This window comes from Sinohyriopsis cumingii, chromosome 8, assembly GCF_028554795.1.
Source record: "Sinohyriopsis cumingii isolate HCF-2022 chromosome 8, ASM2855479v2, whole genome shotgun sequence".
Lineage (NCBI taxonomy): Eukaryota > Metazoa > Mollusca > Bivalvia > Unionida > Unionidae > Sinohyriopsis > Sinohyriopsis cumingii.
In genome coordinates, this window is record NC_142968.1 from 15,840,527 (window position 1) to 15,956,422 (window position 115,896).

Consider the following 115,896-nt stretch of genomic DNA (forward strand, 5'->3'; position numbering starts at 1 on the left):
AACGATGGCTTAATCAAAGTGCAAAGTGATGTGCGTGTGCCACCCTAACGAAGTGAAAGTGATGCTGTTCGTTCTCCTCACCTGTTAACTGGCTTTCATGGTCAACGTGATACCGTGTGTGTACCACCCTACTGATCTCATCCATACCTGTGCAAATCACTCCAGATACCAGCCGTCAAAGAATAATACGCGTTACTTGTGGGTTTACCTGGCTACTGTGACTTTGAAAGTCGATCGCAAACAGTCAAAGGGAAATGACCTACATATCTCGAAGGTCCTACACCCAAAAAATGGCCAGAGATGAATTTGACTACTTGAGAGAAGGAGATAAAGTCAAGTATTGTAGTTGTGGAGTGTCACTTCAAGAATGGGAGGAGAATGACTAGGCCTACCTGGGGCATGATAGATGGCTGTCATTACCTTCCTTTGGTCGGATCCAAATAATATAAGCGTCTATTCTACTTTTGCATACTATGTTGTTCAAGAAAGCAGACTCGCTTGGAGTCCAAAATTGTACAACACAATTTATCATTGGAATTTAGCATTTAAGCCAAATCTGAATAGCAATATGCAAGGATTGCCGAAAGAAGAACTGCAAGAAGAGTCCTGCAAGGGTGTCTGGATAGGACTTGCAAAGAGTAAAATCTCAATTTGTGACTGTAGCACTTATGTGTCTAGAAATTCACAAAAAGAACATGAAAGAACTACACAAAGAAAATAAATATATCTTCATCAAGACCGTGTTCTTGAAAGTATGAAGCTTTATAACGTTTGTGTTCGAAGATTTCACTGACATCCGCGAAAAATACCATTATCGACACAGAGCAAAATTAATCTCAACTTTGATTCTTCAACTTTGATATAACTGTGTAAATAAATAAGGACTTTCAGAATCTTCCTGATGTGTTATAAAGGTCTACCACCATGCTACGACCTTGATGTGTAGTGAGCTAACATATTCTGTTCAAAGAAGTTAATGACAGTATTCACTCCCTCGAAGATAACCAAATTGTTTTACAATAGTTGTTTCCTCTTAATTTTAGAGGACATGTGGTGTGCGTGTTAGTGACAACATTTTGGGGATTACCATTAGCAGCAGATTTTTTGTCGACAAATTACGAACAATTCCTGCAAAGACATTATTGATTACTGCACATTTAAATGTGCATTAGAGATTCACTCTGTTAAAAACATTGCGCTTTCATATCGATTCGTCTCTATCTCTATGTGAAGAACGATTTGTGACGCTTTATTAACTTTGGATACTTATGAAGATGTGCGTGTAGTTTGTTGGTTTTATGAACATTGGAATCCATTATATTTGTGAAAGGTATTCCTCGCGTAGACGACGTTATCATATCTGGCACGAGTCAAACACATCTGGTCATCTTCGATGGTATGTTAGAAGATGAAGAAGAAATTAAACTTTGTATTACAGTAAAAAGGCATCACCGTAATACGAGTATCATTTACATTACCCAAAATTTGTTCAGCAAAGTAAAGCCCACCGTACCATCAGCCTCAATGCTCATTGTGTGGTCTTTTATAAAGTCCCAGATATGAATCTCAAGTGTAAATGTTAGCCAAACAGGAACACTTTGACTTACTTATGCGTACAACGACGCCAATTAAATACCTCGCACCTATTTACTCAGCGATTTATATCCCACCGCTCCCGATTATTTGAGAGATCGTACCCAACTGTTAAACGACTGGTGCCAAGTACAAGGGCTGGTCATTTACATGTCCCCATCAGCGTGTAAAAAATCTACAAAAACCTCCTACACTTCTTTTCTGTTCCACAGTTGCCAACGTGCTTCCGTTTAGTCTCGTTTTCCAGCCAAACTGATTAGCACCTTGTATGGCACCAGTCGCGAAAAAATCCAGCAGTGCTTGCCCATGTATTAGAAGCCAGTCTCATAGAAGTCTTACGATAGTTTACGCTGACAGCACTTCAATTACTTAAAAGCATGAGTCACGTCCATCATCAAATCATATTCAATTTTGACCAACATTAAGTGGTTTTGTCACAACTGGCAGATCCAAGAATCGATATTCAAAACAAAGAAAGAAACAAATTAGTTTGAAACCTGGATTTAGAAGTTATCCAGGATGTGCTATCATTCGTTCCCTCTTAAAATGGGATCTTAATGCCTGATCAACCACCAATAAAACAAAAGCCTCTCCCGAAAGACGTGCAAGGATAAAAAAAACAAAGGCACGATCAGGTCACATCCCCAGAAAACAAAATCACCAAGACAAAGAAAAACGCCAGAAAAACTGCTTCTACACGAAAGACAGGCATTATTGCCCTGTCGCAACCCTCCTCCCCCAACCCAATATCCTCGGTGACCAGGTCAACAAGCCCCCACCCCCCGAAAAAAAGAAAAGCACCAAGAAAAAGAAAAGTCCCAAGAAGAAGACAGATTTTGCCAGAAAGAGAGGTACTGCGTACGGAGACAACAGTACTCCCCCAAACCACGTCTCTCGGTAACCGTGTCTCCAGCCTCTTCGACTAACGTGTCTCCAGCCTCTTCGACTTCGTTGTTGTTCATGATGCCGGCCAAACCCGATGAAAAAATGGAAAGCTGTTTGCAAAGGAACTTCTCCAGTGGCAACGACCACTTCTACCTTAAAGACAGCGGCGGCCACTAAAAAGTGCCATGCGCCAAGACCAATGATCAAGAGAGAGAGAGAGAGAGAGAGAGAGAGAGAGAGAGAGAAGAAGTATATTACAAAGTTTACTAGATTTATCAATGAAGAACTGTCACGAATTAGTCAAGTTGCAAACACAACATCGAATGATGCCCCTCGTCAAGATGACACTAGGTACCGACCATACGTGGAGACGAATTTCAATATGTATAAGGTGTGTGCTAGGATATTCACTTCAGTTATTTTGCTCCTGCAAGACAAAAACATTACACTACACTCCTGCTAAAAAAAAAGAGAGAAAAAAAAAAAAAGAAAGGAACTGTCGCCTCGGTTAGCAAATTTCTTAGGTATTTCAATTTTTCATATTTGAGAAATTTGTAGTGCAGCGAACAAGCTTTTACAATGGCATCTAAAGTGGAGAAATTCATTTTAAATTCTACCCGAGAAAGGTTAATGTCCTTTGAAAAGGAATGAACTGCTCCAGATTGCCAGACAATACCATCGTTCTGAGCCGAAGGCTCATTCAAGGATACAAGATATAAAACTATTTTGGCACAATATTTTGTAGAAAAGAATGTGTTGATAAAGGTGCTTTAGGTTGGATAAGTCAGTCTACGTAAAAGTAATAGAACTCAAATTAAAACACAAGGCGGAAATACATTTTTTTTCAGCTTCACAGAGAGAGAGAGAGAGAGAGAGAGAGAGATGATAAACTGACGCTTGCTGAAACTGAAATAAATATCAGACATGCCGTTGAACATGAACCGAGTGATATCCCTAAAAAAAGTTTCTGATAGCTGTTCGGTTCCTTTTGAAATTACTATTAGACGAAAATGTCATCGGGTGATTTTTTATTCTGTTACAACAGCTAGAATTACAAGACAGGATTAGTGAACATCCTTCAACTATAGTCATAACAATTCTGTAACTAACGCTTTTAATTGACGCAACAGATACTTCACGATGAAGGAGCCATGATAGACAGTTGTAAGGGCACTCTACTTCTAGTTCTCAGTTCTGGATTTATGTGGGGGTCCTTGTCCTACATAAACAACATAACAACAGCGTCATTGTATTTCAGTGTTGTCAGAATTTGTTTTTGCATCGACTTCAGGTAAATGTTTTGTTTTTTTTCTTCAAATAATCGTTGCTGCAATTCTATATATAACTTCAACAGTGTCATTTAAAAACAAGGACAGATAAAGTTTTATTTTCTAAAAGCTTTCATGTTATTTTTGGTCATAAAATATACTTATATTTCCACGATTTAATTGAGCCTTTGGTAAATAAAAAGATAAAGAAGAGAAATCCGAAGTTAAAGTTATATCTTGTCGGACACAACGGCAAAAATAAACTAAACGCGAAGAAAGGAAAGAAAACTAATGGAAGCTTTTGCATTCACTGTAGCACATTCACAAGCACAAATAAGCAAATCTATGTTACGCGATGATGTTGTTGTTGTTGTTGGGTTTAACGCCATTTTTCAGCACACGATAGGCTAGTTACGCGATGAACGTATTGCAATACAATTTGGCATATGATAGTTCTAGCAGGTAGACAACGGAGGAATACTAAAACAGTACATTTCCTAAAAACGAAAACCATCGTTCAGAATCAAAACAAGGTCAAGATATGTCAAGAAGATTGGCAAATCTGACCAGACTGTCTTCGTAAAATAAATATCTCTTTGGAATGATAACCATCACATGAATTAATATAAATATTGACTGCCGTTCATTTCTCAAGTGGCGACAATATCGCGTTAGAAATGATCGTTTTCCTATATATTATATAAAAAGTAACAAGTTACTTACAAAAAGTAACGCGTTGAAAAAACTTGTGTTGTGTTCTTTTGGCCAACAGTAAACTTCATAAAAACAACACGTAATGTTTTGAAGAGTAGCGCGTTACGTGTTATTTGTATCTCTTTTGACATGAAATTTGTAGTGTATTTGTCCCAACACCGTTTGGAAACAACCGATATAAAGATAAATACCGCTCTGCAGAATGACCGCTGTAGTAGAGAGAAAGGAGAACTACCATAAGTATCATCAGTCAAGACAGAATTGCACAACTGATAAAGTAGTACTGTTTTCAGTCCAAATAGAAAGTCTAATGCATATGACAAAACATTCTAACAAATTCACTCAGTACCAATTTCAAGTATAATATAGCTAACTAGTGTTTTAATCAGACAGTTTGAGCTTTTCCATATAGTATATTTTCTGACAACGTATATGGACATGTCAAAATCGAATATCTTTTCAATTAGTAAATAGTTGCCTAAATGGAAAATAAATATGTCTACATTTTTAATTATCATATAAATCGTCCTAAACTTATGCTTAACTTCTCCAAAACAAAAATAATAACAACCCAATGATGTTAGTCCTATGTTGCCACCAGAATATAATTCAACCATTATCAGTCGTCACACAACCTTCAAATCATTGCCATCAAATGTTAAATTTATTTGTTCCATTTGTTCCACTGACTGTAACACTAGCAATAAGTTCTTACATTCGCTATGTTTGTGCCATACAGATTATTCTTCCATAATAATAATATACAGCTACTAAATTCAATATAACTGTATTTTATGTTCTGAATTGTTCCACACAAATTAAAAAGTACAGATGATTCATAGGATCCGTGCCTAGAATTGTAGAGTCTTGACGGGATCAATTGTATAGTCGATAGAGGCTGCGTGAGCCTTGTACAGATTCATTTTTTCTTCGTTTCCTAACATTTCAAATAATAATGCGAGCATTTCATACACTATTTTAGAGCACATTGCTTCCGCTGCATTCTCTAAGCAGCCCAGCACATCAAGCAAATGATGTGCGTATCCATATCGCATACAGATTGTAAATAATTTCATGTGTACATGCAGTAATGCCAGCTGTATCTTGTGTGATTTAAGTCTTGCTTTTGCTCGTTGATAGAGGGTATTATCCAAAGTGGAAGACGATGCTTGACGTTCCATATTTACGATGAAGTCACAAACACTTTTTTGATATTTCTGCAAGAAAAATTTCATCCCCTCGACTGCAACTTCATCAGAAGCCACAGAGCAGAGAATACTCGCAAATTTATGCAAAAACTCACAGACTATATTTAAGTCGGTAAATTTGGTAGGTATCATTGTTTCTCCGATGCATCGCTCTACAACAGGTCCAACCAGCTCTGAGAGTTTCGATTGCGCGAACGAGGAGAACATGATCTCGGCCGTATGAAATCCCTTGATTCGGTCCATGCAAAATGCCAGGCACCAGCGATCAATATCTGACAACTTTTGAAGCATATTGGTGACCTGAACTGCACCACTCACAACTCCAATTACATCATCAATTCTCGGAATGCTGGCCAAAATCGTGGATGCAGAATCATAAAGCGCTTTCTCTGCCATTCTGTGTGACACAGCTATCACTTTGGGACAAAAATTGTCCACAAAAGCTATTTTAAGGTCGTATTCATCTGCACTAGATAATAATGCTTCGAAAATATCATCCAGAAACCTTCCTGGTTGCAAGCAACATAAACCAACTTCGTCACAGAAAGAGTATAGGCTGAACAGCGGGTAAATATGAAGGATTTCTATTTGTTCAATAAGTATGGCAATTCTCTTATCTGTAAGATCTTGTAGGATATTTCTGCTTGAAATAAAATAGTGTGGTAATGATCTTGCCTCCAGATGATGTCTGATACGTGAAAACATGTATACAAGACACAATACCGGCTCCATGTCCCACTTACTTACTGGGATAGTTTCACATGCATAGAAAAATACGGTCTTTAAAATCTGTAAGAAGTCTTCATCCAGACTGTCTTGTCGTGGATCCACCAACATCCTCATCAGCAGGAAGCATAACCTTTGTGACCTTGTGGTTGCAGTCGCCATGATGAACTTTTCATGTGCCGCGAAACTTATTTCCCATTCGATATCGGAAGATGATGTAGATATATTCGGACCTCTGGGAATAATGAAGGTATCTAACGCTGCTACTTGTTCTAAAATGTCAGAATTCGGCCACATCACTGACCTCTGCCGAAAGCGCCACTCGGTGGTAATAGCGGAACATCTACTTCTAAAAGAAATTAATAACCCCTCACGTGTATCATTGTTTATGATTGACGTTTTCCAGAGCTTACAGTGAAGATGTTTGAGATATATATTGCCGTCTTTGTGTGAAACAATGGCTGGATACCATAAAAAGGGGGTTGTCGGAATTAATCTGGTAAAGCCTGGAGGGCTTTTCAGTTCATGCAGGATAAGGTCGCATGTTGCCATATTTCTACTGCCCTCAGAAACCACTCTTGTATCCCCAGGTATACAGTAGGCATGCACACCAGTGTACTTAAGTTCTTTATGATCGGTACGAGAATCCAATGATAAACGTTTTGACGAGTATATTGGATAACGAACCTGAGCAGGTAAAAATTCGATACCAAAAAACTGCGCTGAAAATTGTTCCTTACTGAAATCTGCGAATCTTCCTTCATCCTTAGGCAATATGTACTTTGAATTGAAGATATAGTTTACTAGAAAACCAAGATGCAGAGTTGGAAGAACTACATCGTCATGGCCAGTCCCATTGTCACTCATATCTGTCCAGAAGCCTAGAAACATAAAATACAGCAATAAACGATTGAATATATACAACAAACCATAGAAGGCTTTAAACACGGCACAAATAAAGTACGTATGTATAGTGAAATAAGACAGGATTAGAAATATAAGGCATCTATTAAGATACAGAAACTTTCCAAAATTACGACCCATGACTTTTTGCATAATTTTTGATGGACTTGTAATATTTCTTACTCAGCGATATCAATTGTTTCAACAATTTTTTTGTTTTTATTGATTCTGGATGAAAGGCTGAATGTCCTCGTATGAGGATACAATGGCCATGTGTATCCACACATCAATCAAGTGTACCTCGATAGGAGGATTGAAACGAAACTTTTAGATGAAGCTCGACCACACAACTGATTGATTTCAAACGTTTCTGTATAGCATCTTCGACGATAAAAGACACAATTTAGGCATGCAATATTTGTATCATAAATCTGATAGGTATATTTAATATTATTCTTATTATATCAAACTATCGCATAGATTCTAACCAAGTTTCGTGCAGTTTAGCCGCTGAAATTGATTTACTTAGAAACTTCGTTAATGGTTTTTCCTTCCGAAATGCATTTATGCTGTGTTAAGTATCACAAATTAAAGGCATATTTTGCGTGGTTCATAAACCCTTTGGTTAGGGGAATGTGTTGTGCGGTTGCTAAAGCCTCTTGGGGACAGTCTGAAACTAGAGACATATATCAAGCGGTTCTCAAAACGTTTTGGGATTAATCTCAAACAAAAGGCATTTGTCGCGCGGTTGGGCAATTTCCAGAAGCATCTTTAAGCACCCTCAATCAATAGCCTTTAAAATGTGTATATACATACATACATATATATATATATATATATATATATATATATATATATATATATATATATATATATATATATATATATATATATCTTTTAGGAAAACAACTAAATGTTGGAATGAATTCATGTAACTGTTTACGAGACCGTGAAATACTGTATTTTCCAAGGGATATAATTTTGATAATCCATGGACTGGAATACCAAAAATACGTTTTCATTGTTCCGTCAGTGAGCATCTATACCATTATGAGCAAGACTTTGAGCTACTTTTAGACGCTTGCATCATCTGGTGGTAAGTATTGTGGTCTTTCATGCAGACAAAACGAATTCAAATCTCAAAATCTGCATATACTATTTTCTTTAATTTCTTTATTATGTGCTGTTGTTTTTTTTAACTTGAATTGTGTAAGAGAAATACGTTACATGGGTTACGGCAAGTAATCTGCTACAGCTGTAACCGCTCTGGTGGCCTAGTGATCAGAGCGTCCGACTCGGATGCTGGAGGTTGCGGGTTCGAACCTCGGCCAAGTCATAACAAAGATTTACAAAAATGGTACTAACAGCTGCCTCGCTAGGTACTCAGCATTAACAGGATAGCGTTAGGACTGGTCGGATAATTATCCTGGAATCAGGATAATGTGACTGGATGGGATATCATGATACATGTCTGCGGCATGGTGCCCCAGTACTAGACATCACTATATACTGCCACACTGCTGACATTGTAGCGATATGACTGAAAACTTGTTAAATCCAAATCACACACACGCACACACACACACACACACACACACAATATTTGTTAAAGTGAGATATGCGTTAATGCTTTATACAGGTCTAAAAAAGATTGGAAAATTATGTTAAAAATCCAAATCACACGCACACACTACTTCAGTATAATATCCATATTTCTAACCTGTACATTTGAGCATAACATGTATGAAACATTGCTTTCTCTGAGTGAATAAGGAATATATGCTCATTCACTCGATGAAATATATCCGTTATTCTCTCTCGTTTCACTTCAAAACCCTCTCTTTATTACATTATAACAGAAGTGAATTTAGTAATATGTTGGGTATTTCTTCTTCCTCAGAGTATCTAGCAAATATAGGTGTTATGTGTTTAGTTAGTTTACGTCATTGCTGTTTAGACTGGAATGAAACGAAAATAATCCTTCAATGTGAGTTGAATAGGAAGTTTCCAAACTCGTGATCAAGATTTTTCTATCATATGAAGGATTCAATTAATATAACATTGCTTTTGCAAATGAGACACATACAAAATTCAAACATTCTTGGGTATAGTAGTCGGTATTTCATTGAATCATTATCCGCAACATATATCAAACATTCCCTATGATTCCATCCAAGTTTCGTGCAGTTTACTGTTGAAATTGATTTAATTGGGAATTATGTTAATGGTTTTACCTTCAGAAATGTATTGTATTATGTGTAAGGTATCTCAAATTATTCGCATGTTTTGCATAATTTTTAAACGCGGTCGCTAAAGACCCTTGGAAATAGTCTGAAACTAGAGACAAGTATCAAGCGGTTGTCAATACTCTTTGGGAATAATGTCAAACAAAAGGCATATATCGCCAGTCTGGAAATTTTCATAAGCATCTGTAAGCATCATCAATCAATAGCCTTAAAAAAGTAATTCGAGATATCCGCGGTGGCTCATTTGCGAACATGTCGAACTCGAAATCAGGTCCCTCCATTATTAAAATCTACTCAACATTTCTAATAATAAAATTTTACTCTAGACTGAAATATTACTCCTCATTGACACATGCAGTTTGTTTTGATTTCCCGAATATTTATGAGTAAAACCTGGAGTTGAGTAAAGTTATTCGTGATTGAAGGGAGCGGGTATGAATCATACTCAGATCAAGTACGGTCGGCCGCCGTGCGTCGAAATGCACAAAATACATTACTCAGTTCCCTTTGAGCGATATAACATTTCATGTATGTGCCGTTCAAAACAAATCCATCATTCTTAATTTGAGAGAAAACATGCATAATATATGAAGAATATTTCACTTGGATGACATTTACCCCTCATTATATTGATGAAAAATTCATTTACTGCAAGCATGCCATAATTCGTGTACCGACCATTTTGTTAAAATGTCACCAACAACGCCATCTCTTGTTTTCACATCAGAAATATATTAGACCTTTTCCAAAGGTTTTATATACTTATTTCATTAAAGATCAGTTTAGTGAGCTATCTCTTTCATAGTTTGTTCTGTGGTCAGCATAGTGACTCAAAAAAATCAGTGCGGGTTAGAATCCTGCCTACATCAGCTGGCCGCCTTGGTATTTCTGATCAAAAGACTTTATTCCTATTGACTCGGTACTAAATTAATCAATTTTTGGGCTAATGTATCAATCAATCTAAGTCAGCCACTACTTTAAGCTTTTATTACACGGAAATGTATCCTGCATTTTCAGTTGTGAAGCTACTGGGTGTGCTGCTACCCAACGCCTGGTAGGTTGAATGATTGTAAGCCACGTTAAAACTCTCGCCGATATCATAAGATTATAGAATGGCAGCAAATGGATTCGTGGCCCCTCAAGAAAAAATAATAACCAAATAAATAAATAAATAATGAAACACAGTCTGTATTAGTATTCGTGTTAGAGCTGATTTATTGGACATCTGAGTCAAGATAAAAGAGGGAAAGGTCAGAGTGGAACACGCACCATTATCAACGGCGGCAAAATGTAAGAACCATGATCTACTTGACTGTGTGTGTCCAGTGGCGTCGCTAGGGGGGTGCGGACCGCACCGGGTGACACCATCTCAGAGGGATGACACCAAAATGAAAAATTGCTCGGTCTAGTCGGATTTCATAAGTGGATAACCGATCATAGTTAAATACATGACTAGTAGGCACAGCAGTGGCGTCGCTAGGGGGATGCGGGGGGTGGGACTGCACCGGGTGACACCATCAGAGGGGATGACACCAAAATGACATTACTAAGGATTCTGTATGGTCTGTTACGGAAGGAGGACCATGGGGGTGACACCATGAGCTACCGCACTGGGTGACACCAACCCGAGTGACGCCACTGTGTGTGTCTATCGGAACGTAAGAATCATGATCTGCTTGAATGAGTGTGTCTATCGGAACGTAAGAATCATGATCTACTTGACTGTGTGTGGCTATCGGAACGTAAGAATCATGATCTGCTTGAATAAGTGTGTCTATCGGAACGTAAGAATCATGATCTACTTGACTGTGTGTGTCTATCGGAGCGTAAGAATCATGATCTACTTGACTGTGTGTGTCTATCGGAACGTAAGAATCATGATCTACTTGACTGTGTGTGTCTATCGGAACGTAAGAATCATGATCTACTTGACTGTGTGTGTCTATCGGAACGTAAGAATCAGATCTGCTTGACTGTGTGTGTCTATCGGAACGTAAGAATCAGATCTGCTTGACTGTGTGTGTCTATCGGAACGTAAGAATCAGATCTGCTTGACTGTGTGTGTCTATCGGAACGTAAGAATCAGATCTGCTTGACTGTGTGTGTCTGTCGGAACGTAAGAATCATGATCTGCTTGACTGTGTGTGCCTATTGGATGATTACCGTCCGAACTAAAACCTGTTCTACCTAAGCAAAACAAAGAAAATAATAATGAATACACCCATTAAAATAACAAATAAAAATAATGTTTACAATAGGGAAAAAGCGACTCAGGTGTTCATAAATTCCAAGTCACCGAATGCATTCTGTACCTTTTATTTTGCGACACCATGGGATTTCCAAAAAGCTAAACCGGCCAAAACTACAAACCAGATGACTGTGGGATAGTGGTTAAGACACTGTTATGTATATGTAAAATTTTTGTAATTTTTATTCGTGACTGTAAATTGCAATGATTAGATATACATAGATTTGGGTCTAGGTGGTTATTTAGATATCAGGAACGTAAAATTGCATAGGATCTATAAATAGATGCTTACATATGTCTTTACAGTTACTAATAATAAAGTTATTTGTCAATATGTTGACAAGGATGTTTTTTTATTCCAATGCACAGATCGGTCAGGTTATATCTTAGAAGAATTAATTGCCATTGGATGGATAATATCACGTGCGTTCTTCAACGATGTTGGAAATTTGCAATTTGTCATAAAGGTAGTTGTAGAAAAGTTCATTTTCACACTTTTTGCTAGTATATAAGTAAATGGAGCTGGACAATGTTCGTCAATCTTATTTCTTGTGTTTTTGTTGTAAAATCATGTCTGCAGACGTATTTTAGGTTGTATTTAGATTTTATTTGAGAAAAGAAAAAAAAAACAACATTTGTTTGGATTATTCTGTGAAAATAGAAAGTGCTCATTGGACTATAATATAATTTTGGAACTACTGTGAATTTTTCATTGGATGTCTGGACAGCGCCATTTTGACACATCAGGACAGTTTCTGGAAGAATGTATTATCTGATCTGAAATTAATGCGGAACATTTCGTTCTTTTGTACTTTAACATAACTTTTCTCCAGAATTATTTTGAATTCTACTGATAATACTGTAAGTTCTACTCACATTTCATTTTAGGGCAGTGATAATTAAAGTGTTTGTTAACGTTTGCAAAACTTAATGTTTTAGCTTTTAAGTTTATTAGTTTATATCCATATAGTCATAATGACAGCCTCTTTCATATTAGTGTACATCAGCTAGTTTTCAAAAGGAAATGCAGTCTTAAGTGCTTTGCTGACTGGAGCAAAATCGCTGGCTGGGGTAGAACTTAAATTCAGCCTCCAACATTCCTATTGTGGGCGTGCAGTACTTGTCAACTGGTCACACTTCCTCTGCTTTGTCAAGATCTAGTTAATTCCCGCTCAGTTTTTCTATGCCAATATAACCTCAGAGTAATTTATGAACTTATGTTAGAAAATAGCCTTCGTAATTATATCTCTAATTTTAATGTTCTCTAACAGGCTGTATACATAAGAAATATGAACCTGGAACGGATGGCAGATATGAAAACCACTTAAAGCCAATATATATATATATATATATATATATATATATATATATATATATATATATATATATATATATATATATATATATAGTAAGCCAGTAAGTAATATGGCATATAATTCGAAACAACAAAGATAAAAATCCTCATTAATATTCTAATATGAAACGTATACCAATCATCCACCACAGTGGGCCTACAGCTTACTTTAAATATATAAACAAATATATATTTATTATGCCAAAACTACAGAAACATACATACATACATATATACGTACATACATACATACATACATACATACATACATACATACATACGTGCGTGCGTGAGTGCGTGCGTACGTACGTACGTACATACATACATACATACATACATACATATCTTGTCTGAAATATGAACATTTCCTCTTATGAAAAGCAATTACAGTAAAATGATGTCTCCCTTGGGTATTTTGCGTAAATTGTGGCAACATAACCTCAGAAGAATGTATGAAACATAAATCGTTAATTTTAAGTAGTTTTGTTTTAGTAGCGCTGGCAGTTTAAAAATAAATCTGTTGCTCATCTTCAAAATTAAATACACTGTTGTTTAGGTCTTCATAATTTACCTTATAGCACCTTCCAGTTTCAGTTCTTATATGGAAATTTGGCAAAATTCTTGTCTATCTAAATTAATCTGTCTATATGTCTCAGACAGTATGTCTTTTCTCAAACAAGTCTCGCAAAAGCTGTATATTATTCAACGAATTTCATAAATTCAAAAATAAATCACTGCCCCATTAACAGTCTATTTAACACAATTCTGATTTGGGACACAAAGATTCAAATTCTAAAGGTTGTGTGCATATTCAATTTGAATTGTTTGTTTATTGTTTTGTTTTTTTTCTTTCATTATATGCTTTGGATAGTTATATTTCAGTCCCGAACTTGTCCAAAATTAAGTGCATTGTCTATATGGCCTGACATCGATCGATTGGGGTTTCGTAAAAAAAACTTGTTTATCTCAACATGTGTCTAGAACTTTGAATATTCCCTACGAAATGCGTGTTTACCTGTTGTTAATTAATTTTATATTATAATTTTAGTAACAGACTTATAACTTATAATTATAACTAAGATTTTGTTTCGTAAACATTAGGAGCCTTCTATACGGTAATTTCCATTAAGTAATGGGTTTTGGCTCTAGACAACGCTAATTGTTACGACTCTGTGGTCTTAAAATAAGTAATAGAATAGAGTTAGAAGTTACAGGCTTAGTAAAATTCAGCAAATAATTTATTTCCTGAGAAAACAAAGTGAAAATGTAACAATTGAACTTATGGTATTGCGAACTAAATCCCAAATAATACTAGAATTACAGACACAAGTCCTATTGATTAAAGTTCTGAGTAAAGTTTAATGGAAATACAATTAAATCCAACGCTGAAAGTGTTAATGTGCCTGTGGTGGCCCGTGTTGTGGTGATGTACAGTCATTTGTTGGATCAGCATTATACAATCCAAATCCTTATTTGAAATTTCACTATAAAATCCAACACTCCATTTCCAGAGTGTTTTTTTCCCCCCAGTGAACAAATAACTTCTGAACACAAGAATAATACAAATGATTCTGGCTCAAGGTCGTATAGCACAGATGAATGATTTCTAGAAAAGCAAGAATGTATAGTGTTCTATTTGATCTCAGGTCACAATCAGCATTTTCTATTAAAATAACATATTACTTAAAGGAAAACTACCTTGCAGAAGGTTCGTAATGTTTACAAAATTAAATCTTAGTTATAATTATATATAGAATTTGGTAAATGCAAAGACTTTAATCAGGCAAAGATAATAATCATAATACATTAGCCATACTCATAGGGAATTTATTTAGCTATGTATTAGTTATTTACGGAGAAAAGAAATAATGATTCAGGTCAAGTAGAAAATTAACATGATTTTGGTCAATGTCAAGTCCAACATACAATATTTCATTATGAATAGCATATAATGAAATTTAAAAAAAAAAACAACAGATATCAAATATTGCTAATTAAAAATACATAACACCTCCCATCATAAAGAAAAAGAACCATTTATGCAGTTAGTTAAATATTCAAGTGATAAAACATTACATAAGATGGACAGAGAGAGGATTAAATTTTATATATAACATTATCACATATATAGTTCTTTATGAATAACAAATAAATGACGTATGTCTATACATTCATGCTTTAGTTCAACCAAGTTACTTCTTGATTTGTGTACACCACTAACGTAGTGATACTAAGCATATCACAGCAGAGACATTCTGATCGGACACCTTAAAAACTATATATACCTTGTGCGGATGTTTACAAGAATAAGGTTTAATCAGCTAGAATTGTCATCACAATGTGTTAGTTTGCTTTTCAATCAACATTTCTCATACTATGACCATATGTGTCTAATATTTAAACACCATATGAAAATGTCAAAGAAGCAGCGTCTGAATCGGATTGCTTTGGTTGCTGTTAATAGTCTTAAATAAGGTAGTTTGATCTCTAATTAGGTTTGGTGTGTCTTTATACGAGAGTTGTACAGATATGGTGTAGTACTATACAATTATCGATATTAACGATACGTATTTTTGCAAAGCAGCAGTTCTAGAACTTATTTAATTGCAAAACTTACGTCACAACGTGCTTATAGTATATCGTTATGCTGACATGAGACAGACATCGTTTGCTCTACACGTTATGCTGACATGAGACAGACATCGTTTGCACGAACTAGTTTTACTAATCGTTTCCGAGATTTAGCATAATGTTATTATCTTTCTGAAAATAATGAGATTTATATCAGATGCAGATGTGGTGGCAAAAGTAGAACAGTCACTGCTTTTGTAATGACACATCAACGTTCAGGTTAATGTAGGTTCAACGAACTCATTCATGTTTTAATGAATTTATGCATATAATTGCTGTGTGAATACTCCGGTTTATAATGCATATCATCTCTAAAACTGAAGTTCAACATGTCTTTCCTTTAAGGAAATATGTTTGTTTTTTTTTAAAAAATCCATCCACTAGACTATGTTAGAATACAACTTCTATACAACTAATCCGAAATGTTGTCTACGGTTGTATTTGCATTCTATGTACAAACTGCTTTACTCCGAGCCTGACGTGCCTTATTTTCATCACCGATCAACTCGTAAAAGTCAGCAAGAACTTCATATTGATTCTGAGTACCTATAAGAGAGCAAAATCTTTCCAAAGGTCCGATCACGTCAACTAATAAACCAGTTTCCTGAAGGCGTACGGCCATATTGTAAAGCTGTCGGTATAAATTGGTGACATAAGCAACATAAAACGACACACACACCATGACGGACATAGATTGTTCTTGTACAGAGAAAGAATACAAATCATTTAAGTCTGGGAGAACGCTTTGTGCTTCGTGGGCTTTATGAAGCAGAAAATGTCTTAAGCCCACGGCCATTGCTCTTTCGAAAGGCCAAATTAAAGACATAAGATCGGTGAAGGATGAAACAAAACAGACCATGTTGACACCATAGGAATAGGTTTTTGGAATTTGAATATCACCAAATAGAGCAGTGAAATTTGAACCGAAAATTTCAACAATATTTACAGTTTCAAGCTGACAACTTATTAGTTGCGTAAGAGGTTTTCCCATCAGCCTTGAGAAGATTAATAACACACACCACATTTGCACAGGTTTAAAGGACGCATAAATTTTGTCAAATAAGGACAATATTTGGCATGAATTAATTCCATGTTGCAACTGCGTCATTCGTTCGTTTTGATACACAGCCTGATCCATGTCTCTCATTTCGGCTTTGCTTTGTGTTAAAAGTGAAACATTGGCTGAGAATTCCTCAAATCTTTGTGTAATGTCCGTTTCGGATCCGACAGATTGGAAGTCGCAGATAACAGCATCGAAGATAAGACCAAATTTTGTCCCACTGTACCCATAACCATCAAAAAGGAAATGCAAACATGACAAAGGAGTACTACGCAAAATCTCGAGTGGCTCCAAAAGTCGTTCTAAATCAATATGGGATTTCCCTGCAAGAATATTTTTACAACGCATGAAATAATTTGGAAGAAAGTTTGCCCTCAGACCATCAAGAATCATGTCAATAATCTTGCAAACACAAAATGAGGGATTTTCCAACCACGCTTCGTTAGGAACCTCTTCGCAAGCATAAAGATATACAGATGTCAACATATCGTCGCAGTCAATATCGTCAAGATCATGAAGATGGTCAACGATGGAGGTCAAAAGAAGCAACAAGTTTCTTTGCTCCTTTGTGACAATCCCTGTGAAGAATAACCTTTCATTAGTATGAAAAGAATATTCCCATTCAATATCATTGCCGATCGTAGCTGGAACAATTTTACATCCCAAAGCAACAATTCGCTCAATGTCAGCACTACTTGGGACGTTATTTAAACGCCTTCTGGTTACCCATTCTTCAGCTTTTGCAGGCCATCGGCAATTGAATCCAACTGTAGCTGTGCAGGTGATAAATGGTAACGATGAAAACGGTATTCCACTTGCAATCGTTTGTTTGAGATAAATTGTGTCTTCAACTAACGCGAGAGCACATTCTTCCCAAACATTTGGGTTAACAGGAAGGAGTCGTAAATAACCAGGCTCAGAGGTTTCCTCAGATATAACAAAGTCAACATCTTTGAGTGTATTACACCATGTGAATACTGCCTTTGAATCATTCGGGGTAAAGTATATCTTAGGTTTCCGTTTCTTGCTTCTTATGTTTGTTCCTCCCGTCAAATGATGAGTTGGAAACGTTCTCCGTCGAACGTAAGGTTTCAACTTCGAATGCAATAATGACGATACCTCAGCATCAAAAGGGTACATTGACACAGTTGGTGCAATTTTGGGATCTTGATATGTGACGTATCCCTCCGAGATAACCAAATTCAGTAGAAAGTTCAGATATGGTAGCGGCAGTAAACACAAAGAATCAATTACCGAATCACTGGGATCTGCATGATGCATATCTGCAAGACAAATAATGTAATGACTATCAAGTTTATAGTTTGTTAGGGTGGAGAACCTTCGAAACCATCGGCATCGTCAAATGATGTGGAATACTATTTAAGTTTAACTGTCAAATATATTTGGTTTAAATATACAATTAATAGTCCGTACCTTTAAATAAATCATGTGTGTGTGTGTGTGTGTGTGTGTGTGTGTGTGTGTGTGTGTGTTACACTCTTTTGTGTCAATAAAGCCAATTAAGAGTCAAATATTTATTTATAGAAATATAAACTTCATTTACAGGAATGGATGTTATGGAATGTGAAATATTTTAAGTATACGAATCATGTATGCATGCATACAGTAGCAATTGTTATATCCAGATAACAAAGTGCTCTTTTGGCAACGTTACACAATTAAGCCATTGAATAGAGTAAACATGATAAACAGTTATAAAGGATGTATTCATTTTGTATTGAAATAGTCCTGGTTACTCATGTGCTTATGTATTATACTCAACAACAGGACACATTCTTTCAAGTTACATATAATGGATAAGCAATCGAAAGACAGGACACAAGTTTTCAAAACTGACCTATACGCATACATGTTTTTTTTTTGTATATAATTGTGAACAGAATAATTACAAAGCTAACTTTTGCCCATGGTTGTTAGCCGAAAACAGGATGTTTACAAGCAATGGAGTTCGTTATATTCCAGGTCCAGTCTTGTTTACAATCAGACCGGAATTTCCTGTTGAAGTGATTCACATTATGTTACGTTTAGGTCAAGTGAAATTGTGAATAAATAGCAATTAGGAAAACAAATAACTGATTCATATTTTAGATCAGTGACTGAGAAGCCGTTGATTAGAGTTTGCAACCGTGCTGTAATTTGAGAATAATTATTTATATAAATCATTTATTATAATTTTTAAAGTGCTCATTGCTTATTTGGATGAATACGTTACTCTGGATTCATTTAAGGACATTATGTACGGCATTACTGTGCTGTTTCAGAACATTCAAAACCATTGGAATTCATTCGGAACATTTTATATTTTTGGTCTTGAATAGGACATTTTGGATTATCTAATATTAAATTCACAAAACTTTTAAGTGTGTCTTGAATATTCACTTTGTATTGAAGATAAATCAACTGCTTGTTGATTTTACTAATTACTCAATTCTTTGTTTCACGTCTTTCTGTTTCTTATGTTAAGACCTCAAGTAGTGATGTGAATGATGTGATTTTTATTTTTAACGTAGCTTTAACAATTTTTCAGTCATATCGCTACGATGTCTGCAATGTGTCAGTTTATTATGATGTCTAGCACTGGGACATTTTGCCGCTGACATTATCCTGACACCAGGCCGACCAGTCCTAACACTAACCTGTTAATGCTGAACGCCAAGCGAGGCAGCTGTTAGTACCATTTTTTTGTTGTTGTAAATCTCTGGTATGACTCGGCCGGGGATCGAACCCACGACCTCCCGCATCCGAGGCGGACGCTCTAACCACTAGGCCACAGGAGCGGTTAAGTCGTAAGATTATGTTAAAACGCATAATGTAGGAGTTACTTTTGTGCCGTTTATATCTTTTAAAGATTGATAAAACAACTCTTTCATTGTAAATAAAACATATTCTATTATATTTAAGTCAAGAAATCATGACATAATGTTAGCCTGTATATGAGTACACACTACTAGTGACGTACAAAATTATAAATGTTTTCAGACATTAAAATGTATATTTGAAACCTGAAGGAAGCCTTGAAAGTGAGCAACATGAAAAAAGATTCAAATGTATTTGCCTTCACTCACTGTTCACACTCAAATGACAAAAACAGTGCAGGCATACATTTCGAGTGCAAAAGGTCCTTAGGAGAGCGTTTTTTTTTTTAGAAAGAAAACCCTTTGAAGAAACAAACATAAGAAATTTCGGCCTGGAATTGTGAAATAAATGGTCAAGCGCTTTCGAGATCCAAAGATCACCTTTTCAAGGCAGAAAACCCAATCTAATTAGGCTTACAAACACACACAAAAATATATATTCACACAATGTTGTGTTACTGAACCCAAAACCAACGGATATAATCCGAATAACTCCTACAAAGCAAAACACAGTATACTGGGAACCATTTACACGATGGCAAATTATGTATTTCACGTAACATTTTGCAATAAATCCTATTTTAACGACTTTTTTTCAAAGTAAGAACTGTAATGACCAATGTCATTATTTTCCCAAGGTATGTTCTACATTGCATTATTCCAATTAATTGACATTATGCTCAAACATAAAATAGGAAGGTCATGTCACAGTACTTCACGAATTTCCTGCGATTTTCTTCAAAACTGAGCCAGCCAACCCTAACAGTCCATCAGCTGTCGCAAGATTGCCACTAAGTATCCACATCTTGCATATCCACAATATAGAATCCACATCTTGCATATCCACAATATAGAATCCACATCTTGCATATCCACAATATAGAATCCACAGCTTCCAATTCAACACTGATCTCGTCAAATCCATCACAGTAGTGCACTGACAGATCATCTTGGTGTGTTTGATCAAGATACTATCTCAGCGCCATACACATAATACATAGTTTAAGATAGTTTAGTCTCTTGCTAGTTTGGATCCGTTTCCCTCTAGGGGTGAGAACGTTGTCTCAAAAATTCCATGAAAACTAGATTGCGAGGGTTCAAACACAAGATCCATGAAAAGCGCTTGAGCTTTGGCTTTGATATCGAATCATTTCAATGCATCAAAGACTATATCTGTGTATTAGTTGTGGATGCTAGTAAGTTATTATTTTATTTAAGAACTGAATATTGGTTTGTCAAATCATCTGGAATTATTTTGAATTCTTTCATGTCCTGCTGAATAATTTAGTTTAATACAAGTTTTCCGAATCAACTCCAGTAATACAATTTTTAACCAAATATTAAATCTTTTCCTTATGATTTCTGACGAACTCAGTATTGGTGTTTTACTTGTGCTAATATCATTGTTCTGATGTTGCTTTTTAGACCTTCCCTCTACTAGTATTAAAAAGAAATATTTCCATTCAATCTTTCTAATAGCATCAAAAATAAGTTTATTTTACAAATATAAGTATATTTAATATTAATACATTTCAGAAACCTATATAAGGAATAATTAAATTAAATTCATCATCTGCAATTATATTACTCATATCCTGCCAGGATGATTCATCTGAAGTTTCCGTACTTATATAATTATTCTTTGACGCATTGTGCCTAAAATCATTATTTGGGTAAATACTACATAAACGAAAATATTTTCATATTTGATCATATCAATTTTGTTATTAATCGAGTGAAAAACGTTGTTTCCAGATAGCGAGGCTGATAATATCGTCCTGTTGTGGAAGGTAGATGTGGCATCTAGACAGTGAATTTATTACTTTTGATAATATCATCGTCCACGGAAGATGTATATGACATCTACATGCAGATTTTAATATTTATGATGACATCGTCCTCGACGAAAGGTATATATGAACACTAAACACTGGTTTTAATACTTTTGGTAAATTATTATGTAAAGAACTACCCGCATACTACATCTACTGTTCCTAGCTAATTGCTTAATTAACCCGCTTCAGCAAGAAATTAATATCTGATTTACTCTAAACATGCTATTATCGATGTTTAAATAGAGACTACACTGCTCAGGTACATAATACGAATTATAAACAAAGGGCTTCAGTATAATATATTTTCATGCTTTTTACCAATTTTGCCATATAATCCAAAGTAGCAGGTTTAATAAAGACCAAACTGTCAGCTGGAATAAGTAGTAAAACTATCGCCATATCTTTGTAGTTATACTTTTTCATTTAGGACAACTATGAAATACAGACAGATAAATAGAAGGTCTACCAGCATGGATGGAAAAAACAAGCATACGTGGATGTACCAGTATTATTGTCGATATCTTGCAGTCTTGACAAATAAAAAAAAAACTAGCATTCGTAAGCTATGGCAGAAACGAAAAGTTCATAAAATTGTGCAAAAGATCAATATAACCATATAATCACGCAGTTATTTTTTGTTTGGGGTGGGTATGCTTTCAAATTTTATTTTCATTTAATTTTTTTTGGCGAACTGTCAACTTTAAAGATAATGTGAGTGCACTCTAGTGAAATGTAAAAACAGTCTATAAAAGAGACATGATCTTTGTCAGTAATCCAATGGTGCTGCTGATAAATATATGATATTATCATTTTAATCAAGGAGCATTCAATTAATTATGTGAAGATTTATCGAAATGAATTTCTCAACAACAGAAAGATTTCACAAACAGCAAATATTCATTTTCAAACTAATAAAAGTTTGCTTGATTGTCCAATGCTGCATTTAAGAAAGTTCCTTTACGAAGAAATTTAACACGCTATGTTATTAATGTAACACCAAATATACGTAAAACTAACAGCACTACTCACTATATTACCAATCGCTAAATACGTTGATGTTTTTTTTTAATTAAATGTCTTCCCATTTGAATATTTGATTTCAAATTTCAGTCTGGGCGATCATACATGCATAAGTACAGGCAGATTAATACAGATGAAATATGATAAAAGAAAAAAAAAAGAAAGCCATTCAGAAAGATGGAAACCATTAAATTTTGGAGAATAATGATAATTCCAGCTTCCTCGTGACTGAGAAGGAGACCAAATGTTGCGTACATATTTTAAACACAATGATAATTCCAACTTCCTCAATACCGAGAAGGAGACCAAATGTTGCGTACGTATTTTAAACACAATGATAATTCCAGCTTCCTCGGTACTGAGAAGGAGACCAAATGTTGCATACGTATTTTAAACACAATGATAATTCCAGCTTCCTCGTGACTGAGAAGGAGACCAAATGTTGCATACGTATTTTAAACACAATGATAATTCCAGCTTCCTCGTGACTGAGAAGGAGACCAAATGTTGCATACGTATTTTAAACACAATGATAACTCCAGCTTCCTCGGTACTGAGAAGGAAACCAAATGTTGCATACGTATTTTAAACACAATGATAATTCCAGCTTCCTCATGACTGAGAAGGAGACCAAATGTTGCATATGTATTTTAAACACAATGATAATTCCAGCTTCCTCATGACTGAGAAGGAGACCAAATGTTGCATACGTATTTTAAACACAATGACAATTCCAGCTTCCTCGTGACTGAGAAGGAGACCAAATGTTGCATACGTATTTTAAACACAATGATAACTCCAGCTTCCTCGGTACTGAGAAGGAGACCAAATGTTGCATATGTATTTTAAACACAATGAAAATTCCAGCTTCCTCGTGACTGAGAAGGAGACCAAATGCTGCATACGTATTTTAAACACAATGATAATTCCAGCTTCCTCGTGACTGAGAAGGAGACCAAATGTTGCATACGTATTTTAAACACAATGAAAATTCCAGCTTCCTCGCGACTGAGAAGGAGACCAAATGTTGCATACGTATTTTAAACACAATGATAATTCCAGCTTCCTCGGTACTGAGAAGGAGACCAAATGTTGCATACGTATTTTAAACACAATGATAATTCCAGCTTCCTCGTGACTGAAAAGGAGACCAAATGTTGCATACGTATTTTAAACACAATGATAATTCCAGCTTCTGCGGTACTGAGAAGGAGACCAAATGTTGCATACGTATTTTAAACACAATGATAATTCCAGCTTCCTCGTGACTGAGAAAGAGACCAAATGTTGTGTACGTATTTTAAGCACAATGATAATTTGGTCCCAAATATGAAGATCTATAGTAGTGAACAACGCGTAAAACGATAACAACAATACAATATTAGGATAACGGTAACAACAATAAAATGTAAGGATAACGGTAACAACAATGAAATGTAAGGATAAAGGTAACAACAATAAAATGTAAGGATAACAGTAACAATCAATGCTAACAATGTCTCTTTTCAATTACTGAAGCTGGCAAATGGTGGTATGTGAGGGTATTTGTTGGTCATGAACGAGAGCAACGGTATAACGGCAGGTAAAAGTTGGTGGCAGAATTTATTCTAAAATGTAAGGTAAAGTGAGAACAATAACTAGTTAGGCAACAGTAGTATAGTTAGGCAACAGTAGTATAGTTAGGCGAAAGTAGTACAGAAACGGCTGATTCTAGACCTCGTGTTCATATTATTAATAAGAACGGTATTGAGCATGTTGATTTCTAAACCATATCGGGATCGGATTTTCAGAGCCACTTGTACATTGAATGAAAAACAAGTCGACAGTTAAGTGTGTATAAAGTGGATTTCATAAACACATGTGCTGAATGCTTACGTAATACTGCCTGAAAACCAAATTATCATCTCGTGTGTGTGTGTGTGTGTGTGTGTGTGTGTGTGTGTGTGTGTGTGTGTTTCGGATGAGGTACGAAATCAGTTGCCGAAAGCTTCTGTGCTAGTCCGTGGAAAAAAATACCATCTAATATAGGGAATTAAGACAGAAGCTGAACTACTGAAATGGTGTTAATTAGTACACCACATTTCACTATTAATAGGCATAATATTCTAGAATCACTCACATCACGCTAAACGCGATGAAACAGTCATACAAAGCCTAATTGCGCAAAATAATTTCAAATGTTTTACATTTAAACAAATATCAGTAAAACATGTACTGAAAAATTGTTAGTTAAAAATATAATATACTTGATTTACCGATTCCAAAGCAAGGCACGAATACTACGCAAATTGAAGAGGATACAGTACCATGATGACTTAGAAAGGTCACGGTCGCAAATTGAAAATAAAGTTCTTTGAAGGTCATCTACCTTAGAGAATCTCTATGGATGGGCGATGGAGCAATACATACCTGGTAAACACATTAGACAGGCGTGCTAGGAAAAAAAGACGGGTTTAAAAAATTTTGGTCGACGTGCGAGAGGTTGGTGACACAAAGTGGATTTAAAAGTAGATTTGAAGATATCAATATTATTTCAATCATCTCTCTTAAGACTATTCACTTTGCCACCGTGTCCCTATAAGGATTGGTGCCGTTATTTGTGTTGTGCAAAGAAACATTAAATTTCATTTTCCGCAATGGGCAAAGGTGACAGCCTTGGTAAATATTGTGTCACTTACCATTATCTGCATTTTTATTTCCTTTCTGACACCGTCTCTCTTTTGACTTCAGTGCTTTTCTTACCAAATCTATAAGAAACAAAGAAAGATAAAGTGACACATTGTGTTGACAAAACATTATAAAATAATGGATAAATGTTGTTTAAATGAATCAGTCAGTTGAGAAAACATGATCTAGAACAAAAGCATAAAAGCCACACACAAAAAAACAAAGCAAAAACAATATGCACACCGAGCATAATAAATCTTCGAGACTGGAAGCCTCTAGTATCATACAGCTGAAAATTACATCGACGGATGGTACAAAATACAGCTTACACCTCCGTCGGAACATATACCTTTCTTTTCCTTCTTTTCTATTATTTTGGTTCACTACGCATTGTTGATAATTTAAACGATTTGGTATGTATATGGTGTATGCGTATAGTGCTGTACATCGAGAGAGCGTGTCGCGTGCACACATGTTGTGGTGTATGCGTATACGGTATATCGAAAGAGCATGTAGCGCGTACACGTGTCATAATGTATGAGTATGCGGTTTATATCGATAGAAAATTTCGCAGGTATACGATATATTGAGTGAGCGTGTCGTGCGTACATATTTTGTGATGCATGCGTATATGGTAGATCGAGCAAGCGTGTAGGGTGCGCACATATTGCCGTGTATGCGTATACGATATATGGAGAGAGAGAGCGTGTAGTGTGTACACACGTGTCACATGTACACATGTTGTGGATTATGCGTATACGGTATATTGAGAGGTCCTGTCGCATGCACACATCCGGTCTAGCGGTGTATGCGTATACACTATATGGAGAGAGCGTGCAGCGTGTACACATGTTGTGGTGTATGCGCATACAGTATATCGAGAGAGCGGGTCGCGTGTACACATGTTGTAGTTTATGAGTATATGGTATTAGAGAGCGTGTCGCGCGTGCACAGATTGTGGTGCATGAGTGTGTAGCGTGTACGCAAGTTTTGGTGTATGTGTATACGGTATGTCGAGGGAGCGTGTCGCTTGAACACATGTTGTGGTGTATGCGTATACGGTATATCGTGATAGCGTGTGACCGTGTCGCGGTGTATGTATATACGGTACACATGTTATGCTGCATGTGTATACTGTATATTGAGCGTATGCACATATTTCAGTAGCTATTGAGGATCATGACTTTATCTAAGAATGTAATCATTATTATCATAACGTTGTTGTTGTTGTTGTGGGGTTTAACGCCATTTTTCAGCACACGAGAGGATATGCATGGCGGCCAGTATTAATGGCGGAAGAAGAACCATGGAAAACCCCGGGAAGAACCACCGACCCACGAGAAGCTACTGGCAAGCTTTCTCACATACTGGCCGAATATTAGACTCGAACCCATGCAGACAGAGGTGAGATGGCAGTGATCCGTAAAGGAAACCGCTTTAGACCACTCGGCCACTCGGAACCCCTTATCATAACGTATTTCTATGGAACATTAACGAGATCCAAAATAGTACATTCCACCACTAAGGGTACTCTAGGAAGCATCATTCGGATGTATGAATTATTTCCATAGTGTTGGGGCTATACATGCCTTTCTTATTCCAGTGCTATAATGTGAAGGAATGTGTGATACCTTCTGACTGTCCTTGACTCAATCTCCACTTAAACCTATCTGCAAGAAACAAGAGATTGCAATATTTTCATTTACCTCCCTTGACGGTCTAGGAGGGGATCTAAGGTTTACATAAAGTAACATTTATTTTGGTACACATTCATTGCAAACTCCCTCACCTCCATAATATGTCACGAGTTTCAGGTCGTGACACCAGAGTCACTGGAGGACACATGAAATATAATTTGTGGGCATTCGCCATGTCAAACCATCAAAGTTGCCCTAGTTAGATCTGCTAAATGGTAATATCTTGTTTTGATACAGAATATAAAGCTAACAGTGAAGACAATACAACTTCGACAAAATAACTGATGAAATATAACTTCTATTGTTCATTTTTCACCAAAATGTCGGTTATATTTTTTCTAAGAAAACGTATATAGTCTTTTTGTTTTGGAAAACAAATATGGAGTTTAAGATAACTGGTTGTAATTATCTTGATTAAATATATGCAACTGTTATGTATATTTGATTTAATTATATCTGATTTAATATATATTTATTTCAATTTAATTGTTTGTTTGTCAGTTTTTTTATTTTTTTATTTTTCATTACATGCTAGTGTAATGTAAATTTATTCACTGGAGATGATACTTTTTCCATAAAATAGTTTGACCTTGGTTGTTCGTTTTAGTAAACACCAGATGTTGACCTGGATCATAACCTTGATTCAAAATTTAGTAACAGCCACAACAAGTTCTTTTTTTATTTATTTTTACTGTAGGACTTATAAGAGTGAGATCGAGGCTGTATTGAATACGTGACCCTAGACTTGTAAATAGTTTTTGGTGAAGTAAACAACTTTTATTCTCGGAGTAAAATGATTGGGTCTTATCAAGAACATACAGGGGCTACGTGATTTTTTTAAAATATGTAAACAAGACAACGTGACCCTTATCCGGGGTGTAAAATTAAAGTTTTAAACCATCGTATTAGAGAAGTAAACACAGTTGGGCTTTTTTCTTTACACTGGAAGGGGTTGTGTTGTTTGGAGTTATTTCATATTACTTGGACTCAAAACGATTAATTCTTTTTTCTTGGAAAATACGTGTGCTCATATGAGATTCTTGAACAAAGACAGCTCTTATAAAAATTTATTCAGATATCCAAAACCGGAGCGATATTTCTTGTTTCTACAAGGAACTGTGGACTTCAACTCTACAGGTTACAGCATACGTCAAGTCTTCCATCTTGGATTCTTCGTCGGGACTTGAACTTAAAATCATTAGAATATTTTATTATTAGGACTTCTAAAATTTTATTAGTGGATTATTCTTGGATTATTTTTGGAGTTGATTCTTAAAACCATAAGTTTATACATTTTCATTTTTACAGAATTTTTCCAGGGAAATAAATTATTATATTTTTCAAAGCTTGTTATTTTCACTCTTTCTTGTGTTACTGTTTATTCGAGCCTAAACACGTAACACAATGCATACAAAAATAGAACAAATTTCTGCTGTCGTTTCTAAGCTGAACAAGTTGGAAAAAAGCTTAAACAAGAAACTTCAGGCATAATTAGCAACAACAATAACACGAACAAAACGCAACAATAGCATAACAAAAGGACACTAAATTTAAAAAATGTTTAACTTTGAATATGTTTCTTTCCACACAAATGTGGAACAAATTGTTTCTTCTATTTTTGCGATTCATATAACAATATACTCAGTGAACCATTCGTGTCATTTGGTTTGTCAAAAACGTACGAATTTATAAAACATTGCTCATTTTTCACCAAAAGGTCTGCTATTTTTGTTTCCGTTGCTGTTGTTGTTGTTGTTGTTATAGGGTTTAACGCCATGTTTCAGTACAAGATAGGCTATACATGGCGGCCAGTATGTTTCCGTTGCAATTAAACGCACAATTAACCAAAATGTTTCGCGGCTCGCGTCAGAATTGTAACCCAAGGGTAGTGGGTGGGGTAATCCCCATCCCGCCACTGCGTGTCCTTGTTTATGTTGTTTTAACGGCACTGTAAGGACTACGCTGGCTATATCATGCCAAGGATATAAAAGCGAAGTGTCTATGCAAAGAACACATCTTTTGCAGCCCACCCAGGCTGTCCTGGCCGGGTATTAAACAAGCAATCCTTGGATTACGAATCCAATGTTCTACAACTACAAAACTGAACTACAACGGCTGATGTTTCATTCAGAACCAACACAGACATCATACTAAGTCTGTTCCTGAAGACCCCATACTGATAATTCCATGAATTCAGGTGGAGAAGCGATAGTAAGATTTTCAAGACGACAGCTGATGTGACAATAATGAATGTCCTGGGGTACCATTTTTCTTTAGCGCTAAATATACATCATCAATAGAATTACCATGACGTCTCCATGCCGATTTGACTTTCCGTTAACGAGTAGTTATAGCAAGATTTTCAGGATGGATGCCATGGTTGTCCTAATGGACATCTGATGGGCACCATCGTCATTAGGACCTGGAAAACATCGTAATAAGACTTTACGTGAAAAACCCATTTTATTAATGACCATCCACTCAGACACTGTATCGATGACATGAGTTTCAAGATGGTCTTTTCATTTAGGAGCAACTAGATTTTATGACAAGTCTTAATAGAGAAAATGTCACGTCAATAGGAGTCCCCGTTCAAGTGAAATGAGAGGAATTTCAAGATGGCTGCCGTGACGGCCATATTGAATACTTGATCGGCACCAATGTCATTGTTAGGACCAAATAGAAATCATAATAAGTCTTTCAGTAAGCCTGCTAGTATTAATATCCATTTGGAAGGAGTAGCAACAACAATATTTTCAAGATTGCCGTTGTGAGGAAGTTAATGGAGGTCCATGTAAAGTCCTGTTCATTTAGGATCAACTAGATTTTATAAGATTATCCGTTCAAGAGGAATAGCCACAACACGAATTTTAAGATGACTAGAGATCATGGATATGGAACATGACCCATCCTAAGGCCATGTGCAAATAAAGACAGTATAATAACAGGTGTGCAAAACGTCCAAATAAAGAGAGTATAATAACAGGTGTGCAAAATGTCCAAATAAAGACAGTATAATAACAGGTGTGCAAAATATCCAAATAAAGACAGTATAATAACAGGTGTGCAAAATGTCCAAATAAATAGAGTATAATAACAGGTGTGAAGAATATCCAAATAAAGACAGTATAATAACAGGTGTGCAAAATGTCAAGCAGCCAAACTGTTTAAAATGTAATCTTGCTATCGGTAGGTGTTTTTATTTGAAAACAAGGGCTAAAATTATTAGATACTCGTGTTATTTGTGAAAAACAATTTCATTAATTTTTGTCCATATGTAAAACTGCTGGGTTAATTCCCCCCCCCCCAGTTTCCTAAAAGAAAGAAAATAAAAGAGAGAGTCAACTGTAATGATAATAATAATAATAACTAAAAACTGTAATCTTAACTTTATTGCTTTGCTTTTACTCAAAAAGTTATATTTGTGCTGATATCTTGGAATGTATGCAGGGCAACATCAACGAGAAAGAAAACGGAGATCTCGTGTTCGTTTGTATCTGGCATGGACCCTATTTGTTATACGTTAGATAGGGTAACTGAGGCACGAACAAACATTTGCTGGATTGTTGCAAACAGGCGGATTATTATGCATTATTACATCATTCATACTTTGCCATATCAATTAGATTTAAACATTATGATTAATATTTCACCGGAAGAATGGAATCATGCGACGAATCGATGAATACATTCGCGTACAAAACGTATACAGTGACAGTGTGATATCAGTGGTTGTAAACAACAAAGAGGATGACGTTTACTGTATTGCGAATCTGAATATGAATCATATAATTATCTAGGCTATATTTATTAGCGCTTGTAGTTAATATTCTTGATTTTGGCAGACAGTTATGTGTTTGCTTTGCCGCTGTTATAGAATATGCTTGTCCCAAAGTGCTTGATAATGAAAAGAAGTCCCACCATAGACTGAAAGCGCATCATATATCTTAGTTACATACAGCTATGAAATGTGATCTTCAAATTGTAGATAAAATATTTTATCAAATGAAATGTCAGCATCTGTGCAAAATGGAGCTGGAATACTGCAAATATACCGTGAGGTTATTAAGCTTCATTTGTTATGACGAACTATTTTTAGAATCTATGTTCATAAAATAGTTTATGTCAAGAAGACGATTTACTGATTACGATGTATTCATATGCAAATAAAACGACATAGATATGTCAATATACCGGCATGTCTACATCATAATGTCAACACGTTGTAATCCACGTGTCAATAAGACGACATAGCTATATCAATATGCCTTCATGTCTACGTCATATTCTCAACACATTGTAATCCACCTGTGAATAAGACGACATAGCTATATGAAAATATGCCGGCACGTCTACATCATAATGTCAACACGTTGTAATCCACTTGTCAATAAGACGACATAGTTATATCAAGATGCCGGCATGTCTACGTCATATTCTCAACACATTGTAATCCACTTGTGAATAAGACGACATAGCTATATGAAAATATGCCGGCACGTCTACCTCATAATGTCAACACGTTGTAATCCACTTGTCAATAAGACGACATAGTTATATCAAGATGCCAGCATGTCTTCTACATTAAAATGTCAACACGCTGTAATTCACTTGTCAATAAAACGACATAGCCATATCAAAATATTCCGGCATATCTACATCATAATGTCAACACGATGTAATCCACATCTCAGTACGATGATACAGATATATCAACTGCTGGCATGTCTACATAATCACGTCAACATTTTGTAATCGATAACTCGTTTTGCTGACTTGAGCTGTCGTTCTGATCAGGAATTAGACAGAAAAATATTTCACCTTGACAAGTGCAGCTTAATAATAATTCATTAAAATACAATTGTGCTTAGAACAGCCCTAAAGGAATAGGTCTCAAGTTCTTTCGCGTCTCCTGAGTAGTGATCAACTGGCAAGGCCATCTTCAGCTGTTAAGCCAAGCCCAAAACATTTAATCGAATTCCAAGCGTATTTTGAACAATGATATGAAACAATCGACATTTGTACCAGAAAGTGTGGCAAAATTACGGCGTCCTCACGCATGCGTGTATCTACATTGAAAATAAAGTATAGACGAAAACGCAAGGTTAAAAGTAAAATTACACGCTCACATCCTTACATAGTGCGTAACGATAACAAGAAAATAGTTTTGTAATATGTTTTGACTTGCCCGTGTTCTTATTTCCTTATATTTTAACATGAGTGAGAATTTTGTATTTGACAGTACTGGAAATATTTGTGTGACATGGGGGAATGAAAACCAAGGAAGTGATTTATATATATACATTTAATTTATTCCGTTTAGTTGGAATATCACAAATTAACAATGAGTGTAAAACTCAACATGGCATACAAAATCTAAAAGAAAGAAGATACGATTCCCTAGTGAGTGTACAACTCAACATGGCATACAAAATCAGAAATAAAGAAGATACGATTCCCATGAGTGTACAACTCAACATGGCATACAAAATCTAAAATAAAGAAGATACGATTCCCAGTGAGTGTACAGCTCAACATGGAATACAAAATCATCATTCCCCATGATAGTCCAGAAACATAAGCAGTTATTCTTCAAGTTATGAATTTACCATTTTCTTGCGAACAGTGTACAAACTGATGTACCAACCTACACATACTGTTTTCCTGACACAGATGATTCCCCATATGCCTCTATAACCGATGAGCAGAAGGAGCAAATAATCTTTGAGGGGTGTGTGTGTGTGTGTGTGTGTGTGTGTGTGTTACAGAACATTACATTGTATCGATGTCCGTAAGAACATGATATCGTATCGTTGTCCGTCAGAATATGACATCGTATCGTTGTCCGTCAGAATATGACATCGTATCGTTATCCGTCAGAACATGACATTGTATCGAAGTCCATTATACCAGACAGCTCGATTTTAATCAGATATATATAATGTGTGTGTGTGTGTCTTATTTGACTCGATTATCTGATAAATTAGACGATGTACATGTCAATAAAGTTCTTTTTACAATCCAGACTTAAAATTACTTTTTGTTTGTATTATCAAATAATGTGAGAGTCACAACGTCACTGGTTAAACTCGAAAGTATTTATGCAAATATTTGTTTATTTATTGTTTTATAAAAGTATAAATGTCAGAAATTGTAGAATAAAACCATATTCGTCGATGAGTTTTGTAAGAAAAATATATCCTCTCATCTCTTACTGTTTGAAGAGGTGTACCTGTTTACATATCTGGTGACTGAGAAGAGCATCTACATTTGTAAACAGTGTTCTGCTTTTGTTAATATATAATATTTACTTTACTGTCAAAAATGAACAGGATACGTTTTCTCTGCTTGTCCAATATCTGACAAATCAGGACTCAATCTAGCCAAATTTGTTACAAATGCATTATGTTAAAAACGTAGTTAATGTTATCCACAAATCAGGTAAATGTTGTGGAAAGAGCAATCCACTGATGTATCGTCATATACTTATGTCATGGGAGTTTCTGCAACTATCCACATATACGTATATCAAAAACATGTAAAAGATTTCTGCCTTTTATTGGATTGTATGCATTGGATGAAAGTTACATTTACAATTGGAAAACGTATATTTACTATTAGCAGTACAATTAGCTTACCTGACACATTCATGTGATGTTGGGCCATTTACCTTTGTATGAGACCATCAACACGTATATGCGGGAAAATACATTTAACCTTTTCATCTATGTTATCCTAACAACGAGAAGAATATAATATTGTGTATTATGGCACAAAAAAACTTGCTACAATTTATTAGCTTATTACCTGCTGCACATACATGGGCAATTAATAGCCTTCAAAGTAAATCTGAAAAGGTGTGTCTTTATTAAAATTGTACTCTTCTTTCATGTCGGGGTCATTTATTAAACTAATCAACATCACTAATGTCAGATACTTTACTTTTGATTGACAGATATTTGACCTTCGCACGTAGTGCTTTATCCAAGCAGTCAAACCGTTCCCATAATTCCTGCAGATATTTATAAGCGCCCTCGGTGTTAAGACGGTCACAAACATTTTCAAACTGCAGCATAAAGTCTTTAAATTCTATCTCTCTCTCCTCCTTGTAAAGTTTATCATAGAGTGTTACAAACATATCATACAAAATCCTGTTGATGGACCTAGTTTCCGATTTTCTTAGTGACTTTTTTTTAGACATTTTATTTTCTGGCAAGCAATCATCATCAAAAACATACACCCCTCTTTCTGCAAAATAGTTCTTTCTTAGAAAGAAACGCAAGGAAGCAACCACTGCGTCATCTAGACCTAGCTCAGAGAACATATCTGTCACGCGGTCAACAAAATATACACTCTCCTTCCCTTTTGCACATATTTCTGGGACATCCAAAAGACCAAGTATTCGTACAAGTTTAGGCCCAAATAGATCCGTAATTGGTATAGTTTTCTGATTCTTACCAATATCTTTTGTAAAGGACGTACCTTGCCTCTTATCAACATAAAAAGCTATACACCACTGCATTGCAGTATCCAGTTTCGGTAGAAACTGGTGAAAGTAGCATGTGAAGTTCAAACACGAATTTAACCGTAATGCCCCCTCATAGAATCTAAGAATCTTTTCCTCTGATTTTGCATACAATCTATCTTCAACCAAAGTTTTCACTTCCTTCCGAACTGCTGGCAGAATAAGATCGGAAAATGATCTTTGAAAATCTTTATCTTGACGAAACATAGTTACGTCTTTAGAAATCTTATCATATGTATGAAGAAGCTCGCCAGCCGAAAGCGCAAATTTGTCAACAACAAAGTAGACATGAGCGAAAAAATGATATCTTATCATCTGTAACTTCTCCGTCCAGCAACTAATATTCTGCTGAGTCAGCAGATAAACCAGGTTGACCTGCTGGATGAAGTAATCTGGTACAAATTTTCCCTGAAGGCCGATAATCAATCTATCCGTCATGTACAATACACAAACAGCAGGGTTGTTTTCCCAGATTTCGGCATTGATTATCTCACAAGCATGGAACAGTATGGATCTGAACAATTCAGAGTGCTCATGATGGACATCTTTGATATAGCCACGAATAATAAGTCTCCATAACTTATAACAATTTCTTTGATGACGAGATAACCCTTGTGAGATTAGCACTTTCTTGGCAGCATAGAACGAAAATGTCCATAATGTGTCATCGTTTTGTTCTTTTCTAGGGACGACTCTGCAGCCTTCAGAAATTATTCTCTTCAAAATGGCTTTATATGGCCATGCGTTTCTCCTATATCTACGTATATATTCCGCAGCTTCTCGTGGCCAAGGACAACGAAATGAAAGATCTGACGGTTCCTTTCCAAGCCATTCCGTATTTTCTAATCTTGCTGTATCAATCCTTACATGCCTAAGGAACGATATGCCGGACAAATTACGGCATACAAATTTTCCCCAAAGAGATGGATTTACGGGCCGAAGTCTCAGGACCGTCGAAATGCAATTCGACCTGTCAATTATTAGATCGATGTCCAAGTTGTCCTCTTCTGATTCTACAAGTAACGTATCCTTCGTCAAGATGTAGACAAAACCCTCGAAATCCAATTTCCATCCATCACTCTCCTTGTTGCTGCTGAAAAAATCTGTATAATGTGTACTCAACGTTGGAATCGGTAGACGTTCAAGTATAAATTCCTCTTTGCCAAATATCTGATAAGACCAATCAGGAAAATCCGCATCCTTGTATGGAATAGCCCTTCCAAGAGTAGGCATTAAATCTGGCCTCAGTAATAGCTTTATTATCTCCCGACAGAGAAAATTTAAGTGAAGAAATGGAACGCCACTCCTACGATCAACAGAGAAGTCGTCTGTTAGAATTACACCCAATTCATCTGAAACAGATGAAATATGGTCACTTTCACCAACTAGATGTATAAGCGTCACACAAGTTCACAATTACCATGCAAAGTCACTCATTCGGAACATTTCTGTCTACAGACTAAAAAGACGCTTCTATGTTTCCGGAAGTCTAAGTTAAAAATTTATACAATTAGTATTTTCGAATAGAATTGCCAACACGTGTATCTTTAGATTGGGTGTCCAGTCGACGACGCAAAACCATTTTGTTTCTTTGCTGATTCAAAAACATGGTTTCATGGTATGTTGCATACAAGCCAATAATGTTATTCTACAAATGCAAATTGAGATAAGTCGCCGATAAAAAGAAAAGAAATTTAAAACAAATGATGTCACTTATTCAAATGTAATAGTATTATATATTTGAAATGGGTATGCGTACATTAAGAATGCGTGGAAGAAGACTGAAAGGTCTAGACAGTGTGTTCACAGACTTGGAGCATGTTAATATATGTACCACTGAATGAAGTTACAAAGTACATGAATTCAGCAGATGGACGAAGACCTTTTAGCTGGACTCTTTACAAACAAAGTACATAATGAAGACAGCCTATTCTTTGAAAATCTTCATTAATGAATCCATTGGTGTTTCAACATTTTATAAGTCCTAAAACCTACATCACGTTAAACGTGAATAATATGTACAATATGATGACTCATCCCAAGAAAACCAGACAGTCGAAACCGATCCGATGGCCTATAATGGTTAGAGCGTTCAAGTCGGATGCGGGAGGTCGCGGATTCGAACCCCGGTCTTGTCATACCAAAGACTTTTAACAATGGTACTAGCAGCTACCACGCCTGGTGATCATCATTAAGTCTTTATGTTAGGACCGATCGGCCTCGTGTCACGATAATGTAACCGGGTGGGACATGATGCTACATGTCAGCGGCAAGATGTCCCAGTGCTAGACATTACTTTAAAATACCGAGCGGCAAACGTCACAGAGACATGATTAAAATTGTTAAAGCTAAGTTAAACATCCAAAACAAGCATACAAACAAACAAATCAGGCAGATGAACAGTATGTAACATAGTGTAATAAATTTGGAGTATGCGCATTTGGTTATAGCACCCCGTTTTAAAGAATTCTTAGATTTTTCTGATTACTTGTCTGATTATTGGAATCGGTACAATGGAAATATTCCTTAGCTCGAAATAATTAGCCAGTACTAGGAGCAAACGTCACGGAATGAAGTGGTAGTGAGTTTCCATGATAACATGGTTCACTAGTAGTGAATTCAGGTCAAAACTGAATGAATGTCCCTGGAATACCATAGTCCCTATTAAAATCTAGTGGTATACACTGGTGGTGTGACTGCAGGAGCAGTATTTACGGTAGAAAACCGGTAAATTACACAAAGGAATTCTTAATAAGAAGGGACTATGTAGATACCGTTTATGTCTCCATCGTGGTAAATGTGATGCAGTTTGACTGGCGAAATGTGCCTTGAAACCATGGATTGACTAGCCTAAGGTAGGGTATTTAAAATAGTTCCCCGATTTTAGGGGATAGCTGTATATTTTATACGGCTTGAACTGCTGGCGGTACGGAAAGTGGATGAAGAGAAACTATGCTCCTGATGTATATCTGGCAAGTTGTGAGACTTGTCGTCTTGCATCGATTTAGAGTAAATATTATGCACAGAATGGACACATCGGGCTTTCTAATTTACAACTGAAGTTCTATCGAACTCTTTGGAAATTTAGGGTAAACTTGTGACTTCTTGCGGGAATCGTACCAGGGTTTGACTCCGCTGGGTCAAGTAAAGACCCCTGGCTTGTAACAATAGAATAACCCGTACCCATAACAACATGATGAGAGATGAATAGTGCGTACCCTAGATTAACTCATCTCCAGAATACCCGACAGATGAACAGTATAATAATAATAATAATAATAATAATAATAATAATGAGGACTTTGTATAGCGCCTAATCTTTAGAAGCTCTAAGCGTTTTACAACATTAGACAACACCTATAAGATAAAAAAACATATAATACTATTATTACAAAAACAAACACCATGAAAATTAGAAAAACATCAAAAAATAAAAATCATGTTGACAAAAAATTTCAGGTAGGAAACATTATTAGGTCTTTAAGTTTGTTCTTGCAGTCGAAATAAATGAGTTTTGAGAGCCCTCCTGAATGTGATCAAAGTGTCTTTGCGTCTAAGTTCAGTGGGCAATTCATTCCACGTTGCTGGGCCCTGGTATGCAAAAGAACGCTGTCCATATCACTTTGTTTTCATAGTGGGAATAAATGAGTATACGATTGTCAGAAGAGGAGCGTAAGTATCTTGCTGGTGTGTACACATGGGTGAGATCGGATAGGTATGTTGGACTAGAGTCCGACAGTGAAACGTAGCACAGAGAACAAATTTTGTGTTTGATTCTGGATCAAATGGATGGCCAGTGTGGGGTACAGAGCAGCAGGGAGGTGTGCTTTGATCGTGATACTCTAAGTATGATCCGAGCAGCTGTGTTTTGAACTTTTTGAAGTTTCTGGAGTAGATATTGAGATGAACCAGACAGAATTGAGTTACAATAGTCCAGTCTTGAAAGTACTAATTAACACACAAGTGTTTTAGTGGCATCAACTGAAAGATATTTGCGAATTGAGCTGATGCGTCTCAGCTCAAGATATGCAGCCTTGCATATGTTCAAAGACATGTTGGTGCAATGTGAGAGTACTGTCCAGAGTAACACCTAAGTTTCGTACTGATTGTGTGAATTTAATGTTGGCGCTGCTGATATTTATTGTTTGAGGTAAAGGATGTGAATGAGAAAGTCTTTGTGTTGTGATCAGAATGGCCTCAGTTTTGTCATCATTCATCTGCAGCTTGTTACATGTCATCCATGATTTCACATCAGAAATGCACCTCTCTACACCTTGGATAGTAGCATCAACTTCAGTTGGGTGGCTACATTTATATATTTGGGTGTCATCAGCGTACAATTGGTGAGACACTGGATGATGATCTATGACACTTGAGAGCGACTGAGTATACAGAATGAAGAGAACAGGTCCAAGAACAAACCCCTGTAGAACACCACAACATAGATCAACTGGGCTGGAGTGTATTCCATTTACAGATACAATTTGTGTCCTGTTGACCAAGTAGGATTTGAACCACAGTAAGGCTGTATCATGAATGCCAAATACATGATGGAGACGGTGAAGTAATATATCGTGGTCTATTGTGTCAAATGCTGCAGACAAATCAAGGAGGGTGAGGACTGTAATCTTTCCACTATCCAACGCAGAGAGAATGTCATTAACTATTTTTAGAAGAGTAGTTTCAGTATTGTGGCAAGGGCGATATGCAGATTGTACATTGCTAAAAAGACTGTTTGATTTAGATGAGATACAAGCTGGGATAGAACAACCTTTTCTAAGATTTTTTATATGAATGGGAGATTAGAAACTGGGCGGTAGTTCTTTAAATTGTTATGGCCTAGTGTTGGTTTCTTCAGCAGAGGCTTTACAATGGCAGTTTTGAAAAATGGTGGGAATTCTCCTGATGAGAGAGAGGTATTAATAACATCAGTTAGTGAAGGCAATACTGGATCTAAGCACTCAAGCAACATTATGTATAATAGATTAACTCATCTCCAGAATACCCGACAGATGAACAGTATGTAACATAGATTAACTCATATCCAGAATAAAAAAAATAGATGAACAGTATGTAACATAGAATAATTCATACCCATAACACCATGAAAGATAAATGTATGTACCCTAGAATAACTCATCTCCAGAATACCAGACAGATAAAAATTAAAGTACCCTGGAATAACTTATCCCCAGACACCAGACAGTTAAAAAGCCAAGTACCCTGGAATAACTCATTCCCAAACACCAGACAGACAAAAAAAAATCATGTACCCTGGAATAACTCATCTCCAAACACCAAACAGATAAATAACATGCACCTACAATTTCATCCCCAGAACACCATACAGTATATACTCTATAATAACTCACCACCAAGACACCATACAGTGTGTACCTTTGAATCACTAATTCACAAGACACCATACAGTATGTACCCTTGAATCACTAATTCACAAGACACCATACAGTATGTATCCTAGAATAAATCATTCCCAAGATACCAAACAGAAATTCCTTCTGCCACATTTAATGTTCCACACATTCTGTTGAATCATTCCGATTCAACAGAATGTGTGGAACATTAAATGTGGCAGAAAAGCCTTCGATCGGTTATAAATTAAGTGTTGCTTAATACCATACAGCTAGAGACTAGTACTATATTCGGGATACCTTCAAAATATTCGGTACCTTTCGAAAGAAAGAGGACAATATTATTCATAATCAAATAAGTATGACACGTTACGGAGGGAATAAATTACAAGACCTTGGTAACAACTATTGATACATTTACCGATCACACAGGCCAGTAACGCAGTAAAATCTGTCTAAAGGTCAGTCCCAACACTCCCACATACCCCCAACCCACCCTAAAAAAGTTTTAGAAAAACTGAAAAAAAACCACCTGCTCAATAAATGGCGCTGAAATGTCGTATTTTCTAAATGATCGGAAAGGGCTATACGTGATCATTTATATACATAAAAAGACCAGAGTTCTTATGCTTATTCCAGTTTAATGTATATTCTATTGAAAACAGCTAGTACTTTTTTTTTTACACCTGGACTTCAAAATGAATTATTAAGATAAATACGTGAAATCTGTCAGGCAATAAATAAGTGATATATAGAATAGATATTCAGTAAATATCATATTTATTTACGTAGTTGCAATACAATATTCGCAGAGCACGTTAAGTTTCGTGCAGGCTGATCTTTCAATATCGACCTCAACTATACGACCACTTAAACGTTTTCAATAATACAACAGGCTAATATGACGAAACATTTTAGGGAAAGAAATGTATGACTGTGATGAATCCACTGTGCAAGATAAACTAGGAGGTAAGAGAAATTACATGAATTATGGTACAAATTATGTGTGTGTGTGGTTTGGATTTTTAACGTAGTTTTAACACTTTTTAAGTCATATCGCTACGATGCAGTGTGGCAGTTTATAGTGATATCTAGCACTGAGGCATCATGCCGCAGACATGTAGCATGATGTCCCACCCAGTCACATTATCCTGACACCTGGCTGACCAGTCCTAACACTAACCTCTTAATGCTGAGCGCCAAGTGAGGCAGCTGTTAGTACCATTTTTGTAAGTCTTTGGTATGACTCAGCCGGGGATCGAACCCACGACCTCCCGCATCCGAGGCGGACGCTCTAACCAGTAGGCCACTACAAATTATGTCTGAAGATCCTAACTTTCAAAGATTATGTGAGACAACAAGATTGCACACTTCCTCGTGTCAAGCTTACGCAACTCATACCGCAAACATAGAAAACCTATCACAATTTAGCATCAATTTCCGCTATGTTATGCCAGATAGTAATGTTGGTAGTTGAATTTTCAAATGAACAAAGGAATCACAATTTTACTGACACCGCTGTAATGAACTTTAGGGTCCCTACATAAATTATGAACGATCCGGACAAACTGCATTCTCAATGCTTTCTGTGTGTTTGGCTAAGAGGCATTACTTTGTCTCGGAAGGAGGGACATCCAATACAAATTTGATTTGACTGCAATATGTTTGCAGGGGATGTTTGGTAGACATAATCGTGAAATAGGGAAACTAATCATAGATAATAATGTTTCATCTGTGTATCTAAGACATAAAGAAAACATAACTTTGGCTTATGATTGTCCTAGGAATGTAAGACATTAACTTTTGTCAAAGTAATACAAGTAAACTTAGCAGTGCATTGCATTTGAAAAAATATATAAATTACTACCAAGTTAGAGAAAAGACATGTGAAACTGACACTAAAAGTTAAAATCTTTCTTTGAATAGCAGAAGCAGACAGGTTTCAATCTGGGCTAATCTACATATAGGTGTCCCTTCGTTCATTGAAAGCTCACAAAGAATACTGTCAATCAACTTGCACTGTGCTAATAATCATCACGTTGGAGAGATACGGCCTTAAGACCCGCATGCAAAGTTTTTTTCTTCATATCTCCACAAGTTACCCATATGAAATTATAATACCCGTAACATACTGTCGTGCATACATATTCGCATAACCGCTCGAACTGTTTACAAAATGTTAAATATTGTGATTTTCTCCATAGCATTCATATACGTTAAACAAGGACATATATAGACCAGTCAAATGTTGGCTGACCGTAGGACGATGAGCAGACTTCATGTAGTTGCATGTTCTACCCAGAGCATGTGCAGGTATATATTGACTAGCTGTTTACATGGTGAATCAAGTGCTCAAATCTGAACGAGTACCTTGTCATAGGAATGACTAAGATATAATTCCAGGCCCCGAATTGCTGCTTGATACATGACTGAGTGTTGCTGTTGTTGTAGTATGGTTCAACGCCATTTTTCAGCACACGATAGGCTATACATGGCGGCCAGTATTAATGGTGGAGGAAGAACCCAGGAAAATCCCGGAAAGAACCACCGACCCACGAGAAGCTACTGGCAAGTTTTCTCACATACCCACATTAGCCGAATCCGAGACTCGAACCCACGCAGACAGAGGTGAGATGGCAGTGATCCATAACGGAGAGCGCTTTAGACCACTGGGCCACTCGGGGCCCCCATGACAAAGTGTGTATTTTGCAGATCATTAACAAATGTCTCTACAAATGAACCACCTTTGCATCAGAAGTTACACTCCTTTAAAATTAAATTTAGGTCCCCTGACTCTCTGTGTGGCTTTTCAGATAAAAAGTAAAGTTTCTTATATCATTGGGTGGCATGCTGATCAATATTTGCTGAATGAAATTGCCTAATGAGATTTCGGAGTCTTTAGTAATTAATTGCTAGATAAACCACGTTATTAATGAACATTTGTATCACATATATGCTTCGGGAACATAACCTGAAATATATGGCGAAGAGAATATAAACGGTCAGTCAAGCATATCTTCTTCAGTTACATAACGCTTTCCACCCAACTCTTTTTAATATGAATGGTGGAAATACTATCTTATGACTAGCTTTAGTGAAACTGTTTGACCAAAACCTTCGATCACGGGTGATGCAAACAATTCTGAACACGAGTTCAATTCTAACGGTGGGTTTTCTGACAATGGTGATGAAAGTCTTTCTCCCATTATCTTGGATCGGAGATGGCGGTCGTGCGGATGACGAATAATCAGACATTACACAACCAGCCGAGATGACAGTATTGTGCTAATAATATACAATTAATATACAATTAAAATGCTGAAACAATATTCCATTTGGAAACTGAAAGACTTGCTTCCATAAATAATAGCATATATCAGTTAAACACTAAGCCTGTTCACCCGCCATAGAATATATATATATATATATATATATATATATATATATATATATATATATATATACACACACACACACACACACATTTGGAGTATGCGTATTTGTTTATTGCTCTCCATTTTAAGGATTTCTTAGATTTTGTTTATTAATTGTTTATGGGAAGTCGGTGCAAGGGAAATATTCCACAGACCGAAATAATTAGCCAATTGCTATAGGGCAAACAAGTCAGAGCCGCATGACTGTCCATGAAGTTCAGTTGTCCCTATTTTAATCTATTTGTGTAAATTGATTGTGTGACTCCAGGTGCAGTATGTATAATTGGAGACTGGTAAATTATGCAATGGAATAAACAAGACGGAACTCTTCTGTCGTCCACAGGCGCGGTTTATTGTTGATATGGTGGTAAATATGGTGTAGAGTTACAGGCGAAATGTGGCTTTCAATCATGATTTGACTAGCCTAAGGTGGCGTAGTAAAAATAGTTCCATGTCTTAGGTGGTTGAGTTGTATAGTTTCACGGCGTGTACTACTGGCGGTATGTTAAGGAAAGTTAATGAGGAGAAACCATGCAATTGTGCGGTTGACAGGGAAGTGAGATCTTTGGTCTTGCATTAATTAGATTATACTTATTTATAGATTGGACACGTTGGACTTTCCAGTTTACAACAGTAGCTGTATGGAAGTCTTTTGAATCAGAGGAAACATGACTTCTAGCGGGATTCTCCCCAGGGTTTGACATCGCTCGGTCATGGAACCCCTCTGGCTTGTTACAGTATATAGCACACACACACACACACACACGTGTGTGTGTGTGTGTGTTACAACACTTGCCTTCTACTCGCAGAATAGAAAATGCAAGTCCAGTATCTGTTATAAGAAATTGGTTTCTACTGTGCACGAGGTTGGTAAATGGAGATAAATACATTTCTCCTGCTTTGTTACACATTTATCTTATGGGACAAAGGTCAAGTCACATGTTCCTTGAAGCCAAAGAATCATCAGGCACAAATTTGTTGTATTTGAAGCGTCGACGTTGTTTGGTATAGGACAGAAAAGTTTCATATTTGTGGCACATACCAGAAAGTGTTATCCTCACATGAAGAACCGTATGAAAGAAACAAAAGCAAAAAAAAAAAAGGGAAAATTTATTTACAGGAGTATGCTTTGCCCTGTAAGTGTATACATATTACACAAGAAACATAAAGCAGAAACACAAGGATACACACTAGAAGGAGGCGAAGATGAAATATAGATGTCAATTCAGTATAAAATATATAACTGGAGAGTAGGGCATGTTGGTTCCGACACAAGATTTCGCCACTTCTGCACATATCAGTATTGATACTAAATTAATTAAAGGTTGCTAAGTGTTTCAAAATCATGGTTAATTGACTAAAGTTAAAGACCCAACTGTTAGCAGTTCTTTTAATTCTGAAAGTACTTTTTCATTTTAGTAGCAATAAGATATAGGATGCATAATGGTACTTACTGTGCAACATCTAATGCAATTTTGTAATAACTTGTACAAAGAAATATTTGGACAACCCATCAGCAAGTATCTAGACGCATAAACAAACATAGACTTGACAGAAATAACTTTATCAATCCATCTTTTCAACCTCATGACTCCAATCACTTTTAAATGAAGGCTTCCATAGCTTACAAAATGTTTAATTTAAAGCAAACGATATTGCTGATTTGGAAACGGAATGCCTGTTAAAAGAACAATTTGGACTCACCATCTGCATATTATCTATCCAACAGGCTTCCATTCTAAGATTACATACGAGTTTGAATGATAAATGAATTGTGTTTGTTCACTTCTTTTTTGGGGCTTGGGTCCGAAAGACATTCTCAAGAACTACTTTGGTGGGACTGAAAACGCTTTAAAGCATTTTGCCTACAATGTTTTAAGGTATTTCTGCTTTTCAGCGTTTTCATTGCTCCATAACATTTTATTGTAATTATTTACAAGGAAAAGATACGCAAATGTATTCACCATGATAATTGCAAGTTCAACACTTGGATTTTGTTGTGTCTAAAAATACATGCTCAGAAGCTGGTTTGGTTGGGCTGAGCCGCTTTACGTATACTGTCGTAACAGTTGGGATGCTCCGCCAGAGGTGACTCACCAAACACATGATGTATATTCCCACAACTACTCCAAGGTCATTTCACGACATGACGGAAATGGCAGAGCGCTGTTCCGATTGATTCGATATACCGTAAAACCTGTCTTGAGAGACCTCTGCTATGAGAGACCACCTGTTTTGAGAGACCAGGATCTCCATGCACAGATTTACTGATTATATAGTCTTATTACCTGTTATGACAGACCGCCTGTCTTGAAAGACCAACATTTTTTGGCAGGAGAGGTGGTCTTTCAAGACAGGTTCTACTGTATGATCAAACTCAAACGAGATATATGGCCTCCAGAGTAACTAGATCTACCAATCTGGTACAGCTAATTATGCTCTTTAGTTCGTGCTAATTATCAAACTCATCAATGACCAATATGATATATTCACAAATGTCAAGACTTATAAAAATCATATCATATATAGGACTTCTATAATGCAAACAAGTCGACTACCTAATCAGTATATGTGGATCATTGTTCAAATGGTCCTATATCTTAATGATATAAGCACGTGTTCCAAATTTGATCCAAATCAACGAGAAACGCGACTACTGGAAAAGTAACAAAATCTCAGAAATTCAGAAGCATGATAACCTCTGATGTTTCCGCTGATCTTGCTCATTATCGAACTCGTCAAGGATCATAATGATAAAAGCATTATTCCAAGCTGGATCAAATTCAGATCCAAAACATGGCCTCTAGAGGTAACAAGGTTAACCAGTCAGATGCAAGATCACTTCATTAATATGCATCTAACTCATTATAGAACATACCAGAGATTTTGATGATATAAACCCATTATGCCACGTTTGATTGAATTTAGATCAGAAATATGGATTATATAGTGGTAACAGTTTATTAATGATGATGGCAGACAATGGATGCAAAATCTCAGTTGCCTTTACATACATGTGATCTAAAAGAGCTTAACATCCTAACAAACATCTAGCTGTATGATATCACAAAAGATAAAGATGCAGAGAAATGTAAAACAAAATGTAACTGTATATTGGCCTTCCACAGGAATGTAAAAATCAGACAATGGACACAATATATTTGTAAAGATGAGACAACTGGCACTATATTCATAGGTATGCCCAATAACGTTGAAAACAGACTGTTTGCTGGGTTAAATCTGAGATATGACATGATATTTATATTTGTTTTCGAAATGAGTAAAGCATGCTGTTATTGCAAATGGGCACAAAAAGACAAATGAATGCATACATCAGACAAGATCTCTTAGGTACTTCTTTGATCCTCATGTACTTTCCCATAGGTCATAAAGTAGGTGCTTTTTAGCTTTCATGTACCTTACCCAATAGGTCATAAAGTAGGTACTTTTTAGTCCTCCCATACCTTACTCCATAGGTCATAAAATAGGTACCTTGTTAGTCATCATGTACCTTACCCAATAGGTCATAAAATAGGTACCTTTTTAGTCCTCATGTACTTTACCATAGGTCATAAACTAGATACCATTTTAGTCCTCGTGTACCTTACCCCATAGGTCATAAAGTAGATACTTTTTGTCCTCATGTACCTTACCCCATAGGTCATAAAGTAGATACTTTTTGTCCTCATGTACCTTACCCCATAGGTCATAAAGTAGATACTTTTTGTCCTCATGTACCTTACCCCATAGGTCATAAAGTAGATACTTTTTGTCCTCATGTACCTTACCCCATAGGTCATAAAGTAGATACTTTTTGTCCTCATGTACCTTACCCCATAGGTCATAAAGTAGGTACTTTTAGTCATTGTGTACTTTACCCCATAGGTCATAAAGTAGGTACTTTTAGTCGTTGTGTACTTTAACCCATAGGTCATAAAGTAGTACTTTTAGTCTTCGTGTACCTTACCCCATAGGTCATAAAGTAGGTACTTTAAGTCGTCGTGTACTTTACCCCATATGTCATAAAGTAGGTACTTTAAGTCATCGTGTACTTTCCCACAGGTCATAAAATAGGTATTTTTTAGTCCTCGTGTACCTTACCCCATAGGTCATAAAGTAGGTACTTGTTTAGTCATCACATACTTTCCCATAGGTCATAAAAAAGGTATTTTTTAGTCCTCATGTACCTTACATAATAGGTCATAAATTAGGTACTGTACCTTTATGTCATCAAGTACCTCATCCCATAGGACATCAAGTAGTTTTTTTTAGTCTTCATGAACCTTACTTAGCAGAATATACACTAAAATGCTATTTTGATCTTTATATTACTGCCATATAAATGTTTATATATATACATGTTTAAAGCCACATAAATTTTTAAAGCTATATAAATGTTTACAGCCATATGAATGTTTACAGCCATACAAATGTTTACGGCTATATAAATGTTTCCAGCCATACAAATGTTTACAGCCATGTAAATGTTTCCAGCCATATAAATGTTTACAGCTATATAAAGGTTTCTAGCCATATAAATGTTTAAAGCCATATAAATGTTTCCAGCCATATAAATGTGTACAGCCATATGAATGTTTCCAGCCATATAACTGTTTATAGCCATATAACTGTTTACAGCCATATAAATGTTTACAGCCATATAAATGTTTAAAGCCATATAAATGTTGAAAGCAAAACAACTGTTGATAGTTACTCAGCAGTAAAATTTCAATTCTAAAATACAAATAAACTGGTGCTTGTGTTTATCTTTACCATGCCTCCACCACCACCAACTGGCTCAAATCTGGCTGTATCATACAACCAATCTGCCTAACAACTTTATTCTGATAATGTATACCAGTTGTCACTATAAGAAGTTATGGGCAAGAAACTGCATTTTGATATCCTTTTTTTACTTTATGAAAACTTTTCTTCATTAAAAAAAAAATGATTAAAACTGTTTTCCAAATATTCTGTGAAGCGGTCTCCATTTCATCTCAGGACTGTAATAGTAGAGTGTGGTCCAAAACAAGTGCATCTGCACTTAAGCATGTTTCCAATAGGAAGAAAGAAAAATATGCAAAAAGTTTGATTTGAAACAAACATCTAGAGAAATAAGGGCATGATGTATATATGATTGATATCTAACTGAAAGTATTGAAAATTAAAGTATTCTAAATTAAAGTATTGTAAATTAAAGTATTCTAAAATATTGTAAATTAAAGAAAGCTGACATTCTTGAGTTATAATTGAATAGATTGATAAAGTAAGATTAACAGTAATACACACATGTCCATGACAGTGTTTACAACTGTCATATTTAAAATCAAACATCAAGTCAGCCTCTTCAAAAAAATGTTCCCACGTACCTATTCACAGTTCAATTGACTGTTATTGTGTAGGGCTGTTTTTGGCATCAGGCCTGATTTAGGAACAGCTAACAAAATGTAACTACTGTCCAATTATGACTCGCATTAAAATATTGGGGTCATCATTACACAGTGCTAATTAAATGATTTCTAACTTAACTAATTAACTGTTCTATCTTTTTCTCATTTTATGTCATGAATTCATCATGAAGTGCACATTCCAACATAATCTTTCAAATCAACGGTCTTCAGTCTTTTCATAACACTGACGAATTCGGTAAAGAACAGATGTATAATACTCAGAACTTAGGTTTTCACACACGAGCCTAAACTTCTGTATAAAAGGATGAAAAACATCCATTCTCTTTGTGTACCAACAGGCATCAAAGAACCTTTGATAAAGAAAGGCAATATGCATGAGATTTCCCTGATGTGGAGGAAGTCTGTGACATGAGCTGGTGCCATGTGATTGTTCTACAGTCTGAATCATTTCAAGAGGCTGATTTTTGAATGTATATATGCCAGTATTTTGATCATATATTGACATCAAAAAGAAATTTAAAGCAACCGCCACAGAAAGATGAAGTCCAAGTGAAGATAAAATGTATGTTGCTTTTTCCACAAAGTCTATGACATGTTTGGGACATATCAGCACTGAAGGGACATTCAGTTCTCCTAAATGGCGCACAATGCCGGGGCCAAAAATGTGGACCAGTGACTCTGTAGGGATGCCATCACACACAATTCTTAAGAGAGACATTCCTTGAGAGCGGTCAAGAAAGAATGCAAAACACCATCTGAACATTAGGGGCAGCTCTATGAGGATCTGTTGTAACAAATCAGTGAATGTAATTCCATTTTCAACTGATGTCATCATTTCAAAGACTGCAAGGCATTCTCTTGTTGCTTTCTCATACATCTGATTTGATACAAAAAAGCATATTTGGCCAATACTTTCTGGTATGAGAAACTCACACTTAGTTCTTCTGATGTCTCCATGGAGTGATAACTTCAAACTGTCTTCTACTGCAGCACTGAAAACTTTTCTCAGCTCTGTGTGTGTTAGATCTGCGTTGTCTAGCAAAAAGTATGTGCAAACTAAAGGGTTATACCTTAATAGTTTTATCTTATCCATAAAGGAGTTCATCGTTTCTTCTGAAAAATCATTCATCAGATTGACAGAAGTCATAAAGTAGTGGGGAACAAATCCAGATTTTAGTTTGTGCAAAAGGTCAGTTAGTAAGTACAAAACACAACTTGCTGGCTTTCTGCCCCACAGCTCTTCATCAATATTGTCACAGGCATGAAAGAATGTATGTCGGAGAACCTCTCTAAAGTTATCTGTACTTTCTTTCACAAGTGTGTTGACTAAAAACTTGAAAGCATGGAAACCCTTCTCATAATTTGGTGTTAAACAACACTGAATCATCTTATCCTCAGCTATGTCAAATGAATATTTCCATTCTATCACACTATTCTCACTCTTTTTATGAGAAGTAGGGATAATACGACAGGTATCTTTAGAAATTATTTTGGCTACATAACTAGGAATCCAATCTGACTGCTTCATTCTTTCAAACCACTGCTTTGCTTGAATTGGCCATGGACAGTAAAAGGAGATCAGACAAGGAATTTCTGAGCCTGCTTTCTTTCTTTTTGAGTCCACCTGCACATGTTTCAGGTAGAGTTGACCAGTTTCATCAGGTAACAGCTGACCTTTCCAGAGATTTGGATCAGCAGGGGATAACTTAACTTGACCCTGACCACAATCTTTGATTTTCAAAATAATGTCATCCTTATTAGCTCCAATGATTTCCTCTTCTTTAAAAACAACCTTTGTGTCAACTGGGGTGAAATAATTAGTTAGGATGGCTGAATTCTTTATTGAACATCCTGGACAAATTCTAGATTTCTCTTCACAATGTTTATTCTGAAACAAGGAATGGACACATGGTGACTGAATGCTTGGGAGTAACTCTAATTCTGCTACTTGGAAACCAACAATCTGCTCATTGTAATCATGATAACGTACATGCATGGTATCAAATGAATGCGGACATAACTTGGTCTTGTGCAGATAGGAGGACTCGCTGATATGCTTGACAATGAAGTCTAGATGAGGTAAGTGTTCTCCGCTTGCAGGGTCAACAACTATGTCAGTAGAGAGTAGAAGTAGGGGGTCTGCAAGGGGAAAAATGCTAGTCTAAGTACTGTATTTGGATGATTCTAATAATTGTACCTCTCAAAATCTTATTATTAAACACTGGCAGATGTTTAGTTTTTTTCTTTGCTCATCAGCTGATTTTCTTCGATAAATCACAATAATTTCCAGGCAATATCATATTTTTAAAATTCAGATAGGTCATGATAGCAATTAATGAGTAAAAACCATGCACCTTTATGTATATTAAATTACAAAACAAAGATATCTGGATTATCTATACAGAGTTTCATCAATACTGACTTCTGAAACTGAGATTGTTTCTGTTAAGATAACTGGGAACATTATAAACAAATTGTATCTGTTTAACTGCATCACTGAATTAGGTCCCAATAACAGTATGATTTAACAAGATAATTTTCTGTCAGCAAACATGTGAATTATTATAACTACATCTAAATGTATCATTGCATTAGGTCACAATAACAGTACAGTTTTTCAACAAAACTTATGAGCAAATGTCTTTAACCAGATCAACATTTGGGTGGGTGTTACAAATTAAATTTAACTGCAAAGTGACTATCAACTGCATGCTAGTATTCAAGAATTATCAAGTGCACTGAAGCAACTTAAAATTGTTTATTTTTTCATCTAGCACGACATGAAAATATGGAATAATTATTCTGCATATCATAAAATAACAAACAGTTAATTGGTTAAATATATATATCAATTTTTAACTACAATCCTACTACTTCAATACACATGTGAGTGTGTATGTCAATAAACATGAAAGTAGCAAATTTACAGCATTCCCTCACTACAAGACCCCTTATTATAGCATGGTTTCTTCTACAATGTGAATAGACAATAAGACCTTTCATTATAACATGCTTTCTTCTATAATGCAGATAAAACTCGAAGGCCCTTCATTATAGCATGGTTTCTTCTATAATGCAGATAAACTTAAAGGCCCTTCATTATAAAATACTTTCCTCTATAATGCAAATAAACTCGAAGGCTCTTCATTATAGCATGGTTTCTTCTATAATGCAGATAAACTTGAAGGCCCTTCATTATAAAATGCTTTCCTCTATAATGCAGATAAATTCCAAGGCCCTTCATTATAACATGCTTTAGTCTATAATGCAGATAAACTCCAAGGCCCTTGATTATAACATGCTTTCTTCTATAATGCAGATAAACTCCAAGGCCCTTCATTACAGCATGCTTTCTTCTATAATGCAGATAAACTCCAAGGCCCTTCATTCTGGCATCGTTTCTTCTATAATGCAGATAAACCCTAAGGCTCTTCACTACTGCACCTTTTTTTCTATAATGCAGACAAAACTCTAAGGCCCCTTTTTATAGCATGGTTTCTTCTATACTGCACACACTCATATTTTAGTATTTACATGTGATAGTTAAATTATATATATATATATATATATATATATATATATATATATATATATATATATCATATCATATTATGTATTTCATTATAAGGCAGGTTGCACTATTAAGGCCCAGAACTCCATGGCTCAAAGAGTTATAATGAAACAGCTTTACAAGCACTAAACACAGAATCAGAATGAAAAAGGATAAAGAAATAAAAATTGATGTAAGAAACATTTTTTGTCATGTTTTATGCTCTTTAATCATTACAGAAATTTAGGTCGACATATTCAGTCACTTTGTGTGAATGGAAAATAACACATCATTGTTGTAATGTATCAAGACCCTAAATAATGATGAAGAAAGCTTGGAACTAAACAATTCTTTCCTGTTGTGAAGACCAATACATACCATCTAACTTGCAGCACAACTGCATATTCAAGCGTTTAAGTGCAAAATAATCTGACTTGCTGGTGAGACAGAGTCAGTAAATGAAAACAAATCAATTGCTCTTTTCTGCCATATCGACCACATCATTCACCTTACACAAATTACACTGAAACAAAGGTCAACTGACGCTAAATGGTTTAGAATTCACTAATCTACAATCTGTACAAACCTTACACTTTCTTATTTTAGCTCATCTACAAACTTGTACAAACCATTACACCTTTTTAATTAGGTGAGCTACAAACTTGTACATACCTTTACACTTTCTTATTTTAACTGACCTACAAACTAGTATAAAATGCTTACACGTTCTTATTTTAGCTGATCTACAAACTTGTACATACCTTTACACTTTCTTATTTTAACTGACCTACAAACTAGTACAAATGTTTACACGTTCTTATTTTAGCTGATCTACAAACTTGTACATACCTTTACACTTTCTTATTTTAAAAAACTTTGGACTGAGATAAGAGTTCTACACATGAAATATAAAATATGCACCATGAGCATGATTATTAATTTCTTCCTAATATAATGTCTGCATGTAACATACCCTAACATGGAACAAACTGTCCACAGACATTGGCACATAACTAATTACTCTACACATCAAGAAAATGTCGACAAAATTAGCTGCCTAATGCTCCTTACCAAAGATAAATAAACTTTAAAGACTACCATATGTATACCGACCATTTCATCTAAACTGGAAACTCTGCATAGCCTCTCAAAATGCTGACCTTTAAGTCAAATCACTACTAAACTCTTAATGAATACAGCCATAATAAAGAGACTGACTGGATACTTTAGACATAAACACACAGCAAACATGGCTCAAAAAAGCACTAACAGTAACCTGAAATTACTCTATTTAATCCATTTTGCTCTAACAGTAACCTGAAAGTACTCTATTTAATCCATTTTGCCCTAACAGTAACCTGAAAGTACTCTATTTAATCCATTTTGCTCTAACAGTAACTTGAAAGTACTCTATTTATTCTGAAAGTACTCTATTTATTCTGAAAGTACTCTATTTAATCCATTATGCTCAGAATTACCACGATGCATATGAGTTATGTTCCCATCAGCCACTTCACTCCCCTCTTGTGACATATCAATGTTATTATCATTACCTCTTTTGACCACCTTCCCTTGCAATGTAAATATACTCATACAGTGTGATGTGCCCATATATATATGTATGTATGTATGTGTATGTATATATATATATATATATATATATATATCTGTGTGTGTGCGTATATATATATATATATATATATATATATATATAGAGAGAGAGAGAGAGAGAGAGAGAGATAGAAAGAGAGAGAGAGGGAGAGAGAGCATAAATCATCCCACTGCATGTAACCATCTCTTACAAAAATTAACAGAACCTTTGCCATATCATGAGAGAGAGAGAGAGAGAGAGAGAGAGCATGAACTAAATTATAATGTATGGATGTTCCACTGTGTTAAACCATACTCTTATAAGTGATAACAGAACTAACATTTGCTATGAGTAACTCACACATACACACACACACACACACACACACAGCATAAACTCAGTTGACATAGGATTGTCCACTGTGTGTAACCTATTATTATTACAAGTATCAATTGAACTAATCCATGCATTGTGAGTTATACAATATACACAGTATGAACCCAATTTGCATTTATTAGAAATTCTTTAAAAAAACAATCTAAAACTATTTGAGCAGAAAATAATTCAAAAAAATACAATTACTAATTTCTTTTATCCAATAAAGGATATGAATAAAGTTAATCCAGTTCCAATTAGACAAACCATTAATGCAACCAATTGATAAATAGTAAACTTGCTGATGTTCCAATATCCCAATTTTGTGATATTTCATAAATCTGTTCTGATATTTCATACATCTATTGTGATATTTCATACATCTGTTGTGATATTTCAGATATCTATTGTGATAATTCATACATCTACTGTGATATATGATATATCTCCTGTGATATTTCATACATCTGTTGTGATATTTCATACATCTATTGTGATATTTCATACATCTACTGTGATATTTTGTGAACAAAATGCTCTCATATTTTACAGGTTTTCTTCTTATATCTCAGAAGATGAAGTATTTTTGAAGATATCAGTGAATAGGTAATTTTCAACTCTGCCCCTATGTACCTCCTTCAAAAGTTAAATGTTGCAAATACGCTAAAAAAATATATTTATCTAAAAGTTTCTTTTTCGTTTTTCTGAGAATTTCTCACTGTACTTTATGTAACACTACCACTGAGTTCTGTATGTTTTCAAACCAACTGTATTAAATTGAATTCATTTTTTTCAGTAAAACATGCAACTGTAGCCCAAAAATCTGTTTTTTTGGTTCAAATTTTAAATTAAGTTCATGAATCGTAAAGCTCTCAGTGGTAAAACAGAGTGGGTTGTCAGCCTAATACTAATACTAAAACCCCTACTTCATGCACACTGCCTCTTTCGTTGCATATAATTTACCTATCAGTCACAGGTGCAAAAAATGTAGGACATGTATGACTGACAAGTAAATTGTAAGCAACAACACGAGCCCCTGTGCTTAGTGAATTTGGCTATGATATTGTAGGTGGGTGGGTGTTGTCAACATTTAGAGTCAATATTAGTTTAAGAATACCTACAGTTATCCAACACTAAATGATGGTTAGTAATGAGTCCATGGATATATTCAGATTTGCATAGAGACTGATCATATCATCTTTTGAACTTTTCAAATTCACGATGTTATGCCATGAATGGATGTATAACTATCCTAGGTATCTGCCTCGTTTCCAGGTTTGGCACATTAGGAACACCCCCATTGTTATCTCATTTAATGGTCGCTTATGGTATCACCCATTTTTAAAGCTAAATTGCAAATTTCAACAACTAAGACATATATTCATTTAATGCAGATTTAGCTAATACATTAAGTAAGCTTGATTATTAATCACAATAATTATTAATTAAGGTGTGGTTATGTTGAAATTGGTAGCAAAGTACAGCTGCCCTTGCAGAATATTTTCCTGTGGTTTCTACCCTGCAAATGGCAGAATTTTCCCTGTCATGCGCATTAGTCCATAGGGCAGTGTGCAAAGAAAAGGTAATTCTTGTTTTATTATTTATCCATGAATCAGCAATTTACAGTTTCACCATAAATTGATAAAACATTACCAGGAAAAACAATGCTTTTTCAACGTAAGTTCTGAAATCTGCATATGCATAACCTTTCCACAGTATCTTTTTATTCATTCTTTGTCTTAAATCAGCAATTTTAATCCGACATTATTTTTTCATGATACTGAGAGGCCAAGAGTCAAGTGTTTCCTGCAGGTGTTATCAAAATAATAATTACAGCTCAACAGAAATAGGACATCATGGATTAATAAAAATAATAACAATAAGTTGAAGTTTTGAGTATAAAGCCATGAAGTGTTTCTCAAGGCTCTACTGGGCTGCATGATGAACAAGCCCATGTTCAAGTTGAGTCCATAAAGAAACCAAGTCCTGTCAATGAGGTTATGTACCATGTGGTGAATTTCATGCAAACAGGAAACATGAAAATGGTTATGACTTCCACTCTGATAGAAACATTCAGGAAAATTCCTATACTCAGAGCATAAATATCTTAAGAGTTCGAAATTTCAGCAATATCACTCTGCCTTCTTGAGTGACTGATGTTGATTATGTGACTTATAATGGTCACACCAGTCTCCTCATATCACATGACTATTATAAGTCACATGATCAACATGTAGTTGCTGATGAAGGCAGTGTGATATTGACAAAAATTTTGAATTCTTAAGATATTTATGCTCTGAGCATGGGAAATTGCTAATGATCATGAATTTTTCTGAGCAAGGAACTTTTTCAGTTGCACTCAAGAAAATGGTTAGACATCCAGCGCGGGACAGATGAAAATGAGGAACATGAATCATCAGGGGAAAGTTCTGAAATGATGAACAATTCTACAGAGTGCCCATCAAAAACAGAAACATAAGGAATCAAAATCATGCTCAGTGAGTGGCAATCCACATAAAGAACCAAAATCATGCTCAATGAATGGCAATCCACAGAATGAACCAAAATCATGCTCAATGAATGGCAATCCACAGAATGAACCAAAATCATGCTCAATGAATGGCAATCCACAGAATGAACCAAAATCATGCTCAATGAATGGCAATCCACAGAATGAACCAAAATCATGCTCAATGAATGGCAATCCACAGAATGAACCGAAATCATGCTCAATGAATGGCAATCCACAGAATGAACCAAAATCATGCTCAATAAATGGCAATCCACAGAAAGAAGTAAAATCTGAGAAACCAAGTGTGGAATGGTCAATAGACAAAGAGAATTTTGATAAATGAATGGAAAAGATAGAAAAGTTACTGGTAGAGGTTGAATTGAGACAAGGTTACAAAACTTCATAACAACAAGAGGAAGTTCACTCATCAAGGAAAGAGTCTGGGGAATCAGCAACATTACAATGTTCATTCTACATGTGGACAGCAAGACGACTTTTCATGAAATTGCCCACTGAGACTAGAAAATGTATCTAAGCAGATAAATAGAGAATCCAATTATCAGGAGAGACAAATAGTCAGTGCAAGAAACAATGATGTCCATACTTTGAACTAGAAAAGGCCATGACTTGAGGCTCAAACTGCAGCTTCGTTTACAATGGACCCAATGAATAACTTCAATCAAATCTCTCAAAATGAAAAAATGTTACATGGCACAGACTCCCATAATATGTTGAAATGTAAGGGAATCTAGATGAAAGGAACTTCTGAAGGAGTAAGGCTGAATTTTCAGCAGACACAATAGCAACATAAACATTTATATCAGACAGAGTTTACAACATAACAGCAGAAGAATAATGTCCACAGTTGCAAATGTATACAATTGTGTCAAGCACAGGCTGCACACCACTAAAATAATTTTGGAAAGCTGTTTTCCATATAGAGTTATGATCACTGAAGCTTGACAGAGAAGTGATTGTTGCAGAAATCCTAGATGGTGGATTTCATGGGATAGATGTTCTACAAAATGAAAACAACTGTCTAACAGACATTCTAATTAATAAGGGAATCATGAAACTAAGTGCAGCTTCAATACCATGCATACATGTTGGCCTCCATAATGACCAGGTAATGAAAGGTCAGGCAGCATACGATTGCATTATGCCACAATACCATGAAACATTGACATTTTTATAGAAATCAAGGATGGCAATGATGAAGATATCAACATTGCATTTAAGTAGAACAGTGTGAGAACATCGCAGAGAAATATACAGTAATCATGGCTACCAGTCTGGTTGACATAAGTGTATGGCCAACTCAAAAAGTCCCATTGTTAAATCCATTTTCCACAGCAGCATCCATAGGGCAAGATGCAATAGTGGAAAGAATACATGATTCACATAATTTTCCAAAATCAGTAAAATTTAACATGTAAAAAAATTGTACACCTTTTATAGAATTTACCAAAATTGGTAAAACTTAGCACATAAAAAACAATTTACACATTTTACAGAATTTACCAGGTAAGTAAACTCAGCAGCATGTAAAAAAAAAAAAATATGGAATTTAAAGAGCGTGAAAAATATCCTCAAAAAAGGACAATATTCAAAAGCAGCCACCATAGACTTTCACTTTAAAGTTGAATCCGGTTGACAACAGTATATATACTAATAATGCGCCACTAGGTCTGGGTCTATGTTGTTTGTTCTGCCGATTACTTCTAACAACTTTCATACACCCAGATCGGCCAGTACATTTTCTGATGGCAGATCTGTGTTTGTGTAAGTCATTATGCAGAAATAAAGGTAACATGTACATACAGCTGGATGTATGCAAAGATGGATGGACAGACAGACAGACATCTTAATATGTATTGCACCTTTAGGCAGGCATATATAGGTCATTGTTCATGATTTCACTCAAAGACAATGTTCTCTACTTTGGACTTAGTACAAATCAAAGTACAGTATACTTGAAAACATTTTTTTACTCAGCACAGATCAAAGAGTTGTTGTTGTTGTAGGATTTAACGCCATTTTCAGCACAAGTTAGGCTATACATGGCGGCCAGTATAACTGGTGGAGGAAGAACCCTGGAAAACCCCAGAAAGAACCACCGACCCATGAGAAGCTACTGGCAAGCTTTCTCACGTACCAACGTTAGCCGAGCCTGATACTCGAACCCACGTAGACAGCAGTGAGATGGCAATGATCCAGAGCACTTTAGACCACTCGGCTACTCGCAGCCCCCAGATCAAAGAGATAAGGGAGTTAACTTTGATTCATGTTTGCACAGTGCAATGAGATGAAAAGTGGGCTGCTAAAAAAACCTACCTTCTGGCAAGCAGAGATCATCGTCAGATGAGGAATCATCTTTTTGGCCTGCTTCTTGTCTTTGTTTTGCTTTTCTTTTCTGTATTCTTGCTCTTAATTCTGAAAGAAAGAATATTACAGGCATCTATAGGGTTAGGGTTACAAACACAGGGACAATAAAATCTTCAGGAATGGTAATTGATCTGCTTATATAAATATACCCCCACAAACACACACAAACACCATTAATGCATATCCAATCCTCCATCATGATGGAGATCAGTCTAAATCTTCTGAAAACTGTTTACAATGACTGATCAACATGCATATCTTCTGATGAGGGCCAATATATGTACAGCAATCTACAAAAAACTGCAAGAGACAAAGTTGCATTCACAAATTGTCCCATGCACTGCAATACAATAAAGGGAAATAACTATTGAAAACATTACAAGAAATAAAGCATTGTCAATATGTGCATTTTTAGATGATGGCCATAATATGTACCAAGTTTCAAGACATAAAAATGGTACTAACAGTTGCCTTGCTAGGCAATCAGCACTAAGAGGTTAGTGCTAGGACTGGTCGACCTGGTGTCAGGATAATGTGACTGGGTGGGACATCATGCTACATGTCTGCGGCATGATGCCCCAGAGCTAGACATTACTATAAACTACCACACTGCAGACATCATAGCGATATGACTGATAAATTGTTATAGTTATGTTAAAATTGGTACAACGTTGCTGGGGTTCAAACTCGCAACCTCCTGCATCCGAGGCAGACACTCTAACCACCAGGCCACCAGAGCATTCACACAGAAATGTCATATCCAGGTGGACAGCCACCCTAGCAACTGTTTGCTATGTGAATTCTAGCAGTGTGTGTATTAGCTTGCCATGTGAATTCTAGCAGTGTGTGTTAGCTTGCCATGTGAATTCTAGCAGTGTGTGTATTAGCTTGCCATGTGAATTCTAGCAGTGTGTGTATTAGCTTGCAATGTGAATTCTAGCAGTGTGTATTAGCTTGCTATGTGAATTCTAGCAGTGTAATAGCTTGCCATGTGAATTTTAGCAGTGTAATAGCTTGCCATGTGCATTCTAGCAGTGTGTGTATTAGTTTGCCATGCGCATTCTAGCAGTGTGTGTATTAGCTTGCCATGTTTATTCTAGCAGTGTGTGTATTAGCTTGCCATGTTTATTCTAGCAGTGTGTGTATTAGCTTGTTATGTGAATTCTAGCAGTGTATTAGCTTGCCATGTGCATTCTAGCAGTGTGTATTAGCTTGCCATGTTTATTCTAGCAGTGTGTGTATTAGCTTGCCATGTGAATTCTAGCAGTGTGTGTATTAGCTTGCTATGTGAATTCTAGCAGTGTGTATTAGCTTGCCATGTGAATTCTAGCAGTGTGTGTATTAGCTTGCCATGTGCATTCTAGCAGTGTGTGTATTAGCTTGCCATGTGAATTCTAGCAGTATGTGAATTAGTTTGCAATGTAAATTCTAGCAGTGTGTGGATTAGCTTGCTATGTGAATTCTAGCAGTGTGTGTATTAGCTTGCCATGTGAATTCTAGCAGTGTGTGTATTAGCTTGCCATGTGAATTCTAGCAGTGTGTGTATTAGCTTGCCATGTGAATTCTAGCAGTGTGTGTATTAGTTTGCAATGTAAATTCTAGCAGTGTGTGGATTAGCTTGCTATGTGAATTCTAGCAGTGTGTATTAGCTTGCCATTTGAATTCTAGCAGTGTGTGTATTAGCTTGCCATGTGAATTCTAGCAGTGTGTGTATTAGTTTGCAATGTAAATTCTAGCAGTGTGTGGATTAGCTTGCTATGTGAATTCTAGCAGTGTGTGTATTAATTTCACTTGATTTATCTAACTGTAGCACATCAAGTAAAATACTTGTCCTAAATTTATGTATCATTTATTAACTTTGCAAAAAGCAAAGCAACCAAAACTTAACCCCAAATGGCTTAAGTAAGTATATAGTAATGGATTTTAAAGTCTGCCAACAGGTTTTGTACTTGACTGGCAGAAAAATACAGCTGACAATACTAGGTTGCAGCATCCATTAATAGCATACATGGTAACAATACTAGGTTGCAGTGTCCATTAATAGCATACATGGTAACAATACTAGGTTGCAGCGTCCATTAATAGCATACATGGTAACAATACTAGGTTGCAGCGTCCATTAATAGCATACATGGTAACAATACTAGGTTGCAGCATCCATTAATAGCATACATGGTAACAATACTAGGTTGCAGCGTCCATTAATAGCATACATGGTAACAATACTAGGTTGCAGCGTCCATTAATAGCATACATGGTAACAATACTAGGTTGCAGCGTCCATTAATAGCATACATGGTAACAATACTAGGTTGCAGCATCCATTAATAGCATACATGGTAAATACGACATGTATCTGAAAGCGAAGATGACTATTCAACTTTTTTACCAAGGCCAAGTTTTTCAAGATTTTCAATTAATGGCCGCATTTCGTGCTTCTTGCTAAACGTTTTTGCATGTCAGTATTTCTCCCCAGTCATGATTTGTCTTGTATATCACAAATCACAATCTATTCCCAAACTACTCCTTTCTGAGTGTCTATACCAAACACAGGGCCTATGGGCTCAGACATTCTACTACCTTGCTACAATGGCCATCTAAAATAAACATGAATGGTAATCATTTGACTACATTATTTTCCTAAATGCTGATTGCAAGTGACAGAGAAGATCTGACAATAAATGCAACCAAGAAGTTGGGGGTGCAGTTGCTGAAACATTCCAATAATGGTGATAACAGACATCACACAAGTAGTATAGACATTGTAGTCATAGGCCATAACCTAACACAAGTAGTACAGACATGGTAATTATAGGCCATAACCTAACACAAGTAGTACAGTCATGGTAATTATAGGCCATAACCTAACACATGTAGTATAGACATGGTAATTATAGGCCATAACCTAACACAAGTAGTATAGTCATGATAGTCATAGGCCATAACCTAACACAAGTAGTACAGACATGGTAATTATAGGCCAAAACCTAACACAAGTAGCATAGACATGATAGTTATAGACCATAACCTAACACAAGTAGCATAGACATGATAGTTATAGGCCATAACCTAACACAAGTAGTATAGACATGGTAATTATAGGCCATAACCTAACACAAATAGTACAGACATGGTAATTATAGGCCATAACCTAACACAAATAGTACAGACATGATAGTTATAGACCATAACCTAACACAAGTAGCATAGACATGATAGTTATAGACCATAACCTAACACAAGTAGTACAGACATGGTAATTATAGGCCATAATCTAACACAAGTAGCATAGACATGGTAATTATAGGCCATAACCTAACACAAGTAGTACAGACATGGTAATTATAGGCCATAACCTAACACAAATAGTACAGACATGATAGTTATAGACCATAACCTAACACAAGTAGCATAGACATGATAGTTATAGACCATAACCTAACACAAGTAGTACAGACATGGTAATTATAGGCCATAACCTAACACAAGTAGCATAGACATGATAGTTATAGACCATAACCTAACACAAGTAGTATAGACATGATAATTATAGGCCATAACCTAACACAAGTAGTATAGACATGATAATTATAGGCCATAACCTAACACAAGTAGTATAGACATGATAATTATAGGCCATAACCTAACACAAGTAGCATGGACATGATAGTTATAGGCCATAACCTAACACAAGTAGTACAGGCATGGTAGTTATAGGCCATAACCTAACACAAATAGTACAGACATGGTAGTTATAGGCCATAACCTAACACAAGTAGTATAGACATGGTAGTTCTGGGCCGTAGTGCATGAGATTATGTATGGAAGCATGAAAGGGCTAGAAAGTCTTCTGTGAATCTCCAACAAGCTTTTTATTACAGCAACAAAGGCCTCCTTGCAACCATGCTGAATGATACCTCTACATCAATTGTCATAGCATGGGCCCCTGGGGAAAATTTCATTTTCCATCTGATGGTATTTTTTAACCTTGTCTACAATTAGCAATATTTTTTATTGGAGATGTGTCCTTTTTATAGACTCCTAGAGGTGTGGTCTGAGATAGTATTTGGTCTGTCCTCTGCAAGCATGCAGATCTTGTCATGTAACCCTTGGAAAACCACTTTCTTCCAGACCAAGTCAACTGTCACGTACATAGGTTTGGTTGTTACAATGCTGCAAACTGGAAAACAAGTGCAGTGGTGGAAGTTACCAGTGGAAAGACCAAACACCACTTGGCTCCAAATGGAGGAGCAAAACCTCAGGGAGTTCAAGTTCAGACTGCACACCCGAAGGCAAAAGACACAATGTCACATCTACTGGAATGCTACCTCAAGTGGCATATCAATACGAAAATGACTCTTGACCCAGCATTTTTATAAGTTGATCACATTCCTCATCAATGCACAGCAGACCCATCATGCACCAGTGGCACCAGTTAACCCAAGCAAATCCCACCACTTCTAGGTAAAAAGTGGCCTCCTGGGCTCAAAACGTAATGTACAAAGTGTGTGTGAATGACTACAGCAGTGTCCCTTAGTGCAGAAACTAGATGGTGTATGAGTCCAGACTCATGCAAAATACTGGCCTCTATTCATTTTTGAGCTATTATCACACTTGAACCACAACAAGAGTGAGCTGCAGACCTAGATCTATAGCCAAACATTAGTGTGCCTTCTTAAGCTGCCATTAAACTTCCTTACTGCGGCAGCTGCCAACTCCTTAAGAGCAACAGCTCCATTTGTATGATTTTCATGGAAATAAAATACATCTCTCAATTATCAGCCAAATGCTCCTCAATGTTCTTGCCCTTGTCCTCCCCATGTTTTCTTTGACTTTGAAAAGTATCAGTCCAAGCTCTTCAATATGTTTATCCATGTCATCGTTTGACTTGCTAGGAGCTGGTACTGTTTCTGGAGGTCTACTATGATGCTCGTCTAAATTTCTCCAAGCAACATCATGTATGGTGTTGATGACGTGACCTGACTTGCTAAAATGTCTGAGATAATGTTATCCATTCCATTATCTCTATGTGTATACATTAATAAAAAAAAACAACTGTTCCATGTTAGGTTAATAAAACCCTATAATACATACCATTTTGTTAATGGATATACTGACCATCTTTCTTGCCCACATTCACATACGGCTGAGGTTATGCATCATAAATGACCATGTTACATCCTAGCATATCTTTGTCACGTAAAATGACCACATTACATCCTAGCACATCTATGTCATGTAAAATGACCACATTACATCCTAGCACATCTATGTCATGTAAAATGACCACATTACATCCTAGCACATTTCTGTCACATAAAATGGTCACATTACATCCTAGCAAATTTTTGTCAAAGAAAATGGACACATTACATCATAGCACATTTTTTGTCACATAAAATGGACACATTACATCCTAGCAAATTTTTGTCACATAAAATGGACACATTACATCCTAGCAAATTTTTGTCACAAAAATGGACATAACATCTTAGCACATTTTTTGACACTTTAATGGCCAAATTACATCGTAGCAACTTTTTTGACACATAAATGGCCACATTACATCCTAGCAGATTTCTTGACACATAAATGGTCATATTACATCCAAGCAGATTTTTTACACATAAATGGCCACATTACATCCTAGCAGATTATTTGACACATAAAATGCCCTCAACCATCGACAAGTAGTATCTGCAAAAATATAATTTAGTACACCTAGTTGTAAAAGTAAATCCAAATAGATAAAAACAGAAAATGTCATAATTTGCATTGACCCGTCCTTTTCTATTTGTGTTCATAAAGCCTTAGGTACCTCTGCATGACCACCATTTGAGTTTAGAAGACCTCGGGTACCTCTGTATGACCACCATTTGAGTTTAGAAGACCTCGGGTACCTCTGCATGACCACCATTTGAGTTTAGAAGACCTCGGGTACCTCTGCATGACCACCATTTGAGTTTAGAAGAACTCGGGTACCTCTGCATGACTACCATTTGAGTTTAGAAGACCTCAGGTACCTCTGCATGACTACCATTTGAGTTTAGAAGACCTCGGGTACCTCTGCATGACCACCATTTGAGTTTAGAAGACCTCGGGTACCTCTGCATGACTACCATTTGAGTTTAGAAGACCTCGGGTACCTCTCTTCAAAGCTTCCATTTGTGTTTACAAGCTGTTAGGAACCTTTGCATAGCTTCCAAAGCTGCATCTACTTTTTTGTGGTGCTGGAAACAATTTTGAAGCCTCTGGAAACACTGCTGAGGTCATAAGGAAATTCACTCGTGAATACTGGAACTCATCTATATGGATGATGAAACTCACACAGGAACCCAAGGATTTGTCAATATGAGTATTATCAAACAATCACTATACTTTACAAGTTTTGGGATAATCCACCAAAAACTGGGGGAATATGATTGTCCTTAAGCAAATGAAAACAAACAGGGCAGTAACTTTAACAAAAATCATAGTAAACATGTGATTTCGGTGATGACCATAACATTTACCAAGTCAATAAATCAAATATCAATGGACTAGACGTTTTAAGGAGGATGTACTGGAAACTGCAGTCCTACTAATTCCAGTTAATATTCTCAGCAAGAATTTCAAGTGATTAATTCATCTTCTGCCCAAGAGCATACATTACACGAATAAAGAGAATCATCTCAATAGTAACCCCCCCTCCATTAAGGAATGATAAACTAAGTAGGACTCAAATGGAACATAATTTTAAACCATTTCAGCTTATTCTTTTGCCTCTTAATATGAGCTTATATAATTCGCTTAGCATGTAAATCCATAAATAACACATCTGAATCGTAGAGTTATTTAGCTTGTTTATTTCCACTATATTGTGGGAGGCACAGTGACTCAGTGATGTGCAAGCTTTCACATGTGACCAGAAGGACCATCATATCAACCTGGGTCTACTACCATAGTGTGTCCTTGACAAGGGACATTACTCCAATTGCCCTGGGTCTACTACCATAGTGTGTCCCTGACAAGTGACATTATTCCTATTTCCTTGGGTCTACTACTATAGTGTGTCCTTGGATAAGGGACGATACTCCAATTGCCTTGGGTCTACTACCACAGTGGTGGCGCTCTACAGTTTCATATTTTGCATAGGGTTAGAATTTTAAAGAAAAAAAATTTCCCCCGGTTTCCTCACTGGTCATACTGGCTATTTAAAAAAGACCTTGTATTATCTTAGGTACTGTTCAAAGAACCTTTAATTCCCTTTATTTTGGTGTATGACTGATAGCGGTTATAGAGTATACAGCTTGGCCTTACTCCAGATGTGCACCTTTCAAAAAAGTGCTAGCTCCACTTAGCCATTTTCTCTTCCTGAACTTCAGAGGTAAATTGTAATAAAAAGAGCTGATCATTTTTTTTTACATTTGATATATTTAGTAATTCATTTATTACGCTTTCAGAAGCTGGTGTTGTCTAGTCTGGTAAAATTCATTTTCCTTACTTAAACAGCTGCTAAGGATAGTGTACTTTAGACAAATTCGGGCTGATTTTTGGAGCACAAGGAAGCAGTCACTTTAGTTAGCAGTGTGTTAAGATCATTTACAGTTTCCAAAAGCACAATATTCAAAGAAATGTCAGCCATATTACATCAAAGTAGCATAGAGGTATGCCAACATTCTCTCCACTGTATATGTTTTAACACTTAAAGTACTAGTCGTGACATTAGTCGTGCTGTCGGTTGATGTCTCGTAGTGCTTGTCGTGACTTAAGTCATCTTCCAGGTAAGAAACTAATGTCCGCATCCTATTACTTCAACTAACCAAGGCTGCTTGTAAAACTATATTTGATTGGTTTATAAAGGCCCGGAACATGCATTCCATTGTACTTTACTATGCATTTAGCAAAGAAGTTTTACAAATACTCGCTTTTGAGCATGTGGTACCTGGAAAAAATTAAAATGGCTGACAATGAATATGATGGTGATTTCTTGCAACAGATACTGGCTTCTGATAGTGATGATGACAATGATTTTGAAGGATTTGAGGAGGATGAAATTATTGGAGCTGGTAAAGTGTTGATGGAGATACCCATGATTGATTTTGAGCCAGGAATTGACATGGAACTGGAGTCTGATGTATATGCTGACTGGACAAGAAAAGATGGCATGCCTGTCAACCCCACATTCAATGGTAATTCAAAATTAAATGTTGAGATGGCGAATACTGAACCTATGGACTATTTAAAACTTTTTTTGATGACAAGTTATTGCATCTGATAGTACTAGATCAAACAAATCATTATGCAGATCAGAGAGTTCATGGGGCAGACTTGAAGGAGAACAGTCGCATGACGAAATGGCAGCCTGGCACACCTGAGCAGCTAAAACTATTGTTCGCTTTGATTCCAACTGGGCTACTGATGATGTGATATCAATGCCATACTTCAGCAAAAAAATGAGTATGGGATAGATTTCTAGCCATTCTAAGCAATTTACAGCTGGCAGACAATGAAAACAATCAAGGTGGCCCTTTACACAAAATCCGCCCAATGATTGAAAAATATAAAGCATTTGCTGAGGTTTATTCACCAAATATGAACCTCAGTTTTGATGATATTAGAATAAATAACAAGTGAAAATTTTTCATGAACATTTATTACTGACTATGGGGGCCTAAACTTACCTCTGACATTCATGGAGTGAATGTTTACAAAACTGTTACCTTTTCTTTACCAGTGATTTTCACAATTTAGATATAACATTGTGACAGACATTACATGTACATGCCATAACTACTAAAGAATGTAATATTTCTTAGATATATTTTAACTTTTCCATTAAAAACAAACAAAAATACAGATGAAATACAATCATAACTTGTCATTGTACCTGTATTTGCACCTGTACATGCAAATATGTTGAACTTACACCTGTGCCTTAATCTAATCTTAACGTTTAGACATCCACCATCATTTTTCATATAGGGTTTGTGTATCTATTGTGTTTTTTTTATCGAAATACATGCAATTTAAAAACTCTGCAGTTTTCTTCTTTTTTTCTTTCTCAAACAATTGAGATGTTGGCTGTTGACTGAGACTTTAATGATCAATTTAGTCCCTACATAGTCCATTTGAAACAATGACTGTGACGCTTTTGATCAAAGTAGTCCCTATATTGTCCATTTCAAACAATGACCAAGATGCTTTTGATTAATACAGTCCCTATATAGTCCATTTCAAGCAATGACTGAGATGCTTTTGATCAATATAGTCCCTATATAGTCCATTTCAAACAATGATTGACATGTGTTTGATCAATGTAGTCCCAATATAGTCCATTTCAAGCAATGACTGAGATGCTTTTGATCAATGTAGTCCCTATATAATCATTTTCAAATAATGACTGAGATGCTTTTGATCAATATAGTCCCTATATAGTCCATTTCAAGCAATGACTGAGATGCTTTTGATCAATGTAGTCTCTATATAATCATTTTCAAATAATGACTGAGATGCTTTTGATCAATATAGTCCCTATATAGTCCATTTCAAGCAATGACTGAGATGCTTTTGATCAATATAGTCACTATATAGTCTTTTTAAGCAATGACTGAGATGCTTTTGATCAATGTAGTTCCTATATAGTCCATTTCAAGCAATGACTGAGATGCTTTTGATCAATATAGTCCCTATATAGTCCATTTCAAGCAATGACTGAGATGCTTCTGGTCAATGTAGTCCCTATATAGCTCATTTCAAAGAAAGACAGATGTTTTTGCTCAATGTAGTCCCTATATAGTCCATTTCAAGCAATGACTGAGATGCTTTTGATCAATATAGTCCCTATATAGTCCATTTCAAGCAATGACAGATGTTTTTGATCAATCAAGTCCCTATATAGTCATTTTCAAATAATGGCATGTTTTTGATTAATGTAGTCTCTATGAAGTCCATTTCAAACAATGACCAAGATGCTTTTGCTCAATGTAGTCCCTATATAATCCATTTCAAACAATGACCAAGATGATTTACTCTTGTAGTCCCTATATAGTCCATTTTAAACAATGACAGAGCTGCTTTTGCTCAATGTAGTCCCTACTGAGTAAATTTCAAACAATGAGTATGATTTATGGTCTTCAAAAGGATGTTCAAAGATTCAATTAAGAAAATGGTTATGTTTATTGTGCTATCATTGCAGTTTTCTAAATCTGCCAGAATGCGAGTTAAAAGTGTCACTTTAAACATCCAAACTGACAATATGGTTTTTTAAGATGTGAGAATGACTATCACTCATTACCGTTCTCATTACCATTATCATTCTGCAAGCAGTGCTTGCTCTACGTACACTGCCATTCAATGTTCAGATGACTGTGTCTTAAGCAACCACCTCTTAAAATTGAATCACACAGCCTCCACAGACACATGATTGTTTGGGGAAATTCAGTTTATGGTATCTTGAAAAAATGTTTTAAATCAGGTGTTTAATATAATTGATATTAAAGACAGGCTCGACTGCTTTTACTCATTTAATATGAAGATTTGTCCACAATTAGCATAGTCATAACATTCTCACCAGTGGGGATGGCTTTATTAATAAGGTACTGTAGTAAACTTACTCTCATGGAGTCTTTCCTCCCAGTCTTTCTTCCGAAGACTGACATAATGCATTTCTCCCACCAGTCCAATGTACAGATCCTCACCCATTTGGAGCTCTTTGTCTTTCTTTGTCTTATTCTGTTTTGTAAGGGAACTAGCCTTATCCTTTCTATGACTGGTATCAGTGCCTTTGGTCTTGGCATCAGCTTTGCTGGTAGAAGATGCAGTACCAGTCTGTAATGACTGGGACTCTGCACCTGTCACTGAACAAAAATTAATAATAATAAAAATTATAATAGCAGTAACCATAGTAAAAATATATGTAAAAAAAAAAAGAAAATATTTATAAATTGGCATTATACTACTCAAATTATTGTCAAAATTCCAGTACAATTAATGGCTGCTACACATTTCCTTTAATATGATAATGAATAACAACATAATTTCTGAGTAAACTACAATTCAACATCAAAACTATATATTGTTTTACTCTAAACCCATTTCAATTCCTAACAAAAGGAAATGGGGTTAGTATAGAACATTTCTTACTATGTAAGAAAAATAGCAGGCCTTTAATCAATTTATGAAAGTTAACTTGACCTTGAGCAAATGAATTCATTATTTTTAATTGTCCTTTTAAATTTTATCTAATCCGATGTCTAAGCATATTGTAGGTACAGTATTATTTAATTTCCTTTAATCTGATGTCTAAGCATGTTGTAGGTACAGCATTATTTAATCTCCTCTAATGCAATGTCTAAGCATGTTCTAGGTACAGCATTATTTAATCTCCTCTAATGCAATGTCTAAGCATGTTCTAGGTACAGTATTATTTAATTTCCTCTAATCTGATGTCAAAGCATGTTCTAGGTACAGTATTATTTAATCTCCTCTAATATGATGTATAAGCATGTTGTAGGCACAGTATTATTTCATTTCCTTTAATCTGATGTCTAAGCATGTTGTAGGTGCAGTATTATTTCATTTCCTCTAATCCGTTGTCTAATCATGTTGTAGGTACAGTATTATTTCATTTCCTCTAATACGATGTCCAAGCATGTTCTAGGTACAGTATTATTTCATTTCCTCTAATCCGATGTCCAAGCAAGTTGTAGGTACAGTATTATTTAATTTCCTCTAATCCAATGTCTAAGCAAGTTGTATGTACAATATTATTCACTTTCCTTTAATCCGATGTCTAAGCATGTTGTAGGTACAGTATTATTTCATTTCCTCTAATCCATTGTCTAAGCATGTTGTAGTTACAGTATTATTTAATTTCCTCTCATCCGATGTCTAAGCATGTTGTAGGTACAGTATTATTCAATTTCCTCTAATCTGATGTCTAAGCATGTTGTAGTTACAGTATTATTTAATTTCCCCTAATCCGATGTCCAAGCATGTTGTAGGTACAGTATTATTTCATTTCCTCTAATCTGATGTCCAAGCAAGTTGTAGGTACAGTATTATTTAATTTCTTCTAATTCGATGTCTAAGCATGTTCTAGGTACAGTATTATTTAATTTCCTCTAATCCGATGTCTAAGGATGTTGTAGGTACAGTATTATTTAATTTCCTTTAATCCAATGTATTAGCATGCTGTAGGTACAGTATTATTTAATTTCCTCTTCACAAAGGGCTATCTGCAGTTGGATATTCCTTCGCTATGTCAAATTTTACTTGCCAATATGTAATGGGTATTTCAAATTTCACTTGCCAATGGACAATGGGTCATTCAAATTTTACTTGCCAATGGGTATTTCAAAGACCCAAATAGTTTCAATCCACTAACAAAACTCCCCCCTCTTCCCGAGAATGTTTACCAAAACAGCTTGTCTACCTTGCTATCTTGTGACCTCACTTATGCTGCAATCTTGTATCAACCCTGATGCTCAATTATTGAGGTAGAGATGATACAATTAAAATATTGAGGTAGAATAAAGTATTGAGGTCAAAGTGTATACAATTATAGTATTGAGGTCAAAGTGTATACAATTATAGTATTGAGGTCAAAGTGTATACAATTATAGTATTGAGGTCAAAGTGTATACAATTATAGTATTGAGGTAAAAGTGTATACAATTATAGTATTGAGGTCAAAGTGTATACAATTATAGTATTGAGGTCAAAGTGTATTCAATCAAAGCAAAACCCTAACACTGTCAGACAGGTAGCATTCACATTCAGCAGAAACTGTAATGTAATATTTTGATTTAGTAGACAATTTATATGACTTGATGATGGTTAACAACTCTGTTCACATTATAATCTATCTATTCTTTGGCTGCAGGTCTCTTTATAAATCAACCATCATAAAACTGAAACTCTGGTACATTATATGATAAATAATCCCAAAGGTATCTGGGTGTGAAATAATATATATTTTCATTTAGAAATGCAGGCTGTTTTGGATTGTTAAACAAAAGTAAGTGGATCGTCTGTGTAGTTTTTAACTATATAAAAGCAACTATGGATCATAAATAATCCTGGAGTGTAAGTGTGTGTGCGTAATTTGGATTTTTAACAAAGCTTTAACAATTTTCCAGTCATATCACTATGATGTAAGCAGTGTGGCAGTTTATAGTGATGTCCAGTACTGGGGCGTCATGTCGCAGACATGTATCAGTACCATGTCCCACCCAGTCACATTATCCTGACATCAGGAAAACCAGTCCTAACACTAACCTATTCATGTTAAGCACTAATCGAGGCAGCTGCTAGTACCATTTATATGTCTTTCATGTCACTCAAGTGGGCTTCAAAACTGTGACTTCCTGCATCCAAGGTGGATGCTCTAGAGACTTAGGCTGGATTGGTCTGGAGTGTAAGTGGATCATCTTTCTTACAGATATTGAATTTTCGCCATATGTTGTTTTGTTTACAACTGCATAAATAGGCACAAAAAGACTTCAAAAATTCTGAAGTAATATAAAAACTCATAAGCAATATAAAAACTCATAAGCATTATAAAAACTCATAAGTTGCCACAACAGCAACTAACTACCAGTGTCGGATGTCATCTGATCCCCCAATTCTGTTCTGATCAAATGTTTCCTATTCCATAAGGTAAATTCAAGAACTTTTCACAAAACTCAGTTTTCAACAAATTTTCAAATAATTCTTTATAACATTCTACATGCTTTCAAGAATTCAAGGAGTTTCCATGGTTGTACAAACCATGACAACCATAGATACTCAGTTAGAAGTCATGTCAATCTACAAATTGTACAGACCCAGATCTGCCATCACATAATGTGCTGACAGATCTGGGTCTATGCAATTTGTTTGGAGTAATCAGTAGAACAAACACAGACCCTTAATCTACGGATACAAGTGTTTTATGCAACAGTAAATCAAGGTCTATGTTGTTTGCAGTTGGACTTGATTTATAAGCAAGTATATACAAATATATCATTGAAATATCATTCATAACTTAAATTATTTTTTAGTTCAATTTTTATGAATGTTTCAACAATTATTTTAAATATTTTTTGGGATAAACCTAAAGTAATTTTTTCAAAATGAAAGGTGACAATTGTAAAGGAAAAGTAATGCTAGGAAGCAGAAATGAGTATTCTCCCTTTCTCAACTGACTCATTTGCCAATTCAATGTACATCTTCCCTCTAAGTCTGTAAAGACTTTTTAGGTATATATGGCTGAGTAGTTTGTTTTCTAGCATTCAACAGGACTATTTTACAGAAGGCTCAATGATTTGGGTGCAATGTTTTCTTCCTTTCAACAAAACGTTTAACACACTACTGGTTATATCCTACAGAAGAAATGATGCTTTAAAATGCCTTTCCCAAGGACACCAGTAGTACAAGTTGAATGTTTTACCATGCCTCCCAAGGACACCAGTACTACAAGTTTAATGTTTTACCATGCCTCCCAAGGAGACCAGTACTACAAGTTTGGCGTTCTACCATGCCTCCCAAGGACACCAGTACTATAAGTTTAATGTTTTACCATGCCTCCCAAGGACACAAGTACTACAAGTTTAGTGTTCTACCATGCCTCCCAAGGACACCTGTACTATAAGTTTAATGTTTTACCATGCTTCCCAAGGACACCAGTACTACAAGTTTAGTGTTCTACCATGCCTCCCAAGGACACCAGTACTATAAGTTTAGTGTTCTACCATGCCTCCCAAGGACACCAGTACAAGTTTAGTGTTCTACCATGTCTCCCAAGGACACCAGTACTACAAGTTTTGTGTTCTACCATGCCTCCCAAGGACACCAGTACTACAAGTTTAGTGTTCTACCATGCCTCCCAAGGACACCAGTACTATAAGTTTAGTGTTCTACCATGCCTCCCAAGGACACCAGTACAAGTTTAGTGTTCTACCATGCCTCCCAAGGACACCAGTACTACAAGTTTAGTGTTCTACCATGCCTCCCAAGGACACCAGTACTACAAGTTTTGTGTTCTACCATGCCTCCCAAGGACACCAGTACTACAAGTTTTGTGTTCTACCATGCCTCCCAAGGACACCAGTACAAGCTTAGTGTTCTACCATGCCTCCCAAGGACACCAGTACAAGCTTAGTGTTCTACCATGCCTCCCAGCTGGCCCCATATTCAGAAAGCTCATCAACTTGCCTGCACACTCAAACATAATTTTTTCTTCAAGTCAATAATGACTGAATTAATGTGCATACAAGAAATTAGTCAGTTAGAATTTGTCAAGTTTAATAATGTCCCTGAATACTAGCTGTGATTTTATGAAATCCTTTGTCATGGCAGAGCCAGAATAACAGAGGGTTGTGGGTTCAAATCTTGACAGGACCAAACCAGACTGGTTGCTGTGTCATAAGTTTCTGGACAGGGAATTTTGTTCTCATAGCATATGTACTTAAAGTCTTTAGTGTGATGATGTACTAAAATGGTACTTGGTGTGATGATGTGTCATTAGACATCGCTTTGGTAGAAAATGTCCTTACAAACTCTTGTTGAAACTTTGACCCAGTGTTGTCCAAGATGTCAACAATAGTTTCCACCTGGTTGTTAAAGAACCAAAATTATTGCCAAAGATAAAAAAAATATCGATTTCATAGAAGGTGTACTGATAAAAACTGGCCAACTGGCATTGGAGCAAAATATTCAAAATACATTTTCAACCTGGTTGCTATTAATGTCAATGTTACCTATTCAGAGCTTCAATTTATGCAGATCATATGGCACCTTTGATGGTCATTGACACTGATCTGAAGCAATGCTATTTTATTCACTCCTACAAATGAAATCAGCCTTTTTGTATCACATGATTGGGTCAACTCTGTTTTATTTTATCTTGCCAATGTGTATGCCATTTCTGTCACCAATCCTAGTTAAATTCAATTAATGAATAATCAGCTTGCAAGAAGACCTTATATATATATATATATATATATATATATATATATATATATATATATATATATATATATATATATATATTATATATATATATATATATATAACAGGTTGTGAAATGCACATTTTCAATAGCTGATGTGTAAGCACTGATTTTTTCTACCAAATATAGACACTACTTCCTTTATGTGAAAATCTGCTGTTAACATAATACACATGAAAGGCACCTGTGAAGAAAGGCATGCATCTCATGAAAAATGTTTTCAATTTTATACAGCCAAGGGCAGGGAAAGGGAGTAATGGAATGAACTGCTTGCATTTTACATTCATCCTTGTGGTACATTTTGTGGTATAGCAGGCAAAGCCCAGTTAAATGGTTCAATTTTATCTTACTGGAAGCTGTCACTTGCTAATTTTCAAATATAAAATTACTTGGTCTTAATTTCCGAATATAAAATTATTTGGCCTTAACTTTCAAATATAAATTAATATGACTCAAAATTCTGTTACAATTTCACCTATTAAGAAGTAAACAACCCAATGTCTTGATTTCACATTTATTTTCAAGGAATCCATAAAATGTCTTGATTTCACCTTTATTTTCAAGGAGTCCACAATCAGGGATCATCCGTGCAGGTTCAGCTTCTGGGACCATTCCTGCTATTGAGTAGGGGTTATGCTAGGATGCTATTTCAGACCTTGAGATCATCCCAGTACAGACCTTGGCATAAGCCCAGGTCACTAGAATATTAGAATATGGGGTATAGTAAGGCTGGGATCAACCCGCCTTAAGCCAGAGATAATCACTGGGCTTTAGTGATGTTCTTTCTCTTCAAGTGAGCAGTGCCCAGAGAGAAACCAAAAAGTATTTCTTTTTAATTTTCTGAAATTTAGATATATTTATATGGAAAGGTTATCCCCACTTTAAATGTGTTTATATGGAAAAGGTTATCCCCACTTACTTTAAATGTGTTCATATGGAAAGGTTATCCCCACTTTAAATGTGTTTATATGGAAAGGTTATCACCACTTTAAACGTGTTTATATGGAAAGGTTATCCCCACTCGATTTTAACTACTTAGAGAACTGTCGTGTATGATGTTTTAATTTACAAGGTGATGCTGTCAGAAGCAACTTCACAAGTTTTCACTTGGTTCCGATGGAAACAACTCAAGAAGGGTAGCAATAAAGACAAAAATCTCAAAAAAATTGTGTCTCAAGAACTTGTTTCCACTGCATTTTTAGCATTAGTAAAAAAGCCTACATTATACAACTATATATTTCCCCTTTCTGATAATACCACCTGCTTTGATATAACATAAATTATGATAATCTTAAAGACCTCAGAAGCATAATACAGTTTCTTAACATATAAACATGGCATGTGCCCTTGATAAGTTAGGAAGTGTGATACCTTCAGACTTGGCTGTCCCTGCCAATGACTCATCTTTAACTGTCTTGCTGCCATTGGCTTCTTCTTTTTCCTTCTGCATCTTTTTCTCTTCCTCATCAGACATGCGTTGCGGCTGGACTACAGTCCGTGAGTTGCCTGACATTCCACCCAGCACAATTATGCGGCATTTCAGCACCTCCGACATGGCTCTTCATAGAGGAGAGAATTATTTGAATTTAAAAATTATAATTTAATGATACACAAATTTGCACAGTAAATTCTCTAAGAAAAACAAAAATTAAATGACAAGCAAGCAGTAAGATTTGTATGATCCTCATGGGCATTAGGATTAGAATTAGGATTAGTATGATCTTCATGAAGATTAGGATTAGGATTTGGATGATCTTCATGGGGATTAGATTTAAGATCAGTATCATCTTCATGAGTATTAGAATTAGGATTAGTATGATCTTCATGAAGATTAGGATTAGGATTAGTATGATCTTCATGAGGATTAGGATTAGTATGATCTTCATGAGGATTATGATTAGTATGATCTTCTTGAAGATAAGGATTAGCAAGATCTTCATGGGGATTAGGAATAGGATTTTTTTATCCTCATGGGTTATTTTATCTTCAGCATTTGATGGAGTCACCAACATTTTTAACTCTATTGTTTTTACCAATCTTCAGCACCCCCACAAAAACAAGATTTCCTGCATTTCATAAGGTAGTGCAAAAAATGCTATGTGAAAAAATATTTCAATTACCATGGTAAATGATAATTTAATGACTCATGTCCTGTCATTAAGTGTTTAGTTCGTATGGGAATATGTTAACAATCTAAATTATTATATAACTTCCACGTTTTCTATATTCTGATTTATTAGACTTTCACATCATGTCTTTGTTAAAACTTTATTCAAGTGTGTATCAAGTATTACTAAATCACTAATTAATTACATAATATATTCTCCATCTATCTATCTGTTAATACATCCATCTGTTAATACATCCATCTGTTAATACATACATCTGTTAATACATCCATCTGTTAATACTTCCATCTGTTAATACATATATCTGTTAATAGATACATCTGTTAATACATACATCTACCTCTCCTCCACTTTTGTATGTCTGTACTTGCTCTTGACATGAACATCTAAAGACTACAATTTAATGGTGGTTTCAGAGGGAGGTGAAGGGGGAGGCAAACAGGAGGTGATTTTTCCAAAGGTTTACTTTCCATTCCGTATTAGTATGCTATCACACACACACACACAGTTATGAACCTAAAAGTCCATATATTGTTACACTTTATCTATTTTCAGATTACAAATTATTTATGAGCTATCTCTTTACCATTTAGGTAAAATAATATCTGAAAATTAAAATTCGTATAATAAAACAATAACTGACTTTTGATTGCAGTTACTACAAAGATTTATCAACTGCCAAAATTAATATTCATCAAGACCATGACCTACAAACTTAATGACTAGAAAGGTCTGGGTTCAAATCCAACCCAGACCATTCCAGTAGCCGCAGTAACTTTGTGTAGTGTGCAAAACTCATGGCTAAAAGAGACTGGCTTTGAATCCAACCTAGGCCAAGCCAGAAAATGTAGTGACATGGTTAGTGACCCAAACTCAAGACGAGGAAGGTATGGACATAAATTCAACTCAAACCAGGTCACACAGAGTATTGTATTGTATTCCTCAGCAAGACACATTATTCCATTTGCTTCAGAATGTAACCTTTTATGTGCTGATGTGCTATTAGACACAAATCAATTTTTATACATACTGTACAATGGAAGATGCAAGAACATATGCCTCATTTTGGAAACAACTTTTTTAAAACAAAGCTGAAATCTTTTACAGTTAGTACATTACTCTTTAAACTAATGTATGTATGGAAACATTCCCTGATATGCATGTGTGGGTGTGTGTGTGTGTGTATATATATATATATATATATATATATATATATATATATATATATATATATGTCAGTGTATGAGTAAGCTCACACTCATACTGTAGCCCATTGGGCTAGCAAGAAAGAACCTGGTAGCCCTGTCTAATTTTAATAGCCTAAGGCCAGTAAGTGCTTGCTCACGAAAATTTTCATTATCTTTGCTGTTTTATTTATATTTATTCTCCTGTTTGAAATATCTGACTTGTTCCATTTTGTAAAATTGTGAACAATATCAACATATAATTTTGGAAATAAATATCATTTAGAATATTATTATATCAGAAACACGAGAATATCAATAGATCTTTTAGAAGCCACATAGTGCCTGTACTGAATATTTAGCAGCCCAACCCCAGTATTCTGGTAGCCCCAAGCCTTCTGGCACAATTTTTTCAGTCCCTTTATATTGGCATGTTTGATCATGATATTAGTATTGACTTTATAAAGACTAAATACTATTCAATCAAGTTTTGTATCATTGTTATGTGTATCTATATTAGGTCTTTGATTATAGTGCATGACTATAAATTGCAAAGAGCTATAAATAGGTGTTGACAAGTTTAAAAACCAATCTTAATAATGAAATTATTTACATGTTTTGGGTAATTTACCAGCTTGATGATTAAGTCAGGTGGATTCTGCTGCGGTTTAGGGAAGAAAGAAAATATTGCAACATTGAGGGTGTTCATGGTGATGAAGTTGACAATTAATTCATTTCTAATTCTGATGTTGTTTTAAAATTAGCCTGCAAAATTATTTATTTAATATTGCGTTTAGATACAATTTGAGAGGACATATTTGTTTCAATTATTCATTGGAATTACAAAAGTGCTCATTGACTATGGACAAAAATATTATTATGGGGTTACTGTGAATGCATTCAAATGAGTTTTGGACAATGCCATTGTAAAACAGCAAGACTGTTTGCATGTCATCATATTCAAGGATACTTGTACATCAGCACATCTGAGACCTGGAATTCATTTGGAACATGATTCCTTTGGACTTGTCATTGAACTCTTTAGGATTATCTTGGATTTAATTCACAATACTGTTAAGTTTCTCTTAAATTTTCATTTTATAACTTACATAATTAAATTATTGGTTAAGTTTTACAAAACCTGTTTGGTTTTGCTTCTTTCTGTTACTCAGTTTAAGACCACAGAGTCATAACTATATTCAGCACACAAAACTGACAAAATTGTGTCTATTTACTCATTTTGAACATATTTTGTACAAATAATTTTTGCAATAATCTCACATTTTGTACAATTATTACTTAAAAGAATCCCCTTCTGTTTGCTTCATAAGTGCCAGCTCAGTTAAATCTCTTCCCACAGCAATGGATAAGCAATGACTCAGTAGTTTAAATTCCAGACTTAACAAGAGGAACCCCATTCAATTCAGTCTGGATCTGCTGGAGTGCTGTGCCCCTGGATCAAGCACTTAAATCTACAAAAATTGCCTTGTCATTACATGGTCTTTTGTGTGCTGATGTGTTTCTAACATCAATCAATAAATCAATCGTTCCTACAGGATTTATTCATACTTACCCAAGTATGATATGTTCACCCCATTCCCCGTCTTTGCACATTCGACCCAGATAATGATCCCAGCTTTCATTCATCAGGAACTGTTCAAGGTGTGTGCCATCATGCTGCAGAAGAAAATATTAAAGTGAAAGCAAATAAAGATAATGGCGTTTTCTGCAGAACGCATAGCATACAAGTGATTCAACCAGTGACTGACCAAAAATAACATTTTAAAGCCCATCTATCATACATACCATTTTATAGTTGAAATATATCACTTTTGAAAAGAAAAAGAATTTAAAAACAAGTTTTAATTAAAAAAAAAGATAAAACATGGTATTTTTATGCTTTCTATCAGCATACTAGAGAAACAGGTCAGAACCCTTCTGCTGGGAGACAGGAAATGTTTGATCAGTGCAATGCCTGGTATGATGATGCATGGCTAAGTAATAGAGATGAAAGTTGTTCAAGAACATTTAACGTATGCATAGCAAGCTGAGAATTTATTACCTTATTGTCATAATTGGAGAGTTTAAGGCCCAATACAAAAGGTTTATCAGGTGTTTTAAGTAATAAATGAATTAAATGTGGTCCATGATGGATTCTCAGTCTTTGATGAAGATCAGCTGACCTTTGGAGGATTGGAGATGAAATAGAGAGACTGACCCCCCCCAAAAAAATAATCTGAGTTAGCATTTTGAGTAGTTTGTCTTGTTTAATTGGTACTGTATTGTTCAAGATGTTTTACAAGGAATATTAAGGACAGTCATATGTTTGTTCAATTCATGCCATAAAACTGAAATTTGCGCTTTCTCCCATTGCTTTGAAGACAAAGACTACAAATTATTACAAGTTCAACAGCGATTTGATATCAGAGTTTAAGTTGTAGGCAAGTATCAAAGGTCTAGTTTTCCAACTAAATCACTTTCATCAACATTGGTTGTTCTGTTTTTTTGGTTTATTTTTTTCCTTTTTTTGTTTAAGAAACCTACTCCTACTTCAAATGACTTTGACATTCCAAGGACACCACTTCATTTCAATGAATTGAAATACGTGTCAACAGAACTTGAAAACACATTCACCTGTTTGTGCCAGGCTTTTGTTCGATCAGGAAAAAGACATCAGAGAGTAGGTATCGTCCAAATAAAGCAATCAGACTTTAATCTGTGCAACAGAACTAATACAGGCAGCTGTCAAGTGTACAAGGTATTTTTGAAAATTTAGCCTCTAGTTCCCCTGTCACTCAACCACGGAACATGCTACATAACACCATTTGTGCTGGAAGTAAGATATTGCACCCAAACAATATTAATATCAGGTTGGACATCTTCCATTGTAGGACTATAGTTTAATGAGCTGTCTCCAGGACACTAACAATGCTTGTGGATTTTATGAAGAAAAAATTAAAACAACAAAATATTTTGCCATTAACCATAAGATACAAAGCCGTTTCTTTTTCATTTATTTCACATTTTTTATTTGTATTTATTTTAATGACTCATTAATTAATTATGACTGTAACAATCTGAATCCGATTCATGTTCAAAGCATAGGTTTTTTTTATAAGATGAAGAAATAACAAAAAATTCACTTGTTTTGTTTTCAGTTCTTTAAAATGTGTAAAATTAATGGCAAATACATCCCACTCATTTAGAGGCCAATCTACTAATATAAACATGCAGATCAACTGGTATGAAATCCTGGGTCTGTTGCATGACCATGATGTGCCTGCAATTCTTGTTTTCTGTAAATAAATGTCAAACAAAATACCCAAATATTGTCACTAACACCTTTATTTTGCACGAAAACATTTTAAAAAAATTAGCAATGAGGTTAATCTAGGGTATGAATGGGCAAATTTATAAAACATATCAGGCACCAACTATACTAGCTTTCCTTCTAATGACTTTGTAATGGTCATTTCAAAAGAAAAACCTTTCAAAAAAATAATAAGGAAAAATTAATGAATTTTTATTTGTATAAAAAAGAATAAAAGTAATAATTGTGCAAAATATGGAATGTATGGCATCTCTGCATTTGTCTTTATTGTATGTTGTTAGAATGAAAGATCTGTGTTGGAAAAATGAGATTATATCTTTGATTAATAAGAGATTTATGCTCCTCTCACTGTGTTTTTGAAGGCCTATTATTGATGTGAAACATGTTCATGGGATGAAAATCAAAGAATCAATTATTACCTTCATTCAAATGACATTACCTGTTTGGGGTTTTCCCTCAGAAAATCAAAAAATCAATTATTACCTTCATTCAAATGACATTACCAAATCAATTATTACCTTCATTCAAATGACATTACCTGTTTGGGGTTTTCCCTCAGAAAACCAAAAAATCAATTATTACCTTCATTCAAATGACATTACCTGTTTGGGGTTTTCCCTCAGAAAATCAAAAAATCAATTATTACCTTCATTCAAATGACATTACCTGTTTGGGGTTTTCTCTCAGAAAAGCTACAGCTGCAGCTCTCAGTGTTGAAGGAGTGAAGTTAAAATTCCCACACACACGCAACTGATCGATGACAGCTGTAAAGAGGCAGTTTCCATCGGGGAAGACATCCTTGACAACAAGACCCTCTCTTTCCACTAAATCTTTCATGTTCTGCACCACCTTTTGGAACCAAGGGTTATTCATCCTCTGATCCAATTGTCCTGAAATATTCATACCCTGACAAGTAACCAACCAACGACAATTTCATATATCTTGTTCACAACAAAAGAAAATTTTGATAAAACCTATTATAGCACTCCCTCATTATAATGCTGTAAATGCAAGCCACAAAGTAAATCACATTTTACAGAGACCACATTGTAATGAAGTACATGTTACATACAGTATTGTAATGCTGTCATGTTACATACAGTATTGTAATGCTGTCCATGGAAGTGATAGAGAATGAAGTACGTGTCACACACAGTATTCCCTCAATGTAATGCTGTGCATGCAAGGCACAGAGTATACCACTTTTCAGATACCACATTATAATGAAGTACATGTTATATAAAGTACTCCCCCATTATAATGTTTTCTATAGAAGTGATAGGGAATTAAGTACATGCTTCATACAGTACTCTGTCATAGGGCTGTTCATGGCCGTCATGGAGTATACTGTCTTATATCGAGACCACAATGTAAACGATACATACAGTACTCCCTCATTATAATGCTATGCATGGGAGCCATGAAGTATGCTAATGTACCTCATAGTGAGACCTAATTATAATGAAGTATCTGATTCATAAAATCTTACAACTTTATGAAATGATATCCATGACCATTCACTTTATAATGTCATGACGAACAACTTTATAGTGGGGGAATGCTACTCTTTCTTATCCACTAGTTAAAAACAAAACCTCACACTCAACCTCATGCCAAAACCTTACTCAACCTCATGTTCGATATGATATTCTCTCTTACATTGAACTGGTTGATAATATTTGTACAAAATCAAATTGACATGCAGAAAACTAATTTATATCTTGCAAACTGTGAGAAAAATGACAATCAAATTTATAATAATCTGAATATGATTCACTGCTTTCTTGTGCCTTAATGAATCCTCTAATTTGCCTTACCATTTAATGATATCTTGTGCCTCAGAAAATACTCTAATTTGCCTTATCATTCACTGCTCTCTTGCATATTAGAGAATCCTCTAATTTGCTGTACCATTCACTGCTCTCTTGTGCCTTTGAGAATCCACTAACCTGCCTTACCATTCACTGCTCTCGAAAATCCCTTAACTTGCCTTACCATTCACTGATATCTTGTGCCTCAGAAAATACTCTAACATGCCTTACCATTCACTGCTCTCTCGTGCCTTAGAGAATCCTCTAACTTGCCTTACCATTTAATGCTCTATTGTGCCTTAGAGAATCCTCTAACTTGCCCTACCATCCACTGCTCTCTTGTGCCCAAGAGAATCCTCTAACTTGCTTTACCATTAACCACTCTCTTACCAGTCATCAAGTGACAATTTGGAAAATAAAATGCTTAAAAGAGAGAATGATAGCGATATCCAAAACATACTTAAAATATGAAAGGCTTGCCTTTGCTAGGCAAAGTAAAAAAAATTGCATGTCTTATTTAAAATGGTCAATGCAAAAAATTCACCTAAATTACCTGATGCCAATTCTCTATCTGTCATGTAGGTGGAAGGTCCTGGAAACTTAGAGGCAAACTGTGAACAACTAGGATTTCCTTGACCATCACCTTGCCATGTCTCCTTGGGAAAATCCCAAGGTTGTCCCATGTCATCTTGCTCATAGTGTACATCCTTGAACTCTCCAAGGTATCCTTGTCCAAAAGGATGCATCGCCTCATACTGAGCATGTGGATGCCTCTGTCCCACAGAACCTCCATGCATCTGTCCCACAGAATTTCCATGTAATGGTCCCAAAGAATCTCCATACATCTGTCCCACACAACTTCCATGCATCTGCTGCACTGATCCTTCATTCAGCTGATATGGCATCTGCCCTATGGTTCCTGCATGATTCCTGTTAGGTCCTGGTCCCATGGTTTCTGTAAAATGCTTGGTAGGAACAGGTCCAACATGCTCCATACTATGCATCAAGGGTCCTTTAGTATATTGTCCATCTTGCAATCGGCCACTATATCCTTCTTCTTGCCAACTTGGTGTATATCCAGAATCTCTTCCAAATGGATGCATATTTCCCATGTTTCCTGTTTTTAATACTCCCTGCATCTGCTGCATGGGTCCTCCAGGATACCCACCTGGAACTCGTCCAGTTTGTTCTCCATATTGCCCGCCTAACATGCAACCTGCTTTTGATGACTTCAGATTGCCTTGTTTGATATTATCCAAGACTCCCTCCCCTCCATAATGCATCTGAGAATGCTCCTTAAAGTTTGGGTACTGGATACCAGAAGCCATCATCTGGTGACCCATTAATTTTCTTTCTCCAGGACACTCCCATGATACATCCTCATTTTCTTCTCCATCATCATCGAGGTTATTAGAAAACTGAGGACTATAATCCTTTTGTGGTCTGGAAGAATGGTGTGTCTTAAGAGCAGGTGATCTCTGATTTACTCCTCTGTTTGCTGGAGAGGAATGTTGACCCCAAGTCTCGTCTTTGGCCATTCTCGGTGGCTTAGCTGGTAGTTCAGGTGGTGGTGTTTTGGGAAGGGGTGGTGCATGAATTAATTTTCCTTCTCCAGGATACTCCCATGATACATCCTCATTTTCTTCTCCATCATCATCGAGGTTATTAGAAAACTGAGGACTATATTCCTTTTGTGGTCTGGAAGAATGGTGTGTCTTAAGAGCAGGTGATCTCTGATTTACTCCTCTTTTTGCTGGAGAGGAATGTTGACCCCAAGTCTTGTCTTTGGCCATTCTCGGTGGTGTAGCTGGTAGTTCAGGTGGTGGTGTTTTGGGAAAGGGTGGTGCATGAATGTTATCCATATGATATGTTTGTTTTTCTGCAAAATTCTTTATGGCATTTTGTGAAATGCTGCCTGTGCTGGGTTTGGAACATGACTCCAAATGCAGTTTGGGCATATATTCAGAACTCTGATTGTACATTGTACATGCATGCATTGTGCCTCCTGGATCGAAGTTTTCTTCTGGAATCACTGACCTGCCACCAACCTCTGTACATGAATTTGTGGCAGGTTGCTCATATAATGCATATAGTTTTACTCCTTCTGCACATTTTTGTATGCTTCTCAAACTCCCATTTATCTCACCTGAGTTCACATTAGGAATGTCAATCTGGACTCTTTCTGCTCCTGACTGTACACCTGAGTTCAAAATAGGAGTGTCAATTGGGACTCTTTCCACTCCTGACTGTACACCTGAGTTCAAAATAGGAGTGTCAATTGGGACTCTTTCCACTCCTGACTGTACACCTGACTTCAAAATAGACGTGTCAATTGGGACTCTTTCCACTCCTGGCTGTACACCAGAGTTCACATCAGGAGTGTCAATCTGGACCCTTTCCACTCCTGACTGTATAGTGGAGACATCAACAATATTTACATCCTGAAGAGTGTTAATCACAGCTGAAGTTGCTGTACCCTTTCTTATGAACTGATTCTTATTTTTCTTCACTTGTGATGTCATAGCTTTATTTACTCATGAAAGATTTATTGAGTGAGTGTTAGTTCTTTAAATACAATGCAAAGCATCTAACACTTGAGAAGACCTACGAGTTACTTCCTCAGCTTAATAGTTTTAAGTTAAGAAGACCATCACTCTTACATGTCTATTTGCACTGTCTCAAAAACTCTGCTTTAAGACTCCGGACTATTTATATTTTAGTCTAAATTAAGTCCATGTGAAGAGTCCAGGCTATTTATATTTTAGTGTAATATTAAGTCCATGTGAAGAGTCCAGGCTATTTATATTTTAGTGTAATATTAAGTCCATGTGAAGAGTCCAGGCTATTTATATTTTAGTCTAAATTAAGTCCATGTGAAGAGTCCAGGCTATTTATATTTTTATGTAATATTAAGTCCATGTGAAGAGTCCAGGCTATTTATATTTTAGTCTAAAATTAAGTCAGTACGATAAGTAAGCTTTTAGATACTTAAAGACACTACAGATGAGTCTGCATGTACATACAGGTTCTACCTCACTGACCAAAATCTCCATAGACCAGCTGTTCACACTCTGGCATACTGCATTTTTTTACACTCACCGAGTCTCATCTGTAAAATGATGGAGAGTCTGGAAAACAGGAAAAGAATTCATTTTATTCACATTCTGAATAATAATAAAATTCCTACAGACTGTGAAAAGGTTCCAATTTGAAATCATGAAAAATGTAAATAAATATATTTAAGTATGCCAATATACCTTTTAATGCACATTCCCACCAAAAAACAACTATGCCAATGAACCTTGTTATAATACATGTACATAATCTATCAACCCCATGCCAATGAACCTTAATCTTGTTATAACATATAATCTGTCACCACCCATGCCACGGATCCTTATGTTATAACATATAATCTGTCAACACCCATGCCACTGATCCTTATGTTATAACATATAATCTGTCACCACCCATGCCACTGATCCTTACAACATAATCTGTCACCACCCATGCCAATGAACCTTATAACATATAATCTGTCACCACCCATGCCACTGAACCTTATAACATATAATCTATCAACCCTTTCCCCCCATGTCAGTCAACCTTATGCTGTAACATAATATATCAAACCCAATGTCAATCAACCTTACATTATAACATACATCTATAAGCTATCAACCCCAATCTTGAAATCCTTGTGTGACTACATAGAACCTATCAACCTATAGCTGGAAACTCTTGTATCATAACATAGAACCTATCAACCTCCAGCTGGAAACTTTTGTGTCATAACATAGAACCTATCAACCTCCAGCTGGAAACTCTTGTGTCATAACACAGAACCTATCAACCTCCAGCTAGAAACTCTTGTTTCATAACATAGAACCTATCAACCTCCAGCTGGAAACTCTTGTGTCATAACATAGAAATTATCAAACTCCAGCTGGAAACTCTTGTGTCATAACATATAACCTATCAAACTCCAGCTGGAAACTTTTGCGTCATAACATAGAACCTATCAAACTATAGATGGAAAATATTGTGTCATAACATAGAAGCTATCAAACTCAGCTGGAAACTCTTGTGTCATAACATAGAATCTATCAACCTCCAGCTGGAAACTCTTGTTTCATAACATAGAACCTATCAACCTCCAGCTGGAAACTCATTTCATAACAAAGAACCTATCAACCTTGAGCTGGAAACTCTTGTGTCATAACATAGAACCTATCAACCTCCAGCTGGAAACTCTTGTGTCATAACATAGAATCTATCAACCTCCAGCTTGAAACTCTTGTGTCATAACATAGAACCTATCAATCTCCAGCTGGAAACTTTTGTGTCATAACAAAGAACCTATCAACCTCCAGCTAGAAACTCTTATGTCATTACATAGAATCTATCAACCTCCAGCTAGAAAATCTTGTGTCATAACATAGAACCTATCAATCTCCAGCTGGAAACTTCTGTGTCATAACATAGAACCTATCAACCTCCAGCTAGAAAATCTTGTGTCATAACATAGAACCTATCAATCTCCAGGTGGAAACTTCTGTGTCATAACACAGAACCTATCAACCTCCAGCTGGAAACTCTTGTGTCATTACATAGAATCTATCACAGATACAGAGTATGTTGTGTCATCTGGATGATGACATACTGCATATAATGAGTTTGGTCAAAAATTGTCACTGTAATTGACAATTCTGTACAGCTAAACTCTAACTGGCCCTCACTGGAACAACAATGAAGAATAACAATCCTCTATCACTGATAGTCACTACTGCATGAACAACATAAATACAATGTTTCATAAATTTCCACTTCACCATTGAAGTAGAAATGTAGTATCACACACCTGACCCTTTAAGTTGAGACATGGTATCACACACTTGGCAATGCATTTAAGTAGAGACATGGTATCATACACTTGACCATGCATTTAAGTAGAGACATGGTATCATACACTTGACCATGCATTTAAGAAAAGACATGGTATCACACACTTGACCATGCATTTAAGTAGAGATGTGGTATCACACACCTGACCCTTTAAGTAAAGACATGGTATCACACACTTGACCTGACCCTTTAAGTAGAGACATGGTATCACACACTTGACCATGCATTTAAGTAGAAATGTGGTACCACACACTTGGCAATGCATTTAAGTAAAGACATGGTATCACACACTTGACCATGCATTTAAGTGGAGATGTGGTATCACACACCTGACCCTTTAAGTAGAGACATGGTATCACACACTTGACCATGCATTTAAGTAGAGATGTGGTATCACACACCTGACCATTTAAGTAGAGACATGGTATCACACACTTGGCAATGCATTTAAGCAGAGATGTGGTATCACACACTTGACCATGCATTTAAGTAGAGATGTGGTATCACACACTTGACCATGCATTTAAGTAGAGACATGGTATCACACACTTGACCATGCATTTAAGTAGAGATGTGGTATCACACACCTGACGCTTTAAGTAGAGACATGGTATCACACACTTGACCTGACCCTTTAAGTAGAGACATGGTATCACACACTTGACCATGCATTTAAGTAGAAATGTGGTACCACACACTTGGCAATGCATTTAAGTAAAGACATGGTATCACACACTTGACCATGCATTTAAGTGGAGATGTGGTATCACACACCTGACCCTTTAAGTAGAGACATGGTATCACACACTTGACCATGCATTTAAGTAGAGATGTGGTATCACACACCTGACCATTTAAGTAGAGACATGGTATCACACACTTGGCAATGCATTTAAGCAGAGATGTGGTATCACACACTTGACCATGCATTTAAGTAGAGATGTGGTATCACACACTTGACCATGCATTTAAGTAGAGACATGGTATCACATACTTGACCATGCATTTAAGTAGAGATGTGGTATCACACACCTGACCCTTTAAGTAGAGACATGGTATCACACACTTGACCATGCATTTAAGTAGAGACATGGTATCACACACTTGACCATGAATTTAAGTAGAGATGTGATATCACACACTTGGCAATGCATTTAAGCAGAGATGTGGTATCACACACTTGACCATGCATTTAAGTAGAGATGTGGTATCACACACTTGACCATGCATTTAAGTAGAGACATGGTATCACACACTTGACCATGCATTTAAGTAGAGATGTGGTATCACACACCTGACCCTTTAAGTAGAGACATGGTATCACACACTTGACCATGCATTTAAGTAGAGACATGGTATCACACACTTGACCATGCATTTAAGTAGAGATGTGGTATCACACACCTGACCCTTTAAGTAGAGACATGGTATCACTCACTTGACCATGCATTTAAGTAGAGATGTGGTATCACACACCTGACCCTTTAAGTAGAGACATGGTATCACACATCTGACCATGAATTTAAGTAGAGATGTGGTATCACACACTTGGCAATGCATTTAAGCAGAGACTGTTACGTGTTTAGGCCCTCATAAACAGTAACAAGAAAATACTGAAGACAACAAGCTTTGTTGTAAACAAATAATTTATTTCTCTAAAAAACAAGGTAAAAATGGAAAAAAGAACTTACGGTTTTAAGAATCAAATCTAAAAATAAAGAATAATCCGAGAATTCAAAATTAGAAGTCCTAGTAATAAAATTTTCTGATGAATTTCAGTTACAGTCCTGATGAAAATCCAAAATGAAAGGCGATGATGTATACTGTAGCCAGTTCAGTATTGACGTGTCAACAGTTCTTTGTTGATCCACAGAAAATAATATTCAGGTGTTTGAATTCCGAATAAAATTTCAATAAATGTCTTCATTCAAGAATTCTGTATGAGCACTTAAATATTCCCAGGGAAAAGAATTAATCTCTTATAATCAAAATAATTTGAAGAATAATTAAAATATTAAACTCCAACTAGTCACAACACAAAAAGTCACTACCTTCACATAGAAGTGTTTTAAAAGCCTAAATGAGATTATTTCTCAAAACATCAGTGTTAAACCTGACTACTGTGCAACTGGTAAAACAAAAATTTCAAAATAGAGGCTATTACATGTAAAAAGTCATGTACACCGATTACAACCTTGATTCTACCATAAAATCCCACACTCAGAATAAATAAAAAAATTAAAAAAAAGAAGTTGTTTACTTCAACTGTTACTAATTGTAATCAAGGTCAGGAACTAGGCCCCTGGGACAAGTACATGGAAACAATTTTCCTGTGCCCTGAAGAGGGGTCATTACCTACTAGCTCAAGACATATCTTTTCCATTACTTTGGAAATCACAGATGGTGTAAAAAAAATGTATGGAGTGTATGCAAAAAAACATGCAGATATCAGCTTATTCAACTGACAATAGACAGTAGTAGTCAAATGACAATAGACAATACAGTACTAAACTGACAATAGACAAAATAGTACTCAACTGACAATAGATAATTAGAACTTAATTGACAACAGACAATATAGTACTCAACAGACAATATACAATAGAACTCAACAACAACAGACAATAGTATTCAAATCACAATAGACAATATTTATCATACTCAACTTACAAAAGCAAAAGAGAGTACTCAATAATAGACAATTCACTTCTCAACTGACAACAGACAAATTTTATGAAGAGTTGCTTTGCATTTACATAATAAGAAATATTAATTCACTGAAGCTATGTTACTGATAATAAACAATACAACAGCTTTATGATTATCATACATGTACATAAACACACACATACAAGCATACACACAAGCAAGCAAGCACAGACACACACACATACATACATTGTAGTTTAATAATGTAAGTTACTTAAAGTTTTGTTTCTGTGGTAAAAATATAAAATAATACCGATTTCTACAAAATCAAAGGATAACTCAATTTACACAAATAGATACCAGCCAAACATTCCATGCAGAATTAAAGTATACAGCCACGTGTAAGGATTTGCAAATATACATGGATTCAGGTGTACATATATATATATACTTTTAAATATACATGGACAAAGAGTTTAACAACATTAAGTAGATATACAGAGAGCACACATGACACAGATGATCAAATTCTGAAGCCTGATGTCTGGGACTAAATATTTTTGAAGCTGGACAAGTAAAATTTTGCAAGGTGCTAGTCCTGGACAAATGCTTCGTTTCATATTTTAAAACAAGTTGGGCAAGCAGTAATTTTCCTACTTTAATCACTTTATCTACCATTATCTGGCCATTTGTGCCCTCTGGGCATTCTGAATGACTGAATCTACCTCTGTTTATTCACTCACATTCTATGATACTACAGTGCATGGTCCTTGATAACTGTCACAATTAAGTGCATTTAGTTCTATTACTGTTAAACTGCATACTGGGCAAAGCAACTGAATTATCAATCAAATCACTTCAAATAAACAAATCACGCATGTCACTCAACAGCTAGTTTGACACTTTCTACTCAAGTTTGGAATTTTTTAGTGGATTAAAGCAGTAAATCGTTTAAACTCTGAAAAACTACTTATCAACAAAGAAAATCACACAGGGGCATTGGTGTGAAGCTTGTTAGTTTGGGCACACATGCAAAACTTTTGGAACTGAGGCTTCCCATGGGGAAAATCAAGCCTATAGTATGTTGGGACATCTTTGAGTTTAATCCCTGTTAGAAGGTACAAAAATACAGACAATAAAGATGTTGCTAATGATAATAACCTTTTATTTCCCTAAGCCAGAGATAGGGCTTGCAAATGAAATCTTCCTCATGGAAATCTATACTTTGCTGTGATAAGGTTTAAATGAAAAATATCGCTTGTGAAATCTTATCTTTTGTTCAAGAGTTTAGGCTTGCCAGTGAAATCTTCCTGATGGAAATCTATACTTTGCTGTCAATTAAATGAAAGATATCACTTGTTAAATCTTACCTTTTTTTCAAGAGTTAAGGCTTGCTAGTGAAATCTTCCTCATGGAAATCTATACTTTGCTGTGATAAGATTTAAATGAAAGATATCGCTTGTTAAATCTTATCTTTTGTTCAAAAGATTACAATTTCATCTTTCCTGAACTGATATATTTACAAGTTTGTCATCTTGGTCATATATTTCCTTATACAAATAGCTTTTACACAGTTTGTACACAAGGACAAAGGATCCCAAGATAATCTAAGGAGAAGAAGCTGCATAGTGACAGCCATGCTGTATCACAATACATAACACATTACATGTTTTCGATGCCGTAAGGTCAAAGTTATTTCCTGACTTTACTCATTTTTGTTAAAATGCAAAGAAAAAAATCCAGCGAAACAAATACTAATTAAAAAATGCCTAATGCTACTATGAGCATGTAAACAAATAATAAAACATCATATTTTCAGTCCTATTGTTGGGCTGTTGTACCAATATATGTAAAGTCAGTTAAGTTACATTAACAAAACCCCATTTCCTAAACACAGATGCACTTACATGTTGCCTATGTTGATTCGGTTGGAAAGAAGGGCTTAGTTTAGTCATATACACCAACTTTAATTTTTCAGTGTGTTACCTATAGACAGTTACAGTGATGTTTTATCGGCAACAAAGAAATTGAGATAAGCAGTATGATATGAAAGATGTATGCATTTTGCTCACATGTACAATGTACAGGGTTTGTTTCAAACAAGTTTAAAAATCTTTTCAAGTGCAATTTTATAACAAAATTTCTGGAAGTAAATAAAAAACTCTTAATTAAGGACAGTTGATTAAGCATTTTTACTATCTTGTAATTACAATTCTGTATTCTAAGTACTCAGTTAGATTTATTACAAAAATATAGATTCCAAGTTCCATTAATATCTTTTTGAGTCATTTAACCAAAATACACTGCATATGAACATCAAATGTGTTTATAATATAAATAGAACTCAGAAACTTTTCTACTTCTAAATAGCCAAAATATATATACTGGGAAATAAGGGAATATTTCAAATAAAAGAACATAAATAACATATATATATATATATATATATATATATATATATATATATATATATATATATATATATATATGTATGTATGTATGTATGTATATAGTGTTGATCCGATTATAAATGATTGTGAAACTCCACAACCGATTGTGTGTAAAGGGAGACTACTACTTTTTTGTTGCATGCAAAACACAAAGGTTAGTAAAACTCCTATGTAAATGGTAAGCTAAATAGGGCTTCCAATCCACTAAAGTTGAATTATTTATTTCCTTCACAACTTACAAATATAAAACCATACCATATTCTGTAGGTGCAAACTTTCATAATTAGAAACATGTAGTCAGGATTACATGATTAAGCTATTAAATTGTTGAGTTAATAAATTTAAACACATTTGATGATTTGTTTCAGTTTAAATGTAGAATCCTTTGTAGTATTTGTAAATGACAAACAAGAAAGCCATGTCCTTCTGTACTTTAAATTACAGACACATCACATATGAATAAAAGGATTTTGGGGGATTGTAACAGTATTTCAGGGGGATTATAACAGTATTTCAGGGGGATTGTAACAGTATTTCAGTTACATAAGATTGATCAGCCATAAAAATCTGCTTTAACAAAGTCATAACACAATGAAATACAAAAAATGTAATATTTTTATCAAAGTTAAAGTATAGATGTTATTAAAAGATATTATTCCAGTACATTTATTAACATTTTGAACTCTTAAGCAAAGATATAACTGTATAACAAACACAAATTTAAATTTGCTCTTAGTAATTGATCAAAGTCAATTATCAGTTGGTTTTTAAATAAGTGGGACTGATTGATTATGAAATTCTGACCAATATATATATATATATATATATATATATATATATATATATATATATATACAGAGTATATTGCATTTCTTGCTTTGCTCCCACTTCTCCCTGTTCTGTCCAAAAGAAGTCACTTAGCCCTGAAATTCAAGTCTAGCTTTCCCCTGAATATTGTGACATTTATGTAGTCATGTGACTAGCAAGAACCTGTTTTATGTACTGGTAGTTTCTTCTCATCTAAACTCATAACAAATAGATTCCTCAGTTTTGACACACTTAAGCACTCACATTCACTTCTGCAGAATTATACTTCTTCACTCATTAGTTATTTTAGTATGGATAACAAATGATATATTCCATCATATTCTTCTTAGAAAGTTCTAATGCAAACATCCACTTGTTGAAAAGATGTATTACATCACCCATTTTGACACACCTCACAAAAGTCTATTTCTGTGACACACCTGAGAAAATGATATATTGCAGAGCAATATCAATAACACACTGATAACTCAAGTGGAAAAATTACATTAAAAGTTTTAATATATCATTTCAAAAGTTTCTCTTATAACTATCATCTTCATTTTGGAACATTTTTTTTGCAAAAGAAAAAGCAATCAAAATGGGGAAACTCAAATTCATATTATGTCTCTAAAAGTGCAAATAATCGGAGATAAAAATGTTACAGAAGGTTTTACTTTCATTTGTTGTAATTCTTACCATTATCAAACCGATTTATAAAAAATAATTAGGTCAAAATAAGTTTAATATCAAGATTCTCTAATAGGCTGATTGAAATTTTTTGGTTAAATTAAAACTGCTTTTTTATTAGATATAAAATCTTCTACAATATTAATTAATAAGCAGTAATATACAGAATGCTGATTTGGTTATGAAATATGTCATAAAATAATATTTCATGTAAATTTCCACAATCTATAATAATGATAGAAGCACCTCAGAGTACCAGTAACAACAAATCCACATAAAACAATATAACGTTGTACATCATTCTAGACCACGTTACTGATACAATTATCAGCAATTAGTCACGTGGCTAACACACGCTGAATATTAGAAGCTTATTATGGTCTTTTACCCTGTCAGAATAGCTGAGAAGGATTTTTATGAGGACTTACTGATGGAGATAAAAAGGAATTAGTAAAAAAGTTGTTTTTTTCATGGCATGTATCCTTGTTTCATTTCACATGTGATAATATTTGGTTTTCTGGTACTATAATTTACCGATAAGGTGATTTCGTGTTGTCAGAGATTTCATCATACTTTATTGAAAAAAAGGTCGACTCCTGTGGTCTGATCTTACCCTCAAGTGTTTTTTCGCGAAACCAAGTTTTTACTCTAGTCCTACAATGTAAGATATCCACCCTGATATTTATCTTTTTGGTTCGCCCAAAAACATAAATATCAGGGTTGATGTCTTACATTGTAGGATTATAGTTTGTACTCTAATAAAACTTTTATTTCAACAGACAAACTTAACCTAAGTTACCCTGGCCTTAAATATTAGAAATGTTAGAAAATCGGAGTATTTTCTTGTATTTTTTTTTTTAAGAAAGTACTTTGCACACAAAAAAGCTACATCAGTCTAATTGTCTTTGTGTGCCAGCAACGCATAAGCAATACATATTTCTATACTAGTATGAACCGAGTGGCCGAGTGGTCTAAAGCGCTCTCCGTTACGGATCACTGCCATCTCAACGCTGTCTGCGTGGGTTCGAGCCTAGGATTTGGCCAATGTGGGTGTGAGAAAGCTAGCCAGCAGCTTCTCGTGGGTCGGTGGTTCTTCCCGGGTTCTTCCTCCACCATTAATACTGGCCACCATGCATAGCCTATCGTGTGCTGAAAAAAATGGCGTTAAACCCAACAACAACAACTTGTATGAAACTGAAGTGAAAGTAGAACCCATTTACACCGGATGAGAGAAGCCCATAGAAGTTTTTATATTAGTCGATTTATGAAGAAGTTACATTGGCAAATTTTTTTACATTCTAGAAATAGTTGCTTACTTATTAAAAAGATGCCAGTAACAGCCAAGTTTTCTACAGCAGTCTTTAAACAAAACAAGCTCTTCAACATTAGACCGCCCATTCGTTTCGAAAATTTGGAATTTCCTCAATTATGTGGATGACTTCTGTTTGTCCGAAGAAGCAATACAAATCCACTACAATTAATGCAGAAGTAAGCCGAAAACGGTGTTTGTTTAGTCTGGTTCACTAGTTTCCTCAGCTCCGTTTATCAACGCGCGGAATATCTTTGACCTTTCCCGTCAAAATGAGTCAGACCAACGTACACGCCAACAATCGTCCAGTCACTTGTCACTTTAAATTTTATCATCGTTTTATTCTTGTGCATGTTATATTGGGTATTATGCACACTATGAGTAAATATACAAGTCGAATTTTACATTGGTGTCCTTTGGAGGAAAGTCGGGCCGCTTGTCAAATTTTGGAAGCCTCCCCAATCACTGACCTGATCCGGTCCTGGAGGTATAACGGTACCAATTGTACAACCCCAGGTGGGCAGAGCTTAATGTGTATGGATTGTATTCAGAAATAAACAACAAAAACTAGATGTGATTGGTGCATTATGTAAGAGTTGTACTTTCTGTTCGGCTTGAAAAAAATTGAGCCTCTTGGCAACATTGAGATTATGTTAATTCATATCTAGATCATATGTTCTATTTTTTGAGATTTTTTAAAATGTGGTACACATGACTGAAAATGTCTGTTGTGACTAGATAACTCTTACCCCTCTCTAGTTCCAGCAGAGTTATTTCTCTTAAATGCAATGGAGTACCTAGTTCTGGCCTCGTCAAATTGACAATTTAACATTGTTCACTATAACAGCGTGTGACACGCACGCTGAGGTAGGATGGAAAATATATTTATTTCACCAAGCATTAGCACTGAGGTCTATTAAAAAAAAAAAAAAAAAAAATTGGTACCGTGATACGAGGAATACATTTGATGTATTTGATGATTAGACTGGTCCTCTATCGTACTTGTACATATAATTACGACAGGTCATATCGGCATTTGTCAACCTTGACCTTTCCTAAATATTTCGTGTACATATAGAAGTCAAATAAGAGAAAATGACAAGTGAAATATTAGATCTTATGTTGCATGGTTTCTTGTTTTAACAGTTTTACTAAGGGAATGTTTTTAAATAGTATGCAGCCCTGGAACAATTCATAAAAGAATTCACTTTGGGATGAGGAAAGAAATCGTTTATGTTGCATTTATCTACTAACAGTAACTGTTCACACATTGAAACTTCTACCTTTCAGCTCTTCATTATTGCAGCACCAAAATGTGTTCCTTAACAGAAATTTGAATGTGTTTTATGCATCCACCATCACCTTTACCACATTCTGTAACCAATATACATGTAAAATGTTGAAAATCATGTGAACTAAAAAAGCTCTAGGGTAAAGTAATGGATTCTTTGCACATTTCTTTTATATGTATATAGTAGATTATGTTCCAAAGTTGCCTTGATACAGTTTATTTACAAAATGATATGAAACCGAAAAAGTCAATAATACCCTTGCCATGACCAACAAGTTGATCTCCGCTTTTTTGTGATCTGTAATTACTTGTAGCATCAATATAAAAAAACAAACAACGGAGATCTGCTTGTTGGTCTGAGTCTTTGCGACACGTAACTGTTCCCTGTATACCTCAGATATCGATGTATGCTATTACGTAAACAAAATTCTGAAGTGACCATCAAGTCAAATACTTACTCGGATCGCCTCGGTCTGTTTCAGTTTCATACATTAAGCGTCTGTATAGTTTTGTTGATTAACATTTGAAAATAAACATTGATAATAATACTAGCAACTGGGCAAAGTATGTCACGGTGACTTATTATGGACATTATGAGGGCCCCTCAAATCAAGGCTCCTCTATAAGCAAAGGTCAGTGATCTAAAATGAGTGTAGTTTGCATGAATTATGGTGATTTCAAGACTTCAACATGTTATTTCATACCCCAATAGAGAAAGCGTCTGCAAATTAAACTAATAAAAAAAATGAAATCTTTAAATAATCACAAATAAGGAAAAGTAGGTCCGAGGGATTAATTTGCTTAATTTATAGATGTCTCAGACTGTAAGCAGACATTGAGCTTGTTTATTGACGTGCAGCTATCACCAAATTATAAACAGTAGCGGTTTTAGGGCTGTGCGAGCCCGGTGCAAAACGAGGACAACGGGGGTACAAAATCTAATTTCTATATCACTGAAGAAATTCTGTGAATTATGAACAATACAGATTTGTTTTCGAAATAAAACTTATTTTTAAATAATCTGCTTTAGTTATAATCGTTTTTAAATAAACTCCCAAATTTTAGCCCCCCCCCCCCCTTCGAACATCGCTGAATCCGCTTCCTTTTTCATCATACTGTTTACTAAAAGAAATAATCAGAAATATTCTTCAGTTAATAATAACAATCAGACATAACGGGCTTTGGTTAATTTATATCTTCTGATTACAACACGTATAATGAATTGAAATGATAAAATGCAAGATTGGAGGTATTAATATCATTTAAATTATTACCGACTTTTCATAATAATTTATCGTTACGAGTATGAAATCATGAAGTACAAGGAATACAATTTCTTTACTCAAAAGATAAATAAGTTCTGAAAACCAAAAGGTAATAAAAGGAAATAATGGATAAGTGTGACTTGCAATACCTAATAAGTAGTCTTCCCAATTACGCAAGCTGTTTGAGGGATGCATGTATAGAAAGACGGTTAAAATTACTTTTGCTGACTGGATTGAATACAAAACATGCTGATCGCAAAGTATTGAGTGGTCATATATGGAATTCTTTTTAATATATTTTGATAACCAGTCACAAACATTAGATAAAGGCTAATGTCATAGGATTGAAAATCACCACAGATATGTGTGCTTTATTTAAATGTAATTGTTCGTGAATTTCTTGAACAAAGGTAAATGAAAAACAAGAACCGAATGTGGATTCAATTCAAGGGACAGTTCAGGTGGATGGGGGTAATCAGTGATTAAGACTTACAAATCTGCCGATAAAATTAAAAGTAATGAATATACTTTTAGTACTGAATGGTGGAAATGGGAAAGACTGGCTAAGTTTATCTTGAACAAAAACATAATGGGTACACATTACAGTTTTGGTAAGTGGTGGAAACTGGTACCATTTAGCCATATCTTGAGCTCTTTTAATTATCTGAACACAGGAGGTGATTGGAAGATATTGCAATAAAAGCTCTTAACCTAGTCACTGTAATACTAAAGACATTTAATTCATTTAAACACATCAAAGGTTATAAGAAGTTACTTCCCTCAACGCAGTAAGCTAATTCGAAATCGCTCACAATGATTCAACTTTGTCACACAGGATGTTGCCTCCTTTACACAGTTGGTTCATTATGCGTGCAATTAATATGCAGTTTTTATAGTTTATAATTTAAAACATGAATTGTATTGGAAAAAGGGGGTTCTGGCTCACTTTTATCACTGCGCGATGAATGGGTGAGCGAGCGAGCTCCATTAAATTATATTATTGGGTAATGGAGGTTCTGGCTCGCCTGTGCTCGAAGGGAGTTCTGGTTCATTTAATGCGGATTCTGGCTCACTTTTTTGTATAGTTAAGATGTCTCTTCTGTGTGATCCCTGGCATGTAGATAAGTTAGGTCTTAGTGAGAAGGGCTCTGATCCAGAGTGGGAATATAGTGAGGAGGAGTCTCAGGAATGGTTGAAGCGTGCAAAGGAGTTAATAGCCTATGCAAGAAAAGGATCTGCGTTATGTTCCTGAGATGATTCATTGTGAGGAGAATGAACAAGAGGGAGAGGAGGAGTGGGTGAAGCGTAGTCACAGTCATCAGCGTCCAGTGCAAAGATACAATCAGAAGTATTATATCAGGAATAAACTGAAGCTTTTTAATTTGTCTGAGTATGAGCTAAATGAGTTTAATTACTGGTTGAACAAAAAAGTGACTCGAGTGCAGTTGATGGATCTTGAAAAATTTATAAAATTTGATTATGTGTTTAAACGTATTTTTGAGAAGATGGATCTTCAAGAGCATGCGACAAAATGTAAGACCGTTTCTGGGAAGAGCTTGATGGAGAAGTACGATAAGATTGCTTCTGAGGCGTTATCTTAGTCAGGGAAGCGGTGGGAATCCACGAGTTGATTTGTTCAGGATAACCAAACCACTTGACAAGTGACTTTTTCCCCTTTGGTAGAAATGCCATTTTCAACTTTGAAGACGTCCTGGCTCGTTGTTTTTTTTTGGGGGGGTGGGGGTGGGGGTGGGGGTTGGGGTTGTAAATCCTGTTCGTAAAAAGACACTTGGATGGATTCTCCTGAAGAATCCTGTAGGGTGTAGGTGACTGGAATTGTTTTTTGAACGGTATAGACGACAAAGACTTCTTCTGTCCAATTGGGGATGTATGAAAATAAAGCCTCTGCAACCTGTTAGTTTTAAGTTTTTGAGGAGGCTTCTGCGTGGGTTATTTGAATGCCTCGATGTCAGGAATGACTGTAGTGGTCGATGAGGCCTGGAAGAAAATCTAAGTATCGATAGAAGCTACTTGTTAATTTTTGAGAGGAATGGCCTAAACATATTTACTAAAGACATCGATGAGGGTCATGCGATAATGGAAACGATCGGTGTAGGCGCTATAATCTGTCATATCGACGAGTTCTGCTGATCATATTTCGTGAACGTCTACAGCGATGACCCTGAATCATGGAAAATGTTTGCGTGCCGGTTTATGGAGTTCTTTTGCGAGATCTTCTTACATGCCAACGCCCAGCGTATGTTTAGTGCCAATGATGCCACGCATGAGAGCTCTATCTAGACGTTCTTGGAAATTTTTAAGCTTGAGTTCTTTTAAGTTCCTCAGCATTACTCGATCGCATCCCGTGATCGCGATGCATGGCAAGGTATCAACGCCGTTGTAGGGTTCTTGACCTGGAAGGGGCTGATCGTCTTCATCCAGTTATTGATCTAAGGTGTTTCATGGCCCTGTGCATTTATGCCCTGGTAACGTCCATCCGCCTCGGTGTCGTGGAAGTTTTCCGATCAGAACATGGACACCCATATATCTGCCCAGAATTTGTCGATGTCCACATCCTTTACAAGCTCCCACGCACATATTTCCTTCTACGCGAAGGTCTTCGCAGCTCGTGTTGAGCTCGCAGTGCCTGAAATGATTCATGTTGTAGACAAATCCGAGGCACTAAGCTTACTGGTGACGATGTGTGCTTTTTTAGAACCACACACGGTACACCTCGACTTGATCATGTGTCGCTATTTTTAAGTGACGACCTCGACGGGGTCTACGCTCTCCGTCTTGACTTTACACTTGAGACACAACGAGTCCATTGTACTATACAAAATCTAAAAATATTTTGACGGGTGATTTTCCTTGGCGTCTATCCTGTATGTAGTCGACACAGTACTATCCACAGGTGCTATCATTTTGAAGTTGTAAATAGTTATAGACAGCTCTCTTATGTGATGAGCGTAGATAGCGTATGATTTCATCAGGCGGAGGTGAGCCAAATGAATCGTAATACTAGACATCGTTCGAATGAGGATCATTGACGATAATGACCCACTGCGTTCCCTGACCATCGTAATAATTTTGGAGATTGACGACGCAGTTCTCGTGGGGTCTGATCTGTTCTAGAAGTTGATCTTTGGAGAAGACTCCTCGGAAAGGTGGAGATTTTAATAGATAGTCGAGATCAAAGTTGCTTAATATCTTTTTTTTATTATGCCCTTGTCACGCGTGGTGCATGGCATCTGGTTCTGAAAACGTTTCCAGTCACTGCATCTGCATTGCTGTAGTCTCCACGGGAATCATATCCGTAGCAGTAGGATATTCGTTGCTAACTACCGCACATGTATTGATATCCCTGAACCACCGCATGTTCGTAGCTCCCGATCGCATGTAGTCATCGCTGAACAGAATCGAGTTCAGGATAGTGCTAGCTTGAGGTAAGTAGCCTTTGATTTCTTTCACAGTCTCATTGTTCAGTTGATATTGCGCAGACTTGCCTAACGACCGCCCGTTATTTTGGGGGTGATCTGATCGCCGGCTGCATAGTCCCCTGGTGGGTAGGCATTAGTTTGTATTTTGCCGCGGACTTCCAGAAAGGCGGTATGGGGAAGCAGATACACATCTTCGTCTCGCGTCTCTATTTTTTGATGGGTACTCGCGTTTAGAACTGTGATATTGGTGTCCTGATACTCCACGTACTAGTACTCGGTAGTCGAGTCATCCATGGGAGTATCGTTATTTAGTTTAGACGCTGATAATCGAGAGTGAATCTCGAATACATGATGCTATGCTATATGAGTCTTATAAAAAATTACCATAATCTTTTTAATCCATATCTGGACATGATAGCCCCTATAGAGGGATTGGGAACACAGACCGTTTTGTCCAAGTCAAGTAAAATATGTTCATATCGCTTGCTGAGGATCCTAGCGGTTTTTGGAAGAGCCTATTTCGCCAGTGTCTGAAGACAGGCATCACTGCCACGGGAGTGGGGAACGGAGTTGCCAGTGACTGTGTAACGGGCATGATTTTGCTGGCTATTTTAGTCCTACCTCTGTTCCCACCACAGAGGATGCTCCGGTAGCTCCCGTTCGGCGGCTTTGATAGCAATAGGGGAAGCTTTTCAGCGAGGCCTGGAAGGACTGATCGTATGGAAGAAAAGAGGGTGGATAAAAATCAACCGATGATTTTACGTCGATTCACGCGTGAAGGTCTCATCGTTGCTTTATTTTAACTACGAACATTATTTTTAGGTCGCTCTACGACGTAAGTGCAGATAGGTGATTATTTCGTTGTTGCTATCTACGGCATTGTCAGACTCATCGGTCAGCCACATGGTGATTACCAAGATCGCGTATGTGTTCGTGATGGGGTAGTAAATGAAAGGATTGGGACGAAGTTGCATGAGCAATCCTAGGGGTAAGTTGATTGAGGTGGAATAAATCACGTTGAAGCCCGAGCCTACGGAAGACAATGATCCCTGAGCGATCGTGCAATTAATGAGGAGACAGTTGACATCGGTGATGTTGACGGGCAGATCTCCTTCGTCCCTTCCATTTTGTGACAGAGTTGTTTCAGAGAAAAATCCCAGAAAAGATCTAATGCACTTAGTGATGTCAAATCGCGAGATTTTTTCTTTTCTTCTGAAGCGCAACTACGTACGAAACCGTCTGCTGTTGACGATCACGTTAAAGAAGCTGTTCCAGATTTCGGCGGAGATCAAGGCAATTTCACACGAAGATAGCTGATCCATTTCCAAGGTAGGATGATACCTCACCATGGACGTGACCGACTTGGAGTCGAGCAAGAGCGTGGTATCACTGAGTGGCATTTGTTTTCTATATCAAGTCCTCGTACAAAATGCGATACTCATCGGACGTGACGAGCTTTCGATCCACAAGATGCTTGAGGATTTCGACCATCTCGTTATCAATGTTCACACCCACATAACCCGTTTGTTTAGAAGCGATCAGTAGCTTGACGCGCGAGACGATCTCGGCGAGATTGTGAAAGTAGTTGATGCTTCCTCCACGATGGAGTCCTTGTTCCTAGGTGGATTTTTGTCCTTCCTCTTGTCTCAGCTCATGTTCTTTGGCTTTCCTGATCAACTATGATAGAGCTCATTATCTGCTTTTTTCGTAAACGTCCTAAACTCTTCCGTTGTAGCAGGTGCCGAAGCAGTAAAATTCTTGATAAAATGTTTCTTCAACGTGGACCCATTTCTGAACTTCCGGCTCCCGTTTCTTGATGTACTCCAGGTTTCTCAACGTGGATTCGCTCATTTGGAGATCATGTTTTTGAATTAGTTTTTTCAATTACTCACGTTTTTTTTGTGCTCGATTTCCTCAGCTGACTTCTTTTTCAACGCTTTTGTTTTCAGAGGCTCTTGTGGTTTGAATGGAGAAGCTTCTAATCCTGCATGAATGGAGGGGGTATAGAAGACGGGAGCTTGAGTTTCTTCGTAATAGGCTTTGTCTGTGACTTTATCCTCCTCCGCCAGAGACTTATTGTTGTCTCGAATCCTTCTGGTCTGACTCAACATGCTGTCTTGTTCAGTCTTCGTTTTATGTCTCGCCGAAGTACCATAACTGTTAATGATGTGGGTCATCATCTGACGTACTTTTTTGAGCATGAAGTAATCGTTGGTTCTGGAGCCGGTGAGCTGGATGGTATCTTCGAGGATACGAAGATTGCAATGAATACATTGATCGAGCCGTTGGGGATCGAGTTTTTCAGGTCTTCTCCCAGCTTCTGTTTCTCAGCGAGAACATCGTATTCCGTCTTTACTGGCGCATTTTTTTACTCTTCCGATGATGACTTTCTCTTGCTCGTGATCTCATCCTGCCTTCAGTTCTCGTCTCATCTCCAGCACATCTTCCCTTGTGCTTTGTTCTTCCTGCATGAGTTTCCGCACTTTGGCCTTTTCTTTTTTAGGTTTTTCTTTGAGCCCCGCTTTAGCTCTGGCTATCAACTCTGGGATGCCAGCTACTGGAGAGGGATGGACTAATTCCTCCAGTAAGTTTTGTTGTTATTGAGTTGTTGTGAGCGTGTCCAGCATCTGATCTTGCTTGGCATCGTAATTGTCCTGGCTTCGTCGATTCTCGTTAGGAGTGGTTTTAAAAAATTCTTCAGCAACATTGCGCTGAAAGGATTGTTGACCCACTTTGACTCCGAGGACGCACTGACGTAAGGCTGCTCTCTGCGCGACAAATTTCTTGAGTACATCTTCGAGTTGACGATGCGTAGTGACTTTTTAGAACGACGTCATGAAAACAGAGTTTCTCGTATACAAAGCAGGCAGTTAAAATTCGTCTAAGCCTTTTCGATAACGTTCTGGAATGGTCTCTGCATCGCGATGAAAGGTCATAAAATCGTTTCTGGAGCTTGGCGGCATAGAAGTCTTTGAATTGTTGGGCAGAGATGCCTCGGCAGTGGTCTTTCGCGATGGCAACCTCGTCTCGGTTATCCAGCGTCGAAAACAGCACAAAGCAGCCCGTGTTGTGTCGGATGTATTTAGGAACATCGTAGTAGGATTGAGTCAGATAAATGCTCTTACGTTTGTGCCTCGAAAAGGAAAAGTACTCGCAGATTTTACTCGTTATCACGGACGATTTTAATGTGTTTAAACACGGCGATCTTGTGCAGCTCTGAATACAGTTCTTCCACGGGTTGATCAGAGATCGCCAAGACGTATCCCACATCATTAATCGAGTCTCCAAAACTCGTGTAGCGTGCAGTATTTGTCCTGGTGAGTACTGAGTGTGTATAGGATGATTCGATCGTACTGAAGCATGTTATTTAGGAGCATGTTTATGAGGAGTTTGTTTTTTCCACGACCCGTTGGACCCAAGATCATGTAATAATGGAAGCCGGACATCAAACGCTAATGCGCTAGGCTGTTTTCCTTCCTGTCGAAGTTAATGATTGATGTTCATGGTTTATATAAAGTGTCGTCACCGCCTTTTGGACCTTGATCGGTACGGGAAGTAGTAACTCTTCGAATGAGGACAAAGTCAGTCGCTCTGGGGATTCCATGACCGCTCATCTCAACATGATCGGTCATAGTCTGACCAATCTTGAAGACGTGAGTTTCCCCTTCCGGATGCTAATGCTGTACTCTGGTCTCACATCAATATACCCGAGCTGACAAAATTATAGTTAACTAGTGGAACGATAACGGGACAACTCAGCATGTGTGGCATGAGCTTGCACGGACTTCTTGCACAGCAGTGGGGTCTTTTCAGCCTGTAAAAGTTCTCGATTTGGATTTGGTGCTGGTTGGTAAATATGATATAACGGGAGGACGATCAACGGTGATGTGGCTGTGACGGGCACGTTATCCGAAGCAGGTCAAGTGACTAGGAATCTCACTATATCCTCACCCACGTCGGGAACCACGTCTCAGAACAGCAGAGTAGTGGGACTGATTACTGGACTTAACACCAAAGCAAGTATGGTGTATCATTTTGGAACTTCTGACCGCTTCATCTGGAGTGATATTGATGTAAGTAGCAATTATACCCCATTACCGTTCAAACCGTAGAAGGATTTCGCATCAACAATCCTAGTTACTACTAGCTGGTGGATATCAATAATACCCAATTTAACTTGTACAGGACTACGTCGATACAAGGAACAATGTACGGACTGCCTACCACACGGCCCGTCACAGATAAAACCCAAGCGATCTCGTATGGCCAGCTGAACTTGTTTGGAAGCACAAATTTGTCCACCACAGGTGGAACCCGCACTGGGACACTCACTATGGCAGCTGAAGCAAAACTGGTGGTGACGGATTACCCACCCGCGGACAACAACGAAGTTGCCACAAAAATGTACGTGGATAAGAGTCGTGTCAGAAACAACGTGGGATACGTTCCTCTTCTCTCTGGAAACACGCATAATCGCTGTAGCATTATCGTTTAGGCGTCATCCGAATACGCAGCATCCTTCAAGGCCTACATGGTATTTTCAAGCTATATGGCAGTAGCCAGCGGCACTGGCGAACGAGTGGTTGACTATCAGACTCATCTCTAATTTGTGGCTGCAGATACAGTGACTGAAGCTGTGATAATATGGAAATTTAGGGTTTGAGGAAAAAATAGTGGCGATAAACGAATTCTCACGTGAAGACTCGATGGCGTTAAACCCGATACCACTTCGGATGTCTTATACACTGGTACAGCTGCAGTAGGATAGATATATCATACTCGAATTTTTCATTGCAATATTAAGTACGTATACCAAATACTGCACGTTTAAGTTTACAGTCCTCACCGCTGAGCTTACCAATCCAGGCTTGAGACATTTTCAGATTTTTATTCTGATTGACCTGATAGAGAGCATGGCAGAAATTGTACGCGTCGCCACGGAGTTGTACCAGTTCTACTTTAACGATGAATATAGACAAGACGCGTCGTACGCGAACAACGATCAGCACGTGCTGAAGCAGACCACAGGAATACAAGAGATCCTCAGTGAAGTTAGAAAGACGGGTAAGGCAATGACAGTTCAAATAGAATGTTCCGTAAGGCAATGACAGTTCAAAAGTTGTGTTTTCACTCATTTCATTATGTTCCCCTGCTCTTCGTCTTCATCTTTGTTGCTTTCTCTGTTCCTCCTATTGTTTCTGTAAAACAAATATGCTTCTTTGACGTTGTAAAATGGCCCTATTGTTGGTCCTTCTATTTCTGTTTGAAGTCTAATGTTCTGGCAATGATGGTAGTAAGAACAGGAATAGAAAGAGGAGGTGATATAGCCATAAATTCCTGTGATGAAATAATATCGCAGACAATCAAATTTAAACCCAAGTTATTACCTGCAGTAGAGCACTAGATCGTTGGAATAATAATAATAGCCACACCAACAACAGTAGTACTGTCACTACGAGAATAAGAATCCAACCCAAGCTCACCATAACATAAACCTATGTCGACAATCCAGTCATGTGTATTGTACACTTTTTTCTCATCTGTGAATCGTAGAAATATATACCGAAAGTGAAGTCACACATGTTCCTGCATTTTGAGTGGTGGGTAAACAACACGTCCAGATAGTAGAAGAGTATACGTGGTAAGGCAAAATATTTGAACAGACTACTAGTTTATGGACCTGAGGTTACGGATGATCTTGCGAGGAAGAACAGTGAAGCGATATTACCATTGTTTAGAATCTTTTGTTAAGCTCAAACGGCTCTTGCTGAAGCTATCTAAAAATCTCAACATTACTAAAATATTGTATAAATTATGTGTTACGTCTGTGTGCTTGCTTGTCTATATATTTCTTTTGGGTACATTGTTTTATCCTCCTTACAAAACTCAAGCCCTCCCCACACATTATTATGTATTTCAGCGTGTGATTGTATATACAGTATATTTTTGTGTCAGTGCAAGCATCCATACCCTCCTACACCCGACTTTGGGTCTGTACGGTTACAGTGGCTGTAGGTTTCTTTTAGATTCGTTTATATAGGTTATATATATTGTATAGGATAGTCAGGTTTTAATTGTCATCGCAGCGGTTTGGTTTCATATTAACTCCCTATCATATAGTTGCAAGGGAGTAAGTACAGGTGTTACTAAGTAAGTACAGTTGCTCATCAGTACGTATGAGTGCTGACCAGTGTATTTGCGTGTAGTAGGTCAGTTTTATTGTTGTTCATATTGCCTTTTCACACTGACCAGCATTCGTACCACAATTTTAAACCTATTTATATAATGTTAATTTCCTCTAGAGGTCATACCAACCCAATCTGAGATGGCCGCCTTATGTTAAATTCCCATTATGACCATAATGACATTTTTAAGGCCACACTGACAATCTATACTAGCCACCACCAACACGACCACCACGACATAAATAAATAATTAAACTTTGTCAAAAATGCTAAGTGGACTAAAACTGTAAGCAGGTCATGTACATCTACGCCTGTATCTACTGAATTTCATTTGTCTTCCAATATATATATATATATATATATATATATATATATATATATATATATATATATATATATATATATATATATATATATATTTATGCAATAAACTGACTACGTACAGCGCAAAACTAGTAACTAGCTTGAGCGCTTTCGACTCTAAATGAGTCTTTTTCAAAGGCATATAGGCCTACAAGACATGGAAAAGACAAAAAAAAAAAAAAAAAAAAAAAAAAAAAAAAAAAACAGAAAAACCGGTGTGTTTGCAATACTTTGCATGACTATTTCTACAGGAAATTTATAATATTTCGACAAGTTTATTTCAACTTGTTGCAGATGCTTCGAATTTTTTTTATATAGACCTAAAAATTGATGAACCATAACGACGTCTGTTATTTGATGTAATCTATTATTTGATGTACATTTATGTATGCGAAAATTATATCCCGGATATTTCATTATTATAGTAGTGTAATAAATTTGGAGTATGCGCATTTGGTTATAGCGCCCCGTTTAAAGGAATTCTTAGATTTTTCTGATTACTTGTGTGATTATTGGAATTCGGTGCAATGGAAATATTCCTTACCCCAAATAATTAGTCACTTACTAGGAGCAAACGTCACGGAGTGAAGTGGTAGTGAGTTTCCATGATAACATGGTTCACTAGTAGTGAATTCAGGTCCAAACCGAATGAATGTTCCTGGAATACCATAGTCCCTTTTAAAATCTAGTGGTGTACATTGGTGGTGTGACTGCAGTGGCAGTATTTACGGTAGGAAACAGGTAAATAACACAATGGAATCAATAAGAAGGTACTCGGCAGATACCGTTTGTGTTGTTATGGTGGCAAATGTGATGCAGTGGTACAGGCTAAACGTGCCTGGAAACCATAGTTTTACTGGCCTAAGGTGGCGTGGTTAAAATAGTTCCCTATGTTAAGGGTTTGTTGTATAGTTTCTATGGCGTGAATTGCTGACGGTACGGAAACCTAACGAAGAGAAACCATGCAGATGTGCGGTTGATAGATATTTGGCAGGTTGTGAGATCTGTGGTCTTGCATTGATTAGAGTAAATTTATGTATAGAAAGGACACGTCGGGCTTTCTAATTTACAACTGAAGTTGTATGGAAGTCTTTGGAAATTAGGGGTAAACGTATGACTTCTAGCGAAAATCATACCAGAGTTTGACACCGCTCGGTCAAGCAAAGACCCCTGGCTTGTAACAATAGTAATTATAGGTTATTGCGTGACTAATAAGCAAATTTAGAGATTTCTTTGCAAGAAAATTTGTGGGCTGAAAAAAGATAATTTTATTTGTGCATGGCTGTCTTTTTCTAGTCTTCTTGGTTTAAACCGCTTGGTTTCAATGTTCTAAGGTAGCGTATCCAGTAAGATTCCTTTTCATGCCTGGTTTCGGAACTCCAGTATGAGTTGTGAGCAATTTCAATAAGTTCTGCGACGGTGCATCTGTTCAGCTTTTTTGTCATCCAATCGGATCAATGGAGGTTGATCCTTTTGTGTTGCTTGTCAGTTTCTCCGGCATACTGAATGTTACAGATCTTATATGTGATGAACTAAATTACGTTCTCTGTTTTGCACGTTTTGTTTTGACCATGCATGTCCAGTTCTCTAGTCACTGTGCTAGTAAATTTCCTGGTCTCTATAATATGGTGACAGGTTTTGCACCTTTTATCGCCACTGGGGCCAGATTGACTAGAGTGGTCTTGGTTAGTGATTGGCGTTAGCTTCGCCCTGATCAGGATGTCCTTGAGGCTTTTTGGTCTCCGGTAGGCTGTTTTGTTCGGGAGGATTAACTTTAATGCGTCACACGATTCCACGATGTGCTAGTGTTTCCCGATGATTTTACCTACATTTGGCCTGTCTGGGTGATAGGTCAGGATAAATGGTACCCTATCAGCCTTTTCCTTCTCTCCATATTTTAGTAAGTCATTGCAGTTTGCTTGTTTCGCACTTTGACATAGATGTCTCTTCATCACGAACACTAATTGTATTTCAGTCGATTTTGTACACGTCACATTAGGATGTGTTTTTTATACATCACCAATGTGATGTCTATAATATAGGATTATTATCATTGTGGTATCTTATTGTTTATCTTGCTTACACACGAAAATTATATATATATATATATATATATATATATATATATATATATATATATATATATATATATATATATATATATGTATGTATGTATGTATATATATATATTGTTATGTATATTTGAATTTAATTTATATCTGATTTAATTGGTTGCAAGTTTTAAAATCTTTTTATTTTTTAATTTCATTTCTTTACTAGGAATTGGATACTTTTCCAGACAAAAAATGTCTGACCTTGACTGTTCATTCTGTAAACACTTAAAGCTGACCTAGTTCCCAACCTTATTTCTAAATTAGTAACGGTCACGTGAACAATTTTTTTTTTAGTAAAAAAAAATATATTGTGCGAATAATAAGGCCGAGATCGAGGCTATGCTGGATACGTGACCCTCGAACTGTAAATAGATTTTAGTGAAGTAAACACCTTTTTTTATTTTATTCTCGGAATAAAATGATTGGTTCTTATCAAGGACATACAGGCGCTACGTGATTTGTTTAATATGTAAACATGATCACGTGATCCTTATCCGGGCATCTGTTTTGCGCAATATTTAAGTTTTAAACCATAGTTTTAGAGAAATAATTTCTGTCGGGCTTCTAAACACTGGAACGTAAAGTAGTTTCTTTTGTTGTGTCATTTTGTGACTTACATTTTAATGTTTATTCGAATTATTCGGATTATAAAGGATAAATTCTTTTTCCTGGAAATATATGTGTGCTCATTCAGAATTCTTGGACAAAGAAGTTTCATTAATTGAAACACCTGATTATTTCTTTGTTTCTACAAGGAATTGTAGACAACAATATTGAACAGGATACAGCATACGTCATCGCCTCCCATCTTGGATTCTTCGTCGGGACTCGAACTTGAATTCATTAGAACATTTCTTTATTAGGACTTCTAAAATTTTATTCGTGGATTATTCTTGGATTATCTTTGAATTTGATTCTTAAAACCGTAAGTTCTTATCTTTTTTCTTTTTACATTTTTACAGTATCTTTCAAGGGAAATAAATAATTTGCTAAATTTTTCAAAGATTGTTATTTTCACTCTTTCTTGTGTTACTGTTTATTCGATCCTAAACAAGTAACATAAGAATATATATATTACACGAATAAGCATTTTCGAAATAAATTGATATGTCGCGTGGAGATAAGTTGTGAAATATAGTCGCAATAAAAGGTGCATATAAGGAGAGAACTGAGCGGTCATATTCATTCCTAACTTGGAATCATTCTTATTTCTTGTGTTCCTGTTAATACTCTGCAGACGCGTTTTATATTGTACTTATATATTATTCGAGGGGAAAATGCTCTTTTTTGGACTATAATATTATTCTGGAATTATTGTGAATTATTCAAAGGAGTTCTGGACAATGCCATTTTGACAACGTCACCATTCTTGGCGGATCATTACATTTCCGGTTCTGAAATTCTTCAGGACTTTCATAGAATTTTATTAGGATTATTTTGGATTCACTTCATAATACTGTAAGTTCCTCTCACATATTCATTTATAACATTGAACATTAAATTGTTTGTTAGGTTTTACAAAACTTGTAGGTTTTGCTTCTTTCTGTTACTTACTCTGTGACCATAGAGTCATAACATGTATATTTAATTTGCATTGTGTGCTTCACCTTTGTCCGCAATTGGGGTAGGCGTTTGGGCCTACCTGAGTAGTGTCATTTTTTAAAAGAATTATGTTTACTTAGATTTGAGTTTAGGGTATTGCTTTTTCCTTGAACATTCTATGATCTACCTGCATATTGTAAGGTTGTTTGCTAAACATTAAGTAAACAGAACCTGACCTTTCTACGAATTTGATGAAAATTTCCATTCGAAATGATCTAAGTCAAATGCAGTTTTTCAGAAAGAAGACCAAGAAACAATTATTCATTTCTTTTTTATTATCAGACTTTGTGAAATCACTTTTAGTTATGTTAAGATACAATTTGAGGGAAATTATTTATTTAAATTATTCATTATAATTACAAAGTGGTCATTGCCAGTTTGGACTAAAACATTACTTTGGTATTATTGTGATATCATTCAAAGACAGTTAGGATTATATCATTCTGGTACATTAATACTATTGGTACATTGGCACATTCAAGACTATAGGTACATCATCACATTCGAGATCGGAATTTATTCGGGACACCACTGAAATTTAATCGGAACATTATACTTTTGGACTTGTGATAGAAATTTAAGGAATATTTGGGATTTATACGACAATTTAAGACCCTAGAGTCGAAGCAACAATAATATTGCGAGGTCTTATCGTATGACTTGTTTACACTGTAAGGACTGCATAAAATAAACGTGTAACCTTTCATTTATAAATTAATTAGTTTGAATCTCGAAATAAACTAAAAGTCTTCCTATTGGTTGGTATCGTTAATTAGTCTTTCCAGCCACAAGTGTTATGCATTTACATCAGGTCCTCTTAATTTAGGTCTTACAGAAAAGCAAAGAAATCAAGCTATTTTTACCTGTTGTACACAACTCAAGACCAGAAGTCTCTCTCTCTCTCTCTCTCTCTCTCTCTCTCTGTGTCTCTCCAATAGAACTAGAATATCATAATCTATCTAAACAATAGTAATTCTAAACATCATGACACATAGACATCCTAATGGTTACTCTAGAGTTTTGAGAATCTTCTGCAACATATATACAAACAAAAGTAAATTTGGCATCTCTCTAGGGGCAACACGCTTGAACAAAATAATAAATTTGTCACACAAGCCCGTCAAATTAACAGTTTTGGCGAAACAGGTTACAAAGAGTGAAAATAGGCTATACTCGGGGAGCTCTACTAACGTTGCGATTTTTTAGAAAAACTTATGTTTCTGCAAGATACAAGTGCTGCGTGAAAGCAAACGGTCATAAACACATTCATGTGTTATGAGAATATAAAGCAGTCAAGATAGAGATAGAAAAGTGGGAGAGTGCTGACAGAAAGTCAGAAGGGGTGTCTGACCCCGTAGACCTAGCTTTTTTTTCGCCGGTGAAGGGTGGATTCAAAATGCAGGAACTGGTGTGTATTTTTCGTTGTTTGTCTTTGTCTCTTGCGTGACTATCGTCTGTCCCAAATAGTCACTTTTTCATCTCTTTGACTAAGTGTAGGGGAGTTCGTGACCACCAAGACAGCACAGGTCGACATGTGTCGCCCAAACTGTTTATTTGACGGGTTTGTGCGACAAACCGGTCGTAAGGCGGGTTGATCCCAACCTTGCTATACCACTTATTCTATATTCTTCTGACCTGGGGCAATCCCCAGATCTGTACTGGTGTGATCCCAGTATACATCCTTGCTTTAGAGCTGGATTGTAACGACCTGGGGTGATCTCAAGGTCTGTTCAGGGGTAATCCCAGTATACATTCCTGCTTTAGAGCTGGGATGCTTCTAGACGATGCCTAAGGCGGGCTTATCCAAGCCTTTATATACCCCTTGTTATAATATTAACCTGGTGTGATCTCGAGGCCTGTACTTGGGAAAACGCAGCATATTCCCTAATTTAGAACTGGGCTGATCCCAGAGGCTGAACAGCGAGGATGAACCCCAGTCATGAAATGTTTGAAAACCTAGGTGAAATCATGGCACGTTGTAGTTACTAAATTTGAAGGTGCAAGAGTATCAGAACTGGAGTAAAACAGTGGATAAACGAAAAGAAAATAGTAAGTGGGAGTCTTACAGTATAGACAGACATGTAAATTTCTAACCAGTTGACAACGTTTCATGGTTAAGATTTCTCTACCACTCGCCTTCGAATTAACATGTAAGAGTGATCTTTTCGAGTGTACTGAACCGATTTTTTGTTTACGTCCGAAAGAGTAGGACAAAAGTTATATAGGTGTAGATACCACAGAACAAAGTGATCTTTATCATTGACCTATCAACTTTAATGTTGTTATAACGAAGATGGACTGCTTCCTGTGCTGAGAACATCGTTTATACTCGTAAAAGACCCAGTCCTTTTAGCCTTGATGCCAGGTCAATAACATCTCGTTCATAAAGTTCCAGCTCTTGCTTTCTGTGTGGACGTGTCTCACTTAGTATGTTCTTGTATATGGCCAAGTAAGCGAGGGTCAATTCGATATTTAGATGTAATGGCTGGACCAGAATGTGGGACAGTGTAATGTGATATAAAAAGATGCGTAATATGGTATAAAAAGAAGGATAATATGGTAAAGAAGTCAAAGGTACCGTCCCAGCAATATCCAGGTGCCGAAGTTCCACCAAAGTCTGAACATATGACGAAAGATTATTAAATGTCAACTGCGATAGAGTGAAAGTTTTCTCAAGTCTGATATGGCGGAAGTCGCAGTGTCTTACTGTTGCGCCTGCTCGACAAACGAGATAACAGAGTCACACCCACTCCTGTCAATCAAGCTGTCGTCATTTGGTGCGGTGTAACGATGGTATAAATTAAGAAGTCTCGCTCGCTTGGTTTTTTGCTTTTGCGTTGTGAACAATCCCATGTCTCGACAATTCCTCTCTCAGTTCGTGAATGTTCTAGTTTTCCGGAAGAGTCAAGTCATAACGAGATTCAGATACGGCTGAGTTAATACGGGTCATGGCTGCTTATGATATTCTTGGTCTGCTTCTCCGATGTCTAGAGGCCATCGTCAAAATTGTAAACATGACGTGCGTCACTAGAGAAAACAAAAGAATAAACTGGATCCAAAAAGCCGTAGAAATTAGTAACTATATTGTCTGCAACACAATTTTCAGTTTAAAACAATTAACGAAAAAGAAACTAAAATTCACGGCAAGTTAAATAAGCACAAACATGTGCGTTTTGACTGGCCGATCTTGAAGCCCAACAATGGCATTGTGTGCTCTAGACCCAACTATATTCTCAGCCGTACTTTTGGAATGGCTAGTAATGACATCTTACATACAATTCTCTCAGCATCCGTCCGTCTTCGAGAGACGATGTT

At 36.1% G+C, this 115,896-nt stretch overlaps 1 protein-coding gene across 5 annotated transcripts; it reads right to left on the reverse strand.

The window, feature by feature from the left end:
- Window positions 1-3,491: 3,491 nt before the first annotated feature.
- LOC149793034 (uncharacterized) lies at window positions 3,492-96,438 on the reverse strand. Of its 5 annotated transcripts, none has more exons than XM_089966924.1 (9): window positions 96,329-96,438; window positions 84,068-86,642; window positions 82,370-82,593; window positions 79,946-80,049; window positions 76,431-76,618; window positions 69,682-69,924; window positions 59,036-59,134; window positions 25,246-25,314; window positions 3,492-7,275 (listed from the first exon to the last, which is right to left on the reverse strand). In XM_089966924.1, the coding sequence occupies exons 2-9, from the start codon at window positions 86,034-86,036 to the stop codon at window positions 5,312-5,314; spliced, it is 4,860 nt and encodes a 1,619-aa protein (XP_089823050.1). In that variant the 5' UTR covers window positions 86,037-86,642; window positions 96,329-96,438; the 3' UTR covers window positions 3,492-5,311. The 5 variants fall into 5 exon arrangements, with proteins under 5 accessions (XP_089823050.1, XP_089823053.1, XP_089823051.1 ...); XM_089966927.1 differs by lacking the exon at window positions 3,492-7,275 and adding an exon at window positions 13,029-18,119; XM_089966925.1 differs by lacking the exons at window positions 3,492-7,275; window positions 25,246-25,314 and adding an exon at window positions 32,222-35,808.
- Window positions 96,439-115,896: the final 19,458 nt, after the last annotated feature.

Excerpts from the sequence above, each read along its gene's own strand:
- LOC149793034 (XM_089966924.1), bottom strand. The coding sequence starts at position 86,036 with ATGACATCACAAGTGAAGAAAAATAAGAATCAGTTCATAAGAAAGGGT. Across the intron at positions 82,594-84,067 it reads AGATAGAGAATTGGCATCAG|GACAATTGGATCAGAGGATG; the intron begins GTAATTTAGGTG and ends TGAATATTTCAG. Across the intron at positions 25,315-59,035 it reads TGATCTCTGCTTGCCAGAAG|ATTTGGTAAGAAAAGCACTG; the intron begins GTAGGTTTTTTT and ends TGTTTCTTATAG.